Raw genomic sequence first — 140,934 nt, 5'->3', positions numbered from 1 at the left:
ATTCATTAAAATGTGGTTATGGTCTGAAAATGGACTTGAGAGAGAGGAGGAGGGAGGGGAAAAATGATCTCTCATTACAGACAGCACTTAGCAGTTCCAGTTTGTCTTCCACTGCCAATCTGCACTGACAGATACAACGGCTTATTACTGCCCCCACTGATGCCAACAGAAAAATTCCCTGTGGAATTCAATGGAAAAAAGACCAGACCCCAAATCTGGACTGCTGTCAACAGTGGGGAGCCAATGTCAGTCTAAACAGAGCAAGTTTGGTTTCTTTTCTGCCCCATGTGTCCTCAACACATTGCCAGCTCAGGGCTGAATCCAGACTCCTTACAGCTCGTGAGGAGAGTGGCTGGGCAGCTTTGCCAAGCCTGTGGAGTCTGAGGCTCTGTGAACCTCGTGAGATATTTGCAGCTTTGCAGGACTGGGGATTGGCTTCTGCCAGTTCTCTTCTGACTTTGGGCCAGGGCTCACTCCTTCCCAGGACACTGCCACTGCTCTGGGGGTCCCTGTGCACGTGCCAAATGTGGCACCTGCACACAGTCACATCCCCAAAGACACAGCCTGGGCTGAGTGTCCAGGAGGGGCCTGTCAGAGGAACGTGCCGCAATCACCTGCTCTGAATAACCTCAATAACCCCAGTGCAGAACTGCCTGCCCAGGATTTCCCTGCTCCTGCAGGTAGGAAAGACATTTTCCTAATGCCTCAGCCCCAGTCTTTGCTGGAAATAAGGTGATTTCTAAAGGAACAAGAAGAGTATTGTTCTCTTCATAACAAACTTCTGCATTTTGGAATACTTTTGTCATATCTTTCCTCTTATCAAATCTTTCCTCGTTCTTTTCTTCTCTAGACTAAACAAACCCAATTCCTACAACCTTTCCTTACAGGTCATATTTTCCACACCTCTTATCACTCCTTTCTGCTCTTCCCTGGCCTTTTGCCAGTCAAACCCAATGATGGTTCCCAAAGCTGGACATCCTGCCCCTATTTTGTTGCTTTGGATATAGGACAGTGAAGCAAGCAGAATTAGCAAGAGATGAGGAGCTGATTTTTAATCCCCTCCATTATCCCTGAGCTGGATAACAGTGCTGCAGAGGTTTAGGGGAAAAAAGAGCCAGAGTGGGAGCTCGCTGAAGCACTGAACAAATGACATAGATTCCTAGTTATGACCATCTCTTAAATTATGCCAAGTCCTCATTAACCCTGAGGTTATTACTTTGCTCAGCTAAATATTCACCTGCACGTTCACCTCGGATGGGGTTTCGGGGACAGCCTGAGGAGTTTGCCTGGAGTCAGCTCGACTCCTGCCAGCACCACTGTGCTCCCACAGTCCCAGGAAGGAGTGGAACACGACAGAAATTGCTGTGCCGACTGTGGGAGCAGGGGGAGGACACTGTTGTCATGTCCATGTTCTATCTGTCATCTACTGGTAGCTATTTATACTGCGCTTATCGCCGGGGTGGGATGAGCAGGGGGTAAGGGAACGTGTGAGAGCCTCCGAGGCACCGAGCTGAAAAAAGAAAGATCCTGTTGGGTTTTAATGTGCCAGACTGAGCCTGGGAGGGAGCCGCTACCTGTCACAGCACGGGGACTGCTCTGCAGCCCTTCCAGTGGCACTCAGCATCCCTGAAAAATCACAGCCTGTGCTGGGAAATTGCAAATCCCTCCAGGACTGAGCTCCAGGGCTTTAATAGCAGCATGTTTTATTCAGCCTGTTTCTCCTGTGCTGCATGTTGTCCTTTATATGTTTTCAATATTTAAAGCCTGTTTTTCATGACAATGTTTCTTCTGGCATTTCCACACAAGATCTTTCTTTTCCCGTGTCTCTTGGTTCCAGAAAAGAAGTGGTTTTGTGCACTGTTCTCCTACGGCTGTGAAATCTCTGGGTGTCCATTAAAATGAAAAGAGTGACAGAAAATTAAATTAGTTTTATTATCTATGGTAGCAGTGCTAGGAAAAAGATTGGGACTGTGTCTGTTAGGGCTGTGTAGCACAGGTAGAGCCAGAGAGCCAGACTTAGCCTCACCTGGATTATTAATTTTTTCTTTCTTAATTCTATCCCCTCAATTGATTTTTAAGGAACCATCATTGCCTTTTATTGTTATAAACTAAGCAGTGTGAGAGGTTTCAAACAAAGCCATTTAATTTTTTAGTCCTCCACTTCCTCCATGACATAACCATTCCCCAGACACTGTGGATTCAGTGCTACTGGTGACGGGAAATCAAGGACCTTGTTTAAATGGAATAATTTCTCCAGACAGCCCTGCTGTTGACAAATCCAGTTAATAGTACTACACAATTTTAGAGAACACAGAGAAATGTTACATCTACTCATTCACCTGCAGAATAACTTAGCACTGCATGTCAGCATTTAAAGGGGATTGTCAGTAATTAGGCTGCTATAAAATATAAGTACAGTGGTCACAGACAATAAAACCCAAGGAAGTATCTTTGCAGAGTGTCTGAGCACAGGCAGTTCCACATGGCCATAATGATCTTTCACAGGAGGCTCCCATGGAAAAGGGAAAATTAATACGTGTATGTGTAAATGAATATACACACAAACACCCAGCTGCAGAGGGGGTCTAGCAGTTTTATTAGTTATGTATCACCTCCAGGGAAAATGGAACTTGCTCTAGGGACATTTAAAGGAATTCTTTTTAACTGAAGATGATTACATCTGTGTCTGTGATCACACAAGGCACTGGAGTTTCTTTGTCTTCCTCTTGTTTTCCCTGGAGACTGCACAGGAAAATGAACAAAGCAGAATGCAGAAATCTGTGGCTACTCTGGAGACAGAGGCAGCCTCATGTATGGCATGGGAAAGGAGAGCCAACATTCTTCTTTCCATCAGGAGTCCAAAGCTCCTTCACAGAGACAGAAAAGCTACTGCTGCCAGCACAGAGAACATCCCTGGGGGCTTTGGGGTCACCCTGCGTGCTGCTGCTGGCAGCTGCAGCCCCAGAGAGTTGTTCTGCCATAAAAACGGGGGCAGAGCATCCCCTCTGCTTATCCCCTGTGAAACAGGGTGTGGAGGAGTGGGGAGTCCCAAATGATGGAGTTCCAGGGCTCCTGGGATCCATGGCCCAGCCCTGCTGGGTGCCTGTGCTCTCCCCTGCCATGCAGGGATGCTGCCCTGGCTCAGGCTGGTGCTCCCTGCTCTCACCTGGGGCACAGAGACCCAGAGCTGCTCTTGCTCCAGGCCTGGCTGCAGCTCCCCAGCAGCTCTCACGTCTCCCAGCTCTGGGCTTAATGGCCCTGCTCCCTGGAAAGATGAAATATATGGTTGGGCAATAAAAGAAAAGCTGGAAAGAAAGATTTATAATTTTCCCCTTAAGCCTGTCATTCATGTCATTAATATAGATGTCATTTAGGAGGGCAACAACTTTCTCTTCTTTTTTCTTCTTTCTTTTTTTTTTTTTTTTGCTAAAAGCTTTGTGTATGTACCCACAGTCTGACAACCAAATGGGTTTGCCTTTCTTTTTTTTCCCCTCCAATATGTGGATTGCTTCTAATTCTGTCAGTCAAATGGAGCAGCAGTTTCGGGAGGGGAGTGATTAAGGTTCCCTCGGAATAAAGGGCTGCATGCTGTGCCTCTGCTATTCATCAGCAGTGGGGATGGAAGAGCAATTCCAGGCTCCTGAATAACAGGATTTTTTCAAACATACAAAACACACCTTAGAAATACTCTAGCAGCAAAGCGCACAATCTCCATGTGCCATGCTTGTTTTCTGTTTATTCATGCTTTATTTTCACTTTTCACCATGCTCACCCCACTCAGCCCAAGTGCTCGCTCGTGCTTGACTCCAGACTCCCCCAGAAAAGCACTTGGCAGTTCCTTAATTGTGCTTAACTCGCTAAAACCAAACTGTTTCAGCTGGTGCTGAAAGTAAAGCCTTTGTTACATACTTTGTAAAAAGAATCTTCATTATTAGATCTGACCAAATGCTGTTGGTCATTTATGAGGGCAAAAAATGCAAAGTAAGCAATCCTGCAGTATTTCCCAAAACAGTGTCAATTTAACAAAATAATTGTGTAAGGGAAAAAATATTAAAAAGGTGAAGTGGTTTTGAAGGTGTTTTTAAGTAAGCTGCCAGTTTGCAATTTCTACCAGAATTATTTATAAGTGTTTAAAACCCACTTAAAATATAAAATCCCCTTTTTATTTATAGTCAGACAGTATGTTTTAGTTCTGTTTGCTTTTTGACTCCTCAAATATTTTTGACAGTCATTTAAAGTTTCTCTGAAATGGAAATGCAGATGGGAAACCAAGCAGCTGGGGCTTACTGAGGAGTCAGGGAGTCTGTTGCAGGTAATGGATTCACAGTCCCCCAAACATCAGTCCAGCACCACTGCCATAATACCCTCTTCTTCATGCAGTTAAGATGAAAAATACAGATGATAAATTGTACTCCTACATACCAAGGGATGGAGGGGGTCCTCAGAGACCCAGCGTTTGTTGAAATGCAAGATATTCCTTCTTGATTCCCCACTCTGTTTTATGGTGTGGCAAATTTACTATGGAGATAATATTCAATGCCCACACTTTCCTGAATTTAAATCGAGGAGAACTTATCCAGGTCAGGGTTTTGGGTTGTTTTTTTTCCCTCATCACTTTTAATGTCTGCAAACATCCTGTCTGTGTGAGTGCCTGTACCAGCGTGTCCACTGTGTTTGCCAAGGTACAATGGAGGGAACACTTGGGTGCCACATGGTAAATGTTTCATGAAAAGAGTATCTAAAACCATCCGAGACTGTCTGCTCTGCACTCAAATGCAGGACATTATTTCATGATTCCCTGTGATCCCTTTGGCATTGTGATTCTAAACTGTGCAAAGAGAAGTGGATGAAGGTGGATTACAAATTCTAGGCTGTATAAAGAACCTGTAATTATTTGTTAAACTGTTGTGTTTAGTCTCCTGTTCTGCTGTCTCCAGGCTGGGCTGTGCAGTGTTTTCCAGTTTAACTCCCTGCTTGTTTTACTGGTGTGTGAGTACAACGTGTGCCTCCTTCTGCTTTCTCACAGGCCAGCAGATAAGATTTCTCCTCCAAATCCCAGGGATGGCCTGAGAGTGTCTGCAGGCAGGGGATAATTGCCTGTGGGATACAAGCTCCAGTCCCACGCTGGGCTGATGGGACACTTTTTGACCTGCCAGCAGACATTTCTGTACAAGCACGATGTCTCCAGACATCTTCTCATGTTGTTTTTTCTCTTTTGTTCTTGTTTCCCCTTAGACACAATTGAATTTGTTTTGCTTCAAGGTAGAATTTCCCCTGAAATGCAAAAAAAAAAATATATCTGCTTCTCTGTCCACCCTTCATCTTCTCATGTTGTTTTTTCTCTTTTGTTCTTGTTTCCCCTTAGACACAATTGAATTTGTTTTGCTTCAAGGTAGAATTTCCTCTAAAATGCAAAAAAAAAAAAATACATCTGCTTCTCTGTCCACCCTTTCTTTCTCAGACAATGAGTCCCCTGCTTCATCTGCAGATGTGTGTGCATGTATCTACACCTATGTATGGATCTACCTACATGTATATTCTTTCTTTACCCCATTCCACTGTGATTTAAAATAGCAACCCTTTGCCAGTCTCTCCTCTCCCACCAGAGACAGGTAGGGTTATTTTGGAAGGTGCGAGGGTTGTTTGTTTTAACTTTTCTTTAAGTCACCAGAATGGTGTTAAATATAATTTCCATGAAATGCTCCAAACCCACTGCGTTTGCCTGGGTGTATTGTTTTTCAGGCTCTCTCCCACCTCTAATCAGCTATGATTCGGCACAGTTGGCAGTCTCTGCTCAGCAAGCAGACTGTCTGAATCACAACTCAGCCCTAGAAAGGATGGTCTTTCTAGGTCAGGGCTAAATATACTGACTATGGGGGTGAGCATGGAAAAGTTCCCACTCCAGCTGCTATCCTGCACTGAGTCTGCAGGGATAAAACGCCCCACCTTGACAGCATATTGTGAGCTTCACTCACTGGGATGTGAAAGGGGGAGAGGGAGAGTCCTGTGCAGTCCCTGCCCCACGGGAGCAGGAGGCCTCTGGGGCCGTGGCATCGCGGAGCGGCTCAGAGCCACGGCTGAGCTGGATGGAGAAGGGCAGGGGAGCAGTTCCTGGCACCTTGGCACGACCTGGGCACACGTCTGCACTTGTCCTTGCTCCTTCTGAGGCCTGAGAGCTGGCGGGATCAGGAGGGCTGGCATCCCCTCCTCTGTGCCTGGCGCCCTGGGGATGCCCCTTGCTGTCCATCCTCAGGCAGGCAGGGACAGCAGCAGAGCGTTCCCCGAGCTGAGGACACTCCAGGATGGCTGCAGGCAGGGACAGCAAGCTCTGTGCTGCAAAGGGGGTTCTGGTGGCACGCTCTGGTGAGGCTGGCCGGAGCTGGGGAAGCAGAGGGCACAGCCAGGGAGGGCCCAGCTGTGGAAACATCTCCCTCCAGCCTGGCCCAGCCACTCCTCCAGCCCAGGGCTGACACTTGGCAATCTGGCTGGAAAAATCACAGCACAAATCCATGTGCTGTTTGAAGTCAGTCATGAAACAAACTCCCGTTTCCAGGAGTGGGACTGCATTTCCATTGGCCCCTTCCTATTAATTCTGTAATACCATCTTTCATTTTTATATAACACAACCAGCCTCCTGCAAGAGTTTTCTTTCCTTTTAGAAGATGAAGCTTCAAGATTGTTACAGTTGCTAGAGGCAACTATTCTGCAAAATCTTTTTATAAAATGTATTTATCTAATTAAAAATCTTTTAACAGCACCATGCCTGTAGGATCAAAAATCTCATTTATACTGTGCAGGACTGGAGCAAGTATTTGCTGCTTCTGTAGAGCTACAGATAAACAGGGACTGGAGGGGCATAAAATGACTGCTCCAACCCAGCTAATCCTAATGCACTTTTTCCAATAAAAAAAGTGGGCTCTAAGACCTCTCTGGTTTATTATTGGAAGAAAAGTAATGGGGAGGGGGAGGAGTAAGCTTATAATGGAGTCAATTCAATGTAGTTGGCAACAAGAGTAGAACAGCCTTACATCAGTGACATTTTCCAGTGAAACAAACCTGTTGTACAGAGAACAATTTTTAATTAACTCTATATCTCATGTGTCGAGGAACGTGAGCAAACTTCTTTATGACTTTACTTTTGGCTGCAAAGTATATCCCAGTTTTTATCCTCCAAGAATAGATCCATGAGGTGAGTGGCAGGGAAGAGAGGGTTTCTAAATATGCATGTGAGACGGTACAAAGCAACTTTTCAGGCACTTTATTGATTTTATCTCCTTCTTTTTCACGAGGCAGAGCATTTATTAAGCACTAAATGGTACTCAGAGAGTCTTTAGGAGGACAAGGCTTGTTGAAGTTAGTAGGGAGTTTGGAGAAACCAAGTATTTGTTACTCAGCCTTGAGGAGAAGAGCCCAGGCTGCCCAAGCTGGTGGCCAGGGTGGCCCTGTCATTGTGGCAGTGCCACTGACCTGCCATGGTGGCTCTTGTGGCCCCAGGAGTGTCCCAGCAGCTGCTGGTGGCCATCCCTCTGCTCTCCTTGCCCACTGCAGAGCCCACTCTGGACTCTGACCTAATGAAGGGAGAAAAAGCTTTTTCCTCGTGGTGGCATCACCGTGTCCCCTGTCCTGGCTCTTCTCTGGTGGGGTGAGAATGATCCCTGCTCAAATGGGACAAAGCTCAGGTGGGGAACCAGAGGAGGTGACTGTTTTCTGGTATTGGGGTGGCATGAGGGACTTCTCAGGGAAATCAGGAAGAAACTGGAAGTGCCTGTGCTGTGTCTGTGCTGTGCTGCAGCCACACTGAAGCTCAGAGCAATGGCTGGAAATGTTTCTCCAGAAACCAAAGCTATCAAATCACAAAATGAAACACTTGCTCTGTGTATTTTTTTTAACCTATCCTTGCTCAAAGTCACTTCTGCTCTTAATTAACTTACCCAATCAACACCACCAACCAGGCCCTGCCAGCTGTTTGGCTGTGTTTCTCTGTGCTGGTGAAGATGTGCTCAGAGCAGAGCTGGGACTTGCACTGCCTGCAGTCTGAACTGGTGTAAGACAAAAAAACCACAAGAGAATGAGTGTAAAAAGCACATGAGCATCTCTTTGGCTTTGCCCATGTTTTGATTCCAGGAACTTTGTTCAAAATAGATTGCTCTCAGGGCCACCCAAAGGAGCTTGATGATTTCCAGTCAAGCTGAAGAAATGAGTATTTCATGGGGAGTTGAAAAGGAATTTAAGAGAGCTACCTAGAAACCAATTGGTTTCACTTCTGGTCCTTGGGGCTCACCAGAGCTCAGGAATTTCTCTTATGGGGGTCCCTGCTTGGCCTGTAGCCCACCACTGCTCCTTCCACTGCTGTGCAGGGATCAGAGCTGGGCTGCAGACAGAGGAGTGGGGTGTTGAACAGCATAGATCATAGGGGAGCCGAATTTGTATGCTTTAGCACAAATTAGATTGCATTTCTAAAATCCTAATAAGCATAGAGATGGATCCAGTGGGATTGTTACAAACCAAAGCAGAATAATAAGCTCATCCAGAATTTAGCTAATGGACAAAAGGAGAGACAGTTTTCAAGTAATGGGCACATCAAGTGAAGCAGAGAGCATCTCTCCAAGAAGAAATACAAACCTATTCTGGGATGCTGGGGCCTGCAGTGGGACATGGAGGGACTCTGCAAATTGCAGCTGTGCTGGGGAGAGGTGCTGCTGAGTGAGGAGCAGAGACTCACCCTCAAGTATGAGAGTCTAGGAAGTACTTTAGGTATTGAAGAAAAATTGCTTTTAGGAGACCATGTCCTTCATTGAAACCAATGGAGAGTTTGTCATTTACTGCAGTGGGATCAGCACTAGACCTGTAACAAGAAAATAATAATGGTCTTGTCTGAGAAATAAATAAATAAATAAACAAACAAATAAATAAATAAATAGCCATCTTTCAGAGCAGCCAAGAGCATTCTCTGTGGCTCCAGGAACACTGTACTTGGTGAATCATTTCTCTCTTAGATAGAGCATTTGTTCGCCTCCTGATTTATCTCCAAGCAAATTTAGACTCATCAAAATCGATTTGCTCGTTATAATTTTTCAATGCCTATGGGCAAACTCTTGGCTTCTGTTGCTCACTGTTGCTGTTCCTGCTGAGCATTGGTTGCCTGGCTCACGTGGGCCTGTGCCCCCTCCCTGCTGTGTGACGAAATGTTATAAATAGAGGCTGGGGAAAATCACAGTGCCCCGTGTTTCACAGGGGTGGGATTCACAGCCCAAAAGGGCTCTGCCACACCACTCCTACATGGCTAGCCCCAAAATTCTGATTTCCTTTTATTTAGAGTCGGTTCAAAGCACCTGTTCTTTAAAAGAACTGGGTGCACATGTTAACAGGCAATAAAGAAAAGCAAAGCACATCCAGCAGCAGCTACAGAGACCTTAAAAGGCTTCCCTGAGAGCCACTGAGCCAGGAACCTGCAAATATCCATTAATGAAAGTTATTTTGCTGATGCAGGTTTCTCACAATAATTTGATTGGGTTGGATTGCTGTTTGGGAGGAGGGCACCCAAGGAACATCCCTGGACATTATCCTGGGGAGCCTTTTAAGGCAGCACCAGCCCAGTGTCAGCACATTTTATGGACAGGGCTGCAGCTCCTCCAGCTCCTCGCTGGATGGGGTTCAAGCAGTAGCCTGGAGGGGATTTCACAGACCTCTGGCCTCTTCTGTTGAAGCTGCTGCTTACCCAGGATCCTGTCCAAATTTTATTTAGATATTCCTATTTGGCCTCCCTGTTTAGAATTTTAATTACATTTGGCTGTTCCACATGCAGTCAATCCAGTTTCGTGCTTCAGTGGGTGCTGCTCAGCACTCAGAGTTCATCACCTGTGGGGGCACTGGAGGATCCTTCAGCCCTTATCACTTGCACTTCCTCTGAAATTCTGGGGTTTGCAGCCCTGCCTGTCCCAAGGAGCTTTCCCAGGAGCAGATCTGCTGGTTTTAACCCGTGTGAGAAGCTCTGCTCAGCTGCCAGAGCAGCCCAGGCTGAGCTCAGCTCTGTTACCAGGAGATTCTGTGATCCTCTGCACAGAAAGCTGCTGTTTCCAACTCCATAAGTGACACACAGGTTTGTTTCACGTCAGACTCAGCAGCTCCTTGGATGTTGGGTTTAGCACTGAGCCTTCATTGGGATTCTTTGTTCTTGCAGTACCTTACACCAAACACATTTTTAGGAAATGCTAAGAATTTGCATTATATTAAAATGCATGTTCCGCTGGGCTTTCCAGTTCATTCTTTCTCTTTTTTTTCTTTTTCTTTTTTCTTTCTTTCTTTTTTTTTTTTTTAACAAATAGGTCTCAGTTTTACCATTGTTCAATTTTTTTCTTTTATTTAAGCAAAATCTTCAGCCATTCAGCGCCTCTGTTGAGATTTTTTTCTTTCATTACTTTATGGCAGATGAAAGTTAAGAGGTCCAATTACTAACATTTTATGATAGCACAGAATATTATTAAAGCACTTAAGAGGTTATTAACACCTTTTATGTACCTCATTATTTAAAAGCCTGCCATATTTAATCATTTTAGCACCATTAAATTGGCATTAACAACAACCCTATGACTTACACTCAGAAATGTCACCATTTGACAACACTAATGCAATAAAATATCTCACAGAAACCTGGAGGTACCAGGTGAACTATTAAAAAAAAAATGGGATTTTTCATGGGTTCCAACCACAGAGCTCTGCAAGGAGAGGCAGGGGTGCCCACCTCACCCTGCTGGCAGTGCCTGCTCCAGAGGGAGCCGTGGGTTTGGCAGGAAAAGCTGGGTTTGCTGTAGGACCCTGCAGTGGCTGAGGGACACCAGGGACACAGAGCTCCTGTGCAGAGGGGCAGGAGCTGATCCAGTCCCCTCTGGAGCCCAAGGGCAGCCCAAGCTCAGGGGTGTTGCCTGGGCCAGGGGAGTCCTGGGAATCCCTTTGTGTCCCCGTGGGTGCTGTGGCACCTTTGCTGTGTCCGTGCCATGGCTCAGGCTGAGCCTTTGAGGGCCTTAATTCAGTGAGTGTCACACTGAAAGGATGAGAACCCCTGACAGAGTGCAGAACAGCAAAGCCCTCCTTCACTCCTGTCCTGCCAGGGCCCCTCGTTCACAGGAGTTACACATGTGCTGCTCCCTCTTCAAGTGGTATCATTATTTCTCCTGTGATTCTCCCCTTGGATCCCTTTCCTTTTTTGTTCCCCTCTGTCTGTGCTGGGGGCTGACACAGGCTGGTGGTTGGTGATTGCACACTCAGCATCTGCCTCTGCCCTCTGATTATCAAGGACAAAACCCAACAGCAGACTGGAACATCACGTTAATCAAGGCAGAAATATTATTTTTACAGCTTTCTGATTATTTCTAACAACCTGCTAAAAGCCAGTGGGACTGGGTGGGTCGGAAATGCTCTGGTGACATTGGGAGTGTTCCAGCCCCTGGAGTTTTTCCAGCTCCTGCAATTTTCAGCTCACCAGCTGAAGGTCCAATTCATGTGGGACTTTTCCACAGCAAAATATGGGATGAATTGTGTTTTCTCTGTAAGGTTTACAAATAAATCCCTTTCCTATAATCATTATTTTCATAGACAAGTGTTACTAATATATTTTGGCATTTTAAAGCACATCCTTGAATTTACCCTGGCAACTGCTGTACAGCTGAACACACAATCAGGGAAATCTATTCCATGACTCCAGTAGTATTTGCATTCTTTGTGATGGTCTAACAAGGAAAAAAATGGAAAAAGTCCCCAAAGCCTCAAATCTAGAGCCATAAAAGGCCTCCTGAGTTATTTTTCAGACATTGGCACTCAGACAAGCGACTGTGTCAAAAACCCCAACAGGTCTATGTACAAAACCATCTGCTGGAAGGGTGCCAGCAGCACTATCAGGATATTGGTTCAGCCTTTTGGGGAGGGTAAATGTCAGTGTTTGTGGCTGGGAAGGGTTGGGGTGTTTGGTGTTAACGGGGCTGCCTGTCCACAGCCCAATCCCCCCTTCCCAGGGATCTGCGGGATCTCCCCTGTTTCCATTGCCCTTGAAGGGATGGATTAATATTCCAGCCCAGCCACGCTTGGGTTTGGTTTGCTGCTTGTAATACATCGATGTCTGCAGCAGTTAAATGCTGGTAGGTCCTCAGGTCTGTTAAACAAATTATGGGAGCCTTTAAACATCACTGCACTGGGCTTCATCCCCCACAGCCAGCATGCAGATCACTCAGGTGAGAGAGGAGAGGAGGGAATGGAGCTTCCAGCCAATCCCCCCCTGCAGCACAGCCAGCTCCCTCATCATCTGGGAAGGAGGGGCATTAATTGGCATGTCCTGGTGTAGGGTTTAACAGCAGTGAGAGGACAGAGCTGTGTCTGGTTCTGTCCCCCAGGTCTGGGTCTATCTCTCGAGGTGTTTGTGGTATCTCTGAAGTTCCCTGGCCCTCCTCCCTCCATCTCCCCTCCCCTTTCCAGGGTATTTTTGTGTGTTTCTCTGCTGTAGCACCCTTCACTAGAGCTGTGCCATGGTGATGGAGCCAGGCTGTGTCTGCAGGGCCCTGGGACAGGGGGGCTGTGGCTGCTGTGTCTCAGCTGCCAGCTGGGCTGTGTGGGACAGCAGTGGCTCTGCAGGGCCAGCAGCAGCTCCCCTTGCCATGGCACCGTGGATCCCACGCTCCTGCAGGGGCTGTGCCAGCAAAGCGAGAGGGCAAACTGGGCACCAAGGGGAAGAGCTGCTATACATTTATATATGATGTATTCTGAAAGTGGCAAAGCCCAGATCCTGCCTGTAGGAGCAGGTTTTATCTGTTACAGCAATACAGCTGCAGCAACAGGTCACTATTGCATTCAGTGCTGTAGAATAGCTCCCTTGTGGCTTTTCTTACCAAAGGAGGTGTGACTTTTATATTTTTTTCTTTATGGGCAGATAGCTAATAAGTGGTAACTATTTTCCTGTAAAATCTGGGGGTGATGGGACTCCAGACCCAGAGGCAGCATCGCTGGGTGACAGTAGCCATGGGACACGTGGCACTGGCCAAGGGAAATGGTTCAGTCCCTGTGGTTATTGCAGACTCACCATTGCTCTTTACTTGCTGAGTTAACTTAAAAACTGTCTCAGCACTTGTTCTGCTCATGCCTAGGAACTGCTATGGAACTGCAGAAGTTTCTAGTTCAGCCTGCCCTTCCTGGGCTGGGGGGACCATCTCCTCAGCAAGCAGAGCTGGACAATTTGGCTGTGTTTGCAGAGCATCATCAGCCCAGGCTGGTGCAAACCCAGGCTCATTTATCATCTGGGGCTGTGATGGATGAGCTGATGGGAATTGGTGGCTTTGCTCCATTAGTGTTGGAACCAACTGATCTCCTTGCTGGCAGCCCCAGCTGGAAAAGCTCTTGGTGCCCTGTGGCACCTCTCCTCTTTGGAGCAGCCTCTGTCCTTCAGAGGGGACTGTGAGCAATCAGCACAGTGACCTCTGAGGTTTTGCTGCCTCTGCTTCCTGCAGCTTTCCTGCAGTGCCAGGGCTCAGTGGATACTCCAGTCCTGCTGTGAGGCTGTCAGCTCCCTGGGGACAGCCAGGACCCCCAGGCAGGTGAGACAGCTCCCACAGCTACTTTGCAGCCTGGGATTTGCGTGTCTGCAGAGTGGCTGCTCTGCAGCACCGAGTTATTTGCATTTGTGTGGGGTTTTTTCTGCCCCAGATCCCACAGAGGAGCTGCTGCCTCTCGCACGCAGCGCAGCCCAGGCTGGCTCGCTCCTGCAGCTCACCTGCTGCTTGCCACAGATTCAGCACTTCCAGTTAAAGTTAGCCCTGGCTTTTAAGGTCTATTCCAACCCATTTAACTCCTCGGCTTTGTGTGAAAAACAAATGGGAAAGAGAAAAGCTTACATCAGCTCCTGCAACTCGCAAAGTGAATGGAAAAACTGCAATAAATTTACAGTCAGAAAAAGAGCTGTGTGTAAACTCCCACTTTGTTCAAAGATAGTTTATTATCAAAGGATAATTTTAGGTGACAGTTGTTGCTGCGGTATTTCGTGCTTTTTAAAAATTATTACTACTTTTTAGTTACACAGCGTAATTCTTGAGCAGATACTCAAACGAGATTGGCTCATCACTCCTCTTTAATTCCACATCATGTCACTTTGGAAGGGAAATGGCTTGGTAAAAGCCAGAGAGTTCAGATACGATGCTGGCAGATCGTTATGAAATATTCACAAGACATTTAGTTTAACTTGGTGCTAATTGAACACTGACAGCACAAGTTACTCCTGCCTGCAGCAATAGTCTATCACGTTTAGGCAAGTGGCATTCCTTCCCCTTTGATGCTCTCCGAGACTGGAGGCTGTCAGGGAGCACAGTTAACAACCAGTAAACACTCGGGGAGCAGCACTGGAGAGGATCCTGCCCGGAGAATCCTCCAAAATGTGCAGAGAGTTTGTTTGTACAGGGCCTGTGACAAGGCTTTCGCTTTGTCTATGAAAATACTCAGTATCAGGTGAGGGGTGACTCTAAATTTTACAGTTTGGTTTGTTTTTTTTTTTAATATTCTCCTGAGTGAAGACACTTAAAAGCAAAACTATTTGCAGATTACCTGATTTCTGAAGCTATGGCCCAAAAGGCCTCCTTGCCCTGAGATGAGAAGTTTCCAGGGCAGTTACAGCTGTACTGGTGTAACTCTATTTTTCTATGGAGACATGGCCTTGTTTACTTATTTCCTCTGTATTTCTATAGCCCAACATGCTGTTTGCTGATATTTGTGAATTTTTTTCTTATTTGTCAGGTCAGCTTCACCATGGACATTTAATAACAGGAATTTTCCTACCATTTTAATTCTCTTATTCCAGAGCCAAGCAGAGTTTGAAGCAGAGTATTAATGCCATCATTTTAGTCACCAGACATGATGTGTGGTCTAAATAGCTTGGATCAAAACTCGGTGCCCAGCTTTGCATGAAACCCTCTGGCCATCTGTGGCTTAGATGCAGTCCTCTGCCTTGGGTGCCTCAGTTTCCCAGCTATGGAGAACGGCCAGGTTGTTCCTCCAGGACTTTTCTCATCTTCCCATTTGGAGGAGTTTGCTGCAGGTCCTCCTGTGTGGCCAGCACAGGGGGTACCCAGCAGGAATGTGCAGGAACAGCTGCCTCAGCAGGACCCTGCTCTGCAGCCCGTGCCAAGCACATTTTGTCACTCTCAATGTTGCTGAAGGATTGAGTGACTTCCATGTGCAGCAAAATATTAGAGAAGTGACCCAGAATATTTGTAATCTACCAGAGGAAATGCCCCTGTCTGCACAACTCACCTGTCCCAGGGAGTTAAACTGGAGAGGAGTCACATTCGAGAAGGTGTTAATGAAAGTGTCACTGAGTACTGAGGTGACAGTGGCTTCCATTTCAGGAGTCCCTCTAGCAAACAGCGTGGTGACTGAGCACTCGGTGGCTGCAGAAAGGCAGTCACTGATGCCTTGTGAAGGCTGGCCTAGAAGAGAAGCTAGACAGAGTTAAAGAATAAATTGGGATTTATCAGGAGGTCTCCATGGATCCACCTTGGGCTGCACCAGAGCCCAGCCAGGGCTGCACCCAAGATGAACCCAAATGGCCCCAAAATGCACGAGCGCTGCCGGGGTCTCTCCCTGGGCTCAGCTCTGCTCCATGTGCACATTGCAGTTCAGTGTCCAACCCCACTGCAGCCCCTGCAGTCCCATCCTTGTTTTTCTCTCTGCAGCCCACGGGGTTTGTGCTCCTGGGCTGAGATTGGGATCATTTGTCCTTGGTGCCCAGCTGGAGCAGGAATTGTTTTGTCTCCCTGCTCTGTGCAGAGAGCTCACCATCCCCTGATGTGAACCCAGACCCACACACTAAAGCAGCAAAGAACCTGAAAAATATAAAAGGTGACCTGAGGCATCCCAGTAGTGCAGCCACTGACTGACCACAGTAGTGGTGGTACAACTGGTAGTAACCACCTAAGAGCTCCAGCAGCTTGGAGTAAAGCCCTGCTGTTCAGTGTTGCACAAAGGCAAAGAAAATGGGCATCCCCATAGCCATGATGGAAAGCTACAAATGGAAGTACACAGCGAATATGAGATAAAATGTGAGGAATATTGCACAGGCAGCAGTCACAGCGCACACTGGTGCTGAGGCTGTGTTTTTCCCTTTTAAACAGACATAATCAGAAATAGGGAGTGCTAAGAAAGGATTTAAAGGAGGTATCTGTGATTTCTTTGAAGCTTGGGGTAGGGTGGAAGGTGAAGGATGGTTTCTGAGCTGGACAGACTGGAGCCAGCAGGTGAGGACCCTGCTGGGGTGATCCCCACTCCCCTTGCCTCCAGTGGCAGTCATGGTGAAATAGAGATCACCCCAAAAGAGCTTCTGTCTGAGGTGGGATGGCAGAGAGGAGGGACCAGGTACATTTAAGCAACTAAGAAAACATAATTTCATTAGCAGAAGGCTTTTTCATCCCAAGCAGATTCTGGATGTAAAGTCGTGGCTGAGCTGAAAGCCACAGAAAGGAGCTTTCCTGCCCTGGAGTTTCACACCAGTTGGTTGTGGCTGTAGATAATGATCTGCTGGGAAAACACACCTTGCTTTCAACAAAAACATATTTTCAAAAGCCAAGGACGCAACACTGGACTAAAAGAGCTTCCAGACTTCCTTTCCATAGACCCCCCACCCTTGGATTGTTGAAAATCACTCTCCCAGTGATGCTGTCCTTGGGAGGGTTGAATAAACTGAGTCCCCCTCTGCAGAGAAGCAGCAGCAGAGGGAGGGCCATGAAATGTCCCATCCTCCCCAGAGTCCTGCTCCAACTGGCTTCCATAAGCATTGCTCCTCAGGAGGGAAAACAAATGAGGCTTTCAAAACTGTTTTACTTAATTCATTTCACTCTGGGCCAGAGCAAGGCAAATAGACAGTGGGAGGACTTCACTGATAAAGTTTTTTGGGTTTTTTTTCCAAAGCTGAGAATACCAGAAGATAATACAACAGCAAATTAATGCATATTTTAAACCCTTGTAGCTAAACATTCCCTTTTGGGGCTGCGCCAGGTATCTCGTGGTGCCAGTGAAAATGGGATACAGATGTTCACTTGTTTGGATGGAGACACTGCAATAATTCATGCCTGCTACAAATGATCAGCTGCCTCGTGCTCACAAAAAATACTCTGATCTTTTTGTCAGGAGTAAGGGAATATATCCCCTGTACCTAGCTTAAGGAAAATAAGGATTGTAAGAACTGTGAAATGCATTTTTCAGTTTTCAAGATGTAATTTCTGTTGTAGCCTGTGTTGGTTAAAGTGCAACCAGCAGGATTCCAGTCCAAGGGTGTCCTCAGCCCAAGGGGAATGAGTGTCTGGCACAGGTATATGGACCATTAAAATACCTGTGTGAAATGTGTATTCACAGAGGAGCTTTGGGACCTGGCCCTGAGACCTTTTTCTTTGTTTCCTTTTTACAACTTCAGCTTTAAATATCTGAGTCTTTTTGTAGGATGAATTTTGGTGGTTTTAACATATTTTACCTCTGACTTTGAACTCACTTGTGGTGAAAATAACCTCACTGAAGCCCACAGCAGCAGTGCTCAGGAATGTGGTGTGTCTGTTTTAATGGCCATGATGGAGAAAAAGGGAGCTGTATCCCCAAAAAAGAGCTGAGCCCATCAGGCTGCAGCTCAGCAGCAGGGCTGACACTCACCTGCTGCTTTTCCATGTAGAGCAGAGCAGTGCAAAGCTGGCATCTGCCAGAAGGATTTGTTCCTTCCCTGGATACCTGCACGGCTGCTTCCCCCCATCAGGAGAGGCACAAGCAGGTTCACACCTGCTGCACAGCTGGGTTTGAAGGAATGCATATGCAAATGTGGCAGGTAGGAATTGCTCTCTTCAAATCACTTCTTGAAATGGGAGCTCGCTGCTTTTCCTGCCTGCTGTTCTATTTTTCACTTTCTTCTTGCAATGCCCATATTAAAATGAAGGTTTTTATAACTTTTAATTTAATCTTAATTCATTTTCATGGTGGGGCTGTAACCAAATCCAAACTGCACTTCTGGGAATCCAGCCCCAATGGTGGGTGAGGGTTTGAAAGGTGTGCACAGTTTTTTTTCTCTCACTCCCCCAATTTTTTTTCTTGGTAATTTTTGTGATGTGGATTTGGACCTGACACAACTGGCATCATCTGGGATGTAATGACTTTTTCTCCTGGTTTATTTGGGAGTTGTTTAACCTTTTACTTACCTTTCTCAAGTTGTAGGCTAACTTCTAATTGAAAAATCCCATTTAGAATTAAAACTCACTGAAAATCTTTGGATTCAGTGCACTTAAATGCAGTGCTTTATTTCCCTATTTTTTCCACTGTTTTTCTTGGCTTAAATGACTCACCAGATTTTTTTTCCCCAATTTATGAAAAGTTTTGGCATTCTGAAAGGGCATTTTTTGTAGGACTAACTGTTAACTGATTGTTTTTTCCTGTTACTGTTTACTACATTGTAATTGTAGTTTTGTAGTTTTTCACATCAGTGCAGACCGTGGACATCCCAGCTGGGCATATATAAATAAATAAATAAATAAATATATATATATATATATATATATATATGCAGACTATTCAAAACTTTCCAAGGGAATTGTAGATCCCTGGATAGAAAATTTCTCTCTCTAACAGCTGAATACCTTTTCTCATTTCTCTGTGGACTCCTCGAAGTCCCCAGCCCCCAGAAGTTCACAGAGCACAGCTAAAAACTGTTTCAGGTTCATTCCCACTTGCTCACAGAATGTAGTAGCTCAGCCAAGACGTGCTGCCCCACTGGTGCTGCTTCACTGGAGCAAGCCACAGCCAGAAATAAAGGCAGGGGCTATTTTTTTCTTCTCTAAGTATGTTCAAAACATGAATTTCCATGAGTTTCCAACATAAGACCTATATCTGCATGGTAAGTAGAGTCACTTTCACTTGCAAATGAGGTTGGATCTGCTAAAAAATCTGCTAATTTGCAATAAAAATAGCATCCATCTTTGCTCTGCAAATATAGTCTCTTTGAAAACTGTCCCATTTTCAGAACTGCAGCAGCTTGTAGGATGGGAGAAAGGGGAAGGAGGAAATACCTTGCATTTGAAGTCACTTTGTGCTTCTCCAGGACTATTTCACACACCTTTAGTCACTCTGCTGCGTTTTGTGTTGTCACATTAATTTTCACAGTAACAGACTGATAGAAACAGTGTGACTGCACTGCAGAAGCAAGGGAAGCTGGATTGATTGGGAGGGAGAAGGATTTGTTCAGACATAAATATCTCCTGCCATATTGAGGGGAGTTTAAAAAAAATGGCCAGCCAAGAAATTGCTTTTTTGTAGGAACGTTCTGTTTCTCTTTTTTTTTTTTTTTTCCTATTTTTTCCCCCTTTTAATACATGCTTTAATGTGAGAGACCAGGAACAAGGGGAAAGCAAGTGGCTCTTTAATGAGTCTGGGGTGCTGAATCCAAGGGCTCTTTCTGGTGAAACTGCAAGGAATGGGAGAAAGGAAGGTGAAGGGGAGTGTGGAAGATGGTGTTAAATAAGGAGGCCTGGTCATGTAAGGTCTTGTTGGGGAAACTGCTGACTTTTTTTGCAGGTTAAATGCTTGAAGGAATTGCAGAGTCAGGCTCCTAGAAAATAAGGGCACACCAAAAAATCAGCACCTCAGCACAGCGGCAGGTGAGAGGATCAGGTGCAGAGAGGAGAGCCAGTGCAATGCCAATGTTCCTGCAGCCCAGGAAGGAGCAGAGATTGCAGAGGGGAGCAGCTTTTGCTGTCCCTGTACAGCAGCACCTACCTGGCCACCAATTTTTATCCCCTGGGATGGGCTCTCTGTGCTGCCCTGCCCAGACTTTCAGAAAGCTGTTCCAGCACTCACATCTGCTGGCTTGGCAATGCTGCTTTTGCCCTGCCAGGGCCAGTGGGATGACTTTCAGTGCAGGCTGGAAGCATTCCCTGGGCTCCCATGGCTCTTCCTTTAAGGGAGGAGCTGAGAGATGCCTCAGCTTTGGAGCTGAGTTCTCTGCTGGCACTTGTCACTCCTTGAGTATTCTGGGCTAGAGCTTGTGGTCTGGTGTAAGAAAATAAATCCGCCTCTGAGGAAGCTTGAAGAAAAGTCCCAGTATCCGATCAGAGGTTTTGCTGTTAAGGATGGGATCAGTTGCAGCTCTAGGAATGCCTTATTCTTCACACTTCTCCTGTGCTAAGGACAGCTGGCATGGGTCACACTGTCCCTTGTGCAGCATCTGAGCCTTGACCTGAGGTTTCCACTTGATATGTCCAAGTTTCTGACACCAAAAGCCTTAGGTGGAAACTTGCTTATGTCTAACTGGCTGGCAGCAGGCAAAACTCCTAAAGCTAATTGCATATTCATAATGTCACATACTTGAGAAAAGCCCTTAATTTCTGCTGTGGTGGATCTGTAAATACACCCCTGTCCATGCTCAGCAACATCCACCCCCAGTCTCTGAAGAACGTGGATCAAGCAGAGCTTTTTGGCCCTTTTCCTCTGAGGAAGAACCACTGATTTCTTCTGTTGGAGCACATTATTTTTTTAACAAAAGAGCATGATACAGCTCTATACACCAGTTGGAAGCAATGTGATTTGTGTCATGAATACTAATATGCATTTGATGGTAGCCTATAAATTCAACACGTTCAGAAGAGCGTTAACAAGAGTTGTAGGAACCATACTTAAATTCTTCCCCTACTTTTTTGTCAATTAAAAGAAAAGGAAGCTAGTGAGAGTCTGTATTTGTATCCAAAACAAATATGGCTTGGGTCACGACAAGACTTCTGCACGCCGTGCTAGACCTGGGTCTGCAGCACATTCATTGATTTTTGTCTCCATGAATCACCCTAAAGCTATAGGCAACAAAAGCTGAAGCTATGTAGATGTGATTTCTAGTTCATTTGTTGTTCATTAGAAAGATTTTGTCTCTCTCATTTGCAGCACCCCTGCTGCTGCGCGTTCATTAGGAGAATGGAACGTATTCCAAATATTTCCTAGCTCTGGCAGGGCAGATGGTGGAAAGTAATTTTCCAAACTCTTCTGGAAAAGGATGGGGCGGGGGGGGAGGGGGAAAACACACCCAAATAACCCCAAGTCACCCCCTGCACGCCAGAAGAATTTGGTATTTCTGAGTGCAGACGTGCCGTACACTCTCTGTCTCTCTGGTTGTACAGTGCAGCATGTCGGAGTGGTGGGAAGTGTGTATGAATGGGAATGTATCACATTACATGTGGGATGTTAGCAAGGCTGGGATTTTTTTTCACAGGAAACTGCATTTGCAAAGAGCACACAGCAACACGCAGTACCCTAAAAGATGTGTGTGAAGGAGTGAGCAGGATTCATTTCCCTAAATCTTCTGGGCAACCCAATGCCTGAGGGAATCCCAAGGAGGGAGGACAGAGCCTGGCCCCACTCCAGTTTCCCAGTCCAGCCCAGTGCAGAGACGTGAGGCAAACTGGAAGCTTCTGAGACACCCCATCCCCACCGCTGCCCTGGGCGGCGCGGGCAGGAGGATGTCCCAGTGCTCAGACAATGGTGGAGGAAGCAGCTCTGGCTGCATTTCCCTTCTGCTCCCTGGGGAACACACAAGGCAGGGCCAGATTTAGCTCTTGGATCCACATGAAACATCCCTGAGCCGCTGCTCCCTTCCTCCGTGCCGGGGCTCTTGTCACGGGAGCGGCAGTGAGGGGAGCAGAGGGCCGGGCCCCAGGGCCGCAGCCGGGCCGCGAACACAATGCGGGGCAGACAAAGAGCGGGGCCGTGTCTGCTGCCTTCCCAGAGCCATTCACTTCTCCTCCCTGGAGCCTGTTTCCTCTTTTCAGGAGCCTCTTGACCCGCGGCTCCCTCTCCTCGGCAGGCAGGCCCCGAGCCCACGGCTGGATCCTGATGCCTCTTCAGATGAAACCCGCGGAGCGCCGGGCCCGAGCTGTGTTTGCAGCCAGCCTTTCAGCTCCTTGGCACTGGGGGTTCCCGTTTGTTTTCCAACTCCTGGGGACAGCAGCGGTGCTCTCAAAGTCAATACAAACAAAGCAGGAGAGGCTTCAGGCACTGCAGCAGAGCTTAGCCAAGGGCTGGGCTCCCATGGAAGGTGCCTCCAGCACCGATCTGGGCTGTCAGCTCAGGCCTGCACGCCCCAAATCCCACACAAAGAAACCTGGCAGAACACAGAACTTCCTCAAAAGAATTGGGACAAGTCACCCATCCATGCCAAGCCAACTTGGGAGGGAGGTGCTCTGACAGCTGCTCTAAATCCCCATCAGATTTTCTAAGCTCGCTGTCAGTGATGGATTTTCAAGCCCCTCTTTCCCCAGGCACTCTCACAGTGCAGTGAGCGGCTGCAGGTGGAGGTGTTGGGGCTCCCACTGCATTCATTCCGTAGAATCACAGAATGGATTATGCTGGAAAAGCCCTCTAAGGCCATCAAGTCCAACCATTCCCCCAGTGCTGCCAAGGCCACCACTAAACTGTCCCTAAGCACCACCTTTACACATCGTCCACAGGAGTCCCCTCCGAGCCCCAAAAATCAGGAGCAGAGCTTCCTCCAGCCAGAACTGCCCCAGCACTGAGATTCAGGGGTTTGTGTACCCACACCCAACACCTGAACCTGTGTTTCCACAGCCAGGCTGAGTTTTACAGCTGGCGGCCTTCAGAGATGAGCCAGGGCTGTAATTGATTCATCAGGGCTCCTGTTAATTGGGCTTTGCTCAATTGTTGTGATATATTTCGTTCCCGATTATTACGCTCTGGAGCCAAGGTTCCTTTAGGTAATTTACGCTGTGGCCTACATATGTGTAAAAAATTTATTGCACTCATGTTTTTAATTAAAATGCATGCGATAATACTAAAAGCAGAGAGGGAGAGGGAGGGAGGAGAACGCAGATTAAGTTTTTAATTGTTTTAATAGTGAGATTTGTTTCAGAGAGAACAGGGCATATTGGTTTCCTTGGAAACATTGGCGATGTATTAGCTGTGTAAAATCTAGTATAAAAGATTTGAGAAAGTGAAGCCTTTAGGTTTTAACTGATGTTATAACTCTTTTCATTTGGAAAATCAGATTCACACATGCTCCCTGGAGCCCCAAAATGGTGTCTTTTTTGTGTTTTCTTTTAAACCTTAGAATTTATAATTTCGTAGATTATCGGAATCATTAGAAATCCAAAACTGCAATAACAACAACAACAAAAAAAAAACCCTTCAACAATTCAATATCCCTGATTCATACGATTTAATTAGATGTGCCTGTAAGTTCTCTTTGTGCCAAACAGTACCAGGCTTAGGCAAGACTCCACACGATTTGAGAAAGAAGGGCAAAAAATTTGGCTTTTTAAAATGTTCCAGTAAAACTGGAGATTATTGGTAATGGGCAGGGAGTGACATTTTATAAACATCCTGTTGTTTTATTGTACATCACCTGGATGTACAATATACAATGTACAGACAGTTTCAAGCTCAGGGAATCACTGAGGATGATGATGATCATCACACAAAGTCTTCAAGGCCTCTCTTTTTCCTGGTTTTAGGAACCAGAGGACCCCCGGAGAGCCTCATCCCCAGAAACAGCATGTTGGGTTTGGGGCTGCAACACTCCAAGGCAGTACAGGAGGTCAAATGTACATTTTAAGGGTCTCCTCATCTGAAATTGAAACACTTTCTCTTGGTTCTCTTTGAAAAGCAAGCTCTCAAATTATCAGTTCTGTCTCTTTGTGAGGGAGGCTTCAGCTCTCTGCAGCCGAGTGGGACTGAAACAACCACTTTTAATATCTGTGATTCACCTCTGAGCCCAAACTGTGATGATGGAGTGCATCTGGGGATCAAATAGTGCAGAAACGCTCTTTGGAACAAAAGGGGGGAAACAGACTGCAGATAAAGTACCAGATGTAGGATTTTGGACCGTCGCAGAAGAGAATGGATGGCTTGGTTTTAGCATGTAAGACTGATCGCTCAGCCGAAATCATTTCAGCAGCTGAGTAAATAGACTTATGGAAAAGACATTTATGGGCGCATTGTGCTGCGGGATCCTCCCCGTTTCCCAGCCCTGCCGTTTGTTTGTTCCACCCTGGGGTGGAACCTCTGGGTTCCCATGTGGCGGTGCCAGCCGTGCCCCGAGCGAGCCCAGGGGCTGCGGGCACCGCTCCGCAGGGAGCCCGGCACGGCCCGGTCCGGCACGGCACGGCTCCGGTCCCGGCCAGCCCGGCTGTCACACCGCGGTGCCACCGGAGGCACCGGGAGCAGCGAAATGAGCCGAGCCTAAAGGAAAGCCGAGTTTAAGGGCACGGACGAGGCAGGCTCGGCCTGCGCAGGGAATGGGGGACTCCATGGTCCAGCCCTGTCTGTCTGTCCGTCTGTCCTGCCCGGTGGATTCAAACCCTGCCTGTCCGTCTGTCTGTCCTGCACGGTGGATGCAGACAAACCCTGCCTGTCTGTCCTGAGCCCTGTCCGTCTGTCCAGCCCGGCCGGTGCAGGCACAGCCCCGGCTGTCCGTCTGTCTGTCCGGCTGGGCACGGTCACCGCTCGACACCCCGCCGAGCCGGTGCCATATGTGCCTGCCTGCTGCGCGCACGGGCGGCGGAGCCGGTTCACGCCCGGGGCAGGAAGCGCTGGCGGTGCCGCGGCAGGGCCGGCAGCGGCGGGGCGCGCTGATTGGCCGCCTCGCGCCCCGCGGCCGCCGCCGCCACTCCTGATTGGCTGAGCCCGCGCGGCCTTTGCCGGCGGGGGCGGGGCGGCGCCTGCCCGTGACACCGGGGCCATCTGGGGCTGCCCGCGGCCTCCGCGCGATTTAAAGGGGCCGCGCCCCGCCGGGCGAGGCCGGTCGGGTTCCGCGGGCACGGTCCCGCGGGGTTTTCCGTGCGAGACCGAGGGCGCGCTCCCGGGGATTCCCTTATGGAACCCCGCGAGTGATGGCGATGGCGGGAGGAGGGCTCGGGCGCACCCTGCGCTGAATGGCGACTGGAGGCATCTCCAGAGCCTCCTCCTCCTCCTCCCGCCGTTCCCCGTGGCGGGCGCGGAGCGGCTCCCGGGATGGCAGCCCCAGCCCAGGCAGGAGCAGGCGGAGCAGGGTCCGGCTGGGTCTGAGCTCCCCCTTTGCAGAAACAAAAGCCCCAAAGCGCGCAGCACACGCGCTGTGACACCACGGGCCGCGCGTCGATGGGCACCCAGCAAGGGCAGGTCAGCCCGAGCTGCTCCGGCTGCTCCAGAGCCCCGCGGGGCCAGCCCCTCAGCATCCCCGCCCTCAGCATCCCTGGGTCAGCCTCAGCATCCCCGCTCAGCATCCCCGGGTCAGCCTCAGCATCCCTGCTCAGCATCCCTGCTCAGCATCCCCGGGTCAGCCTCAGCATCCCTGCTCAGCATCCCTGCTCAGCATCCCTGGGTCAGCCTCAGCATCCCCGGGTCAGCCTCAGCATCCCTGCTCAGCATCCCTGCTCAGCATCCCTGGGTCAGCCTCAGCATCCCTGGGTCAGCCTCAGCATCCCCGGGTCAGCCTCAGCATCCCTGCTCAGCATCCCCGCCCTCATCATCCCCGGGTCAGCCTGGCTCTGGCACGGCTCTGACACAGCTCAGGGGCACCTCCGCTTGCTTTTTTTGCCGTTCCCCTCTCCAAAATGCCCGTCGTTCCCTTAAGAAAAGCCAGGGGCGATTTTATGTTTGCGCAGTTAGACCTCTTCCCCCGGTGCTGTTTTATTTTATTTTGCTGTTTTATCCTGGTTTGTCTGGCACGAGGAAGTGCAGTGTGCTCAGGCAGGGAGCTGTGAGTTCAGAGCGTGATGTATTTCCTACCATAAAATGTAAAGGTAGGGTGGAGTCTTCCCAGTGATGTCAGCCGGAGTTATATCAGGCCCCAAAAAACACAGAATGGGTTGGAATTACATTCTGGTGGCTTCAGTGAAAAATGTTCATTACAAATACTTACGGACTTTTTATCCCTCCTGGCTGGGAACAAAACCTCCTAAGTGGGACCCTTAACTGAAGCTGCTGAGCATCCATGTCCCCATGGCATTGTTCTCTGTGGCAGCAGAGATCCTGTTCTAATTGTTGGGGAGAAAACCTGAGATTCTGGTACCAAGCAGTTAGAAAAATAAACTTCAATTGAGAGGTTAGTCACCAGAAAGTGGAAACCATGTCTGGAATTGTTAGAAATAAGGCTTGCTTGCAAATAAATATAGAATTATTCACCATGGTAACTATTGCCCTATTGCATTAGTGTGTATCGATTTAACATTAATCCAAAGACTAATGCTGCGAAATATTTGGACTCTTTATTGGACAACTGTTTAGTTAACAAAGCTTTGGGGAGTTGTGGAGGTTTTTTTGTTTTGTTTTTCCTTAGGTTGTCTTGAACACCATTTGACTCTTAAGGTTACTTATTTCTCAGATGGATCTTGCTTTTCCATTACATTTTATGAATTTATCCATAGCGCTGCACTGTAATGATCTAAGTGATGCTGGAGTGTTGCAGTGAGGAATAAAAGGAAAGATTTAAATGTGACTGCACAGGCAAATGCCTGACTTCTGGTCTGGCACTGAGCAAAATTACAATCCCTGACTAGCCAGGCAGACTGATGTGCCCGTGTCCTTCAGCTTGTCCAAGGATCCCAGATGACCTCAGAGCTCCCGTGTGTCCCTTTCCACGGCTGCAGAGCCCGAGGCCCAGGGAGCAGCCTTGGCTTTCCCTGAAATTTTATGGCAAACCCAGGAAGCGAAGGGAGATCTCGCAGCTCCAGACTCATCCTGGAGCTGTCTGAGGTGTCTCCAGGGAAAACATAAAAAGAAGTGGAAAAAAGCTGATCAGTGACAGAGCACAGGAGCCAAAATCAACAACAGTGTTTTCTGGAAATGTCCCACAGATGAGCAGCACCCGCTGCTGGGACAGAAGCTCTGACAAATGCACTGGGCTGGAGGCTGGATGGTGTCATTACAAAGAACAGGGTGAAGCATTTAAGTTAGCTGATGTACTTTTAATTTTTACAAGCCCATCTGGGATGACTTTAATTATTTGTTCTTAAATCATGGTGGAAAAATGCTGATTATTCTTAAAGCCACATGAGTCGTTCAGATGAAATGGAGATGGTGGTAAACAGCATTTTTAAACCAGCATCGACTTGCAAACAGTTATTTTTTTCTTTATTTTTAAAGAAGATTGGGAAGATGTGTGAACTTGCAGCAGCCTGCACCTGAAACCTTTATCCACCAGAGCTTTGTGAACTTGTAAAAACTCCCCCTAGAAGAAGGTGATTCATGGGGTGAGGGCAGGAGCTGCCTCTGCCACAGCCCCAGGGCAGCCTGGGCACGGGGTGCTGGCAGTGCCACTGCTCAGGGCACCCCATCTCTGTCCCTGTGCCCAGGGGTGGTGCCTTGTGCATGGCAAAGCCTTTTGGAAGGCAAAGCCTTTTGGATGGCAAAGCCTTTTGGAAGGCAAAGCCTTTTGGAAGGCAAGGCTGTGCCTGCTGCAGCAGGGATTGCAGAGAAGGTCCCTCCACTCAAGGATCTGACCTGCCTCAGAGGAATAATCCATTGCTTGGAGCAGCATTCACTCTCTTGAGACTGTTTAAAGGTCTCCCAAATGTCTTAAAATCCAAGAATTCTGAATGGAACGTGAACTGTGGCCACATCCACGTGGCTGAGGAGCTCAGAGGGCTCAGCAGTGGTGGCAGGGCTGGTGCTGCCAGCTGGGACCTCACATGACACAGGGACACGTGCAGTCCTCACCTTGATTTATTTATGGCAGTGCTATGTGTTTTAAGTGCAAAGGATGTTAGTTGCAAGCTGGCAGGCTCAGATAAGCTTCCAGCCACCTTTTCTGGCCAGTCAAGGAAGGTCCTTTGCAAAAGTGTCGCTAATGTTCAACCACCAAGTGTTTTAAACATAATATAAAGATAGATTTCCAGGTAAATAATAAAAGTAGGTTAATTGATAAAGCATATCTGAACTGGAATTCGTCTTCAGCATTTTGACCATATGTGTGCCTGGCTTTAACTTTCTTGGTGTCCTTTCTGGGGCTGGTGGGCCGAGTGTCCCTGTAATAGGGGTAATGTTTCTTCCTTCACATTTTCACGAAGCATTTCTAAAAATCTGACTGCCACAAAATAAATTGAGCCCCCAGAAATAACCTGAAAGAATCAGGATTACTCCTCCTGCATTACTGATGAGGAAACTGAGGCAGGAAACAAAATATAAAATAGGATTGCAAATAGTTTATCTCCAGCTCTAGCACAGATTTTTTTCATGTAATTGTCCCTAATCTCCCAGCACACCAATTCCCACCTCTGATGCCACCCCAGCACCTTCCCCTGCCTTTGGGAATGGCACTTGTTGGATAATTCACGTGTGCTCAGTGCTGGGGAGCACAAACTTCCCAAAGCTGGTTTTTATCCCAGCCACACCATCCCCTTCCGTGTTTCCTTTGGATTAGTAATTGTTGGGAGTTACCATCTGTCGAGTGGCAAAGAGTAAAAGATTAAACAACCTGGCAATTCCTTGTTCCTGCTCTCCAGGCATTTTCACAGGACTGGATGGGGCTGCAGGAGTAAAGCACGGGTGGGTGTTTAACATTAGTTTGTAGTAGTAATGTAGAAATAAATTCCTTTTCTGGGCAGGGAAATAAAGGTTAAACCTTACCATGAGTGCCACTGAATCTGACCCAAATTTTGAGACCATCCATCTTCTGTGATTGCCTCAGCTTTGCAGGAATAGGATTTCTGCTGGTTGGTCGCCTGTCCCCACCTCGGTGCATCTCCCCAGGAGCATCTCTGGGGAATGCAGGCCCAGCTGGGGATGCCTCAGATACTCCCAAATCCTAAATCAGAGCTATCAACAGTTATGGGGAAATGTGCTTTCTTAGAAGATAACTGGAGCTGCTTTATCTCCCAGTAACAGGATTCACCAAGATTTATAGCAGCTACTTCGCACCACTGTAGTTAAGCTTGTTTCAGCATTTTCATTATAAACCTTTGTTTTCACAGGTTTATTTCCCAGAAAAGAAAATAAAAATCTGTCTCAACTAAATCTTGGCACAATGAGCCCTTAGGGAAGAGATGAGGTTTTTTCCTTTTACCTGTCTTGCAGAGAATGGGGTCACTCTGTTTTGCAGCGTGTGGTTTGAAACAAAAGTGGGAATGTGTGGGGAATAGTTCCTGAGCTCTGAGCAGCACCACTGGCACCACCATGGGAGCTAATGAGAATTTTCACTGAGCTCAGCTATGGTCAGGCTGGGTTATCCCCTGCATCTCTTTTCCAATCTTTCTCACTTTTCTGTCTGAAATGCTGCACTCGGGGCTGGCTGTGCACAGCTGGGTGGGTGTTGCAGGGTGAGCCTGACTTTTGGGTGCTTTTCCAGCAGGATACCCAAATCCAGGTGCTCCTGGAGCTGATCTGCAGAAGCTCTGCCGGGTCCTGCTGGAGGCTGGGGGTGCCCCTGGAGCCACCTGGGTGGGCTCAGTGCAGGTGGTGCTTTAAAGATCCTGGGTGTGTGGGTGCAGTAATGACTGGATCATCTCTGATGGGGAAAGGCTGAGAGAGCAGGGCCTGCTGGGACTCCAGGCATGACTGAGAGGGGTCCTCATCAATGTGTGTAAATAGATATTTACTATTTTATTGTGCCAAGAACATGGACCAGGCTCTGCTCCGTGGTGCTGAGCAATAGGACAAGAGGCTGCAAAACGGATGGCCAGGAATTTCCACCAGAACACGAGGAAGAACTTTGTTTCTGTGCAGGTGAACGAACACCGAACAGATTGCCCGGAGAGGGTGTGGAGTCTCCCTCGCTGGAGGTATTCCAGAAGCCGTCTGGACACAACCCTGTGCTCTGGGATGACCCTGCCTGAGCGGGAGGTGGGACACGGGGGGTCCCGCGGCCGCGGCACTGCCCCAGCCCCGCTGCCGGCGGCAGCGCGGGGAAGGGAAGGGAAGGGAAGGGAAGGGAAGGGAAGGGAAGGGAAGGGAAGGGAAGGGCAGTCCCCGTCTGGCGCTGACGTCACGGTCCCGCCCGCGGCGGCGGCGGCGCGGCCGCGTCCCCGTGGCCGTGAATGAGCGCGGGGGGCGGGAGCGGAGCGGGAGCGGGCGGGCCGCGCTCCCACCGCGCTCCCACCGCGCCGCGCCCCACAAAAGTGCGGGGCTGCCGCGGCCGGGCCCAGCGCTGCCGCTTCCCGGGCCGGAGGGGCGCGGAGCAGCCGCGGGGCCGAGCGGAGCCGCTGCCGGGGGCGCTGCGCCGCGCCGCGTTTTTTATTTCCAATTTCTGATCGCAGCTGCATTTCCCTCCCTCCGCCCCCCCGCGCCGAGGAGGAGCCCCGGCTTTATGTGGTGCTGCCCGGGGAGCGCTCGGCGGCCGGGAAGTTCTTTGTGTCGCCGTCGCCTTCCTTTTTTTTTTTTTTTTTTTTTTTTTTTTTTTTTTTTTTTTTTTTTTCGTGTGTGTGTTTAAATGTATAACTTCATGGGGCTGAACAGCACGGCCGTAGCTATTCAGCCCAATGTGTCCTGCACATGCAACTGCAAAAGGTCTTTGTTCCAGAGCATGGAGATCAGTAAGTACCAGTCCTGCTGCTCCGGGGAGGGTGCGGGAGGTGCCCGGGCTGCCGAGTGCCCGGCGGCCCCGCCGCGGGCGGGGAAGTTCCCGCGGGGGCTCCGGGACCCTTGGCCGCGATGCGCTTTCCCGGAGTGGCTTTCCTGCCCCCTCCGTGCCTGCCCTCTCATCTGTTGCCGCTGGGATGTCGCCGCGGGTGTGACACGGCGCGGGCCGGGCTGCCGGAGCTGCCCGGGATCGGCCGCTCCCCGCCGGCTCCGGGGCTGAGATCCCCGCCGGTCCCCATCCGCGCCCGCGGCTCGCCCTATCCCCGCCGTGCCCCTGCCTTCCCCTCCTGCGGGGGTGATGCTGGGTTGCTCCCGAGCCTCCCCCGGGTAAATCACCCTCGCCTCGGTACCGGGGCACACCGCGGGCCGGACACCCGAGCAGGGTTTGGATTTGGGAACCTGTTCCCCCCGTCCCCAGCCCCTCCGGGCTTTTTGTTCCGAAGGGCGATTTGGGTTTTTTCATTAATATTTTTCAACCCTCGCAGAGTAGCAGTGAGGGCAGTGCCTGACCTAAATATTCAGCACTTCTCTGTGTGCTCTTTCCCTCTTGGAAATGAAGTGCACGGAGGTGAGAGAAGGAATATTACTGCTGAGGGGAGAGGAAGGAGTTGGGCTCTTTGGCAGTTTTAAGCAAATGGTATTTTCTGTAAAGGGAAGGTTTTCAAGGCATCCCAGAGCGGGAGGGTTGTCAGGATTGCCCCCTGCTTAGCACCTCGCTCAGTGCCTTGAAATCCAAACCCTGCACAGACTAATGCAAAATGGCCCAAAAGGAAAACTTGGGAAAGAGTCTGGGTTTTGCATATGTGCCTGGCACTGCGACGGGGCAGGCTGGCGCTCGGTGCGTGCAGGCAGAGCCAGCTGAGCTGTGCCTGTCTCTGCTAGCACAGGATCTGCCCCGTTACCTCCAGCGGGGCTGCAGAGCATCTGTCCCTTGCTGTTTTGGATGGCTTTTGTCCAGTGTCGTCTGCCTTCTCCTTCTCCGGCTTCATCCTGGTTTAATTCAGGTGTCTGAGTCCTGGAGAAGGTCTGCAGGCATTTGTATACCGGGTACTAAAATGTGTTCATTCTGAATTTTAGCATAAACCATACCCTTTGTACTGTATGCACTTTTAATCTTGATTTAATCTCATTCGTGTTCAGACAAAACTAAGCTGGATTTGCCTGATTTTATTAACACTACCGGTACTGAATAGACCATTATTCTTCCCTGACTTTAACAGGCCGGGCTAGATGTGCATACCAATAGCAGTGTATAAATAATGAAGATGCAGTTCTTTTTTGTGTCAGCCAGTTGCTGAACATAAACTGTGTCCCACAGAATCCCAAGGATGAGACTTTGCCTCTGAGCAAGGCTCATGGTTGTGATAAAAGTTGTGAATTAAAATGTGCAATGTCTTTTGAAGAAAAAGCTTCTATTCCAGTCTAACTCTTGGCATGAGGATTTGTTGGAACAACTCAAGCTTTTAATTTCACTCCTTAACTTTTTAGAAATAGCATAGTTTATAATTTCCCCCCCATTTTTGTCAGCATATGAAAAGCTGGGTAAGAGGCAGGTGCTGTTTATGGATGGGGGGTGTGAGAGACAGGGAGCAGCGACTGGCACCGGAGGAGACCTTGCCTGGATTGGGATGGGAGTTGTGGTGATGCTCCCGAGGTCCTTCCCTGACTTGTCCCTGCCCTCTGTCCTGACACTCAGCTGCTGAGTTCCCTGAGCTCCTGGGAGCCTTGGAGCGAGCTCCCTCACTGCTGCCCTTCCCTGTGTCGTGTTGGGGTCGGTTTTTTATCGCCAGTGTTATTATTTATTTCCTGCGGATGGCGGGCAGCGCTGGCTCACCCCTGTGCTGCAGGAGAGCTCTGGTGGCACCGAGGGGCTGTTACCTGATCGCCTCCCGCGCCTGGCTCCGGTGGAAAGGGCAGAGCTCAGCCTCTGAGATAAATCCATCCTGCAGCGTTCTCCCTCCTCCACTCGCCCGATTTTGTGTATCCTTCTGACACGACTTTCAGGGAACCTCACAGCAGCCACCACCAGATGCTCCTTAATTTTTCAGCCAAAATTTTCAGTTGCCAGGCAGGAGCGCTCCAGGAAAGCGGCGCGGGGAGCAGGAACACGCGAGCCCCTCTGATTTACAGCCCTCTAAATGGGTTAACCCTCCAGCCCGTGCCCGAGCCCCTTCTCCTCGCAGCCTCTGTTCCGTATGGCGGCCGCGGCGCTGCGGCGGAGGAGGCAGCTGGTTTCTGCGTGTGGCGCTCCCAGATTAGGATTAAAAAAGGGCTTTTTGGGGGCGGGGGCGCGAGTCTCGCCCCCGCCGGGCCGCAGTGCCAGCGTGCCGGGCGGTGCCGAGCAGCCAGACGGCTGCAGCAGTGGGCTCTGATCGCCCGGCTGGCTGAAGCAGGGCAGGGGTGACCGGCGTGGCGGAAGAGGCTGTAAATAACTCATTATTTGGCGCGGGGAGCGGAGCGAGGCGCCGCGCCCGCCTCCCCACCGGCACCGGCACCTGCGGCAGCGGGGCATCCCCGCGGGAACCCCGGGCAGAGCCTTTGCCGTCCCTTTGATCGGCTGGCAGTGCTGTCCGAGGCGTTTGGGGTTTTTGGGAGGCGTTGTTGCATCGCCAGGATCGAGGCTGGTCCCCCCCAGCTGCAGCGCCGTGTCCTGGGCTGCACGAACCGTGAGAGCAGGTTCCTGGCCAAGCCCAGGCTTCTAGGTTTTCACATTCTTTGGTTTAATAACCTACCAAATGCATGTGGCTCAACCAGGGATCACGTCTTCTTTCCACTTTCACACTGCTTTTCTGACAATGCATTTCTTTCCTGACACTCTGTCATGGCTTATTCCAGAGCAGAGTGGATATGAACCATGTGCTTCTTTATTCCCCCCCAAAGTTTTCCTCATGGAGCAAAGCCAGAGCTGCTCCCGGCGTTTCAGCAAGCCCAAAAGTGCTTGCACAGAGGATGTTCAGTTTGTGGCATCTCAGTTTGACCTCAGCCAAACCGGGGAGTTCCCTGTGTCTGGCTCTGGTTATGTGTCTGTGCTTTTTGCTGAGATCAGCATCCCAAGGTGTGATCCTGGAGGAGCAGAGTGTGGGTGGCTTTACTTATGGTGGCCCAAGAGCTGTCTGTGTGTGCCCTTGGCCATCCCAGGGGACCCAGACACTCTGCAGTCGCATCTTTCATACCCAAGGAAAGGCCTGATCCCCTGAGCCGGGAGAGCACAGGGGTCTTTATTAAAATTACAGTTTATTTGTGCCCTCAGGTAGTGATTTTGGTCTTAGTGCTTTATAATTCATGTTGAATGGGAGAATGAAAAGACACAGAGGGGGAAATGCAGGGGAAATAGTCAAAGTTTGTTTTTTTCCTGTGGGTGAACACCTGGATTGTGCTGTGCTGCACAGTGGGACCTGCACACAACACCAGAGATGATCCTGTGTAATTGGATGTGATCATTTATACTGCCAAGACATGGTTCATTCTTCCTTTTCAGTCAGTGTCAGGCTGTTTGCTGCAGTAAGTCCTGTTAGCTTCTGCTGTGGAGGGATCCTCCATCCCCTGAATGTTTGCCTCCATAGTGTATTTTCATATCCTGGCTGTGAGAACACCAGAACTCAATTGTGTGTGGGGAACAGGAACCATATTCTTTTCCTTAAAGCCCAGAATTCCCAAATTTCTGGGATTATCTCTAAATTTTTGGGCTATTGAATTAGCTGCTTCCCCTGCTTCCCTTGCGAATGGAGAGAAGAGCACCCACAAACACGTTCTTACTCTTACTTGCTGTTGCTCATCAAAAAAACTAATAATTTTATATTTCCCAGTTGAAAGTTGGTGATTTGATAAATCCAGTTTTAGAATGAATTTGTAAACATAAATTATAAGTGGAGAGACATGAGTAGACCTTTCCAAGGGAAGTACCAAACTGCATGGTGTCACTAATAAAGGGTAATTACAATCCAGCTCCTTTCCTGAGTAACTCAGTGTACAGTCATGTCTGTCGATGTTGTTTCATTCAGGTAGCAGCAGCTGTCAGAATTTGCTAAGCCTAATTAGTGAAAAAAAAAGGTAATTTATTTGCAGTGGTGTCTCGTGTGAAGACTTCCAACCAGTTTGCTTCCTGGAGGGAGATCCCGTACTGGTGTGTGGTTTGTCTTACCAGATCCCTCCTGTTTGGTGACACACGGTGTGTCTGCTCCTGGCAGGCTTCATCAAAGTGACAGAGCCAGGCTGGGGAGCGGGTGAGCAGGGAGGTACAAGGGCCACTTCGCTGCCGTTGAGTGGAAGCTTGGTTCATGCCATGAGCACACTCCCAGACATCCATAAAGCACAGGGATCACTGTGTCGACAGGGGTGTTTTAATGCACTGTTCTTCCTGTCTGTGTGGCTGAATTGCTGGGTGATTATTTTATTTTATAACTGTTTTGGGTGGCAGGAGGTAGGTCACTGGGGCAGGTCCCAGGTGAGGAAATGCATCCCAGACCTGCTCTGTCTGCAGTCTGGAACAGGGAGCAGTTCTGTGGCAGCAGCATCTGACCCCTCACTGCCATCTTCCAGAGCTGATCACTGGCTGCTGCCTTGCTGCTTCCTTGCTGCAGGGAATGGTGGTCTGGGAGCTCCTCCAGGGGCGATGGGTGAGTGAGGAGTGAAGGGGAGCGGGACAAGGGCGATCCTGGTGCCAGCACCTGGAACCTGGACACAGTGCTGGGAGCTGGAGAGACCCTGCACACACACCCTGCACACCCCCCCTGGGAGCTGGAGAGACCCTGCACACACCCCCTGCACACCCCCCCTGGGAGCTGGAGAGACCCTGCACACACCCCCTGCACACCCCCCCTGGGAGCTGGAGAGACCCTGCACACACCCCCTGCACACCCCCCCTGGGAGCTGGAGAGACCCTGCACACACCCCCTGCACACCCCCCCTGGGAGCTGGAGAGACCCTGCACACACCCCCTGCACACCCCCCCTGGGAGCTGGAGAGACCCTGCACACACACACACCACCAAGGGCTGACAAGTTTTCAGTATTTGAGGAGGTCTCAGAGTGCTCTGTGTGTGTGTGCACGCAGGCATAAACACGTCTGTGAAACTTAATTTAGTAATAAAGGAAAGTGGCACCAATGAACTGGTTAATGAAGAAGCTGGTAACCAGAGTAAGGAGTTGTAGGGTTTGGCCTTTTTTTTGTTGTTGTTGTTTTTGTTTTTTTTAAAAGCAGATAAATTTCAGCTGTAAGAATTTATCGTTCAAATCAGAGGATTTGGGGAGCTATTGAGAGTAAAGAGAGCTTTGATGATTTGGCAAGGAATACAGCTTCTAAGGCAGCACTTTGATCTGCATTTTAAATGCTTCTTTGTAATGACAGTTTCACAATTTCTTTTCTCATTTTGAGTCAGTTTTGCAGAGGTATGTTTTGAGAGAAAATAGTAACAGCACACATTATTCTTGTTGGCTTTGGAGCCAGCTAGAACTTGTAGTTCATCCCAGATCTTTTGGCTACCGTGGTAAATTTATGATTGCACCAAAAAGGAAATTAGTAAAGATGTTAAATATTATCAAAGCTTTGCAAATCTTTTGAAATCTCTCTGGTGTGAAAACTAAACTTGCATTAGCATTTCTGCTGCGGTGTGTTGAACAGTGTTTATCCAGGCATCCACCTAATACTGCAGGTTCCTTATTTAGCTTTTTTTTTCCTTCTGAAGGACACGTTACTGTTTAGCACATGCATCCTTTGAGTCTTGCATTGCACCTGAAACCTTGGCTCTAATGACTTGAGCTTCCTAAAGACAACTCCACTGGGAACCTTTTTCCTTCCCTTCTATCTACAGCACCTCCTCAGATAAACTCTTGTCAGAGGGAGAAGGTTGTTGATGCCTACATGTTCTTATACAAGACAGCTTGTTGCATTAATTTATGTGGTATGGAGAGGGGTAGGAATTGGGAATGTTTATTAAGGTTTTAATTTAAATTTTCCATGGCATCTTGAATCCAATTTGGGGAGAGGTTTATACCTCTCACTGGAAATCAGCGGCCTCAAGCATGAGAACAAATAAGCAGGTTTTCCCAAATTGGTTCAGAGCTGTGTGGCAACTCTTCTGGTGCTGGTTTTGGCCTCTCCTGGCTCTGATGAGCTGTACCAGGCTGGCAGTTCTCTGCTTGTGGAGCAGGTGTGTAAAACAGGGCACAGATTTCATTTGCAAGGTAAATTCGCCCAGGAAGTTGGGTCTTCAGTGCATGCAAAGGGTACTGGTAGGCCTTAGATAAATAGAGCTGTGTGTACATTTGACTGGCATCCCTCCCCAACTGTCAGTGACTGTGCTCAGTGGGGCGTTATCCCTGTTTTTGGCTCTCCCTGGTACAGGGTGCTGATTTGGAGCGTGTAGCCCTGAGACATGTCAGTCACCATCCCACTCAGAGATGTACAACCAGGGCACTGTCTGTGTTCAGGCTCAGGTTGGCATCCACTCCACCTTCACTTTTAGATTTTTTTTTTAGCTAAATGCTGCTTTTTCACTGTGTACAGCGAGGTAGCAGTGCTAGAGGCCATAATCCATCAGTGTCCCCTTTTTCTCCAGCTAGTCAGACTTGTCATTTTTCCCTGGTGCAGGACTAGGCTAATGCTCCATTTAGAGGAGGGTGTGTTTTTCACTGTGTGTGGTGTGTGTTAGCGTGTCCCAGACTGTGGGTTACGTAAAGGCACCTTGCACATCTCTGGAAACTTGCCTCACAAGTTGTCAGTGTTGGTGGATGTCCACAGTGCTTTCAAGTGGTTCACACATTTCTGCTTGGTGTATTCAGTCTCGCACATCTCTTTAATAAAATGCCTCAGACTGGGTAATTTTTCGCTTGCAGTAGACATTCAAAAGCGTGCAGTTAGCAAGGAAAGTGCTTTTGCACATGGCAGTTCTCTGGACCATTCCTGAGGCCGTGCTGAAGCCTGCAGAGCTGAGGGATTGTGCCTGTGATGGTTTGTGCTCTTCAGCAGGTGCAACAGGATTTCCCACATTTGCAAACTTGGCCCAAACAACCCAGCAAAGCAGAATTTAGCCTTGGCGAATGAAAACTGATTAACCCCCAGGCTTGGAGCATACCAAGGATGAAAAAAGTTACTGGCACAAAAATCAAGGCTACTTTTCAAAGACTATGTGCAAGACATGGCTTGGGGATTTTTTTCCATCTCTTCATTCTGTCCAACATGTAAAGTAGCTGGTTTGTTACTCTAACCCCCTACAAATGATTGTCAGTAATAATTCTGTAAAACTGTGAATCAACTCTGCATGACTTTGTGCAAATAGACTGAGTAATTTCTTTGTTCTTTTCTTCTTACTTTGTAATTGGAGTCTGTAAAAGCCCAAAGGTTTGGTCTTGTGGAAAGCATGATTCATTTATTGGTGTCTGTGCCGACTAGTTATCTTTCAGTAATTCCAGAGTGCTGCTACAAGCCAAGAGTGATTCATACATGGCTAAGTGCACAAACAAATGGGGTCATGGCCATCTGCAGAAACTTTTCTAATCTATTTATGGTATCGGGGAAAGAAGTGGGTGTATTAAGGATGATGGAATAGGTGTCAATTACATTAGTGACTATAACTGGTTAAGTAAGGCTCACCATTACTCAAAACCACATCTGCTCCTTGCTGAAGATCACAACAGCAGGTCCTGTTTAAATGTTAACGCAGGTCTGATACGAGAGATGGATTGAGTGTCTAGCCTGCCTCCTGAGGAGCTCGCCATCCTCACAGCTCTTCTGCCTTCGTTGAGATTCAGACATCAGGAACTTGCACTGGGAATATTTGTAGTGGCAAAGTCTGTCTCTGCTGTTGCAGACTGTGGTCGTTGTAAGCTTCACACACAAAATTTGGCCTTATACTTAACTTGTGTTGATGGTCAGGGTTTGTCTTTGGCAGAACATCTCACAGTCCTGCTCAGGTGGTCAGTTTTCATTCCAAATGCATCTTCAGTGGTTTAAAGTCTTGAGGGAAGATGACCAGCATCTTACAAGGTGGCCTTTCTCTACTTCTGTCCCTTTTCACTAATTGTGAGAGTTCATTCTCCCTTTGTAACTCCGATAACAGAACACGCCTGGCTGCAGCTGTGTCAGAAGTGCTCTGGCCAGGTTTTAGGCTTTTGCTTTTAGGCTCCTGCCCTGCTGAGGGGTGGAGGAGCTGGGCCCAGGGCTGGAGTTGGTTGTGAGGAAGAGAGAGTTTGAGATCAGCAATAGGAAACAGGAGGGCAAGAAGCACTCCAGATGCCCATGGCTGAGGGCTGGTGGGCTCCCTCTGGACCCAATTGCCAGAGCCTGCCTGCTCATCAGCCTTGCATGCTGCAGCTGCTTTTGCACCTGAGATAGGTGCATCCAACAAGATCCTGCCCTTGCAGAGCATGGAGTGGTCTCACAGCATGTTAGGTTGTCTGCAGGATGGACGAGTGTTACTCATGATGAGGTTTGGAAGTGGCCATGGCCTCGTCTCCCTGAGCCATGGGAGACCTTGACAGTCACTGCTCAGTTTGATTTCAGAGGACTTGACTAGAACACAGAGCTCACAGGCTCCAGTTTCTGTGAACTGGATTTAAGCATCAGCACTGGCCAAAAATATGGGAGAATTTGGCAATGCATTGTTGTTGTCCTTTCACTGATGTTTTGAGCACTGTGTTCTGCTGCACCCTCCCTGCACGTGCTCCCATGAAGGGAGACAAGGCCTGGCTGAGCTCTCTGTGGAGGGGGAAGTGACCCAGACTTTTGCCCAAAGGACTGATGAGCCTCTCCTGATGTCTGAGCAGCTTTCTTCTCCTGCCCTTGCTTTACTTAAGTCAACAGATTGTGTAAGCCACATGCGCGATTTACCTGCAGGGCAAGCGGGAGAGGAGCAGTGCCATTTGGATGAGTTCCCAAGAGACATCTAACCACTGAGCGTGCAGACTCACATTTCTGAGCTGAGCCCTACAACAGTCCTGAGTCTGCTCGTCGCCTCTTCCACTCTTCCATCCGTGGCTTTGGCTGCCGAGGACGAGTCCCAGGGAATTTGCCGGCTGTGGCCGCTGGCTGGCAGCTCCCCTGCGGGCTGGGCTCTGTGCTGAGCAAGCTTGGAAATTCTCCCCCTTGGTGGTTTCTGTGTAATGTTATGATTAATGTCATTATTTCTTACAAAAACAAAAGATCCCCCCAAAGCAGAGCGCCTCCCGCGTTTCCCACGGTGCTGAGGGTACACGGGGCTCACCCTTGGAGCTCTGCATGCTCTTCACGGGGTGAAACCCACAGCTCAGCAGCTGAAATCACCCATGGCTGGGCTTGTCCTCGGTGCCTGTTCCAGGCCTGCAACCAGGCTGGATTGCCCTGTGCTCTTCACAGGTATTGGTGCAATGAGGGTCAGTGGTTGTCGGTGTCCCCTGCTCTGCCTTGGCTGAAGGGCTCACTGAGGGCAGATGTCTTTCCTGGAGGGCCAAGTCCTGCTCCTTCTGTGCTGTTTTCATTATTTCCACCATTATTCCATTTTACCAAGGGTGGTCTCTTGGCTTCAGTACCTCAGAGTAGCATATACAGGTTAGGCTGTTCATCACTGAGCTCTGGTAGTATCTTGTCCTGCTATGTGCTCTCTTTAGGACACTGAAGAAACAACATGATTGATGGGCACTTGCTTCACACAATTCAGGGAAAATTTATCTTAAATTGCAATTATTTCCTGCGTAATAAGCAGGAATCTCATTTTTGTTGTTACACTTAGATTACTGTAATGGGACTTTGCTTGAATGGGAAGATGTGTTTTTGAATTCAGTGTTTCCAACTGCTGAGACACACTCAAGGTGTGTAACACTTAATGATACTGATCACTGGTGTGTAATGCAATCAGGGTTTATGTTTCTCTAGTGTGACTTATTCATAGCAGTATATACACGCTGCATCTTCCTCAGCTTTTTCTGGGAATGCAGGTGCTGGCTGTCAGCTGATGAGCCAGAGGTGGGCTCAAAAACAAGGAGAGGGGCAGAGGTCTCTGATGGGGGTCCTGTGTGAGGTGCAGAACAAACTGCAGGGTTACAAACACATTCTGTCCTGCTGATAGCTTTTAATCCTCATAGTTCTCATGGGTTTTCTTGATAAATACACTTTTCAACCTCCACTGAGTTGCCATCCAGGCCTGAATTGTAAGGAACAATAAACATAATGGACAGACTCAATTTAATAGATTTCGCTACGAGCTTTTTATTAGTGCAGCTTTTTTTACAAAGAAGGAAAAAGAGATGACTGCATTTATTTACTTGAAGTGCAGAAAGCAGCTCTTTGAAATCCAAGAGAAGCGTGCCCGAGTGGGCTCAGTTCAGCTGGTGGCTGTGGAATGAGGGGGGGATCCAGAAGGATTCCATCCTGCTGCGCAGCCTGCGCAGAGCTGGCCGGTCTGGAACGGGTTAACAGCGCGTGCAGATGTTCAGGAATTCCTCTTCTGACTTGACCGTGGGGTTTTGCTGCTCTTCAGAGCACAAGTGCACTCCAGTCACAGCAGGTTCGTGGGTTTGGAGATGCCTTTCATCTCTCCTGCTCTTGCTGCATGCCCGGGAAGGGATCACACCGTATCTTGCTGCCATGTGTCTTCCTTGGTTGTGTTTCTAGAGATTTGCAGACCCGCATAAAGCATCCATTAAATTAAGCAAAATGGCCTTTAGAAAGCTACGTTTCAAGTGGAAGAAATGCTTTATGTAACGTAGGGGTATGTGAGGGGACCTAAATACAAGCTTAAATTGGCTGTTACGAAAATAGGTATAATTGGGTTTTTGCACAGTGATTTTACAGCTTCTGAGTTTAATGTCCTGATGAAATCCTGCATCCAGTCCACGTGCAGCCAAGGAGATGGGGGTTGAGCAGCCTGAGTAATGGGGCTTGTTCTAGGAACAGCCTTGCCCTCGATTGCAAAACTGGACATACCTGTCGTTAGCTGAGGCTCTGCCGTGTCTGGGAGGTGTCTGGAGCGAGGTGGTTCCTCTCACCTGTGTGTGCCCTTGGCTCTCTCCCCTCAGCTGCCCCGTGTCGGGGCAAGGGGCATCTCCAGCCGTGGTTGTAACTGCCTGCAGGTGAAAAATGCAGCTGTACCCTCCTCACTGGGCGCGTGCCAAGAGCTGCAGCTTTGTTTTCCAGCCAGATCAATGCAGTTCGTTGAAGTCGTTGGGTAATTTAGTAGCTGGAGGCACTTCTGTGGGCTTGGCGTGGGAGAGACTGCTTGGCTTCCCCCCTCGGGAAGGCTGGGAAGGGTTTCCCTCTGAACCCAGGCTTCCCCAGCTGCATCCGGGCACAGGTGATGCTGTGGGGTCGTGGTCCAGCCGTTCTGGGATCAGGAGCCTGAGGAAGTGGAGGATATCACATTTTGACCTTGCATCCTCATATTAATCCCGATGGTTTTTCCTGTTTTAATATTTAAAGCCTTTCCGTTCTCCTGTTTGGGGAGACACAGTATTGGCTCTCCTGGGTAAAGACTGACACATCCTCTTTTGGAAATCTCCTTCCAAAGCAGGTTGTTTTCATAGAAATCAAGGTGCCTTCAAATCCTGTTGGCAGGAATTGGAAGACTATTTTTTTAATTTGCTCTGTCTTCAACCAGTTAGGCCTGAGAGCTGGTTTCCTTTCTGGCTTACTAAGGTCTTGCAAGGATGAAAAAAATCTGTTGCTTTCCTTGGAGTCTCTTAGCCAAGGCATGGAGGAAAGCCTGTTACTGTGAGACAGGGCGGAAAAAAGCTGAGATAGAATTTGCTGCTTCTTTGAAACTATCCCTTTTTAATTGTCTAAACAGCATTTCAAAGAAAATCTCTGCTCTTCTCTGTTCTTCCAGCATTATAATTCTATATAATCACTTTTCTTTCTCTAAAAGAATAGAGCATGATTTTTTTATTTTTTTTTTTTTTGCAGAAGGGATAAATTCCAGATGTTGCTGGCAAAAAAGAAAGGAAGATTTTTTTTTTTTTTTTTTTTTTTTGCAGAAGGCATAAATTCCAGATGTTGCTGAGATACACTTTTTGCCTCTGTTTAATGTCTACTGGCTTTCAGTAAATATGCTGCAAGAGGTGGGGCTGGTGTTTTTATTCCAGGACAAATCATCTACAACAAATCCCATCTGCTGATGGGGGAGAGCGTCTCTTGGGTGTGACCTGGTGGGGTTAGAGCTGATTCTGCCAGAGGCTGAGGCTGGCCCAGGTGCTCCTTTGGGCTCTTTGCCCTTGGTCACTCGTGGTCTTCACGCTGCCCTTCCCACACCACTGCCCAGCTCCTGCTCCATGAGCATGGGGCATCCCTGGCATGGAATGGGCACTTCTGCTTGAACTGGCACAGGGCATTTTTGGGAGCAGCTCTGTCTGCAGGCAGCCCTGGCTGGGTGAGGGCTGTCACATCCTCCGTGCTGTCCCACATGGGATGCTTGGTTTAGCAGGACTCTCCTGGCAAGCCAGGCTTTTTGGTGCTGATGTTTCAGCAAAGAACATCCCTGTGCCCCGCACCAGTGTGGGGCTGGGTCCAGAAGCTGGGCTCTGCAGATGGGCAGCCCTTTTCCCTCCTTTCCTGCCTTTCCAGTGCATGCCATGCTCAGCCCTGCTCTGCAGCCTCGCAGGCTGAAGCAGCAGTGATTTTCCAGCCTGTGTTGCACAGAGGCGTTGTGGGACCAACACGGCAGCTCCGTTCCCCGTTTCATGTTTTCACCTGTTTAGGCAAAGCACATCCCTGCTTTGTTGGCAGCCTGTTGGGTTGCACAAACAGTGTAAGACAAAACCACGAGCAGGTGTTGGTCCAGCCAGGGTAATTACTGGTTCCATGCTGCTGCTGGTAGGCAGGGAGCCCGAGCCACCCTTCCCATGGAGCTGTCTGGCAGCGCTGCGGCTGCAGAAGGGCTCCAGGCACGGCTCAGCCACTCCCTGCATCTCTTCCCTGCTGCCGATTGCATAAAAAAAAAGTTTATGCATATAAGGAGGGAGGGAGGAGAGCTGAGGGTGGCTCTGGTCAGGTTTAAAGCACCGACTTTATGTGCCAATTCTCATTTGCATTTAAAAAGTTGGCGAATGCATGGCTGAACCTAAAGGGCAGATGTGAGGATGGGAGAGGCAGTGCTTAGAGACAGGGGAGAAGCAACATCCCAAAACCTTGCCTGACTTCAGAGGCTTCTCCCACACATCCCAGACCACGTCCAAACATCTTGGATGAGACGTGATGGGGAACACATGCCCACACGTGCACAGGGTGTCACGGTGCATCACCTGGGCTGTGGAACAGGGAGGGGAGAGACATTGCTTTCTACCCTTTTGGAAACGTAGCCAGAGAAAAGCTGATCCTGATCCAGCCAGCTGCATGCACAGGGTCTCTTTTTCTCAATTTCCTTTGGACTCCTTTTTGGGTCTCCCAAGCCATTTTGGCATCCACTTTTTCTCAGACTCTACGTTTTACTTTTGGGACTCCCACCCTTTTTGGCCTCCAGTCTTCTTTTGGCCTTTCACTCCTTTCCAGCCTCCCACCCCTTTCCAGGCTTTGTGCAGCGAGCTGGCTGAGCAGGAGGAGGAGGAGGTCCGAGCTTGTTGCCACACGTTGGTGTTTGGCTGGGCAGAATTCCTTTCTTTCCTTTGCTGTCACGCTCGGTGTCGGTGCCCGTTCCAGAGGGGTGGTGGTGCTGCCCATGGGCCTGGAGGCACAAGGCTGCCCGTGTGCATTCAGCTGACACCTCATGTTTGCAGGCCCACTTTGGAACTCCTGCATGTGAAGCACCTACATCAGCCTGACTTCCCATCAGTGAGCCCAGCCTGCAACCCGTCGTTATTTAGCCGCTGCAGTAATTTACAGCAACTCTCTGAGCCTTGATCTTTTCCTGGGATTAAAAAGCTGGTTTTCTCTGTCCTCCCAGGTGCATGGAAAGTAACTTTTTAAAGCTTTGTTTGAGAGCAGCGATGTGCTGATGTATCCCTGCCAGCCTGCTGCGGAGGCAGGCACAGTGTGAGGAGCAGGCCGTGTGTCCGTGGCCCTGTCTGGCAGTGACTGCCTCCCTTGCTCTCAGGTTAAAGGCCACTTTTATAGGCCAGTAGAGCTCCTTACGGTCAGACTGTACTAATTAGTACCAATTAACCATTATCAGTGACAGACAGTCCTTACAGGCTTCATAAAAGAATCCTGTATGTGTTCTCTGGCGAGCCTCCTGCGGGATGCAGAGCTCCCAGCCAGCCCAGAATGTCTCAGCTTGCCAGGCACTGGGGAGGATCCATGTCCTGTAATCCCTTCAGTGTTGCAGGCAGTCACACACTGATGGGTGAGAGAGAAGTCATGAGTTGTCTTTTGTTGCGAACTTTCTGCTGCTTTGTTCTCCTCACTTGAAAATACATCTGCTGGGCATTGCTCCTGGGGTGTTGTGCAAGATTTTGCTGTGGCTCTTCCTCTTAGCACTCCACAGCCACTGCCCCCACTGTGGCCATGGGGTGTCAGGAGACCCTGAGCTCTCACCAGGCTCAGCAGCATGTGGGGCTGAGCTCTGTGTGTTTGCAGAGGAGATGGAATGTGATAAACCATTCACCAGTGCCTTGAAGTGCAGAGTGCTGCCCTGGGCCATGGACAGGCAGTCTGGCACTGTTGAATGTGGCAGGGAGGTCTCTGGGGTGGGCTGAGTGATCCCAGAAACTTCACAAACCTCTGTGAAGCTTTGGCAATGCCATCAGGTGAGATCAGGAGAGCGTCCTGGGGGAAGCAGGGGAGAGAGGAGCGGGACCTTGTGTGGCAGTGTCTGGTGTGGGAAAAGCACGTGGGGTCAATATCCAGGAGTGGTGGCACCTCTGGTACTGCTGCCCCGTGGAGATGGTGGGAGCAGGTGTGTGCTGGCCAGGGGAGCTCTGCCAGGACGAGTCCCCAGGAGGGGAGCTGGGGTGTGTGTGCAGCCGCTCGGAGGTGGCTCCCATCACTGACGGATCCTTTCTGTTTTTCTTTCAAATGTCTCCAGGCACTGAATGTTTAGGTCGCACCTTTCCAGGTAAACTGGGTAAGTGAAGTATTTCAAGAGTTGCCAAGATCTAATTACGAAGGCTGATTGCATGATTGCAGCTGCTGTACCGTAAACTCCCCGGTTACTGCTCCACGCCACGGGTGGGACCCTGCCTGGCCCGAGAGCAGCAGGTACCTGCTCCTCTGGTGCAGAGGGGGATGCAGTGGTGTCTTCAGAGGCTGACTGTGCAAACCTGCTGTTCTTTGGCTATCCATATCTGGCTGCACTTATGGTAATCCTGGATGGGATTTTTTTTTCCTGCTGTTCAATGTAGGAACAAGTTCAAAAGCTGAGTGTCATTTTAAGTATTGGTACTCTTTCATTTACTGCCACAGTAGCAAACTGATGAGCATTGTTACATTGAGGAAAGAGACTGTCACTCTATTTTATGAAAGTAGTTGACATCCTGCACCTTTTTAAGTCATGGGATGTGGGACTTCTGCTGAGTGTGGCCAGAGATGCTCATGTTCAGCACAGACAAAACCGGGCATTGGAAGCCGTGTTAAACCAGGCTCCTGGATTTGAGCTGAACCTGTTTGCAAAAGCCTTCAAAAAGACACTGCTATAGTGTTTATGGGTCTTTCTCTCAGTTTAGAATTGAGTTTATGACAGTACCTTAAAACTAACGTGTCTTTGTGGTGTCCCATGCCTGCTGGGGAAGAACCAGCTAAATAAATTGTTAACAAGTGATGAATGAATGATTTTAATAAATAGCAAATCAATTGCTATAGAGCTTGGAAAGTCGATAGAGGTTATGACCTTGGCTTATAACCACACTCGGATCCTTAACATGCCTGTAATGCCTACAAATCATTCATTAGGCTTTTATCAAGCATCAATTAGTAAAAGTCATAATCTAAAATAAGAGGAAAAAAGTAATAATTTCAGTTCCTTTATTTCGAGCCTGGTGACACAATTTGGTTGCACAGCAGGACAGCCCTTGCTTATGCAAAAAAGCTGTGAGACACCACCGGTCCCCCGGCAGGCAGCGTTATCGGGGTGCAGACAGCAGGCAGGGGAACCAGGGGAGCCTGAGGCTGGGATCAGCCCCGGAGCTGGGACACTCACAGCAGCCCGCAGGCAAACTGTCCTGCAGCAGGCAGTGGTTGATTTACATTTATTTTACATTAATGCCTTAAGATCTCAGCAGGTCAGGCGGGCAGGGGTAGCCGTGGTGTCCCAGCGCTCGGAGCGGCTGCTGGGGTGTTTTTGCTCCAGCAAAAGGTGTTTGGCCTTTGCTCCGTGGTTGTAAAACTCACACTTGTTTTCTTGTGCTGTGATTTGGGAAAGTGTGTGAGCGGGGATGTGTTCGAGCTGTGCTGCTCTTCCTGCTTTCCCTGGCCTTCCCATTTTGTGTGTGTGTGTGTGTTTGTGCCTCGGGGAGGGAGGCAGAGATGCAAGTGAAAACATGCGGTTTTCTTAGAATATAAATAACAGAAAATTAAGTATAATTTTTGTTTGTTGTAGAGTCATTCCCTGCAGTCTCCAGTTGTTTGCTCCTTTGCTGCACTCCTGTACTCTTTGGGTTTTTTTCATCTTACCAGATGGGTACTGTTTGGAGTGTGCTGCAGGACACTTCAGTGATCTTGCTGCGGGGTTAATTGTGCGCCCAGCGAAGAGCTGTGCTTGCAGACATCAGTGCATGCCCAGGCTTCTGAAAGCCCGGCCTGCCAGACGGGGCTGCCTCTATCAGACGGCTTTTTGCCTCGCCTTTGTTGTCTGGGTCCTTGTCTGCAGCTCCAGCCTGGGCCGGCATTCCCAGACATCGCCACCTCCACCACCCGCGTCCTCCCGGAGCGTCCTGGTGCTGCCTGCAGAGCCAGAACCCCAGGGGGAGATGCCCCTGCCCATCCCAGGGAGATGCCCGTGCCCATCCCTGGGCCACCTGGGATAAAGTGGTGGATCAGAACACCAAACCTGGGCAGGGAGCAGCACTACCTCCCACAAGGGAGGTTTGGTTTTCACTGGGCTTTTTTCCCTGGGTTTTTAAGGTATTCCACCATCTCCTTGGTAACTCCTGGGTGTCTGCGGTGTGGATGTCAGGCTGTTGGATTTCTCTGAATGACTTGTGGGTGCCTCTTGTGCCTGCTGAGAGGGAGCAGTTTGGCTGAGCTGCAGGCTCTGCCCAGATCTGTGCGCTGGGCATGGTCAGGCACCGCTGTGTCCCCTCCATGGGGACTAAAAGAAGAGGTGCTGCAGCTTCTGGTGGATTTTGTATTAGCTCTCCTGCTTCTCACAGAAGGTGGCTTGGAAATGGGTGCAGAGGGGGAAGGAGAGAATGCCCTCAACAAATGGCTATTCATCTTATTTAGGAGGAGATGCATTCCTTGAAGTCTGTAAAATCAAAGGGCAGGGTGGGGGGTTTACACCAAGCAAAATTCACGTAGCTAAACATGTAAGTACATGAGAATGTGTGATTCCTTAAAAGTTTGGCTGAATTCTGGGAGAAGCTGGGCCATGCTCTGCATTCACTGCAGTGTGTAAATGACAATGTGCACCATTCTTTATTTTATTGTTGTGAATTTGGGCATTTTGTTATATTAGTCTTAAATGCATTTGTTTCCATAGCTGCGCACTGCTGATAAAAATCCCAGTGTGGGATCTCTCAGTCTCCCTGTGCATGTGCACCAGAAATAAATGCCAGGCAGTTGTCAGGAGATGAGCTGCTGCCATGGCAGGTGCCAGGCTGTGAGGAAGGTCTGGCTGGACCGTGCTGAGGCTGCAGGTGTGTGGCATCTTGCCACGGTGTCACCATCAATGTCCTGCCACAGCTCCTGGCTCTGTTGGTGCCTCAGTAGTCCCAGGGACCTGGAGCACCTGGGGAAGGAGTTGCCACAGGACTGGTGATGTTTTGGAGATGGGGTAGGAAGCAACAGAGGCAGGAGGAGAAGAAAATCCTCATCCCTCACCTTTTTGTTGTGTAAGGTATGGAAGTGGTGAGGTGTGCTGGAGAAGGATTGTCATCTGATGGCTACCAGGATACTGAAACTCCTCTCGTGCTCTGAATTCACTGTATTCACCATCAGCTGTTTGTAAATCACCTCTCACCAGAAGGAGGTGGGGATTTAATAGCTGTTTAAACGATCTCAGTTGCTGGGTCTGGTTTTGCTTGGTCTCAGGCTGTAACTCCAGAGCTCCAGCCTGGAGCTGGCAGGAGGAGGGGGGATCCCTGCAGCTGCCTGAGGTGGCTGCTGGCTGTGCCCAGGGTTGCAGGTTCCATGTGGAGAGGTGCCACTGGGCCAGTGATGTCACTGTCATCTGGTGGCACTGGTGCCCAGGGTGGCACCATGGGTCACACTGGTTTTACATCTGCACAGCTGGGCTGGAGCACATCTTCCAGGTATTTACGTTTTCTCCAGGAATAGTGAAATGAAAGGGGTTTGTTTTGCCCAGAGTTCTGCTCTGTGGCTCCCAGGTTTGCCTGTGGCCCCGCTCTGTGCTGGGTGTGCTTGGGGCAGCTGCTGCTCCTGCAGCCTGTGCTGGCACGGCCAGGGCATGGATCACCCCAAAACCTTATCCTGAGGGCACATGGGGGTGGTTGGCCGGGAGTGCTTCCCTCACTGCTCTGCCAGGGGTGTCCTTAACCCCCCTGGATGCTCTCTCTCCTTTAATGCATCTTTTTAAGTACTGGGCAATAGTGTTTTCTTTCTGGCAGAGATGAACAAGGGCTTTTAATAGGTCTTTTATTTTCTCTTCGTGCAGTTCCCTGGCAGTAACCTGCCATTAGCTCCAGCATTTATTTAGGGTATTTATATTTTTATATGTGGGGACCTCAACACGGGGAAACCAAGGGTTTTGATCAAGGTTACACAAGAAATACGTGTCAAAGCTGGGACTTCAGCTTTCTCTAAATGTTGGGCTGACCTCTAGGCTTGGCAGAAAGGGAACATCTTGGTTTGTCCCCTTTTAACTGAGCCCCACAGGGAAAGCAGAAAATCAAGGCTCTGTGGAAGGAAGCATATATTCCATTTTTGCAGTCCGCGCAGGGCTGGAATCGCAGGATCCGTGTGTTCAGGAGTGTGAGGATGCTGTGCACGAAATAAACAGCGGCAAAGGGAAACCCGGGGCTGGAAATCCCATGGGCTCCTTCCCCTCCACTGGTGGGTTGCAGCGGCTGTGGGAGGTGGAGGCTGCCCTGCAGAGCCTGCAGAGCGTGTGCTGGGGAGGAAGGCCGGGCTGTGCCCTGCCCGCAGCGGTGCTGCAGCTGGGGCTGCCTGGCCGCGCCTCCGTGCCCGCCTTGTGTGAGCAGCCCCGGCGAGCCGGAGCACAATGCTCCCTTCACTCCCCGGCAGACTGGAGGTCTAGACGCTCTCCCTGCCTTTTGTTGTCGGGGTCACAGGTTAGGGAGCGTTCCCAGCTCCTTTTCCCTGCGCCGATCGGGGAGCGCTGCCCGCACGGAGCGCTGCGCCCCCGGAGGGAGTCACCCCGCTACCCAAACACGCTCAGACTTCAAATTATTGTGGCAGCTCCCAGAGAGAAATGTGCCTTTGAAAGGCAGTCGGGATCACCCCCACTCCAGTTCTTGCCGGCACAGATGCTCAGCTGACACCAGCTAAATAGAAACCTTTTAGCTCTTGCCAGTAAGTCTGGAGCAAACTGCCAAAAAGCATCGAGGACCAAGACACAAAACGAAGTCAGGCCTGAGCAAAGTACTTGCAAAGGAAGGACGGAACTGATGTGTTCTGTCTCTTGATCTTTAGCACATGAGGTGCTTCAGTCTCGGGGTTATTTTTTTTTCCTAAATACAATGGTGGCATTTTAAAGGATTTCAGCAGATACAAAGCAAGTCCCCTAGCAACAAAGGGAAGGTTTTTCCCTTAGTGCGGGCTGTTTTAACATGGAGCATTAGTGACATTTTCCTTCCCCCTTAAAGACAAGTTTGGCTGAAGGAGACATTTTTAGTGGCTTTTAGACATATTTAGAGATGGCACTTGAACCTGTGATGTTGCCCCTGCCCCAGCCCACCCTTGTCAGCCTTGCCCTGGCCAGGAGGTGCCTCTGGGCTGCAGCCCCTTGTCTGGAGGACAGAGGTGCAGAGGAGGAAATGCTTTGATAAAGAAGTTGGGAACAACTTTTTTCTTCTTCCTGGCAAGAAGACATAACAAAAAATTGGCAGGTTCATGCTTTTTAATATTGAATTAAAATCTATTAAATAGTCACAGGGAGCCAAAACCTGAAATTGCTGTTAGGCACTGCTCTTGGTGAAGCGAAATGCTTCTGGATCTGGCTCACTTCTGCATTTTGTGTGTGTGTGTGTTTGTATCATGTGTGAAGAATGAGTCTATGAAGCTCAGATAGAGGTTTTAAATAGAAATAATGCTGGCAGCTCTTTCTCTGTGAATCCAGGGCTATTATGTGTCTGGCTCTTGCCAACATGAATTGCAGAGGAAGTTCATGTGAACTCCCTGGCTGATTTGACAGCTGCACAGCCGTGGTGGGTTCAAAGCCCAGGCACTGCTGAGCAGAAGTGATGACATTTTTTGGTGTTTCTTCTTTTCAGAGGGTGAGGGTGGACCAAGGCAGCCTGTTTCCCACCCCAGTCCTGGCACAGCCAGGGATGGGCATGTTGAGCAGTGGTGGCCCAGCTTCCCCAAAGCTTTATCCGTGGTCCAGATGCTTCCACTCTCAGGGGACAGATTTGTGCTGCCTGGGGGACATGAGGGGGACACAGACCGTCCCACTGGCAGTGGTGGAGACCACAGAGCCCCCAGGCCTGCCCCTGTGGGAATCCTCATGCACCTGTGTGCAGTGGGAGCAGTTTGGGGTTAATTCCTCTGCAAACCCGCAGTGCAGAGAATGATGCTGCTTCTACGGGGCGTGGGGGGAAATAATGTTAAATTAAACTCTCCGTAAGGGAAGAAAGGCATCCAGCCCCATTCTTTACTGCTCATTTTAGTAATTTCTTCCAGATAACCTACACATCTGTGTCAGTGCAATTAAAGCAGAAATTCTGTCTAATGAACAGTTGTAGCCCTTGGGCTATTGCGGAATGAACAATGAAGTTGGAAACAGTCTTATTAAAATAATAATTAAGAAACAAGGGTTGGGAGACAGAGGGAGGTGCAGATGAGGTGGTGGTGGGATGTTACAGGGTGAGGAGCAGAGAAGAACTGAATTCAGGCTGGTTCTGAGCTTCCAGGGGTGACTCCCACCGTGACCCTCCCCTGCAGAAGGGACTGGGCAGAGGCTGGAGCCAGGGCTGGGCACAGGGTCGTGCCATGTCCCAAAAAAGCAGTCTCAGGCCAGTCTTGCACTGGGGTGGGAGTGTTGGCTTGGGGTTGCTATGGTCTCCTGTTCAGCAGATCAGTGATTTTCCTGTGTATTTTATTTTGAGGTGTTTTTTTTTTGTTCTTCAACAATTGATAAAGCTCAGAGAGGAAGGAGAGTGTTCCTTGTCTTAGACAGGATTATATTTTGTTTTGTTGTTTTTTGGTTTTTGGGGTTTTTTTGTTGTTTGTTTTTTTTTTTTTTTTCCAGAAAGCCATCCTTTCTCTGTAAAAAAACCCCAACACTCTGAACACCCACATAGTTTGCTTTAACTTTCTTTTCTTTTTTGCATTCCTGAGGACTGGGACTGAGCAGGCTCAACTGTGTCAGCGATGGGGTCTGGCCAGTTTTTCTCATATGATACAGTTTATTCTTTTGTTTCTAAGTAAATAAAAACAAAAAATTCCTTTTCAGTGTTGTTAGCCCTTGGGGTTATAACACTGTTTCTCCAGGAGTCATCATTTTATGCCAATAAATCAGTTAAAACTTTGAGCTGGCTTTTTTGAACTTAATACACTCCTGTTTAGAAATGCATGTGCTGCAGAAAGCTACTGACATCTCAGATTAATAAAATAAATTTTTAAAAAAAGCAGCAAATGCCATAAAAAAGAGGCCAGACAAATCCCACTGGAATGATACATTGGGATGATTTTAGTGGGATTTATATCTATGAGCTGTGGGGGTTTTGTGGGTTTTTTTTTTCCTTTTGAAATGGTTGTGAACCAGAGTGATTACTTATCATTTTCATTTTAACTCCATCTGACAAATCGTTTTAGATGGAGAAAGCAATACTGCGTCTTTAAATGGCTACTCTGTCAGCGCATCTTGCAGGGCTTTAAATGCCCTTTGTTATCGCAGTCTAGACAGGACGCAGGCGGAATATTTGATATGTTATAAGGCAGAGATGTGACAAGGTTGAATTAATTTACTGGCTTATTTAAAGCTGATTTTCAAAACATTTTTCCTTACAAACTTGTTTTTTTTTTTTTCTCTATCCTATATTTTTTTTTCCAAGTTCGTGCAGTATGTTTCAACTGTTTAGACTGGGAGAGGAGACATTGGCTTACTGCAGCCTGCAGTACTTTAATTGCCCTTTTTATGACTGTCTAGACATCATGCAGATGCATGTTTGTGGTGAGAAGACATTTCCCCCTCTGGTTATACGATAGTCTGAAACCTTTACATTCCCTATCTCCTTACCCCCTCTGCCTCCGAATGCGCTTTGCTCCCTCCATCCCTAAAAATCACTTTTCCCCTCACTTTGATTTTTCGAAGGACACTCTGGCCCCCGTTTTGCTGCTCTTTTCCACACGCCGGCGTGCAGCGGTTTGGCGGGGATGGGGTGTGGGAGGGGATGGCTCTCGGGTGTCGCTGCCCCGGGCTGTCCCCGCAGCCCCGTCCCGGGCGCGGGTCTCCGCGCACCGCCGGCCTCTCAATGGGCGCGCAGTTTTAGTGATGCAAATCGGCGCATTCATTAACCCCGTCGCTATAGCTACTGCTTTATTGTTAAGCGCGGTGAAAGGGGGGCAGGCTGTGTCCGTGGATAATCCTCCCGTCGGTGCTGTGCCCTCTCCCGCCCCGCGCCCGGTGCGGGGCAGCTGCCGCCCGCAGCCCGCAGCCCGCGGGGCAGGTGGCGGGGCAGGCCCGGCCCGGGCCAGCCGGGGCTCCACCGCCTCCCCCCGAGCCCATTGTGGGCGCTGACCCGCGGGTCGGCTCCCCGCAGCCCCCCCTGCCCCGCGGATCTGGGGATGGGACGGGGGGAGCGGCACAATGGGGCGGCAGGAGGGATGCAGATGGGCCGGGATGGGGATGGGGATGGTCGGGGGAAGGGGCAGGGATCCCCGGGATGGGGATGGTCGGGGGAAGGGGCAGGGATCTCCCGGATGGGGATGGGGATGCTCGGGGAAAGGGGCAGGGATCCCCCGGATGGGGATACTCGGGGAAAGGGGCAGGGATCCCCGGGATGGAGATGGGGATGCTCAGGGAAGGGGTAGAGTACCCCAGGATGGGAATGCTCGGGCAGGGCAGGGATCCTGGGGATGGGGAAGCTCAGGGATACAGGGCACCCCAGGATGGGGATGGGGGATGCTCAGGGAAGGGGTAGAGCACTCCAGGATGGGGATGTTCAGGGGAAGGGCAGGGATCTCAGTGATGGGGAAGCTTGGGGATACAGAGCACCCCGGGATGGGGATGTTCGGAGGAAGAGGTAGAGCACTCCAGGATGGGGATGGGGGATGCTCAGGGAAGGGGTAGAGCACCCCAGGATGGGGATTTGGTTTCTTGGGGATTGCAGGGAACTCCAGGATGAGGATGTTCAGGAAGGGCAGGTGTCCCCAGCCCTGTTCTTGGCCCCAAACCCCATCTGTGCCTGGCCTTCTCTTTGTGTGCACCCTAAAACCTGCACATGCAGAACCCCCCAGTGAAACAGACTTGCCAGCAGATCTGCTGTGGGAGTTAAAACCTTTCTCAGGCTGTTGCTGCAGCTGAGGTGGAAGTAAATTTATTACCTTTAATTTTGTCAGATTTGGGGCGGTTGTACTCACCTCCCCCATTCACTCTGGTGTGTGTGTATATATATATAAATACAGTATTTTTTTCACTTCTCTGTGAGAGTGTGCACATGCATTCGCTCCCATCTGGTGGCAGCGACCAGTTCAGACCAGTTCAAGAACTGAACTTGAATCCTGCAGTGACCAGACACAGTGTGCCGTGTCTGGGCATTTGCATGCATTTTGCATATTTTTTCCCTGCAATGCATAATTTTGCCTGTAACTTAAGATTGTCCTTGTTCCCTGGGAGTGAGTTGCCTTGTGAAAGGTCACCGCTCTGGCGAGCGGGAGCTGCAGAGTGGCACAGACGACAGCGGCGCTCGGGAAGAGGCAGGGCAGGGAGTGTTTCCCGTTTTTTGGCCCTGGACCGTGCTGAGGAAATCCGGTCGCAGTTCCAGCCCTGTCATGACCTGTGTGGCTTTGGCCAGCTTGCTCAATCTGGGTTTCAACACCCGTCTGCGAGCCAGGGCAGCCCCTGTGGCACTGCTGCCCCGGGCTGCGTGTCCTGGAGCCCCTGCGGGAGCTGCAGCCTCAGGACAGGGGCACAGCAGGGTCCCAGCACCGTTCCCAAATGTCAGGGGGCTCCCTGGGGATGTGCTGGTTGATAAGTGAGTTGGTGTGAGGGAGCCATGCTGGTACAGAGTCGAAATGCTGGAGGAGCACAAGTTACCCAGCCACAATTTGGGGTGTTTTGTGGCTTTTCTGCACTTCAGTCATGTCCCTGAGCTGGGTGTGAGTTGATGGGTGTCATGCTTGTGGCAGCGAGGCACAGCTGCTGTCTTATGTGTCCCTCAAGGTGCCCCTGCATGAGCACTGGTCCCACAGGACTTGCTGGGCACTGTGACAGGGGTTGGGTGCTGGCACCGGGGCACCTGGAGCTGCTTTGGGCTCTGACACGAATGTGGCTGAGTGCACTGGGAATTGGCCAGTGGATGATTTCCCCAAGAATAAGTGGAAATGGAAACTTTCTAGGGGACAGCCAGGTGGAGAGACACCTGGTGAAACCCAGTGCATGTTCAGCTGGGAGAGGCTGTGGTTGATGCTGCTGACATCCCCAAACCCCCATCTGCACACCCCCGTGCTGTCCCCGCTGCACACTCCACAGAGAGCGGGACAGCCTGTGCCATCTCCCTGCCCTGCTGCTGCCTTTCTGTGTGCACAGCGAGTGCAGCCTGCTGGGTCCTCGTGACCTGCAGCATTCAAGGCGCCTTGTTGTGCTGGGCTGGGTGACAAATGCATGCCATGTTCCCTGGTGTCCCCGCGGCAGCAGGCTCCGGCACCCCTGGGCGATGCGGCGCAGGTGGATGCAGCTGGGGGAGGCTGCAGGTGCCCTGTCAGCACCAGGCAGCTCCATTGCAGTGGGAGACAGGGCTGGGAGGAGGCTGGAATCAGAAACCCAATCCCTGTAATTGCCATTTGCTTTCTGGAGAGGGGGCAAAGCCCTCCCTGCATGGAGCACTTGCTCTCCTTGGAGCGTCCGCGTCTGGCAATTTGTCTGTCGAAACAGATGTGGGCAGCGACAAACATCTATTTCTATAACTAGAAACAAATTTGGTAATTGCCTCTTTCAACAGGACTTGCTCAAGCAGGAAATGAAATTCCTAAATGGCAGTTAGCAAAAGTATTTATAGCTAAGTTCATAAATGAGATGTGCTTTCCTTTGTCATGAGTTTTTGCTGGGTGGAAGGAAAAAAAAACCTCTACAGTAGCAAGCCACATATTGATCAGGAGTGTTTCCAGGGTATACGAAAATACTTATTTATTAATGTGTTTATTTTTACTGGCTGTTAGAAATACCCCTGACAAACAAAACCTGTTTGGTCTTTCAGGGTCAGCTGGTGGGGTTTGATCCGGATATTGTGTGCTGCATTTTTTCACTCATTATTTGGTAGATTTATTTTTTTTTTTCTGGTTCAGGCTATTTATGATTGCAGATGGTAAAACTCTAGTTCTTGTGTTCCTCTCTCATGGTTCTCTTTTTCAAAGGGGTGGGTGGTGTTCTGCCCTCACCCCTGCCCAAACATCATCCAGGCCTGATGCTGTTGTGCTTCCTCTTGGGAAGCAGGAGGTATTTTGTATGTTCTCAGCTTGGTGGGGGCCATGAGCCCTGCTCATCATTTTTTAGCGAGCAAGCAAATTTACCTGTCTTTTAAGTGCAAAATCAAAATGACTTTATTCTTTTAATCCAGTTCAGCTGTTCTCACCCTTGGGAATCACTTCAAAAGCCGTGTACTCCTTCCAGTCATCTCAGCAGGCTGGGATCAGCCTGACTGTGTGTGAAATACCTCATCTGAAAATCCTGGAAAAGGGGAGGGTGAGAGAAGTAGGCACAGAAAAGAGAGAAGGGGTTGGCATTTGCAAGATTTCAGAGAGTCGGTGTGTCCCAAAGAACCTTGTTAGTTCTCGTTGCTCTGAGGGAGCTGTTTCATGTCTCCAGGAGTTTCTAAACAATGTCCAGCTGACACTTGCTCAGAGCCTGCTCAGGTCTCTGCTCAGAGCCCAAAGCGTCCTGGCTGACAGAGCTGCTGACCCCAGCTCTCAGATTTGCCATTTCCCTGTAAAAGCTGAGTTCTGCCATGCTGGTCCTGCCTCTCTGGCCCTTCCCTGCAGCTGCCACCGAGCTGGTGACCTGGGGAAGGTCAGCCTCTGAAAACAGGCCCCTGGTGCTGCCAGGACAGTTGCTGTGGTTTTTAAGCACTAAAAAAATGTTCTGAGGCCCAAGCAGTCTGATATTTCTGTGACTATTAAGCATGAAATAAGGCTGTTTCCTTTAAAACAAACAAAAATGGGGGTGTGGGGATGAGGCCATCATTTGCCAGTGACTCAGAGGATGTGATGCTCGATTACCTGTGGTGACATCTGAAAAAAAGAACTGTATTAAACACAGTTATGTCCCAAGGCTTGGCACTATGAACAGGACTTCTTGAGGCTCTATCCCCTGTTTTCCTGGCTCCTTTTCTGAGTCTCACTTGCTCCCTGCCCTCCTGCCCCATCTCTGCCTGTCATCACTGGCTTGCACGGTGTCATTTCTGCTCACTGCATCAGAATTGACTGTGCTGAATCCAGAAATGAAGTTTAGCTGTTAACTGTACTGATCAAACAGGGCCAAAATCATCTTTTCCCAGCTGTCCTGCCTTGTCACAGGCCTGGTCCTGGTTCCTGTGGTGTTGCTGCAGCTTCAAGGTGCTGCCAGCAGCAGCACTATCAATATTGAGATCGTATTCTGCATCTTCCCCTGCTCTCTTGTAAACAAACACAATTGTTGACAATCTGATGGGCCCTTCGTATCTGGTTTTATGGGGGTATTAGAAGACAAATGTAGCAGATGCTAATACAAAAATAGTGCAGTAATGACTTTGCCTGCTCTGATTGTTTCTGAGATGACCTAGCAGATGAGCGAGGGTGAGTAATCTGCCATCTGAAGTTCTTTGTTCTTTCATCTCTTCTTTGCTGTCCACAGCCTCTGAAAGGGAGAACACTCTTTAATGAGAGTATGTGTGTGTGTAAGAAAGTGTGTGTGTGTTAAGAATGTGGAACTGTGTGTGAGTGTGTCAAGTGTGAGGGTTTTTTAAACTTTTTTCCTTAGGAGTTATGGCTAGTGCAGCTACATTTCTTCATCTTAGCCATTATCTCCTGAGTAGTTTCACTTCTTCTAGGCACTTCTCACACGATAAACAATTCCAGTACATACAGAAGTTGTAATTGAAGCTGGGGGATGACTGGTTTGACCTGCAGATGTGTGTTATACCTGGCTGAAAGCACAGGTCATCTTGGCTGAGACCCTGCCTCTAAGCTGTTCTGTCCACCTGTAAATGATAGCTGGAGTGTCTGGAATGATTGCAGCAAAATACAGGTTTTGGTTTGGCTGCTTTTTTTTCCTCCTTTATACTTGTAGTGGTTTTGAGAGTTTGTCTTCTGCAGAGATACTCTGTGTAGAAGCAAGAGCATTAATAAAGTTTATAGGAAGCATTTTATGAACTGAAATGTAGCTGTAAAAGGCAAGGCAGTGCATTTAAAGTGTAACCCAGCCTCACCTCCCCTACGGCTGTGAGGGTGCTCCCAGCATCACCATTGCCTCAAATCACTCTCCCTCCTTGTAAATATATTAATTAATTTGCACCTGTGGGTGCCAGCATTCTGTTCATAAGGACTTGAGGAAGCTCCCAGATGCACCTTCCTGCAGCATCTCCTGTGGAGCTGTGAGTGGGCCGGCACCTCAGTGTGGGACCCACACATAAATCCATAAATTTGAGACACTTCAGAGCTTTATAGTCGTGGTGGCTGGGCTGCAGGGTGGGCAGCAAGCTCCTTATAAATACAGGAGAGTGGTGTCCAAGGCTGTGGAAGCAGCAGAGCCCCATCACTCATTCATACATCTCCATACCCCCCTGCCAAGCCCTTGTTCAAGGCCAGGCGTGGTTTGGAGTGGCAAGCAGGCAGTGAATGTGAAGAATGGGACGTGACAAGTGCTTCTCCTTGGTCACGAATCCCCCGTGCTGGGGTGCTGAGGATCTGGGGGAAATGCTGAGTCGCAGAGCGGTGGCACGCAGAGCGCCCGGCTCCGGAGCTGCCGCGTCTAGACAGAAAACACGGAAAAGCAGGTTGTGTCACTGAAATGTGATGTCTGAACCTGTTAGCTTGAAACGTATTCTGGAATAAAAATTATGCAAAATTAAATTAGTGTGACCTTGCTTTGCATTTGGAGGCGGAATATGCCCATCTTGTAAAGCCTAGTGCATTTATAACACTTCCCTTGGGGAAAATTACAGAGAGAAATGGAATGAGGTCTCTTCTAATTGAAAAGTGACAATGATTAGGAAGCCAAATACAAAATGTGTTGAGTATTTTTTTTCTTGTTTTGTTGTGTGTGTGTTTTTAAGAATACCAGTAGAATTATAAATTATGTGCTTTGCAGTTTGGCTTGTTTTTCATTCCCCAAAGGCTTTTTATTAGCATAGCAGCTGAATTGCACTTGTATAATAGCATATTAACTCAAACTTTGGGTTTTTAATGATCTTTCTTCATTAGTTTGACTGAGCTGCTTGGATAAAAATCTTACTGAGCATATCCAGCTTTCCAGTGTGTTGGGTTTGTTTTCCCTTCTGCAGAAAAGAAGCCCATGAAGACAAGTTAAAACAGAGGGAGAGCTGGCAGAAACTTTGGTGCCTCGAGTGGATATGAGTCTCTTGAAACATGAAAAGCACAAATTGAGTGTGTGTGGGGTTTTTTGTTTTGTTGGGTGGTTTTGGGGTTGTTTTTCTCGTTTCGTTTTTTGGTTTGGTTTTTTTTGTTGTTTTTTGTTTTTTTTTTTTTTTTTTTTTTTTTTTTTGGTTTTTTTTTTTTTTTTTTTTTTTTTTTTTGTTTGGTTGGTTTGACTTCTATTTTATTTTTTCCAAAGGCCAGATTGGGCAACCTGAGTTTTCTTGGGATTAAAGCAGGATGGGTTTGCTCCTGGGCATGGTAAGGCTGGCTGCTCCTCAGAGCCTGGGCTTGGGGTAGAAATGGGGCAGGAGGAGCATCCCAGCTGGACAGCAGCATCCCCTTTGCTCTGGAAATCATCCTGTGCCTTCCTGTGGCACCTCTTGGTGTAATCCCCAGTTACAGCAGCCCCAGGGGCTGAGGATGGATGAGACACTGCTGTGTTGCCCCAGATGCTGATGGAATTCCCACTCCTTCTTCAGGCTCTGCTGGTTCTGTGTCTGTGTGTGCAGGGAGCCTGGTTTAGGTTATTTGTGAGTGACACATCCTGTGTGTTCCTTCCTGGGAAGGAGTTTCCTGGGCCAAAACTTCACCTGTGTCACTGAAGCACCAGCACCAATTTAGCAAGGTTTGGTTCATTTAAGGTATATCTTATCCTAGGAAAGGAACTTTCCTTTATTACTACTTGGGCCTTGTTTTTCTTTAGAAATATAACCCCTTTTAACAGAAAAGGAAGTTTTCCATCACCAGCTTCATTTATATTTGTTCTTGTGTTTTCTTACCATGGCCAAAGCACATGTTGCATTCTGAGGCCGAAGTGACTCATCTTCTTAAACACATTTAGAGTTTCTTTTACTTAGTTTTTTCTTTTCCATAGTGATTTGTGCAAGAGTTGGGCTCTGCAGGCTGGGTGGCTGCTCTGCTGCCATGGGGAGGGCAGGCACAGGGCTCTGGGCTCTGGCTCTTCATGGATGAGCCAGATCATCTTCATGGATGACCAGGGGAGCACCCAGGGGAGCTGTGGGGTGCCCTGTGCCTGGCTGGGGTGCTGTCAGTGCTCACTTGCAGCTGGCACCAGGACTTTGGGATGTGTAGGGACACCCCTGCATAGTGGGGGTGACATGGGAAGAGTCATTGTGGTTTTTCTCAATGGTTTTGCATCGTCCCCTTTTCCCAGCCTTTAGGTTGGGGTGTTTTTGTGCCTGTGGTCAGTCTGGGTTCTGCTCAGAAGCAGCAAGCTCCTGTTCCAGCCAGATCCTCCAGCACAGGGCACCAGAGGCAGCTTTTGGGTCCCACAGATGAGCTGTGCTGCTTCGGGGCTGGATTTATGGGAGTGTGGTTTTCTTCCATGCTGTTCCTCACAGTGGCACTGGGCAGCTTCTTGGGGTTGCTGTGAAAGACCCAGAGCTTGCCTTTTATTCTAGCTAAAAAGCATTTTTAAGGCAAAACTGTACAATGTTTGGCTTTTAATCCCTCTCTTCCCACCCTGTGTGCAACCTTCCAGAGGAGAGGCAGCTGCATCTTAGGGGTGCTGGGAGGATCTGGGCTCAAAGTCCCTCATCCATCCAGATCAAAGTGCCAGATAAGGTTCCTGCTTTCAAGGCATAATTCTGCTTTCTGCAGGCAGTGGGCAGAGCTGGTGGAGCATTTTGGGCAGTGGCAGAAATAGCTGCTGTTTAGCAGAAAGAGCTCCAAGGTAACTGGCAGTGCTCACCACCTGGACTGTTTTCTTGACATTTATTTGCTTTTGCTGGCACTCAAATGCCACCTGTCAGGAGAAAACTTTCCATAAAAAAAAAATCCAACTAAAAACCTAATAAATTTGCCTGACTCAGCAGAAGCCACCCCAGCTGGTATGAGTGGTGCCCTCTGAGGTCTGATGGGCCTTGCTGTGTGTCTGCAGATTTATATGTGTGTGTCTGTATAGATTAAATATAGATGGCAGCATCCATGATAGCTTAGGGCATGGCTTTCCCAAACTGGATTTTATAGCTGTCGCTGCTGAGAAGCAAACAAGCTGTAAATCCCTGGAATGATTGAATTTTGCTGTCTGGCCCCTCCTTTATGCTGGGGTTGCTGCTGCCCAGTCCTGGGCACTGCTGGCATGAAGAGGGCTGGGGGGAGTGACTGAGCAGTTTGGGAATGGCATGTACTCCCTGGGCACCAAATTCATGGAAATAATGACCCAGCACAATGTTTGCTTCCAGTACTCAATTTTCCTAAGCCTCAGAGAGGTGTGAGGAATTATTTCCTTAGGAAATTTTAGGAGCGACTCCTCGCTGCCTGCTGCCAAGTGTCAGCAGAGTTAACCAGATAGTCTGTTGTTTGCTTGTTCTTGTTTGTTTGGAGGGGTTTTGGCAGTTTTCCTTCCTGCCAGTTCAAGCCACTCAAGCTGCCACTGTCAGCTGGCCGAGCCCTGAGCCGGGGCTGTCTGGAGCTGTGGGATGGGGCCCCATGGCAGATGCATGGCACCCATCTGGCGTCTCACCCCAGGGCAGGAGCTCTTCCTGTGGTGGGTGGGCAGCCTTGGAAACGGGGGCTGCCACTGCCTGCTGTGCTGTGCTGTCCCTGGGCCACCGCTGTCTGACCCCTGGGACAGAGGGGATGTGCCAAGGAGGGCTCAGTCCTGTCCTCCCCGCAGGAAGGAGGAGTGGTGTTGGGAAGAGAACTGCTGAAATTTAGCTTGCATTTAGCTGAACTGTTTGAATAGGATGAATTCTGTTGGTTCATGGCTCTGCAGCCTCAAGAGAGGCACGTGAGGGATGCTCTGGTTTTGTGCCCAGTGCTGGGGACACCCAGGAGGTCTTTGGGAAGTCCGGTCTGTGCTGTAGCTGGGAGACACTCTGCAGTGTAGCTTGTCTGCAAAGATCCCTCCTGGAGACTCTCCTGTGACACTGAAAAAGTGAATGAATGAGGTTTTTGTGGGCTCAGGACACAGAGAGCCCACGTATCAGGGCTGTAACAGGAAGGGTGCAGCGGTGTCAGTGTTGTCTCAGCCACTTCAGCTTTTCTTGTGCTCAGTTACCTGCTCCCGGTGGCTCAAAAATCTGTCTGTCTCTCTTGCAGCGGAGTTGGAGTTTGTACAGATAATCATAATCGTGGTGGTGATGATGGTGATGGTGGTGGTGATCACGTGTCTGCTGAACCACTACAAACTCTCTGCGCGATCCTTCATCAGCCGGCACAGCCAGGGCAGGCGGCGAGACGAGAACCTCTCCTCAGTAAGTCACACCCTGCTCTTCCAGCCACACATGCCGGCTTATGTTTGGCCTTGGCATCATCTGTCTCTCTTTTGGGGGTGAGGGGGCATTTTAGGGGTGCCTCTGGCTCTTTAGGGTGCTGTGTGTATGGACAGCCATGGCCTCTGCCTTTGCCCTGAGCTTTGCAATTTGGATTTTACGTTAGTAAAGTGACTGCATGAGGCTGTTCTTGGCATGTCCTGTTGCTGAAACCACCACCCCCAGCTGGTTGGGGTTCATGTGCCTTGGTTTAGCACTCCCAGACTATCCAGTCCTTGGGCTCCAGTTAGTCTCAAGTGACTGTATAAAAACTTCTGCCTGCCCTGCAGAGAGCAGGAAATCCTGAGTAACTCGCTCCAGTTTTCACCAGTGCTGCTGCCATTACTGTGGTGGAAGGGGCAGAAATCACAGCCAGACAAGCAGAGATCTCTCCAAGGGGATGTGTGAGAGGCTCTCTGTAACACAGACTCCCAGCTCCATAAAAGCCTGAGGAGAAATGTGTGAATTGTACCTCTGACAGGGATTTGAGGGGAAGCCTCACCAGCCTCAAGGCAGATGTTGGTTCATGCAGTTTCCTCAAATGTAGTGGCTCAGAGAGACTTAGAAGGATGTACAGAGAAAAGGTATCACATTTTCTTGAAGGGGAGCATGTACTGTTCACTGCTGCCTCCCTGGCTTTGTCTCCACTGCAGGGATGTCTTGTACAGATACTTCTTTTTTTTGGCATTCACCCTGAAGGGTTTTTAGAGCCCTTAAAACAGGGCTCCCCCAAGGTCACTGCTGCACGCCCCCTCCTCTGCAGGCTGCCAGGGCAGGCTGGACACACTGCTGCTGCTGTGTGGGGCTGTGCTCCCCTGAATAAATTCCATGCTTGCTGCAGGAAAAAGATCAAATACGGAGATTGCTTGGGGATTTTTTTCTTCTATTTTTCCATTTTCTTTCCTCTATATTTTTTTGAGAGGGCTATCTAAGATCTTTCTTAAGCCAGCCAGCCTTCAGTGCAGTTGCAGGCTGTCCCTTGTAGCTGCTGATTTTGTCACACACCACACTCATGTGTGAGGTCCCTTCTTGGTCTCTTCTTGTGAGGGGGATGCCCCTGGGAAGGAGAGCTGTGCCAATCCCAGCCCAATTAACCCCTTGTTGTGTGGGCTGTGAGCACTGGGCTGTGATCCCAGCTCAGGGTCTGTCCTTGCTGCAGCGGGATCGGAGTGCTGGGAATGCCTGATCCCACGGGGTGCCTGATCCCACGTTCAACCAGCTGGTGTGAGGGTGGAGGTGGCTCAGGCACCTCCCTGCTTTGGGGCTCAGAGCCCAGCTCCCCACACACATCCCAGCTCCACCCGGAAATCTTGCGTTCCTCTTACGGTCCCGTGCACCCACTTCCAGCAGCAGCAGGGTGTGGGCACCCGAGCACATGAGTTATTAAAAATAGCATAAATGTTGTTTTCCCATTTTTAGATCCTTTCACTGCATTATCATGTCCAGAATGTTTTACCTGCACAATGCCAAATGTGTCGTTTTACATTTTCCAAGCAAAGTTCAGCTCAAGCCCTCTTTATTTTAATACAGTGATTTCTGTGTTCTTAAGAAAGAACTTTTTATTTTCTTTAAAAAGAGTTCAGAAGGCTAACATGGAGAGAAAAGAGAAAATTACATGGAGATTGACCAGGAATTTTAGGTTGAATGAAAAATTGACTCTTTAAAAAACAATTCCTTTTCCCCCTTTATTATTTTTTTTCTATTTTAAATTTTACCAAGCCAAAATTTCCAGCCATTTTTTGGCTCAACTCTGTTACTTATTCAGGCTTCAGGCACATCAGTGATTAAATGGCTTTGCAGCAGTGTTTGACCTCTGTGCCTCTGCTCGACCCCAGTGAGGATGTGCACTCTTCAAAACCTTTTTTGAGCTAAGGAGAGAAATAAGAATATATATTTTTGGGGTTTTTTTTTCCATCTTTTTGGTTGTTCCCCAGGAGAGAAATAAGAATATATATTTTTGGGGTTTTTGGGGTTTTTTTTCCATCTTTTTGGTTGTTCCCAATCTCCTGCCCTGTCCATGCTGTGCATGCAGCACTGATGGAGTGGCAGCAGAGATTCCCTGTGGTCCCAGCACCCTCCTGATGGGACAGAGAAGCCCCTCGTGCGCTAACGAGCAGGAAGCTCGTTACAGGGGGATCCAGCATAATAAACACCTTAAAGCCAGCACCTTTTGTGTCTGTCAGTGGAAAACAGTCTGAAGGAGGGCTGGAGCCTGGCAGGCAGAGGGCTGGATGCTGGTTTATGCAATCCATTAAACTTGCACTGAACTTTTTAAATCCCAAACTTCGTTTTGGGGTCGTGACCGCAGACGGGCACTGGAGCTGCATTCGCGCTTTTCATCTGCTGAAATATTAAAGCAGTTCATCCCATGGTCAGGATGCTGCTGGGTCTGCTGGAGTTGTCCTTTTTTGTTGCTGCAGCTCAAAAATTACAGCTGAAGGAGAAATTAATTTCCCTAAAGGGTTTTTTAATGCGGCTCTCACTGGCAAGCAGATTTTGTATTACTTCATGCGTTTCTCCATCATCGTTCTTGCTGTACTTAAACTCTTGTCTCCTCATGACAAGTACCTTTTATTTTCCAGAACTAAGAATATTTAAGAAATGCTACTAATAACTTTTTTTCCTTTTAGAATGGCACTTTCTCTGCACCTTTGTAACAGTGGTATCCCACTCTCCCAAGAAAAATTACCTTTGTGTCCCCCAAAATAGAAAATGAGTCTTCCTGAAGGCTCAGAGACTTAATCTGCACCATGCAGCCTTACAGAGAAAATTCTCTGACATCACTAAAACAAGTAGTTCTAAAAAAAGTTGAAGATTGATGTCTAAAAAGAAATTTTAGAGTAATTTTAGGTTCTGCAGCAAGTCCTGCAATACTTGTGGAGGCTTTTACAGCTGTGTTGCTCACCAGACAGCAGAATCTCACCTTTCATTTCAGAACCTGTGGCTTTCTAAGCTGTTCATTGTTGAGATAAATTTAAGTCCTAAAAATTCTGAAAATCAGAGGCGGGTGAGGAGAGGCTGAGGATCTGCAGTGATGTTGCTCCTGCAGTTTTGCTGGACTCAGTGGGGCTGTGGAGCCATCCCAGGGCCAAAGTAAAGGCTAAAATCAGGGATGTATCCTGTCTCTGAGGCTGTGCCCTCCTCTGATGACTGATTTCCAGCACTTTTATCTTGCTGTGGAGTTTTTAGGGGAGCTGAGCTGCTCCCCAGCTGGGTTTCATGGTAGTGTGTGAGGCAGGGGTTGGTTTTGGGGAGCACTGGGTGCCTGTGGTTGATCAGCTGTGGGCACAGGAGTCCTGGGGGAGGTGGTTAATAATGGCTGCAGAGATCAGCTCCTACAGAAAATGGGTCTCCTGTCTGCACCTCCCCTCTCTGCACATCCCATTTTAATGCTGTTTCTGCTGCTTTGCTACTCTTGCATCCACGTGTTGCCCAGGGCATCATTCCTGGACCTCATCTGTACAAACAGATGAATGGTGTGTGAGGCAGAGCTTTGATTCCAGGCGCATGGGCAGGATCTTGGTGAGGCTCTGGGTGCGTGGGCACCGAGGGGCAGGGCACGTTTGGGGTGGTGGAGCAGCCCTGCCCATCACCTGCCACAGCGGGATGTCCCAGCTGAGCCTGGCAGGGCTGGGAAGCACCAGGAATCTCACCAGCCACCCTCGTGGGAGCTGGCTGACATCACTCCCGGGAAAGGGGGGAGCAGATGGGATATTGCCATGGCACTGCCCACTGCCAAGTTAAATATAAAGCATCTAGCAGAAGGCAGCGGGGTACTCGCCGCTCAGGAAGTCTGCCACGGGGGCATGGCAAAGTAAACACAATTTTGGGAGTGCTTCCCGCTCCTGCCCACTGCTTCAGCGTCCTTTGGGATGAGGTGACAGGCTGGCAGCACCTGTGGTGGCACTGGAAATCCTCCCTGGGCCCTTTGGTGTCAGTGCCTGAGCTCAGAGCTGGAGGTGAGGGTTTGTCCTGTGCAGTTCCTCTCGGATCTCTTGGCTGCTGGGGGAGTTTGACTGCAGACTCTCCCTGCAGGCCAGAAATCCGTGTGAAATGGACCAGACTAAACAGTCGATGCCTGTGTAAACAGTGGCATGTTGGAGTCTCGAGGTCTGGGGTGAAGCAGGGCTGTGTTGCTCAGGAAGGGCCATGGGGCTGCAGCTCAGCCAGCCCCCTGCTCAGCTGTGGCCAGGGAGCGTGCTGGCACTGTGGCACCTCACCTCTGCTCCGAGGAGTGCTCCTGAAAAAGCCATGGAGAAGGGGAAGGCTCTGGGCGGTCTCATTTCCATTTAAATCTGTTTTCCTCGCACTGGCACCAGCCCTGCCTTGAATTTTGTGTGCAGAGCCCAGCTTCAAAACCCAGAACCTGATGGATTCTCTCTGTACCTGATACCACATCCTATGCCAAAGGAGAAATATATTCCAGCACTGGGGAAAAATAAGACAGCAGGAGGGTGGAGGATATCATGGGTGATTTCTTTGGAGATTTTAATGTGGTGTGGTGCTGTGTTTGGGGCAGGTGGAGCAATAGGAGTTCTCACAGGAGGAAGGTGTGTGGTTTCCTCAGACCAGCCTCTCAGTGCAACACTTAAAGGGAAAAAAGGGGTTTCTTTTTCCCTTGGCATTTTTTTTTTCCCCACTGGTGCTAAATACTTCTGCCTGTGCCTGGCTTACTAGTGCCAGAACTGGAGATTCACCTGCAAGGAACTGGGAAGTTCCAAGTTATAATTACAAGCCTTCTGGCTGTTTTCCTCCAGCTCTGCCTGCCAGAGGGATGTTGCTATATGTGAATATTAGCAATATTTAAATATTGCAGTTCCTAAGGCAAAAAAGTCTGGGGTGAACTGTGCACGCTCAGAGTATCACCAGCAGATGGGAAGAACCTTTGTTTGTTTGTTTTGATCATGAATTGTAAACTAGTCTCGGAGTTTGGGGGAAATTGTGGCTTCAGCCTGCCTGGGGTTGTTGGCACTGAGGTTTGGATCTCAGGATCAGGGTGATGCTTGCAGTGTAAGAAAGCCTCTGCACTTCATTCCCTCAGTCTATTTAAGTCAACGACCATTTACTCTTTGGGAAAAAAATACTCTGAAACCATCCTGTTGCTACAGAGTTGGGTTTTTTGGTTGTTTTTTTTTTTTTAGCCAAATCAAAATTAGCCTTAACATTTGGTTATTCACTTATTATCTTTATTTTCCCATGCTGTCCGTGGTTGTGAGCATCAGAATGTGGGTGTGAGGGGTTTTTTTTTAGTTTGGTTTTTGTTGGTTTTTTTCTTGTTGGTTTTGTTGTTTTTTTTAATCTTGTCATTATTTCATGGAGCATTTTTTGATGTCTTGTGAATCACCCACGGCTCATGGATCACAAATTGAAAAATACTCCTCTGGCATGTTTGAACCAGGGAAAGAACCCTGCTGGGGGTGGGAGGGGGGAAGTCTGCAAACAGGAGAGGGTTGTTTGGTAGTGCTGTTCTCACCATTCATTCTGCAAACGATCCATCAGATGGAGATGGAGGTGCAAGGGCAGGGAAGTTTTGCTCGGAGGGGATGTTTTCAGTGGCCATTGGTACCCTGGAGCAGGTACCCACATGATGCCCAGCACACACGATCATAGTTGGAGGTGCGGGCAGAGCAGGAACACCTTGGTGGCAGTGTCTTCTCTAGGTGACACCTGTTGCAGAAGGAGTTTCCACCCCTGCCATCACTCACCCTGGCCTCTCTTCTCCTTTCCCATGCAGGAGGGAAGCCTGTGGCCTTCGGAAAGCACCGTGTCGGGGACCGGCATAACCGAGGTGAGGGCGCCGCGGGTGCCGCCGCCTGCAGCAGGCCCAGGGCCTGCAGGGCCTTGGCGGGCAGAAGCCTGAGCTAGGAAATGCCAAGTCAGCATGACTGGACCCTAGCAGCCCCTCTCTTCCTCCTTGGGACCCTGCTTATCTCCCTGTAAGCCCATAGGTCACTTTCCCCTGACCTTTACTATTGGACAGTTTTCAAAACCCCTGTAGGGTATAAAAACCCCTGATTCTGCCCGGTTCGGCAGAAGAGCTGTCCCTGGGAACCTTCGTGGAGACCCAAATAAAAGAACCCTGCAGAGCCCATACAGCGCTTCTCGCTCTCTCTACGTCTGCTGCCACGGCACCTAGCAAACTAAAAGAGCTGGAGATCACAAAAGAGCTGATTATCACTAAGAGCTGCAAATCACTGTAGCTTGCCTAGGCTGCCTGAGCTGCCACTGAGCTATCCCGGCTCTCCCCGCTGGGCAGAATTCTGCCCTGTGGGTAGTGACCGGTAATAGCTGGCCCCCGAACAGCCAGCCGGGGCTCCGAGCCCATAGCCGCCCGTGCCGCCGTGCCCGGCCCCTCACACCTCTCACCCTTTCCCTCTCCTCTCCCTTCCAGCAGCAGATCTACACCCCGCGGCCCAGCGAGCGCCTGGCAGTGCCCTCCTTCCTGCAGAGGGACCGCTTCAACCGGTTCCAGCCCACGTACCCGTACCTGCAGCACGAGATCGACCTGCCGCCCACCATCTCGCTGTCGGACGGCGAGGAGCCCCCGCCCTACCAGGGACCCTGCACGCTGCAGCTGCGCGACCCCGAGCAGCAGATGGAGCTCAACAGGGAGTCCGTGCGGGCCCCCCCAAACAGAACCATCTTCGACAGTGACTTGATAGATAACTCCGTCTTCGGGGGGCCGTGCCCCCCCAGCAGTAACTCTGGCATCAGTGCCACCTGCTACGGCAGCAGCGGCAGGATGGAGGGGCCGCCGCCGACCTACAGCGAGGTGATCGGCCACTACCCCGGCTCCACCTTCTACCAGCACCAGCAGAACAACAACGGGATGCCCCCCATCTTGGAGGGCAGCAGACTCCATCCCTCACAGATCAATGGCCTTGAGAGCACAACGACGACGACGACGACGACGACGGCGTGGAACAAAGAGAAAGAGAAACAAAAAGGGCACCCCTTTTAAAAAAAAATGAAAAAAAAAGGAAAAATGAAAAAAAAAAGGCAAGAAAGTAAATGAAACACTCTGCACTTCTCATGAAAAGAAAAAGGAGAGAGAGAGTTGAGGAAGATGAGCAAAGAAAAAAAAAAGAAGCCCTTCCCCATCTCTCCGTGTATAAATATTTACTTGTTATGTCTGGTCTGAATGCACAAGCCTACCAAGCTTGCAAAAACATTTCTTTATTGAGCTGTGTCTAGACGTTTAAAAAGGAAAAAAAAATTCAACTGTAGTCTTTTTTTTTTGTTTGTTTCTAGTTGGGCTGTGTGTGAATGCTTTTTTTTTTTTGTTTGATTATTTCACTTATCTTTAAAAACAAAATATTTGCACAAAAACCATTTTGTTTAAAGATCTGCAATATAAATATATAAATATATATTAAAAATAAGAGAAAGTGTATGTGTAAGGAGCAGGAGTATTTTTGTATTAGAAGAGGCCTATTCAAAAAAAAAAAAGTTGTTTTCTGAACTAGAAGAAAAATGGCAATTTTTTGAGTGCCAACTCAAAAAGCATGTATTACATTGTAAAAAAACAAAAAACAAAAAAAAAATCAAAAGCAGGGGTTTAGAGTTATTTATATAAATGTTGAAATTTTGCACTATTTTTTAATATAAATATGTCAGTGCTTGTGTTGGTCAAAGCCTCTATCATGTCTACCATGAACCTGTTAAGGGATCTATGTGGAAGTGAAGAACAAAGTAGCTGGAAGGGGAGGAGGATCGCTGGAGTGGAGATGCCAGCCCTGGGAGGAGCGGTGAGCGAGACTGCAGCTTATGCAAATCCTTAATTTCCAGAGTCCCTGCGCGTGGCCGCCGACAGCCACGGCTTTTATACATTCCCTACAAAGCAAGAGGAGTTGGTGTGTGTCTGTCTGTCATCCGGTAGGATTATTGGAGTAACAAGGTAAAAAGAAAACTCCCTGCTTCCCGCAGTCAGGAATGACTGAAGCAGGCAAAAATTACTTGATTTTTTTTTTCCTTTTTTTTTTTTTTTTTTTTTTTTTGGACAACCTCTAACTTTTTGGAGGGGAGGGTGGTGGGGGTTGAGAATAAACTTCTGTGTCTGAAGGAACAAAAGTGTTTTTTGGTTTATTTCTTTCCATGTTCAACTGAAGGGCCCTGTTGGAGCCAAAGCGGTGGTTGTGGAAGTCGATGTGAGGAACTGGTAACGCACCCACTGGCTGCCCTTCAGCTGGGTTTAAATGTCTCGTTGAAAGGACGAGCTGGAAAGTGTGGTGGTGGTGAACATCATTTTCATTTTGTTTCAACCTCCCAAACCTCAATTTGGGATAACGGGCGCGGCCGTGTCCCGCCGCGCCGCCGTCCCTGGTTGTCGCTATTTTTGACGTTTGTTATCCAGCTAAAGAGGCACCAGGTACAGTAGATGGAAATGAGTCTGCTCCTGTGTTGTATTAATTAAAGGCTACAAAAATAATGCTTAAGGCTTTAGAAGCAACCCCCCTTTACCTCTTCTGGGACGTCCTCCCCCAGGTCCCGCTGCCCTCCCGCCGCCGGGCGTTGCGCGTGGTTCATTTCTCTTGGTTTCGGAAGCGCTTTGTCTTGCTCTGCTCTTGTTTACATTTTTGTCACCTCGGTGTCTGGCAGGGGCCTCACCCTCGTGGTGAATTCGCAGGTGACTGAGTGAGTGAGTGAGTGGGAAACCTGAGAGAGCGAGGGGGAGAAGGCAAAAGGGAGAAATCCCGTCGTGGGTCCCGTCTCTCCGGGCGCGAGGAAGGGTCGGTAGGGAGCCACAGAGAGCGAGGATTTCACAAGGGGGTGTGATTTGATTTCCTGCAGGATGCTATCTAGTAGAGTGACATAAATGAAAGATATAAAGGCAATAACTATTGTTTTTAAGCAACTTTTTTATTACTTGAAAAAAGAAAAAAAAACATAACCATGAGAACGGTTTTGAAGTTCTGACCATTTGAACAATATTTATATATATTTTAAAGAAGATGATGAATAGCTGAACTTGAAGTTTGATCATTGTTTTTTTGCTTTTTGCTTATTTTTTTTATTTCTGCCTAGAAATAGTCCTGTACCTTCTCAATACTTCAAACTGCTTTTCCACAGCTCTTGAAACCTTCATAGTTTTACAGTTACATAACCTAAATTTTGATGACCTAAAAAAAAGAAAAAGAAAAAAAAAGAAAAAAAAAAGCCACAAAAAAGAAAGTAATGCAAAGGAATAAATCTAGTTTGTCATGAAAGGTACAAAACTGGTGAATTTGTACGAGTTTTTAAAATGTATCTTTCCTTTATGTAACATGTCTATTTAGTGCCTTATTAAACAAACAGTAACCCTCCCTTATTGGAGAGGGGGACACAAAATCATCGTTAGCATTACAAGTAACCAGCGTCTGGTCTCTTGCTCCTTTGGACCTTGCATTCACTTTTCCAGTCCCTTTTTCCCGGAGCAGCTCCCTGTGCCTGGCCACACCTGCTGCTCCCTTGGCCGCTGCTCTGCTCCGACTGTTCTTAGGGAACTTGAACACGTTTTATGCACATTATCCTACCCGGGGAGGTAGGAATCTGTGGTGGATATTGTAAATGAGATACCAACCAAAAGAGAAAGCGAAATATAATATCTACTGCCCTCTTGAGCCAAAATGCGTGAATAGTGTTGTTGGGGTTGGGTGTGTTTGTTTTTCTGTTTTGTTTTTTGGGGGGAGGGAGGGGGGTGTGTTGTTCAGTGATCTGAACTAGTTTTGTTTGCTATTAAAAAAAAATACGGTTACCTCAGCAGATTTTGGGTGGAATATGCATCACATGTTTAAAACTGAGCAGTGAGTAAAGAGGTGGTGTGGGGTCCAGAGCTTGTTAAGAAATGAGATTGTCTTGTCACAGGGTGTCACCTGGCCACCAAACCCCGTGGAAAAGTCAGGGAAGTGGGCAGGGGCTGGATAGGCACAGAAGGGTAGTGGGAGAGGGTCTGAAGATGCAGTGCAATTGAACCCAGCTCTCATGCTTGAAAGTCCTCGAAATTTCAACCAATTCTTTTTTCCCCCTATTTTTTTTCCTCCCTCCCCAATCCTCTCCCAGTGTGAGCTTTTATTTGTCTAGCGTCACCCCAAGCTCTGCGGTTGAGTGATCAGTTTGTTGAGTTCCTGGGTCCAGTTTCATTTACCTCTTTCTCTAGTTTGGGGAGCTTAATGAGTGTGAAATGGGGTGGCTCATCAACACCAAATTTCTGTTGCAAATGATGCCTTTCAGCCCATCCTTGCACAATCCCCAGGCTGCCACCTTTCCCTGGTCTGCTGCAGCTCCAGTGGGGAGAGCCCCAGGTCCCAGGCCGTGGGTGCAGCTCCTCAGCAGAGCTCAGCTGTTATCTTTTGTCTTTCTTCTGTCCATCCCTCTCTTTGCAGTCCTGAGAACTGTGTATTTCAAGTGCAGATAACAGATCTGGGGCCCAGATCAACTCCCAAGTTCTGAATGGGTGTTTAGAAATAATGGTCTGTTCTTTTTTTTATTATTATTATTGTTGTTGTTATTGTTGTTATTATTATTATTACTACTATTTAATGTTACTTTTTGCCTCGGGGTCCATTTCTTCCCCATTCCCACGTCCCAAATTGCCACCAAGGCAGGGAATTTGCTTTGCACACCCTTGCTGATGCCCCGTTCCTCTGGCCTTGGTGCAGCTCAGTGGAGAGCGGTGCTAGAGTGTCCTGCAGCTGCCAGCACAGAGATTCAGGCCCCTTAAAAGTGATTTATTTTTAAAGAAATGCAGAAGAATCAAAGCACTGCTAATGCTTAGCAACCTCATGTCCTAGCCTGTCTTTTTGCTCGGAGTTTTAAGTCGCGTTAGCTTTAAAAGGGGTTGTTGATCTTACAGAGTTTCTTAGCTTACAGTACGGCAAACAGCGTCCCTAAAGTGCCCCCAAACCTCACTGGCCTGGAATGGGAACGTGGCTTTGCTGGTTCTGGTGGGTGGAAGGATGGGTTTCATTTGGGGCTGACACTGGTCAGACACGTGTTCCCTTCACAACCCTTGGTTACACTGGTTTGAAGACTCAGCTTTACTAATCCAGCGTGTTGTTTCCATGAGTGTTACAAAATTCATTCTGTCTTAAGTGGGGTCTAAGGAAATCCAATTGCTTTCTGGAGAATCACCCTTTTGTATGTCTATCGAATTATAAAATTGCACTAACTGCTATATTAAAAAAATCAAGAAATCAAAGCCCAATGTTTTTCCTAAGGATTGGGAAAAGACTGAATCAGATGTGTAGCATTAACAGTGCTAGGCCAGAACAGAATGAATTTTAATCTCTTCTGTCTCTGAACTGCTCAGAGATATTCTGTGTACAACACAAATCTACAACAAAAGAAAAAAAACAAAAAGAAGTTTTCCAGAAACTGCGCTTCAAATTTTTGCTGTACTATAGAAGCTCATGAAGGACAACATTAAAGTCCTAATTTGCCTGCCTTATAGACACATTTCATTGTATTAATATTTTCTTAAACTTCCAGTTGCATTGTGTTGGCTTTGGAGTTTGTTATAGGCAGTCCTGTATCCTGAGTTCTGTTCAATTTAAACTTATGTAAACTATTGACAGCACATGCAATGCAGTACTTATCTATATTTTGCTGTTTTAGTATGAATATGTACTCTGATGCCAATTTACAAAAATCTGTTGTAAACGCTTCTTGTGTACCAGTAACCAATAGTGGCAATTATATGTCATTCTAAAAGCTGCAATACTTATACAATAAATTTTACAATACTTTGGAAAATTTGCCTTCACCTTTTGCTTTGTTACCCAAAAAAAACCCCCAACAACAAAAGAAAAAAAAAACAAAACGAAAAAGCAGAGTTTGTCAACACAATGTAATTTCAGTTTTCCTATTTTCTTATGAATGTTGGAAAATGAATCTGCTCAGTTTTGGATATTTGTGTGGGTTCCCCCTTCCTCGTTGTGGAGCACAGCCCCAGCTCTGTCCCCGGGGAGCTGTAGCTGGTTCCTGGTGCATTTCCCTGCTCCCTGTGTGTGTGTGCACGTAGAGCTGTTTCCTTTGGAGCAGGTCAGGTGCACCTACAGCTGTTTCCTTTGGAGCAGATCGGGTGGCCCAGCTCCAAGCCCAGAAGAAGCATTCCTGGTTTGCACCACTGTCCTACACACGGTCCTGCCTTTCAGCTGAGAACATCACTGATGGTCAGAAGGTCTTAACTTCAATAACGTCAGTCAACAAGAGCTGCACAGATTGACTCAAATCCTAAGCACAGAGAATTTGTGTGACTTTTTTTTTTTTTTTGCCTTTCTGAAACTGTGGTCAGATTGCAGTGATCACATTAAAGCGATTGAAAACTTGACTGTTTGCAGGGGGTTTTCTTTTGTGTGTCTGAAGGATGGATGTCCTGTAGATTCACCCAGAGCTCAGGTTTCTCCCTGGGGCTAAGAGATGTGCAGTCATTAATCCCTGGGGTTTGCTGCCAGCTCTGCCCAAGCCCTTGGTCTCTCCAGCCCTGCTCTCTGGCTGGTCACAAACGTGTAATTCAGGTGGCAGCACTGTCAAAAGTGTAAAAAAAGTTAAAAGTGGCCCCTGGTTTGACAAGCAGCTGCTCAGCTGCTGTGGATGGGTTAGTGGTGGACACTTGGCTTTGATTTGGGCACGAGGAGCTCCTGTGGGTTTCAGCAGGATGCTGGGGTGCTCTGCCTGTCCAGTTATTTGCAGCACAGCCCCAGGCTGATGGTCAGCTGGGAGAATATCTCTGGGAAGGAATGAAAGCAGCTCAATTGCAGCCCGGGGAGGAGAACTGCAAACCCATCCCTCTGGCTCTGATTCTGGATCTGAGCCACTCACCTCCTGGTTGAGGTTTGTTTGTGGGATTCCTGGTGTCCTCTCTGCATTGCTGCTGGAAAGACAGCCCAGGCTGGTGCAGTGCTGGAAAGCAGCTGGCCTTGGTTGGAACACTTTTCCCTGTGGTAGGAAGTCAGATGATTCTAGGGCTGTGCCAATGCTGTGACCCCAGTGCTGGCTTGAGCAGCTCCAAACCCTCCTTCCCACCTTGTGCCCAAAGAAACACCAAAACACAAAATTTCTGAGAGCTGGCAATGCCCCTGCCCCAACCCCAGGATCACAAATATCCAAGTGGAATGAATACATCCACCTTGCCCCAGGCATGGTGAGGCAGGGAAAGGGCAGGATTTGGTTCGAATCGCTGTTTCGAAATTACATTTTTGGAATCACAGCTGAAACCAACATCTTCCCACAGAAAAAGAGAACTCAGCTGAAACCACATTTTCCAAAAGGGAATTTTTCTAAATTACAAAAAAAAAAAAGGAATCAAGTTCAACCAGTGCAGTGTGTGGGAATGGGCAGAGGTAGCTGTTACTTAGCTACCTTTCCATGTCTGCTGGGGAGATCTGGGGACACTGCAGCGCCACTCATTGACAAAAGATTATTTTTTAATGCTTGGGTTTTGGTCGGATTTTTTTTTTTTTTTTTTTTTCAGTTCAATGGAAGAAACAATTCTGTGACTTTTGGAAACCACAGGTGGCAAAGCCTTTGCTTTTAAACAGATTTCTGTGCTGCAAGTGGAATGGAAGTTAAGAAATCAGGTTCAGATTTTCCCTGTGCTTCCAGCACTGAAGCACTTCTTGCAGCTCTTGTGGGCCTCCATGGTGCACTGGCTGGAAGGTGCAAATTCCAACTGCAGAGAATTTAAAACAATTTTTTTTTTTTTCTTCTCTTTTGTCTCCATATTTTCCCTGTTTGTCCTGATCCAGCTCTTCCTCTCTGCTGCTGCCTCCCTGCCATCCTCGGGGTCCTGTCCATCCTGCTCCTGCTCTCCTGGCAGGTGATTCATTGCTCAGGCTCATGCCTGTGTTTAATCTGGTTTGTGCCTTCAGGGCACCAAGCAAAGCCCCTTTGGGGCTTGTCCAGCTCTGGTGCTCAGGGATGGTCCCATCACTGATTCCCTCCCAGGAAGGACAGGGATGACCTGGAGTGCTTTGGGGAGTGAAACCTGGCATCAGCCTCTTGCTTTTTTTGCTTTTTAGCCTGCTCAAGCTGCATTTCCCTGGGTTGATTTATTGGGGTTTTCCCCTCCATGCTGTGCAGGCAGAGCCCTGTCTCACCACTGAGGGAGGGGAAGCCTTGACCAGGGACAGAAACCCTGAGTAAAGTGGCTGGAACAGATTCTCCCTGCAGTGATGGCTTTCACTGAGGTTTGGTAAGAAAGCAACGTGCTCTCACGGGGATCCTGCTCTTGACTCTCCCAACTGCAATGGGAATTTACTCCAAACACTTGCTGCTATCCCTTAAAATAAAAAAAGTTAATAAATTCCAATTGCTTTGGCATACAACAGGGCTGTGTAACAGTAGCAAAAACAAAAGAGCAGACAAGAGAGAAGAAGAAATAATTACTGTCCTACTGCCCAAGGGTCCCTTCATTTGAGGTCTGATGGGGTCAAAACTGATTCCCCCTCCCTCTTCCCTGCTCAGGAGCCCTGCAGACAGCTCTCCCCTCTCCTTGGAACAACAGGGCCTTTGCTCAGGGCCAGGCAGGAGGGCAGCTGGCCCAGGTGGGGGATGTGGCCCAGGTGGGCACAATTTTGCCATGGCCCAGGAGGCAAATTTAAGCAGCTCCAGGGAAGGTGGAGATTTGTTCTGAGGGTTTTTCTGCTCTTCTGGAGAGTCAGAGCTACAGGAGGTTTTGCAGAGTCTTTCCTGACCAGGTTTCTGAAGCTGCCTGGATGATATGAAGAAAAGATAAACCCTCTGAAACAGCAGCCACCTTTTTTGAGTTGAGATTGGAATTTAAGGCATTTTTTAGGGTACACAAAAGTGGGTTTCAGGCTGTCCTGGGGCCATGCTCTGCCAGAGCTGTAGGTGTGCTTTTTCTTGCTCTGTGGCTGAAGCCCATTGATCATGGCAGCTCCAGGCCCCCTTCCCTTCTGCCTTGTGCCCTGGGGAGCCTGTCCTGGCTGAGCAGGGCTTGCTGGCTGCTGGAGACTATCCTGCCCAGCAGGTCAGGCTGGTGGCTGCAGCACTTTGGAGATTTGTCCCTGTCCTCTGCCCACGGAGAGCCTGTTGTCAGGTAAGACTGAAAGGTGCATAAATGAAGTTTAGAGCTTTGGCTGAGCAGACTGCACTTGGCAGGGGAGAGGTGACACGGAGCCCTCCATGCAGTGAGCTTGGGGTGGGGTTTGCAATGCAGAAATGGGGGAGAGCATTCAGTGCAGGACTCATCACTTGTCAGCTCCCCGTGGGTATTCATTCGCCCCTTGCTCAGCCCTGAATCACTTCAAATGCACATGGTTGCCTTGGGATTGATTGTTATCAGCAGCAATAAATCACAATCACAGCAGCCAGTGGTGAGTTTTGGATGCCAGTCAAAATGCAGCTCCTCAGAGTATTTATCTCTGCAGAGGCAGGGAACCTGGACACTGAACAATTAGATCAGCGTGGCTCTGTGAAGCTGCATTTGATTAAGAGAGAAATTGCAGTACAAAGTTATTGCTTGGTGCTGCTGTGCATTGCTAATAAGCAGCCTGGCTTTAAAAACAGAGAGGCTGGAGATGGGAGCACAAAACCCCTCTGAGCATGGTGTCCAAGCAGCAGCAGCATCCCCCTGTCCCTCCTGCTGTGGCCTCGCTGCTGCTCGGGCACAGAAAGGAGGCAGGAGCTGCCCTTGGCCACCAGGAGTGTGCACAGATGTCCTCTCTTCTCATTCTCACTCTTCCTCATGCCACTGGAGCTGCTTCAGAGGCCTTTAGGATGGGCACAGAGCTGTGGGCAGGGCACGGGGCAGTGTCCGTGTGTCCCAGGCAGTCCCTGCAGTGTCACAGCTGGCAATTCCCAGTTTGCCACTCTCTGTTCCCAGCAAGGGATGGGAACAAGCTGGGCTTGGCCACAGCTCCTGCTCCAAGACAGCACCACTGAACCCACATCTCCAGGAGCAGAGCAGCCAGCTGCCTTTCTGCACGAGGCCTTCACACATTTCTGCTCTTTGGGCCCATTAGGGTGGGAGTTGAGCATCCTAAACACTCCAGCTCTAAAACAGTCATGCAAGCACCCAGTCCTGCAAGACCAGCCCCTTCTGGGTGCTTGGTTTTGGGGAGGGTCTCTGCAGGTCTGGGGTGAGCAGCAGAGCTGTGTGAGGAGGGAGCTGGGTTAGGTTTAACTTGGGGTCAGTGCACACCAGGTGATTTCCCAGGGAGGGTGATGGGCTTCATGCACAGCTTTGTTCCACACAATTTATTAATGTGCACACACAGATTTATTTTTTTTTCTCCCTTGGATCTCAAACCCAGGCTCTGCAAGGTTCAGATGAGCAGAACCAGGGTAACAAACAAATGTTGAATGACCCTGGTGGGCCCCACTGCCTATCTCATCTCTGTTTTTCTCTTGAGAGCTGCTGCTCCTCCCTGCTCTGCTAAGCAGGTCTGTTGATTTTCCTTCCTGAGGAGGAAAGCCTGAGGTTCTCCAAGAGCCTGGCCCTCGTGCTCTCCCTCCCCACTCCCAGGGCAGCCCTTCTGTGGGCCTGGAGGAGCTGAGCTAAATATAAGCTGTGGAGGGGAAAACAGGGGGAGTTGGAGGAGGTTGAATGAGAGGATCTGTTTATTTTCCCTCTGATCTCTGAGCCCTGTTATGTTTTATTGCTTTACAAACAGGAGGTCTGGAACACTTCCTTCCCTCCTGTGCCAGTGCAAGGTCAGCTGGGTGCATAATGCCTGCACTTGAAGGAAAAAATACCAACTATTTACAGTAATGCTGTACGAGTGGCATGAAACTGGAACTACTTACTTTCTCCAGGCCAGGTTTTACTGTAAATGCCCAAATAAGCTATTTATATAAACAATTTCTGTGTATTTGCACGTCCACCCCACTGCTGAGAATTTATAGCTGATGAGTAACCTGTGTCAGAAGAGCAACTTTGATTGCAGAAAACCCCTCTGGAAGGTGGTGCAGGCAGGTGCTTTATGTGCAGAGGATCTCAAGGAAGGTGAGGCACCTCCAGCACGTTTGTTCCTTCCCTCTGCAGGAGGATGTGGTGCCCACAGCCTGGCAATGCTTCAAAAGAAACCCATTTTGGGGTGTGTGGTGTTTGAGTGGCTGTGTCAGAGAGCAAAGGGGCAGGACCAAGGAATGTAACTGAGATTCTTCATGCTGTAGAAAAGGCTGGTGTGAGGCAAGGCTTTAAGGAAGCAGACTAACTCAAAAAAATGTGTTCAGGTTTACTCAGCTCTCCCCATTCATCAGAACATGCCCAAGTCCTCAGTGAGGTTTCAGCTCAGAACAGAGATCTGGGACTGAGTCATGAGCGAGTGTAACTGCTTGTGAGTAATTGCTGGAGCCAAATGTCAGCTTGGAAAATGGGCTTCATCTCTTCTCTCAAAGTTCTGGTTTATGGGAAAAGGCAGTGGTTCTCCTTTCAGTTCCCTGTGTGGGTAAAGCACAGCCACGAGTTGCTGCTGTGGGTGGGAGTTTGGCACCCCAGGACATTCTCCCTGCTGCTTTCTGTCCCTGTCCTCAGCTGCTGCACTGGCTTTAGGCCTTGGGCAAATGGGACAAATGGCATCCAGCACAGGTACAGGTTGCTTCTAAAGAAATGCTGCATTATCAGCCTTACACAGAGAAATTCCTGCCTGAACCTGAGGCACTGCACCCTGCTGTCCTCCATCCCCACCTGGCTCCCTGTTAGCCCAGGACTCGCCCATGCCTTGAGGGCCAAGGTTCAGCTGCACAAACAGCCCCAGCCCTGTCCCCCAGGGCACCCCAAGGTTTTCCTGGCAAACCCAGTGCTGACACTTCCACCACTGTGATCCCCAGCCTGCCCTTCCTGGGTATTGCAATTTCTTCTCCAGATCTGGCTGAGATACAGGGTGACAGGCTAGAACTGGAGTGGAATCAAAATTGCATTTTAATTGTAAACATTTGTCCAGAAATTAATGTTTCTGAACTAATGTTTCTCTCCGACCAGTGTGTTCAGAAACAAATGACTCTCACTAATTGATGTTCCCTGAATTGTACACGTAGAAATTCAACCATGCATAATTGAAAATCCCCCTCTTTCAGCAGGTATCCATATAATCACTCAACTGATGTGTTTGCTTGTCCTCTGGCAGATGTCACCTAGGACTCACATGGCTGGCTGGAGGGGGCTAATTTCTCCAATTTTTGTTCCTTGTGTTGGATTAAACATTGAAAATCACTATAAACAGGCTTCCATATCTAATAAATTTGCTCATAATCCCAAACATGTACCTATGAGGGAATGTTACTGATGCCTTCCTCCTTTGGAAAGGTGTATTTTATACCTTCACACCTCGGAGGTCAGTAATCCCATTTGTCCCAGTGTATAAAACAGTGCTGAGCACCTTTCAGGAGCCTTTCAGCAGCTGATGCACGGCTCCTCTGCAGTGGGGGCAGAAGGGACTTGGCTCTGAAACTGGGCTCTGCTGTGCCCAACCAAGAGCCTCAAATCCCCAGGACCCCCCCAGGGAACTGACAGCCCCAGGGAGCAGGAACAGAGCAGAGAAGTGAGTGTAAAATCACTTTGAGTGAAAGGAAGGCTGTGATTCACTGCTTGGTGCAAGAGGCAGGTGAGATCTTGCCCTGCTGCAAGCCAGCTCCTGGGGGTGACAGCAGATTCCAGGAGGGTGAGCAGCAAGTCCTGCACGCAGCTGCTGGAAATGGGTGTGCTTTAGGGGAGCTGTGGGGTTGGTATCAATCAATTTTGCCTGCTCCAGTAACAGCCACAATGGGTCCCAGCAGGGCTTTACAGGAGTTTCCCTGGGGTGCTCTGACCTCTGTTGCCATCAGCCTTAACAGGCAAAACTAATCAAGGTCTGTTCAAAAGTAATTTTGCATCACAGCATCTGTTGAGGAGCAGATAATCAGGTTTTATTTATTTATTTGTTTGTTAATAAAGCTGTATAACAAAGGATTTCATCATTCCAGTGATATTGAATGTAATGTGCTTGCAATAATTAATGCCACCGCTAATGGAGGATTGGAATTTTGCCTTAATTATATCATTAAGGCACATTTCATGCATTTAATTGTTTTTGTAAGATGACAGCCAACCTCTCCTGCCTCATATTTCCCATTTCCAGATTCAATTGCTTCCCATGCAAGGGCAACCTGCTAGTAATGGCCTCTCACAGATTTTGCTTTCCAGGGGAAATCAAGTGGGTTTTGGTTAGATATGCCAATACTTTTCAGGTTAGCAAAGCTTTTACGTGTTGTTTGTCAATGTTAGTGATGAACAGATGCACTGAACTCTCCCTCCCTCCTTGCTGGCCTGGATTTAATGAAAAATAGGGGTGGGGGGAAGGGGAAAATGTGTCAAGACAGAACAAGAAGGTTAAAAATCAGTCACAGGCTTTATCACATGCCTTGCTGCACCTGTGGGAGGTTAAGTTTGGGTAAAACACGTCATGTCTGATCCAAAATCAGGAGTCTTGGAATCTGCAACTGCAGCCTCAGAGGGGAGGATGCTGTGATCATTCTCATGGGACACCAGCAGTCAGGAGGCTCAGGGCCCTGTGCAAACTTTCCTGCTTGTTCTTTGGAACTAAGTTTGTGTCTGTAAGGCCAGAATCAGTCACCCAGCAAGCCCAGGTTCCTGGAGAGGCATCTCAGAGGAGTGAGGTGAATTAGTGAGGTTCATTGTGCTCCAAACCAGGACCCAGAGCCCTTGGCTTGGTGGTGCACAGGGGCTCGTTTGGGATGAGTAAATACAGTTTGCACTGGACAGGAATTTGTAGTTATGTCTGCAGCTCCCAGCTGCTCAGGGGGATGGGAGTGGTGTGTTTCTCTGGTTTGTGCCTTCTCTGACTGCAGCTCTTTCCCGAATCTGTAAACATTGCTGCATAACTACACAAAGGCACAATTCAGGGCGAGGATGGTAGGAAAGGGGAAGCTCTGCTGCAATACAGAAAATATGAAGTTGCCTTGAGGGTAATCACTGCTGGATTTTGGACCATCTGAGCTAAGCCAAAACCTGCCCAAATGCCATCCAGGTGGCAAAGCCAGCAGCCCCCAGTTGGAATGTCACAAAAAGCAGGTAAAGCAAGTGGAGGAATGCGAGTGGATTGTGCAGACAACAGAGTGGGAGCTCCCATGGCAGGAAGCAGACCCAGCAACTGGTGAATACTTTGAAAACCTTTCCAAGTTGTTCCTGCAGCACTGAGTGTGGGAAGCATTTGGGAGCAGGCTTTTGTTCCCAGGCTGTGACCATGCTGCCTACTCGACCTCAATTAGTTCAGTTTGGAGCCCAGGGGGAATGAAGCCAACTGTGCTTTCCTTCTCTTCTTCCTTCCCATCCTTTCTTGCTCGGTGTATGAAAGAGCTGAAGCTTGGCCAAGGCACAAACCCCATCCAGCCCTTGCTGGGATCTGCAGGAGAGGTGGAGGAGCCCTGTGGGTTGTGAGGACACAGAGAGGAATCCCTCACCAGAAATGTCCTGCACTTCTGCTTTGCCACTGGCCTGCTGGAAAGCTCTCACTTATCCTGAAAGTGATGAGGGACATTCAGGCACCACGTCCTGGTTGCATGAAGCCCACTGGGGAAAATAACTGAGACACAGACACAAAAAATCTAAATAACAGGTGTGAGAAGCACTCATTTCCACTGTACAAGGCAGTGCAATACCATCTCACATCTTTCTACAAGGAAACTGAATTTCCAGTTCAATTTTGCTTATAGGTTCTGTTTCTGGAGTGTTTCATCAATAAATACCTTCCCTCCCCAGCCCTCTCCTTACTGTGATTGTTAGTAATAAATTTATGTTGTGTTTCATTTCAGGTTGTCCAACAAAACTGAGCACCATTAATTGTCATTCTTGGAATAAGCAACAACATAATTTATCAATGTGGCAATAACAGTAATGTTTGTATTTCCCAGTCTTGAAACACTTGGATTGGAGATGACAGCATTATAATTGAAAATAATGGTAATTATCTGTCTGCAAACCTGTTTTGTTGCTACGCTCAATATCTTCTTTGAAACCAGTCATGAACTGAAGTCACCAAAAGCAACAATAAACTGAAAAGTCATTTTCCTAGAGATTGGTGCACTGCATCTGTTGTGTGGGAAATAACTCTCCTTTTTCTTTTGTTTGGGATTCCAAAATGGTCTGTGGATGGAGAATTTCAAATCAATACCATCAGGAAAAATCAGCTGCTTCTATTTGGCTGAATTTGAAATGTTATATGATAATATGAGTGTTTTTAATATATGGATCTATATGTATGTACACCTTGAGATCATTCATATGGAAACAAGACACCTGCTGTATCAAGATGAGAAGGGAACATCAACATAATCCTTTATGCTTCCCTAGTGAAAATTGCCAAATGTGTGTTGTCAAATGTGGGCACCATATTGAGTTGGGTGTGAGCTGAGCACTGCCTGAGCCCAAGGAACAGCATTTCCTCCTGGGAATTCTGTACCAGGGCAGGGCAGGGATGCTTTAGGCTGTGTTCGTGCACATTCCCCTTTTTATTGCTGGTTTCAGGTAATCCCCCCCTTTTGCTTTGCCAGGTGAGACACTGGCCCCAGCTCCAGCTGGGCAGGGGAACCACGGGGCAGCATCTCTGCAGAGCATCCCCACTGCAGCCAAGAACCAAATGAGAATTTTGGACCCTTGCAGCCTGGATTTGTGGCAGGAGCAGACAGGCAAGGGCTTTGAAGGTGACAGCTGCACTCAGGGAAGGACTCTGGGTGTCAGGGTGGGGTCCAGCACCAGCTCCTCACAGCCACTGACACCTTCTCCTTGGATCCTCATTTCACTGTAAGCTATTGAATCATTCCCTTATGAACTAGTTTCTGTTGTCCTTATTAACCAAGGATTAATTAATTATTAATTAAGCAACCCAGGCTACTTATTAATTCAACTTGTTAATTAAGTATAGGATACTAACGAGGCAGCTTGTTAATTGAGTTGTCAGAGTGAAGTGAGGATGGAGGGGAGGATTTTTTCCTGCCCAGTTCCTGTAGCAGAGCCAGGAATGTGGCTCCATGTGGGGACATTTGTCGTGAGAGCTTCCTGAGTGGGGTCAGGCAGTCACAGCTTTGGGAGAGCTTTATTTACATTTATTTCCTTTTACTGTCAGCCCAGAACAACCTTTCCAGAAGAGACTCCAGGAGCTGCAGCCCAATATTTCAGTGCTGTGTGCAGGACCAAGCAGGGTAAGCTTGGGGACAGGACCAGTGTACCCAGGGTACAGAGGCATGGAGGTGACCTGGAGCTGTGGGGGATGATGGATGGCAGTGGCCTCCTGCTTTCCCCAGTCTTAATGAGATGCACAAATGGGAATTTTGCTCCTTGAAATCCCTTTAGCCTAAGACAAGAAAGCTCTGCAATTTACAGACAACAAGGGCAAGAGCTCTCTGCTTTGCCAGAGCCTTTGCAGGGAGTGAGAGCCACACTGAAGCCACCTTGGGTCTGCCTCAGCTCTGCTTTTTTGTTTGCAGGATCCACTGAGGATGGAGCTGCTGTGAGGACAAACTCCAGCACTGAGGCTTTGTGGGACAGCCCCATCAGCATCTTGCTCTGCATTAGTGCCAGGTGGTCAGGACTGGGACAGTCATTTCAGGATGTTTTCTCTGGAAAGTTTGCTGATGGGCCATTTCTTGTTGCCAGCAAGACTCCAGCATCAGTGGTTTGTTCCACTGCAAATGCCATTCCCCAGGCGAGCTGAAAATAAAACCATTTCTAATCACTTCTGAAAGTTTCTGAAAAGAACTGGGGGAGGGGGAGAGCTAATGAGGAAAACACACAGCTTTAGAAACAGGAGAGCATTCCCTGAAGTCAACAGAATAAAAAAAAAATCTTTTTGAATATTCATTTCTACTGAGATTTTCTATCGCTATAATTAATTTGTCACAAATACCCTGACAAAGCATTTCTGGTGGAGTGATGAAGGCTACAGGCAGAGGTTTACTTAGTGTCTTTTGAAGGAAAATAACTAGCTATCAAATAACTTTAAACTCCTAAAGCTTTTCTGGCTTGATCCTGCTTTCATTAAAGAATGCTACTTGGCTTTGAAGACATTTGAAGCTTTTGAAAAATTGTTACATGGATTTATTTTTGGGTTATTCGGTCCCCTTCTGGTGTGTTGGTGTATTATTCACTTTGAGAGGCATCAGCTATTTGTTTTCTCTTCATGCAGAGGGACACAACAAAGCCTTTAAAGCACCCATGGAGCCATTCAGGCTCAGTCCTGGTTTCCCCCTTCCTTCCTGCACGAACTCGGGATCCTCTCCACCTTTACCCAAAATAAGATTTCTGACAGCAGCCCAATAACAAATCAATGCTGAATGTCTTGAATGACTGACAAGTACAGACTCTGCCTCCCCAGACTGGATCAGGATCCCTGCTGGACCAGCCAAGGTCGGTGTGGGGAATTAAACTCTTCAAGGTTTCCTCCTTTGTCCTTCTACCCCCAAATTCCTGCACAATGACGGGACATCCTTGCAACTGACTCAAAGAAGCAAAAATATTTGTGTGATGGGAGAAGGATGAGGCCTGATTCTGTAATCATTCCTCACCCCAAGGAGCACCTGTTCAATCAGATTGCTCATGTAAGGAAGCTCCACTGACGTGAGTAATCGTGGCACGTTCTGGCCCTGAGTTATTACATGAAACCGTCTCAGGCTGAGGAGAAAGCTGCATGACTCAGACCTAGCTTTAAAAAATAAAAGTTTTAAATCCCAAGTTAGGATGTGCCATTTGGCTCCTGCTGAAGTTGGTCTAAAAAGGCAGCACTGAATAATAAAAAAGATCAAGCTTTTGATGTTAAATTGCATGTTCAAGCATAAAATCCAGCCTTGATGATGAAGCTTAGCCTGGCTTATTTCACTCGGGCAAAGACACTAAACAAGAGCCTTACACTTTTTCTCACTTAGAGGAAATGTCTGTGCATTTAAAAAAAAAAAAGTTTTGACAGATAAGTAATTAGGAAACATCTGGCCAAACTGAAGGCAACAGAAGTGATTCCAGTCAGAGGTGGTTCAGTGAAAGCTTTTCATCTTGACTCCAACAGAAACGGCAAATTTAGCCCTTTAAAAAATTATATACATATATATATATAATTCCAGCTTCTGATGAAGTGTTAAAAAGTGAGAGAGCAAGAAGTGCTGAGACATCCACCCAGCCCAGGGCTGGAGGAGGAGGAAGAGAAGGGGGAGGAGGAAGAGCCCTGGCTGTGGCAGGATGAGGTGTGTGCCAAGGGCCTGGAGGCAGGTCAGGTGCTGGGACAGTGGCAGGGTGCTCTGGATGGAATTCCCAGGTGTTTTGAATGGATTTGGATGGAATTCCCAGGTGCTCTGGTTGGAATTCCCAGGTGGCTCCAGGGCTGCTGTGTCCCTGTGGATGCTGAGGTGCTCCTGCAGCACTGTGAAGTGAGGCTGGGGGTTCCCAGGACACCAGGACAGGAGAGGCTGGGGGTTCCCAGGACACCCAGGACAGGAGAGGCTCTGCCACTGGCTCTGTGTGAGTGGCTGAGGGTCACTGCTGTCCCTCGTCTCATCCCTCCCTCTCAAAGCTCCGTGGGAGCCGTGCACAGAGTGGTGACATATCCTCACTGGGGATTGGGGGTGAGGGATGCTCCCCTTCAGTTTCCACTCTGCAGCGTGTTTTGAAGTGCTTTGCCCACTTTTAGTGAATGCTGGTGGTTTGGAGGCTCCATTAAAGTAAATCCCAGGATTCTGTGGGTGCTTCCTCACCCAGCTGGGAGGACTTTAGTGAGCTCCCTCAGGGGTGATGTGCTCCCATGGCGTTCTGGCTGCCAAGTGCCTGCTGGAAATATTCCTCCAGGCTGCTTTCAATTTCAAACCAACTTCATTCTGAGTTTTTGGGAAAGGTTTTAGATATTTCCTTTTCATCAAGCTGGTAGATTTAAACATCCTGTCCAACCTTTTCAGCCCCCGTGGCCCTTCTTGTGCTGCTCGCTGGTAGATTTAAACATCCTGTCCAACCTCTTCAGACCCTTCTTGTGCTGCTTACATGTGAGCAGGGCTGAGCAGGACAGCCACCTCCCCTCTTTGCAGCACTCAGAATCAAACCCTGCTGCTGCTTTAAGCTGCCCATTTTTATAACTTTAACACACCAGACCAAAAGCCCAGAGCAGAAGTTGCTGCTCAGCACCCAGCTGCAGCCCTGAGCTCTGCCAGGCAGGGCAGGGGGGCAGCAGGGACAGGAGTGGCAGAGCTCTGGCATGTCCCTTTGCTGTCCTGCCCAGAGGGAAGGAGAGGAAGGAGAGGGTCCTTGATCCTTGCTCCAGCACAGCAGACATTTCAGGATGCTTCTTGCACAGCTGGAAATCACAGCAAGAGCTGGAAATCATGGGAGGTTTGGCAGGATTCAGAGGGAAAGAGGGAGCAGTTAAATCACTTGGGAAGGGTGATTTGGAGGCATTTGGAGGGGCCCGGGCTCAGCGTGGTCCTGCTCTGCCCAGCCCCCAGCAGGGCACCCACAGCTCCTGCTCTTTGTTCCACAGCCTGTCCCCATCACAGACAGCTGGAATACCTTCCAACTGGGATGGAATTATTGTTGAGTAAGGAAATATGTGCTCTGTAACCTCACTGCAAAAAAACCTCTGTAAGGCACGAACAGGAAGTGTACAATATATTCCTTTCCAAATTAATTGCTATTATTCTGATTAAAACACATTATCATATAAATATTTGATTAAGAATGTGATTAAATCTTTCTTGCTCATGAACTGTGACAACTTTAAAGTCTAACCTTTTATAGCTTGGCATCACATCATTATTTTTCTCATTAGCTACATTTAATAATTCGATCTCATAATATGCTTTGCCATTTGGAACCTTCCTTTGTGTGCCAAGTTCAAATCAATGCTGTTAGTTATTTGTGCCACTGCAGATAATTAAACTGAAATTAACAGCAATTTCACCCTGCAGTCTGGCTGTGGGTAGAGGAGCTTTGGAGAAGGGGGGCAGATCACAGGGCACAGGTCAGAGGGGTTCCTCTGCCAGCGTGGTGTGCTGAGCTGGCCAGGAGCAGTGAGGGGAAGTGGAGGTGTCTCCTAGGGGCTGCAGTAATTCAGAAAGTCCCTTTCACCAGGTGAAGCCTCTGGGCATCACAGAGTGAGCAAACTTGCTGTGGACCCTTAAGAATGATGTGAGAGGGTAAAGTGGGGTAAAGTGAGGGGTCTTGGGTGTGTGGGGAGGAGAGCCAGAGGAGCTCTCCCTGAGGCAGTCAAGGAGCACTCTGAGCAGAGCAGGGTCCCCTCTCCAGGACACACATCCCTGGGATGCAGGTGCTGCCTGGCTCCTTCCCCTGGCTCGGGGCTGTTCCTTTGGGGAGCTCCGTGTGCTGCAGCCTCCCCTTCCCTCAGCAGGATCAGCCCTCACAGGCTGTCTGGATGCCTGTGTCTCTCCCAGCTCGCTGCAAACAGCCAGAGCCCGCTTTCCTAATTTAAACCTCACACAAAAGCTTGCCTTACATGGTCACCCATGCTATTTTTAGCTCCGCCAATTAATCCAGCTCCGTTTGAGCTGGATTAGAGATCACATACCCCCTTAATTATAGGTGTATAAACTCCAGACTGGCAGCTGTTTTGACATTCTCAGCTGGGAAATCTGCCCCAAACAGCCGTGCCCTCCCTGGCGTGGCAGGATCGAGGCTGGGCCCTGCCTTGGTGCCCATCTGCTGCCGTGGCACCGCGCCTGCTTGGCCGCCTGCCCTGGGCACAGGTGCCAGGCTCAGTGAGCTGCCAGGGGCACCCTCCCTCCTCCTTCTTCTTTTTTTTTATATTTTTTTATTTTTCCCCCCCTCTGTAGGAAATTCTCCCGGCTCCCCAGGGTTTTTCCTCCCACTGAGGACATCTGCCAGGAAGGAGAAGGAGCCCGTGGTAATGCCCTTCCAAGGTGGGGTCACCATGGGGGGCTCTGGATGTGCCTGCCCCACACCATGGGCAACGGGGGCAGCTCCTGGCACTGCCAGAACGGAGCCTCTGTGCAGGGATGCTGGCCTGGCACGGCCTGAGCTCCCACACCCAGAGTGCCAGCCCATGAGGGGCTGCCCATGGCACTGCTCCGTGCCCTTGGCACTGCCCTGTGCCCATGGCACTGCTCTGTGTCCGTGGCACTGCCCTGTGCCCATGGCACTGCTCTCTGTCCATGGCACTGTTCTGTGCCCGTGGTACTGCTCTGTGCCCGTGTCACTGTTGTGTGTCCATGGTTTCTGTATGTGCCCGTGGCACTGTTGTGTGTCCATGGTTTCTGTGGGAGCCTGTGGGGCTGCTGAGCATCTCAAACCTCGCAGGGCACACGGGTGGTCATCACGGGTGACCCCACAGCTGCTGCTCTGGTGCTCCAAGGGTGGCACCTTGCCCCTCTCCCAGCTGGGGCTCCTCCCTTGGGACAGGGACACCCCAGTGAGGAGCTGCCCTTTTTATTTCCATATGGGTAGGGGAGATTTTAAAGCTGAACATCCCTAGAACTGCCCGTTTCAGTGCTGCTGGCAAGAGCCCACTGACACCTAGAGCAAAGAGGAAACTTCAGAGAGAGTTCCATGAGAACCCTCCCAGAGGCAGGAGCTGTCACTGGAGACCACCCCGTGGCACCTCCAAAGGCCCCACGTGTGGGGCAGGGCAGGGCAGGAGGCTCAGACCCTGCTGTCACCATCCCAATCCCAGCCAGGGACCCTGGGGTGCAGCTGCCGTGGCTGTGGCAGGGGAGGGCCCCGGGCTGGGCCATACCTGAGCAGTGACACAATGTCCCAGCAGAGCTGTGACAGTGCCACCCCTGTGCAAGGGTCCTGCTGCTCCAGCTCTCCATGCCCAGTGGTCATCCTTGTTCTTTTCTTTCTTGGGAGCTGGACCAGAGCTGGCACAATCGCTGTTGGATCCCAACAAACACTTTTTTGTTCCAGTGATCTCAAATGCTTTTGAGCCGCGTGAACAAAGCACCCCCTTGCTGGGGCCCCCCTCCTCGCTGTCTGGCAGTGTCAGCAGCACCAGCACAGCACAATCCTCTGTCCTTGGCCTGAGAATCTCACTGCACCTCCTGGATCACATTTAATTTTGTGTTTCTGTTGAAGTCTGGCACACTGCATCTCGTGGGACAGCTCAACAGCCAGGCACAGGCTCCCAGAGGAGTTTTCCATTGAAGCTGCAGCCATCTACATTTACTCCTCATGTTTTCCACTGCCCACTGGGGACACAGCCATGTGAGTGCTCCAGTGCTGCCCTCGCAGGGAGAGGCTCAGTGCTGGGCTGGTTGTGAGGCTGCTGCCTTCAAGCAAAGGTTTTCCCTGGCACAGGGCTCAGTGAGAGCCCTCCTGCTGCAGGGCTGGTGAGGGGTGGCTTGTGCAGCCAGGGTGAGTGGTCAGGGTGGAATGAGCTCATTTCCAAGTCAGCTCTGCAGCTGCCTGGGACAGCCCAGCTCTCCCAGCTGGCAGTGCCATGCCAGGGGTGCCAGAGGAGCCCTGGGACACTCTGGGGCCCGAGCAGGAGGCACAGGGACAGCACACACTGCTGCCAGCTGCTGCTCCTCAGCAGAGAGCTGCAGAGGGAACATGAGGGTTTCCTGAGCTGCTCTGACCATGGCAGAGCACAGTCCCATCTGTGTCTTTACAGAGCTGTTTGGAAAGAACACTTGTCTGTAGGGGTCAAGAAGGGGAAGGTGGGGGTGCCTGCTTTTGTGGGCTTTGGGAACTCATGAAAGCTTTGGTGGAGTTCTGGGGGAAGGCTTTTAGGCTGTTCTGACCCAGCCCCTGGCTCTGGGAGGCAGGGGCTGCTCCCTTCCCCTGCATTGCTGTAATTCCTGGGTGGGTACCAGGCTGTTGCTGCCACGGGCAGCTGAGTGAGATTGCAGGAAGGTTGGAGCAGGAGGGTTCCTGTCTGACAGAGGTTTCCCAGAGTGACTCACAGGGCAGCAATTCTGCCCATCCTCATCCCACTTCCAGGACATACCTGTGGTGGATTCCTGAGGAACCAGAACATCCCCCAGAGAGAGCACTGTGAGATATCACTGTGAATCACCCAGGGTGTGAGGGGCTGTCTGAGTGTGCCTGTCCCCACGCCCAGGGCTGGACCACCTGCAGCACAGCTCTGCCAGCTGAGAACTGAGCAATGGGGCACCGAAGCAGAGGCTCAGATCCTCCTGCCCCTGTGCCATCCATCCTTTAGCAGAGCCCATGGCTGCTCTGTGCTAATAATGAGTGGGGGATTAATAACCAAGTGGGGGAAGTGGATTTACAAATCTCTGCAGGGGGATCTGTACAATGACCTAAAACTTCATCCCACCATAGTGACCAGCACCAGCCAGCCCTGATCAGGTCCAGCCCCAGGACAGGAAGATGCTGCTCACAGCACTCAGAGCCATCCAAATTCCTCTTGTCCACTGCCAACACAGTGGAGAAAGCCCCTGTGAGGTGAGAGAGGCCCTGCCAGCCCACTCTGATACCTTCAAGTTCTCTCAATAGCCAGCAGGAGCCACAATTAACGTCTGCTGCAATTTCTTCATTATCATAATGACAGTGCTCAGCAAAATACATGGGAGGCATCGACGGCGACGCCCAGATGCTGGAACCATGCAATGCCACATGGAAAATCATGGCCTGGGATGAAAACCCAGCTTTTCTGTGCTACAGCTGCCTCTACATAATGCCCTGGTAATTTATCGGTGGATGGCATCTGGTTCTTTCCTGTCATTCTTCGACTTCCAGACAACCATAATCTCAAGTGTCTTAATAATAACACAGACCTGCCAGACAGGGGAGGAGGGAGGATGGGAAGGGGGTGGGGAGCAAAATTGCTCCTTTTGTGCTGTTCTGCCCAAATTAGAGGGGAAAACCAGGAAGAGGGAAGCCTGGTGGGGGGCTGGGAGTGCTGTAGAGGGGGCTGGGGTGGCATTGCAGGTCTGGAGGAATCTGCATGAGGGGCACCTTGCAGAAGCCATCGCTTTGGTATCCAGCTCTGGAAGGGCTTCCAGGCATCTGCTCTTCCTGGGGCAAATTTCCCTGGGTCAGTTTAAAGAAAACCATTTGGCTGAGGGTGAAATGTGAGTGTGTGCACAGCAGTGGTGCAGGGTGACACCAGGGCAGAGCCCAGCCTGGTGCAGGATGGAGGGACAATTCTGGGTCCTGCAGTGGCTCCATGGCAAAAAGTGACAAAAAGGGTTGGAGGTGGGACCTGTGCCTTTGGAGCTCTTCAGCCACGCTGCTGGATCCTGCAAAGCTGTGCCAGTGCCAAGCTGCCCTGGTGTCCCTGTCACAGAGAGCTCTCCTGGTGCTTCCTTCCCAGCCTGGGGGGAGTGCCTGGGCTCTGACACCTACAGCAATTTTGGGGTGCCTGAGGGTGGGCAGCCCAGTCCTGGTGTGCTGGGGTGTGAGGAGCCAAACCTTTACAGTCACAAGGCAACACGAAATATCTGCATGTCCAACACATCATCACCCCCTGTGTGATAACTCCTGGTGCACCTCCCGTGGGAGTTGGGGGAAATTCCCGGGGTAGGGCTGAGCCCTGTGAGTGAGTGACTCTGCAGGGCCAAATCCACGCCTGGGATATAGCAGCAATACAAATATAAATATAAATATAAATATAAATATAAATATAAATATAAAAATACAAATATAAATATAAATATAAATATAAATATAAATATAAATATAAATATAAATATAAATATAAATATAAATATCACAGACACCACAGGGCTGGGTCGGATCTGCTTCAGGTCAAGTCTAGGGATAGAGCAGTGCCCAGTGCTGGTGGTGACACGGGGGTGACATGGTGGTGGCACGGGGGTGGCCCAGCCCCTACCCACCCCCAGTGCACTCTGGGCCCCTGCAGGGGCTGCGGGATATGGGATGTAGGATGTGGGGTATGGGATGTGGGATGCAGGATATGGGATACAGGATTTGGGATGTAGGGTGTGGGATGCGGGGTGCAGGCTGTGGGATGTGGGATGCAGGCTGTGGGATGCAGGATGCAGGCTGTGGGATACAGGATGCAGGATGCAGGCTGTGGGATGTGGGATGCAGGCTGTGGGATACAGGATGCAGGATGCAGGCTGTGGGATGTGGGATGCAGGCTGTGGGATGCAGGCTGTGGGATGTGGGATGCAGGCTCTGGGATGTGGGATGCAGGCTCTGGGATGCAGGATGCAGGCTGTGGGCCGCGGGCCGTGGCAGGCTGCCTGCTGCCACCACGAGATGGCGAGCGCAGGAGCCTCTCGGCAGGGCTGTCCCAGGGAAAGGGGCCCGGCTCCCGGAGGCACGGCACGGCTGAGCCTGGTTCCCCGTAGCCGGGGATGAGAGGAGGGCGGGGAGCACGGCTGGGCACATGGACAGCCGGGCCGGGCGAGAACAAGGATGCTTGAAGTTTTCCAAGCAGGATTCGGGAGAGCGTGGCAACACATCCCGCGCTGTTCCCAGCCCTGCCGACCCCCATCCCCGGGACCTCCAGGGTCCCTGCCTGGTCCCCTCTCCATCCCCTCGGCTGTCAGGGTAACCCACTGCAGCCGGGGCCAGGCAGGAGGGTGAATGGCAAACGAGGGTACCTGGAGGGTGGGCAGGCCCCGAGACGAGGGGCAGGAGCAGGAACCCTGGGTGCGCGCTGTTCCCAGCCCTGCCGACCCCCATCCCCGGGACCTCCAGGGGAAGGGTCCCTGCCTGGTCCCCTCTCCATCCCCTCGGCTGTCAGGGTAACCCACTGCAGCCGGGGCCAGGCAGGAGGGTGAATGGCAAACGAGGGCAATGGCAAACCTGGAGGGTGGGCAGGCCCCGAGACGAGGGGCAGGAGCAGGAGCAGGAGCCGGAGCCCTGGCCAGGAACTGCACAGGAGCAGCAGGAAGGGATGTTCCTGGCCATGGTGCAGTGCTGCTCTGTGGAGGTGTGTGTTGCAGCTCTGCCTAGGGATGGGGAGGCTCTGAGCGAGCCCTGCTGCAGGGATGGTGAGCAGGATGATGGAGACCAGCAGGGATGAAGTTCTGCCCATCTGGTTATTTTCTGTGATTCCTTCCTGCCCTGCCCCTGTGCATGCACACAGGTCCCAGCCTTTGGGCTGTGGGGGTCCTGCTCCTGCCTGGGTCTGAGCTGGCAGGAGGGTTTGGGCCATCCCTGAGAGTGGCTCCCATCTGCCCCAGTCTGCAAAAGGGTCAGCAAAGCAGCAAAGCTGCTTTGGGTATTTCTGCTGGGAAAGTTTCCTGTGAGCCTTTGGGCTGTGGGGCTCCTGCTCCTGCCTGGGTCTGAGCTGGCAGGAGGGTTTGGGCCATCCCTGAGAGTGGTTCCCATCTTTCCCAGTCTGCAAAAGAGTCAGCAAAGCTGCTTTGGATATTTCTGCTAGGAAAGTTTCCTGTAGGAGCCAGCTCAGAGCTCCAAGGGGAGAGATGTCTGCAGGGACTAAAAGGGCTTCTTGTCCAATACTGCACACAGGAATTGAATTGCGTTGTGGGCTCTGGGAACACCTCCCCAGTGCTGGGATGGGTGGCATGGGCACAGCTGCCATTCAGCAGGGCCTGGTGCTCTGTGACCTCCAGAGCCTGGGGCAGCAGGGTGGGCAGCAGAGCCCCCTCACCCTGCAGCAGCTCAGCAGTTTGCTGCTTTATTGTGACAAATGAGTGGTTATAAGAGCCACCTTGTAGAGGGGATTAGTGCCCTGACACACACAGCCAGTGCCCCTCCCAGGGCAGCCTGACCTGCAGAGCTGTTTTCACAATTTGTGTCAGTCCAGAGCATCTTCATTTGGTCGCCTTTTTTTTTTTCTTTCTTTTTTTTTTTTTTGGGTGTTTTGGGGGGGTTGTTTGTTTGTTTGGTTTTTTGGTTTTTTTTCTGTGTTTTTTTTTGTGTGTATGTGTACAGAATTTCTGGTTGGTTTGTCCTTTCATGATAGGAGGGGAGTAGAGAGACGTGTTATTTTGCCCTGCTTTCTCTGTTTGTGCAGTAAGAGATAAGCCCCCTATTATGTAAACAATCAGACAATTTGTGCTGAAGTGGATCTGTTGGTGCTAACTGGGACAGCTTTACCTTGGGAGCGTGCCTGGGTGGGAGGAGATCCCTGGCTGGGATGAGTGAGGATGGTGCCAATTTCACCTTGGAGATGAAGACTTTTCATGCTTGCATCAAACTCTTGGGCAGGGATCCAGAGGTCAGGCACCTCTCTGCCGTGTCCCGTGAGGCTCCTGGGGTTACACGTGGATTCCAGAAGGAGGAACCTCCCCTGAAGGAGGTTCAGGCTCGTGCAGACCATGCCAAGAGCAGCTCTGTGGCCTGGGACATGAAGTCCTGCAGTGTGGTCCCTCCTGCACACTCGTGTGCACACAGGGGGACTTCTGAGCCTGTCTTCAGTGGTTACCTGAAGCACTCTCTGAAAATGTACCTGTACAACAAAGCAGCCAGCTGGAGAGCCCAGATCCTGCTTGCTTTCAGCAGGGTTGAGACCGAGGGACCCGAGCCTGCCCTGTGCCAGTGGGTCTGTCCTGGCTGGGTGGGCACCCAGCTCCCGTGCAGGGCCTTTGTGCTGCTTTGTGCCAGCTGCTGGCCTGGGCTGGGGGGTGTTTTGCTCTCTGCTGGAGGCACAGGTCTCCTGGCAGCCTCTAGAAATCCTGTGCACCAGCAGACCCACCCAGGGCAGACTGTGCAGGGTTTGGGTCAGGTCTCCTCCCCAAGTCCTGTGCCACCCCTCAGCACACAGACAGCAACCCTGGGAAGGATCTGATGTGTCAGGAAGCATTTCCCCATGTGTTTTCAGTGTGTGGACTAACAAGTGCTTGCAGGCTCTGCTTGCCTTTCTTCCTTCCCAAGATGCTCACAGCCTGAGCCAGCCCTGCCCCTTTCCTCCTCCCCGACCCCTCCAAACCCAGAGCTCCACTAAAATCAGCTCCTTCTGCTCTTGGGGCAGTGGCAGCTCATGAGCTGGGGTGCTGCTGGATGCTCTGCCCCTCCACCCTCTCCAGGGTTGCTCTGCAGCCCCTCCTCAGCCAGCACAGCCCCCCAGGCCAGCACAGCCCCTCTGATTCCTGCACCACTGGCACAGCACAGTCCTGCCCTGGCGATTCGCTGGGCACAAACAAAGTCCATGTGCCCGTGGGTTGGCACAGCAAGCGGCGTGTGTGCCCCCAGAGCAGTGTTTGCCCTGCTGCAGGGCAGCCCGTGCACTCAGGTGAAATGTTCCTGGAGCAAAGGGCAGCAGCAATCCAGCACTGGGACAGCAAACACGTTACGCCAGCGGTGAGCTGGAGCTGCATTCCTCAGTGTTTGTGCTTGCTGTGGGGTCCCTGGCACGCAGGGGAGCTGCCAAGGGGCCCTTCTCTTCATTAAAACAACAGTCTATTAGGCTTTGCCAGGTTCAGTGTTAATTAACCCGCAGGGATAAAGTCACTCGTTTTAGAGCTGCCTCTTTTCAGGAGCTGCTGGTTGAGTTTCTGTGGTCAGTCTCGTATTCACCTCTTTTTGCACTGATTTGCCATCCTGATGGAAGTGTTGGTGAGAGGGAGCTGGGGAGGGCTCTGCTCTGGTCTCTGAGCTGCTGCCAGGGCTGTTCTGGGTCAGCTGTGGCTTGTCCTGGACACGTCCAAGGACAGAGCCTCCTCATCCTCTCAGGCAGCCTCACTGCCTTGCACCAGCCCTCCAGGGGAACTTTCCTGGTGTTCCCTTGGCACATCCCTGGCAGCCCAGGGCTCTGCTCTCCCAGCCTTGCAGTGCCCTCTGCCTGCTCCCCCCTCCAGAGCAGCCTGGCAGGTCTGGGGGGTGCCAGTGAGACACGTATTTTTCCAAAGAAATACATATTTCCATAAAAAACAAACACTGCTGGCTTGGGTCAGCCCTGAGGTCTGCTCAGCCCCTTCCTCACAGGTAGGAGGCTGCAGATGTCCCACAGCTCAGAAATGAAACCTGCCCCGAGAGGAAATGCCTTCCTGGTGCCCAGCTGGGAAGCCTGAACTTTGCTGTCCTTTTTTGAAAGATTTATTTTTTTAAATGTGGCTTATCCACCATTTTGGCTGGAGCTGGACTGGTGAATGCTGCTGGAAAATGGAGTTTGGATCTGAACAATTCCTCTGTGAGCTCTGGAGGGGTGGTGGATCTTTATCTCTCTTCAGTCTCCCTTGGCAACATCTATTTACATGGCTGCACAAGCAGCTGAAATAGTTACTTCACCCTGGTCTTTTGTTTTGTTTCATTGGAAACCAATATTTTGGCCATGTCAAGCCTTGAATTCTTTTGTGGCATGTTTAATCCAGGTTTGATGGCTTGCTCTGCTCCCAGAGGTAGAAAACCAAATAGAAATGAATACAGGGAAGGAACTGATGAGATGTTAAAGAAACTGGGGCGGGAGAAAAAAAAACCCAAAAAAGTGAAATATCAGCAATTTGGCAGAAAACCTTTTTTTTTTTTTTTTTAATATTACTTATGAGACTCCATGAATCTCTGTTTAAAAAGGAGGGAGGTGGTGTCAAAGCCTTTGGTGGCACAGCCAGGTCATGAAGCTCTCACTGACTGAAGGATTTGGGGGTTTCTGTGCACAGCTGACAGGGATCACTCCATCCTGCAGGCTGGGGATGTTCCTGACTTCTGTGCTTTTCCTCCTGGCTGGTGGCAGCAGCAGGGACAGTTTTGATGGCAGTTGTCACCTTCACCTTGGAGTGACGGGGACCTCAGTGGTGGGACTGGCTTGTGGTGCCCTCGTCTGTCTTGCCTCTGTGTTTTGTGCCCTAACAGCATCCTCAGCCTGGGGGAGGCTGCTTCCCATGGGGTCTCCCACCTGTCCCCGTGCCTCCCAGCAGGACTCTGGGTGTCTCTTTTTCTTCCCAGCTGCCCTGTCCCACCTCTTTTGAGCATAAGTTCTCCGGACAAGGAGCTTTTGATGGAGGAGGGAGGTTATGGCTCTGTTTGTGCCTGGGGTGCTGCTATTCCAAACAGCCCGAGCAGAATTTTTGCTGCAGCTGAGCAGCCTCTGCCCAAGTAGGTATTTATTTGTTTGGGAGCCTGGAGGGGAATTTCACTTGCTGCCTTATCAGCCTTATCTGCTTCTGCCCTGGAGCCAAAGTGGTGACGAGTGTTTTCTTCTCATTTATCTGTGTACCTGCCTTAGTGATTGGCCAGAAGGGATGGAGGATACTGTAGATCTCCAAACAAATCACTTTCTTCCAATATCGTAATTTACTAGGTTATTCAAGGAATCAATGCCACCAGATTGCTTATCAGCCTGGATAGGGCACTGCTGCTCCCACTGCAATGTTCACACGTAAATCTAAGCAGGATCTCTTGGAAAGCTTTTATCTGGGATTGATTGTCAGCTAAGATAGGCATTATCTGCACCAAATAAATGGGTTTTACCCTGTAACCCATGGTGATGCTACAGACAGGGCAGGCAAAATAAGGCCAGGCAGAGGGCCAGCCAAAACAAGGCCAGTTTGCATTTGCCCCTGGGGCTGGGCTGTGCAGGCTGCAGTGCTGGGTCCTGCTGGGCTGCTCAAACCTGCCTTCCACTGCCCTGCCAGCTCCCTCAAGCCCTCAGCCCACCTGGAAAGGGGTTGTCTTCCTCTTCTCCTTGCCCCAAGCCCATATGGGTGCAGCCCCAGGAGGCACCATGAGCTACCAGAGCTCAGGACAGCTCCTCCTCTCCCTCTTATTCCTCTTCTTCCTCCCTTTTTGGGCTAGGTGGGTCCGACTCCCATCCCAAGGGGACCCCCATCACACCTCCACCCTCTTGCCTCGTGTCTGGCAGCACATCCTTGGCCCTGACACGGGATAACCTGGCCTAAATAATGGATTACAGGAGCTGATCTCACTGTGCAGATCATTTTGCTGGCTTTGTAAAGTTAATCAGTTTACATGTTGCTGTTAGGTCAGGAAAGCTCCGCTTACCTTGAATAATTAATCAAGATCAATTAAACACAGGGTAATTGTGAAGAACAGCAAAAGGCAGAATGACCCTCCTTTCTTCCCCCTCTTTATCATGTTTAGACAACCAGTGAGCAGCACATCTTGCAGAGCTTGGGCAGTGAGAGAGTAACTTACATTTATGTCTGTGATGACAGCTCTGTCCCGAAGGTTTGACCTAATTACTGCCTCTTGTCTCGACTTCTGTCTGGGAGTTATTGTTGCTGTCATTGTGGCAAATGCAGCTAATGAAAACATCCAGTGGTTCCATTAAAATATCAGCCTGGTGAGTGGGCTCTGCTGTGCAAGTGCAAATGGATATTTCTGAACTTTTTTGGTGACTTATCATGTCACTTTGAAATTTTCCTCCAAGAGTTCTAATGAGTATTTTGTTTGGGTGGTGCGTGGTAAGACCAAAGAAGAAACTTCTCGAAAATAGTATTTGATAATTATTAAAACTCAATACCCCCTAAGAGGAAACTGAAATGCCTCTCATGTAGGAGAACTTTAGAGAGGCTGAGAGTTTTGGCCCTTTTAGTTGATCTTGGAGCTGCTTGGACATAACTTACAGTACTTTATACAGATATTTCTTGAGCTGTTTATTGCATAAATAATGTGGTTGAACACGGTAGCAGCCAGTACAGAAACTGGTAGAAAGGAGCATGGTATGTCCCAGTGACAGAGCTTCCAAGAAGCCCTGGGGAGGGAGCTGGGGGCTGCAGGATGTTCCTGGAAAGAGCTCGTTTCCTTCACTTCCACTGAGTTACAAAACTTGTTTTTCTATTCTGAGAATCCTCAGCACAAAGGGACCATAAAGAGTTTTAAAGGACTTCCCTTGGCTCACTTGGAAGGAAGCTCTTTGGTGAACTGGCAAATACCTGCTGGTGGCTGGCTGGGCTCCTCCCAGGGCTGGAGCAGGATCAGGTGAGGGTTCCAGGCCTCTCACCTGGTGTGAGAAGTGCTTTAGGATGCTAATCTCTCTGGTCCTGACTTCCAGGAAGAACAAGTCCATGGGGACTCAGCGATCTTAAAGATCTTTTCCAGCCTGAAGGATTCTGTGGCGGGCTTTGAGAACAGCACAGACTGACAAGATACTGTAAAATGGGGTCTTTTTTTCCAGATGGGAGACTCTTACCCCAGAGAAATGAAACTAAATAGTTACTTGCTCAAAAAGGTATGCTCAGAGTTGAATAGGCTAGTCATGAATTACTGTTCTAAAGCAGTCTCCTCTGCTACCCTTCACTCTCATGGAGCCTGTGGTCTGTTGTGACAGTTTTGCTTAGTCTTTGTCCTCAAAATGGCATTTTTATATGGATACATCTACAGATGATACATTATGAAAAGAATTCTGCAGTGATAGCTCGGTGTTCTTTCTGCTTCTGATGGGGAAATTGCAGAGGGTGTTTTTGGCTGTAATTCCTGGAGATCAACACGTTAATGAAGCAGCCAATGAACTTTGGGTTGGATGTTGCAATGTCCTCGGGCTGCAGCACTTATCTGGATTACTCTGCAGAGGACCCGTGTCCTGTCTGCTCCACAGGGAGGTTCACAGAGCAGTCCATAAATCCTCTGCAATGCACACAATGGATTTGGTTTTAATTTATAATCCACCCCAAGCCACAGGACACTGCTAACTTGTTGTTGTGGTGCCTGCTGTACTGACACAACCTGGGTGCAATGGGCACTGGGAATTGTGGATCCCCTCAGCCTGAGCCCCTTCCCAGCAGCACAGCACAGCACAGCAGTCTAACATGCCCAAGGACTGGAAATATTTATGCTACAAGGACTCCTGGGCTGAGTGTGGCTGGTGTTTGTCCCTGTTTGTTTTGCACTCAGTGCAACAGCAACGATTTCCTGAATTTCAGGAGTGTCAATACTGGGAGGAATCTGGTTCTGCACACAGGCAAAGCTTCTGTTAACAACAAAACCTCCACAATCACTGACCCACTTTGTTCAGAGGGGTTGCATTCCTTCCTTCCCTGAGGTGCTTTGGAGGTTCAGGGATAAGGGAGTTCTTAGAACTACAACTAGAATCTTGGGGGGGGAGAACAGGCAGTGTTGGGAGCCCTGGATGACAGCAAAGAGTTAACTTGCACCACTGGTTGCATGACAGCCCCCAGCTGTCTGTGCCTTCCCCTCCAGCACTTTTCTCCATTATTTCATCAAAGCAACAGGCATGGTTTTAATTTTCCATGACTTGCTTATGAAATATGATCCTCGCTGTAATAAAGAAATGATTTGGTTTGTAATGGATACATAAGAAATCAATTTCCTATTTTTAAATTAGGTGGGATTAACAATGAAGCAAACAATAAGCAGAGCAATGGGGGGAAAAGGATGGGAGAAAGACCCAGCAGCCCCCAGTCAGGGCTGGCTGCACTTGGACGTGTTAAACTGCATTTGTTAATGGCTTCACCAAGGCAGCCACAGCTGTAGGGGTTCTTGCAGTGTATATTCCTTTTTATGCTTTAAAATCATGATGTTTGGAATATTGCTGGAGATTCATGACTTCCTTTCTGCCTGGCAGTGACATTTAGGGTGCAACATGATTTCTGTTCAAATTAATAATTTAAAAAAAATGGCACTGTCATAAATGTCTTGGGAGCAGGACGATTTTGATGGATGCAGCAGGGACAGCATCCAGCAAACACCCTCACCTGGACCAGGAGACTGGGAGATGCTCTCCAGAACAGAACAGAACAGAAGAAGCTCCCAGCTTCCACAGTCTAAGGGCGTAGCTGTGTGTGAGCGCTGCTTGTTTGGAGATGGAGCAGGGATGTGACACAGCCTGCAGGGAGGTTCATAGCTGTCACTGCTAGAAACCATCTGCTCCCCCTCCTTCACCTTCCTCCCACTGAGCAGTGCAGCCTGGGGACCCCCAGGCCAGGCAGTTGCCAGCAGTGCCACAGCCCTGCACAGCCCAGTCACCTTCCTGGCAGCTCTCTGCGCTGTGTCCCTGGAAAGAAAGCACTTTCCAGTAGAGAATATTCCCAGTGCCTGGTAATGCTGTGCTGGAGTGCCATGTGCTCCACCTCTGCTGGCAGAGCAGCCCATCTGGTGAGGTCCATTGGGGGCCTGAGGGGCACAGGGATTATTAACCTTTAGCCCCTCAGGATGCTGTCTGTGTTGTTTTACCCCCTGGGTTCCCTGGGAAATTCACCTGCCGTGCAGCACCAAGTGGGCACGGTGCTTGCAGGGCGTGTGCAGGGGGCCTTTGGGCTGCCCAGGCACAGGTATTTGTGCAGGACATGGGTCCTGGGAGCTGCAGGACACGGGTCCTGGGAGCTGCAGGAGCCTTGGAAGGCAGGCTGCCCTTTAGACCTTGGACTGCAGGCGGCTGATCCGGCTCCTGCCAAGCTGCGGCGAGCGCTGCCGGCGTTTCTGTGCTGCTGACAGATGTGCTGTTACCCTGCTGTCCTGCATGTCAGGGAGCCCAGGGATCATGGTGTCCCTGGATCTGTCAGCCGGGAGGGTTTTGGGCGTGGGGAGTGGTTCTGAGGGTACCGAGCCTGTCTGAGTCTGTCCCCCTGAGCAAATCACCAAACTGCAGCGGGGACTTGCCAGAGCTGCTCTTCTGGTGCCAGCGACTCCTCCTGGCCCAGCTCCACACTTGTGCTAAGTGGCTTTGGAGCTGCCCCAGGGGTCTGTCACGGGTTGGAATTAAGAGTTGCATTTGGCTGGCTGGTCTGTCTTTCCTTCCTGGATGCAATTGCTTTTTTTAGCTTATCTTGGTTCTGCATGGGTTTGTGAGTTCCTGCTGAAGCCTCTAACAAGATTTGTATGGTGGCTTCTTTTTCCTCCAAGCAATCATAATTTGGCCAGAAATAAATGTCTGCAGAAATCTTTTTAAAGTCTCTCCCTCGTGTAGGTTTCTGCAGCCTTCTTGAGAGACAAGCCGTAAAAACTGATGGGACTTTTGGAAATGCTTGGTGGGACTTCTAGGACTGGGCAGAAGTCCAAACAATTTCTTGTAATCTTCTCCACATAGATCTGTTATTGCTGGGGCAGGTACCAGATGCATTATCACTACTAATCTCCTTCAAGGGTGGAGGGGTGCCTGAGTGTAGATAACTATGATGAAATAGAGCCAGATTTCTGTCTTTATAGAATAAAGACCAAGAAAATGCCACAGAATCCAAGGCTTGCTTCTACTTATTAGTGTCAGAAGGCTATTGTTTTTGTACTCTAAGACCACCACTCAACCCACAGCTCTCAAACCGCCTCCCCCTCCCTTTCTCAACTCTTGTCCTAGTTTAAATTTATGGCTAACTTATAGATTTATTTTTTTCCCTGTTGGTTACCTCTGGAGCTTGACATAACTGTTGGTAGAATCACTTTGATAGGCAAAACCAGGCTGAATGTGGGGGTTTTTCTGGGGTTTGTTTTTGTGCAGATTCTTTTGGACACCAGCAAAGCTCTGCTGTCCAGCTCCCCTATCCTGGCCATGTGGCTCCCCATTAATTGTTATTTAAGGCAGTCCAGGGACTGAGGTGGAACAAAAGTCCAGGCACACTTACCTTAGCCTGGGCAGAGCTGAGTGAGCTACAGGAAAAGGAACAGGGGAGTCAGGGTGCTCAGTGAGGGTCAAGGCAGAAGCTCCCCAAGGGTCTCACCACTTTCCTGGCTCCTGCCAGCAGGAATAACTCCTGGCAGAGCTGTGCCTCTCGTGATCCCACACCATTCAAAGTCACCCCACTTCCACAGCATTACTGGACATGGATGGTGATGTTGTTCACCCTGTGGGTGGGAATTTTTCTCCATGCCCCTTGCAAGGCTCTGCTGGTTTCCCAGCCAGCTGAACTGCCATCATCTTGTAGCTTTGGGCTTCGGTCTCTTTCCAACCTTGGATAAATTTAAAGCCGCTATTCATAGCTGCTCTCAGGATCTGGAGCTCCAGAACACCATGGGAAGTTTCTCATCTGTTCAGGAAGACACAGATAAATATAGTGATGGCTTCCAGTGGGTAAAACGAGGTTTTGTTGTTCTATTCACGTTCAGAGCTGGCATTTGTGCTGTTGCTGTGCCAGCCCCCACCATGGTGACAGGCCCTTTCTAGGATTTCTGATGAGATGGGAAGGATGACAAGTTCAGACTATCAGTTTAGTTTAAAGCCCACAAATCTATACACAGCAGGGGTAAGATCTATTTATTGTGAGCCTAGGAGCTATTTTCCATGGAGGATGAGCTTAGTTTGTGCTGGAGAACAGCTGTTTATCAGGATCAAGTTTCTGGGAGGGACTGTTCCTTGGCCATCTCAACCTGGGAAATGGCCTTGTGATGTTTTACAAGAAAAGGAACAAAAACTACATTCTTGGTTCAAAAAAAGAACAAAACCAACAAAAATGAAATGCAGCAGTTTACAAAGGAATTTTTTAGATGAATAAAAGGCATTGAGGCTGCATAAAAAAACAGCACAAAAACTTTGATATGTTCCTTTGGGAGGATTAAACCAGATGTTTTCCCTTTTCCAATGGCCAGCATCTGACATTTCCAAAGAAGACACAGAGAACATTTCTGGGATGTGTATTAGAAAAAGTTCTGCTTGCAGCTTATCAGCTTGAAGGAAAGCTGAAGGCAGAATCATCTCAGAATTATGTCAGGTCACATTTACACTGGACAAAAGGCACGGCAAGAAGCAGCAGTGTGAGAAGGAGCAAAACAAATTTCAAGGTGATTGTCACTGATGGCATCAAAGGCAGAACAAAGCCCTCCACACTGGGTAGGGACAACTCAGAGGTCTTTTGTATGGCCTCTTACAGCAAAGGCACCATAACCATGTTTTTGTTTGCAAGGATCAGACCCAGCCTGAATTTTCCATATTAATATATGTGGAATTCTGCAATTTGCTCTCAAAATCCTTCTCTAGTAAAGTTTTGCAGCCAACATATCCATGGTGGCTGCAGAATGCAGGAAAGGAGTACAATAGCAATTAGGGATTTTTTTTCTTTCTCATTTTCCCTACCTAGCTGTTTTGCATAAGGACACACAGATGGGGCAGGACGTGGTTTGGAATCTCAGTGAAGTGGATTTGCCAACACTCATTTGACCAATGTGCCCTTTTGTACTGCTGAGGTTAAACCTCTGCCAGAAATGTCCTCCACAATCAACACTAACAATTACTAATTTGGAGTTTAGAGTGCTCTGCTCTGCCATCCATAGCAGCATTCCCACAGTCTTCCAGCCAGGTACATCTCTAGTTACAATAATTGTCTTTCAGTTGGGGAGCTGACTGACTATACTGCTGCAAGTATGGAATAAATCATGTTACTATGGCAGCCAAGGTTTTTGGAAAACAGCATTTCCCAAAGCACAAATGCCATTTCTCTGAATTTTGCTTCTTTTCCTGAAAATATCATCCCAGAATTGTGAGGGGTTTGAAGTTGGGTTACACTGTTTTCCAACATGAGTTCTGCAGCAAGCTGGACGCTGCTTTTCAGGTTTATTTATTTATTTGGTTTAACCTTCATGATGTTGACAGAATCCAGGTGCATGGATATCTTATATACTCAAGCTAATTACTGCTGAGACTGACATCTGAGAAGGGGATTTGAAGGAACAAGACAAAACACAGTCAAAACTTGACCTTGAAACATGAGAAACGAGTCCAAAGGATGGCATTGGGCTTGGAGGCTTCTCAACCTGTGCAAGGACTGGGCCAAGGTCTAGGTCTGAGCTCTGGATTTATCTGTGCTAACAGGAGCACTTGGCACTGAAGCCAGACCTCTTACCCCAGGGACTGTGCTAAATTTAAGGCAGTTGAGCACAGCCTCCCCTAGATGTGGTGCATCCATCACCATGTTCTTGTCCAGTGAATCACGGCACAAACGAGGTACCAGAGATCGTATCCTCAAAACCACTAATGGTTAAACTGTGATTTTAATTTTGTCTCTCTTCTTCTAAGCCACCGGTACATCCACAAGTGTTTTAACAAAGTATTTTGTTTCTCACTTCCCAGAATACCAAGTGCATTTCAAACACAGCTGTTGCAAATGTTATGGTTCTGTACACTTCACGTGTTAGTCTTGCCTGTGCTTCCCTTCTTTGAATTGCATTTAATAGGCCAAGTTTTATATTTCTCTACTAATTTGTTGAAATTTATTGCATTTGTTGCCTTCCCCTCTTTCTTTTGAAAATCAGGGGAACTTCCAAATTTCAATTTAAAAGCATTTTGTTTTTATGGAGCATAGTATTTGTTGGAGGGAGAAGAGTTGAGATCATAATCTGGCACAGTTGACTAAGTTTCTAAATTTTAAACCACCACCTTCTCCCTTTTTAAACATTTTCTCTGCCAATACTAAACATTTTGATCATTCAAAATGTAAATTGTACTCCCCATAGATGCTGATGGGTTGAGGATATATTTACATACAAAGGAGCTGTTGAATGACTCACGCAAAAACTCATTTTCTTGTTCTCATTCTTAACAGTACAACAGGTTCTTTCCTCCATTTTCTGGTTTCCGGAATGATCCGTGTCTGTGCGCAGTGTTTGAAAAGGTGCATGTGGTTAAAATGTGTGCAGTAGGAGAACCACAAATGGTTTAAATATTTTTTTCCAGAGGAGCTCGTGATAGGCACTGTCCACAGGTTGTGTTGCGTTACATGGAAAAAAAACCCAGAGCAGAACCTGAGGGCAGTGGTGGTCAAAGGAAGGAAAATTCCCTGATTTCTTGGGGTGAGGAGGAGAAATCAGGGGTTCAGTCAGAACAGAGAGCCAGTGCTTTGGGCTGGGTAAGATGTTCTCAAGGCAGTTAGCACTTTATAACAGCGGCGTTGCTAGAGCTGGGCGTGTGCTGGAGGACCTCAGGGATGGTGTCTGTACCTCCTCATGGAGCAGCATTTTATGGGAGAAGTGTCACTTGGTTTTCCCATGCCCAGATGCCTGCTGGGCTTGGGCCCCTGGCACAGATTCCTCTGGCAGGAAGCAGGAGCCATTTCTTTGGAACACTCGTTTGAGCCTGGTTGTGTTTGGGAAGGCAGAGCAGGAGCTCTGGAAAGCCCCAAGCTTCTGTACATCTCCTGGGCAGCATTTCAAGCTGTGCCTGGCACACGTTTGCACAGGGCTGGGATCCTCTCCTGAGGCCCATAAGAAACCCTGAGGCTGTAACTGGCCATAACTCTCTGAGATCACCCTGACAGATTTTCCCAGCTCTCCTTGTTCTTCCTCAGACGTATCCAAACACCAGCCCAGTACTGTCACACCAGCTGTGGATGGCCCAGGCTGCTCATCAGCTATTTATAGCATTACTGTATTAACAGCTTTGTTTTATACACTTGACAGTAATACTTGAATCTGAGTGTATATTCCAGTCTTTCTTGGCTCACTTCCTCTGACTTATTTACTGTCTTCCACCTTTATTTTTCTGTTAATCTGGAGCCCATCCAAGAGGACACATAGAGGTGACCCTATAAGAGATGCAGATATGGTTTTGATCACCTCCACAGAGGCTGCACCACTCTCCTCCACTTCCATCACAGCTTTCCATTGCCTGTTCTTTGTGTGACCTATGCATTTAACTTGGGCTCTATTATTCACTTCAGAACTGATAATGTTTGTGTTAAGTCTTAAACATGGGGTCAGGGGGCAATTCAGAGCCTTTTCAGATTGTGTGACCTCTCCTAGCAAACTCTGAAGGGCAGTTGTTGACCAGCCCTGGCACTGTTTGCTCTGCAAGGAAGCAAGTCTGTAAAAACGCTTATTACACAATGTAAGTGATTTTCTTTTTGCTAAGCAAATATTTGCAATATGTTTTGGGAGATCAAGCATTCAAAGTGAAAAAGCAGGATACCTGCCAGGGATGTGGGAAACACATAAATGACACCTCTAATTGGGAGAACATGGGCTGGTTTTAGTGTCTTGGCTCTACAAGGAAGCCAACACAGGTTCCTGCCCTGATTTTCATTGAGCTCTAAGGCTTTAGGCATCCCAACAAATCTGGAAAACTTTTTCCCAAATTGTCTTTACTTCAACAGTTTTGCTCATTACTCTTGCAAAAGCCAAGGTGCTGTGGAACAGGGACAAATCCTATGACTTTAACAAATGAGCAAGGTCCTAATATGGGGCTTTCCTAGAGGGTAGTTTATTTTATAAATGCCTGCAGTAACTAACAATGCCCAGTTATGGAGAGTGTGTCACCATCTGGATGACTGCTCACAGCTGGTATCATAATTTTTGGATCATTCCTTTGGCTTGAATCAAAGTTGCAAAGACAGTATGTGGCTTAAACTAGTTGGCTCAGGAGTAGCAGATCAGCTCCAGTCAACATCTAACTTCCACATGTGCATCTCTGCCTGTGCTGTGGTATTGACAGGAGCCTCAATTTATGTGCATGCAGTTTATAAACAGCAAGAATACTGGAAATGAGGTAATATTTTGTATAAACATTTATTTTATAGTTTAAGAACAAGCCATTCAAAACATCTGGAAATCACAGGAACATGAGTAATATATAATAGCAATATCTTAAATATGCATTAGTAATATAAAGTCATCTTTCACTCTGATAGTTACAACTTCATTTTTCTAAAAAGTATTTAAGACATGAAATATGTTTAGGTAATACATATATACAGCATCTAATTTTCTCTCCTGTTTCCAGTGGAGTCTGGGACTCCAGAGGTTTCTGTGATGGAAACAATGTGCTACAACTTGAAGGCTGGATTGGTTTGGATTGTACATGCAGAACTAGGCAAATAATTTACACCCATCATGGCTCTGTGTGCACGTAAGTGACAGAACAGGGGTTTCAGACCCTGTGCACGTGCACTCCCACAGCTGCTCACCTATTCACAACAACCGATGTAGTTATAAATCATTAGGTCTGGAGTTATTTCTAGAATGTCTCTGCATCTCTATCCTAACTAAGCTATGACCTACTTTCATTATAACCCCCTGCCCATCAGTGTGTGCTGTTATGCTTCCAGTGGTGATTTGGTAAAATGTGTTTGCCTTGTCTTAGTGTGTGCGAATTGATAAATAATTGTGGGTTGATCAGCTCACAGCTGTTTTATCCTCATCTCTAAGGCAAGCAATTCCCTTTCTATTTCATAGGGAAGGTCAGCATTAACTTGCACTTCAAAGTATTGCTTGATTTCTTCTACCTCCTTTTCCCAGAACTCTTTTGAGATATCAAACAGTTCGGTCAGGTTGACATCTTCCAAACCCTTCAAGTTCAAAGCAGCATCAGTGGGGATGTAACCTATGGCAGTTGGTTTGGCAGAGGCTTTCCCTTCAATTCTGTTGAACATCCACTCCAGCACACGGGAATTCTCTCCGAAGCCAGGCCACAGGAATCTCCCTTGGCTGTCTTTCCGGAACCAATTAACGTGGAAGATCCTGGGTAGTTTTGCAGCTGGACGATGGGCCATGCTCAGCCAGTGGGCCAAGTATTTGCCAAAGTTGTAGCCAAAGAAAGGCCTCATGGCAAATGGATCGTGCATAATGACTTTGCCTGTTTGAGACACAGATGGAGAAGGTGAGGGAACAAATAGCACATTTATTCTAAAGCACAAAGATTCAGATCCTCCCAGGGTTTACCCATGATCCCTTCACCACCCTTGTGAGTTTTAAGAAACAACACAAGCATTATCCTTGATGCACAAAAGGTACAAATGAAATTAATTTTCATTATTAAATTTCTTAAATCTCAGGTCAAACAGCTTAAATGAAGATTCTCAAGAGATGGCTATCACTCATGCATTTATGTTGAGCTCTAGCAGAAGAGAAAATTTAAATTTGTTTATCCCAGACTGTAACAAGAACTCCCTGTCAAGGCTTCTGGCAACCCTGTGCCTGCATCCTGTTCTGTATGCTTGCCACCTAAGGGATTATTTTGCTTAATTTGACTTTTACAGAGAATTTGGCTGTTAATTCCAATACAAATATTTTCTATTGTGAAAATGCACAGGTTGCAAAATTAGCTGCCAAGACTGAAATGTGAAAGAGCAGGGGGAAGGAGAGGGCAGGCAGTCCAGAGGGGCCTGCTTTTAATACAGGTAGGCAGATTAAATTTTGATTTACCTTTGTGCTCAGCAGCTGCTGTTGCTTCAGATCTCATGGCTGCTCCTACAAATACTCCATGCTTCCAGTTAAAGGCCTCATATACAAGAGGGACACCTATAAAGAACAAAATCACTTCAGTAATTAGAGGTCCAGAAACATTTTTATGACAGGTTTTGCTATCTGACATAGTGCTGAATGCATGTTACTGGATAATGTATTCTAATTTTTCTTGGGGTTTTGTGCTCAGTTCATTTCCTGCTCTCTTACAGCAAAGAAGTTTAAATGAATGTTTTCAAAACTGGCTACTGATTACTGAACATATCCAGTGTGAGATATCTGGGACACCAGAATCTCCAGCAGATGGTGGAAATAGAATCTGATCCTGTGGTCCTATTAGACTCAGACCTAGCATTACTTCTATTTCTTTTCCAACTTTAGATGACCATTAGCAGAACAATTTATTTTAATTCCTTTTTTTTAAACTATCTAAAACCCTGATTCATTTCTCTAACCATTTGCAAACTGAACTACTTAAACTACAGGCAAATTGAGACCAATGCAGCAATTTTCTATGTGTCTGCTACCCATGTCAGTGTGTCCTGATCTCTCTCCAGCCCTTTATTATTATTATTACCTGGTTTGTGTTAACATCAAACAACTCAGACACTGAGACACCAGTGGCTGGAAGCGTGTGTGCCAAAGGCTAACACAGAGGAATTGGACTAACGTGGTTATTTCCTGGCTTTTGCAGCTGTGAAAGCAAAACCTGTGGCTATGCCCAGCTGTGTGTCAACCCTTCTGTGGCCAGCACTTCAGCCTGGAAAGGTGGCTGCTGCATCTCTTTCTTACCAGCTGGTCTGCGGCCTCCAAAAATGATCCCTTCGATGGGCACGCCTTCGGGCGACTCCCACGCAGGATCCATGATGGGGCACTGCCTGGCTGGGGAGCAGAACCTGGAGTTGGGGTGAGCACAAGGTTCTCCTGCACAGAACACAACAAACAGGTCATGATGGCAGAATTAACTTGAATTTGTCCATTAATCTCAAAGAGAGGGCCATGGTGTGGGCCAGGTACCGTTGTCTGGGGTCCAATCCTTGTTCTTCCACGAGGTCACTGTCACTCCAGCTGGCAGGGGCTCATCAATGCCCTCCCAGTAAACACCTCCATCACTGGTTTCTGCCACGTTGGTAAAGATGGTGTTCTTGAATATGGTTTTAATAGCATTGGGGTTTGTTTTGACTGAGGTTCCAGGGGCGACACCAAAAAAGCCATTTTCAGGATTGATTGCCCTTAAGTTGCCTGGAAGTTAAATGATAAAATATAAGTAAACTATGCTGATTTAATTCTATCCAGAAGTTTGGAGCATGTCTTACTGCACCTACAGCAACCTGTAAAACATTCCAATTTAATTCCCATACCTTGTTCATCAAATTTCATCCAGGCAATGTCATCACCCACACACTCAATTTTCCATCCTGGCAGGCTTGGGTTCATCATGGCCAAGTTAGTTTTTCCACATGCACTAGGGAATGCTGCAGCAAAGTACTTCTTTTTACCTTCTGGATTGGTAATTCCCAGGATCTATTGAAAAATTAATGCAACTGTTAAACACAGCCTTTTTTTCTTGCACTTTTCATTTTGGAGATTGTCTCCAGCAAGTGGAAATGATAAAATATTTAATTAGGCTCATTTGTTCCTACAGAAGAAACACCACATAATATTGTTGACAAATAACTCAAGCTGTATTTTTTTAATCAGAGAGTCAGTTCTTGCCATTAGAATATCTGTAAGAAATTCTTATATTTAAAAAAAAAATTAGGTCTGTATATGATAAAAATTTATTTTTACTCTGCTGATTTATTTTGCTGTGTTTCTCTGTTGAGACAGAAGAAAACCAGGCAATATTTTTCTGGCTGCACAAGTGGAGTAAAAGGAAAGCACTTTGTGCATGGATACTTCTGCTTTTCTCAAAGACTACAGATATTTTTTTCTAAGGCTGTTCTCTTAGGCACTTTGAAATTCTTTTTTTTCAGTGGTATTTTATGGTGGTAGAATGTTTAAAGGACAGCAGAAATTGAAGCCTGGAAGGTTGCACAGCAGAACTCCCTTAGAAAATCTGAGATTTGCAGGTTTTTGAGTGCACAGATCTCTTTATAATTTGGCCCAGTGATGATGTTCAGCTCTGCTCAAGTACCTGGTCTGCCTACCAGAAGTCACTCTCAAAAGTTCCAAATCTTGCTTGTTTTAAGCCATGACAGGTCCTATTTTAAATGTTTAGTACTTGGCCTTGCAAGCAGTCTTCTATTCCTCATGAGCCTGGCACATGACAGATTCCTATCTAAAGTTACAGGACCATCCATATGAGACTAATTCCATTGATGGCCAGGCGGGTGATGGATTTATGTGGCTCTAATTTGGGGTTTAACGGCTGCTCCAACACACAAGATTTAACAGCATAGATTTTTACCAGCATGTGTTCTGCCAGCCAGCCCTCCTCTTTGGCCAGTCTGCTGGCAATCCGGAGAGCAAAGCATTTCTTCCCCAGCAAGGAGTTTCCTCCGTAGCCGCTGCCAAAGGAAATGATCTCCCTGCGATCCGGGAGATGAGCAATCAGCGTCAGCTCCGGGTTGCACGGCCAGTTGTTGATTAATGGCTCTGCAGAACAGAATGTTGTAGTCATGAATGCAGCAATTTCCATGCCTGATCACGCTGTTGTTTCATCAGCATCGAGCCTCTGACAGCAACCCAGAGCATATGCTTCAAGGAAATCCCTGGTAAGTACTAGGGATAATGATCTCCTTTCCATCAAACTCTCACCGAGCTTTGATTCCTTTCACTGAGGTTTGAACCTAGTGCTGTTACAGAACCACCCTGGGCTTCTGTGGTGAGGGTGTCCCACGTGCTGAGGACACACACTCAGCTCCAAAGCACAGCCCTGGGCATTTCCAGGGGTTTTGTATGGCTCCTGGGGTTTTTTATGGTTCCAGGAGTTTTTAATGGCTCTTACCTTTTAGCGGCAGAGGGCATCCAACTGAGTGAAGGCACTTTACAAACTCCCCATTGCCCAGGGCTTTCAAAACATCTGTTCCTATCCGTGTCATGATCCTCATGCTGGCCACCACATAGGGTGAATCCGTCAGCTCGATCCCAATCTTGGACAAAGGTGACCCAATAGGCCCCATGCTGAAGGGGATGACATACATCGTGCGTCCTGGAAAACAGGGAGTAGCAAGATGTGGCCAAGAGCAAAACAAGGAACATTTGAAGTAACCTTTATAAACATGGAGGTTGTTTCTCAGCCTTTTAAAAGCTGTTTGTCTTGTGACAGCTTCTGATGGTGTTTAAAGAGCTGCAGCTTTCTGTTTGTCTAATTGTGTAGCAAGAAGTTTTATCTTCAATGCTGAAAGCAGCAGTTCTGACAGATTGTCTAGCCAGGAGTAAGGGGAGGTGAAGGCCAAGTTCTCTGTTGGTGTAAATCCCTGAATCTGAAATTATTGCTGTGGATGGGGGTTCCTTCATTCTCATCTCACATCCTATCTGCTCCTCCGTTGCTGTGTGACTTCCTGAACCAAGTCACACAAATTTTTGTAGTTTGCCACTCTTTAGGAAAACAAGAGTGCTGGAAAGAGACTGAGGACTGTCCTTGCCCAGATATTTAGTTCTGTGGTAAAAATCTGCACGAAACCAGTGAAGTGACTATTTGGGGTATAAAGCTAAATCTTCAAACTGTTCTTTAAAGATTACAGTAACTTGCAACAGTACAAGTGTCTCAGCATTGCTGAAAGTTCACTGTCAATTATCTTTTTCTTGCCTACCTTGCATGCAGCCTGGGAACCTGGTGTTGAAGGCTTTCTCAAAATCTTCCTCAGACATCCAGCGGCCCAGCTGGCTTGTTCCAGTTTTAGGGATTGGAGTGGTATCTCTCTGCTCTTGAGTGATGATGACAGTTTTGCTCTCAATTCTTGCCACATCTCTTGGGTCAGTGAGAGCCAACCAGCTGCATTTCAGCAAAAAACAGGAAATTAGACTTTAATTATCAATATAGCATTTTTACCCTTCTGTGGGTCTACTTTAGCACAAAAGGCTGCTAAAACAATGCTTTGTAAGGCAAAAATTAGTGACAAAGCAGTATAATAGGTAATATCAAAAATCAGTCAGATATATTCTCTCATAAAAATTGCTTTAAGACTTTCCAGTAATAATAAAAAATTATATGGCCTAGGAAATTCTTGTTACATGTTAATACTCCTTTGCCTCTTATCTCAGCCTTATTTTCTGTTGCTAACTTTCAGGGAAAGTTAATCTTGTTTAATTCTCATTATCATCAGTGTGAAGTTTTTTTGTAGGGGGACCACAAAATGATGCCTCAAGCTAAGTGGATGCCAAACAAAGTAGTTTAAGTGTTGGTATAAGTGCCAGAAGGATCAGAACCCAGCTTAGTGGATTGGCATAGTCCCTTAAATTAGAGGCATCACAAAGGAAATACTGAGTATAAGCATGATCATTAAAAGTGAAGGAGTTCATTAAAGGGGATTCTTTTCCCCCCTCTAAGGAATTTTTTTGCCATCTATTTACGAGAGAGGAGATTGTTTTACATTTTCACCTCTGTGCATCGAAATTTTCCACGAGTATAAAAATGTTCTAGTTGGGCTGTCATAACCATCATCACTACAGCTAAGCATATAATTAACAATGAATAATTTATCTGGTGAATCTTGCCCTTTTCTCTCCCAAATAGTCTGCAAACAGATTGCCAAATTCCTGCACTTAGTTATTCAAAAGTCTTTGCAGATTTCTCCCATGAAGATCTCGTGGTTGGCACGTAATTCTCGAGTATGCACTTGTTGTTAATATTCTCCTTTCACGTTCAGTTAGTTGGGAGAAATTATGAAATATTTGAAAAAAGTATTTGCAGAATACATTAGAGTCAAAGCTCATCGGCACGATTTGAATAATGCCTGTACTGAATAATATTTGAACACCCACAGACCTATTTGAATGCCACAAAAAAGTATGTGATGAATAAACTAATTGGCTAAAATAGTAGAATTCTTCAAAAGAAGATCTGCTCAATAATATTTAGCCGTTGCTAATGATAAATTGCTTAAGTCTCATGACATTATTTCAGTTCCCTGATGTAACTAATCAATAGAGAAAATGTACAGATGATAGTCCAACTGAATAATATGCTTTATGCTAATTTTTAGAGGAAAAAGTTTGCTTTTCCTGAGTATTTCACCTATGTAAGCTAAAGTTCCAAAACGTTCATGGAAAGCAAATAGTGGAGAGTTATAAGAAGTTTTTTTAAGTAAACAGGACAGAAAATGAATTTCCCAATTCTCAGATGATACTTGACTTCATTTAGGCTACTCACCAGTTCTCATACTTGTTCAGCTTCTTGATCATGCCTTGTTCTACCATGATGTCCAGAATTTTCTTGTTCTCTTCCTCCGAGCCATCGCAGATGTGGATGCACTCAGGCTGGCACAGCTTGGCGTTGGTCTCGATGAAATCCCTGGCTTCTGGAGAGAGACTCTCCCAATCCCCCTGCACAACCTTGGGCATGACATTCATATCGGCTTTCAGCTGTGGGGGCATTGTTGAAGCTGTTGTGGATTTTGTTGATGGCTGTAAAATACTGATCACAATCTAAAATCAAATAGATTAGGTGTGTTAGCTTAGTTACGTTCTAACCAGCATCACAAAGCCTAACAACATAAAACACAAAGAATTTGCAATGGTCTAGATTATGTACTGCTTTAAAATCAAGGTAGGGAACTTGGATCACTGCTAATTTCAAGAGGCCATTCTACTAATTTAAGGTGGAAAAAATAGAGGCCATTCTACTTACTGTCTATGGAAGCTGGAGCTGGATTCCAGAGAGGATTTTGCTGTACCTTTCAGTTGAGCCCGTTTCACTTGCTTTGGAGCTCTCTTGAAATTGCTGGTTTCCAAGGATGCACCTCCTTCCTTAAATATGCTTCATGGTAGTGTCCATCCCACCAGTTGAGGTGAAGGAGGCTTGTCCTTTACATCACCACTGGATGTGTCTTGGGACAGTGCCACTGACATTGTCATCATGCAGAGTTGTCAACAAAGCAGCCCTGGCGGGGTAATCATTTAACAGGCTTGATTAATGAATGCTGAAAGCGGAGATTCTTAGCCCCTGGGTTTGCTGTTTTGAAGAAGTTACAAAATTTAGCAGTTTAACCAAACTTTGATCCATTTTGGCTTTGAAATCAAAAACGTCATAACTTCTCGGCGTGTGGGAAAGGTTGAGTACAAAGAGTTTCTGGAACCAGGAACACGGAGGTCATGCACAGAGGCAAAGTGCAGCTGGCACATTTTGTAGGCAGATGGTCACTAGCTGGCTGTGAAGTGGAGGCTCGTCCAAGGAGTGTTTACTCACCTTGGGAACATTGCCTGATCTGGGTATAAAGTTCAACAGTGAGCACTGACAGGCCTGAATAACCACTACGTAAGGCCCACAGCTCTTATTTTTGTCTATGCAGTTCTAAAAAAATCCCTAGCAATATAAATCTAAGTGTTGGGGTTCCTTCAGTGCAGGCAAGGGAGTTTTTGTTTATGGCTTGTTTTAGGCTCTTGCAAACTAAACAGTTATTTCCTATTGCTACAACCTCAGAAGAGGCAGAGCGGCAACTGTCTCAATAATTAACCTCTTCTTTCAAATATTATGTCTTATTTTAGTGGGAGTTCTATGGGGGTGAGGTCATAAAATATTAACCCATCCCTAAATTAGTACTCAGAGCAAAAGCACAGAACTGCTCTGGGCTGGGGCTGCACACTGTTGTTCTGTGGGTGAAGTTCACTGTGTGTGTCTTCACAGACTTGAGTCTGTATCTGTTTCAGTTGTGGCACTATCTGATATCAACAGGCACTATTACTCTTATAATTCTGAGGGTTATCTCAGTGTGATATCAGACACTTGATCATCTCAGGCACTTTGAGCTCTTGTCTCTGTTTCTGCAGGCCTGTCTTTAGCTTCCCCTATTCTATTTTAGACAATTGTGACCATAAAGAAAGGTGGTCCTCACGTCTATTTGTCCATGCAGTCTGGGTGTGTGAAGACTGAAGTATTTCAGACAAACAGAACTGTAGAAACAACCCTGCTGCCATTTCCTCTCCCTCTATTTACACCCAGTCTTAGCAAAGCATCTGGACCCTGGATAAGGTGATGCATTTGTGCCAACTTGTGACTTTTTTGTATTGATGGGGCTCCTACCATGGTTGTCATTGGTAGTTTGCAGAACAGGAAATCTGGGATTCCCAGCTAAGTTTCAGGGAGTTCTGAAAAGCAACAAAATTGACTTATCTTGTATATAGGGTGTTCACAAGCCAGCTGTTGCTCAGGTTTGTGAGGCAGCTGGATGTTCCCAGCAAGGTTCTTGCTGGGACAGCCAGCAGTGACTTGCAAGCCCCAAAAAGCCAGGCTGGCAGGGATCAGGATTGTAGCTCACCTTCCCACCTGCAGGTCTAAAACACTGCAGGGCTGGCTCTCCCAATGCAGGAAGACCCCCTGGGACTATATCCTCTATCTCCCCTGCAAAGCCTTTTATTGTGTTTTGTAAACAAGGGAAGAAAACAGTGAGGTAAGAGGGGCTGTCCTTGATGCATGGCAAGGCCAAACATTCCCGAAAAGGAAAACAAAAATCTGGTGGGATAAGAGGTGCTAAAGAATGCTCCAGATAGGGCTGTGATGTAAGCAAAGATAAAATCCAAAACCAATGTAATTACGGCAAAGCTGGTGCTTGTCTTTAGACTCCACATTCTGTGGTGTTGGTGGAGCTGATCAAAAACATTTTCCTTTTAGAACATGTCATAAAGTACTGTCATTAAAAATAAAGTGGAGCATAACCTTTAGTAATACTAAGCAAAGCCCTTTTTCAGAAAAGTACAAAAATACTGAGTGCTTTTTGCTGGCCAGGTAAGTCAGTGTACATAGAAATAACTGAGAGTAAGCCAGCAATGTTCAGTTGTCAGGAAGACAGTAGACCAGGAAATTATCATATTTCAGCACAAGTAAAATCAGAATAAAATCTTACATACTACAGTGTAATACAGCAGAATCAGTCCTGGTGTCTCTAGGTTTTGAGAGGAGGAAAAAAATTCCTAAACCCAGAGCATTAATTTCTGCCAATTAAATTACAGTCAGGCAGGTGTTGTGCAAATTTTCTAACACTGCAATCCTAACCTCCCACAATCTTGCTATACAAACTGTGGGCTTCTCTTGAGAAGACACTAAATATGCCAAATTGGTGGCACTGTGTTATGAACATATGTCCATTAAAAATCACATTAAGGATTCCAAATGTTTTTCATTTGTGATGGCAGCAGGGCTCGAGTACAGATGTCCACTGGGAATTCTAGACACTTCAGCATCAAATTACTTGTATTTAGGTAACACCTCCCATCAGAGGATCTCAAAGCATATCACAAACACACAGTAAGCCTCAAGCCCCTATATAAAACACACATAGTATTTGGTGCAGTGAAATAACTGGAGCATATGCAAATCAAGGCCAGGATTTTTTTCAAGAATCTTCTCATTTAGAGATTCAGCTTTTAGAAAGCCAACAGAAGGCATTAAAGGTTTTATGTGAAGACAGTGAATTCTCATAACACCCACTGTTTCCCACACAAAAACCCAGATGCAGCACTTCCAATGGCTCAGTTACAGTGGTCTTGAGGTGTCACCCAGTACCAGTGGGTGCTGCTGTCTGGATTCAGTTTCTGGAAGATTCCACTAATGCCAAACATGGTAGGTAGTATGGGGAAATGTAAGGCTTTTTAAAAAAGAGTTATCTTGAATGTAAAGTTTATTTTCCATTTAAATGAGAAGCCTTTTTTAGTAGTAACTGCATTATAATGCTCATCTAATAGCTGATACGATTTCTTCTGATTGAACTTTTTTTGGCACTTTTTCTCTGTGCTTCTTGACACTTGAATGTGATGCTTATCAGGTGCCTTCTTGGAAGCTGTCAAATCATTTAAATGTGTGTGAATCTGACATTTCAAGATGACAGTGTTCAACAAGTGCCTTGAAAGGAGAGGTTTTAGGATGTTTGCTTTGATGGATGCTATTCAGGTTGCTCAAAACAGAAGTTTTGGAGCACTTCAGGTTCTACAGACTCACTAGAACTCAATAAATGTAAAGGTTTTTAGATGCTCAGAAAAAGTGTCATTAGGAAGCTTAACACATCACTACAAACCAAGGTGCAACAAAGCACTCACAGTAGATCTGAAAGTTGTTAATGGCATATAATAATACTCAGAAATTCCACTTCCCTCCCATTGCTAATTCTCCTACATATTGTCACCTCTAAGGAGTTTGTCACTTGGGTATTTTGCTATAAAACTGTAGGTTTTTTAAAGATTCTCTGCGCTGTTCTACTAACGGAAGAGCCTCTGGATTGTTATTTCTTTGGTGTTCTGCTCAGCTGACACTGAGCACACTCTGACAGCTGCTGGCCTGGATGCCACAGAGTCCAGACCCAAGGGCAGCCAGAGAGAGCAGGGCAGGGATCGTTCTCTCAATTTCCAAAAGAAAACGTGAACCGTGCAAATTGTCTGCAGTTGCAAAAGAGTCTGAGAGCGAGCCAAGGGCTTGTTCCAGACCCGCCGGGCGGCATTTCCACCCCACAGCCCCTCTCCTGCAGGCAGCTCTGCAGCACTGACCCATCTGCAGGAGGGCTGGGGGCCCTGCCACGTGTGCTGCACGCTCCCCTCCGTGTGTGCTGCGTGAGCTGGGACACTGAGCCTCTGCCACAACAGGTAGCAGCAAACTGGGGGCACAGCGCTTCACCTCCTGCTCACCTCCTTTCCAGCCCTAATCCATATAGGATTGGGCAGATTGTAAAATATGCTGTTTGTGGATCCCTACAAAAGGCAATGTTATTTTTTTGGCCCGTGTTCAAAATGAAGTGGCTTGTTCTGATGGCAGAGGAGTGGAAAAAAATACCCAGATTTATCACAATTAGACTGTATTTCCATTAGCCTGTCCAGCATTTTCAGCTCGACAACAGACATTTCTCAAAACAAATGGAAGCAAATTTCAGCAGTCAGGAAGATGCACTGTTGCATGTTTAAAGTCTCTAAACAAAGCCACCAACTTTTGATGCCTTGTTTAGTATCAGCTCAAGTGCTCAATCCTGAGCTATATTTTAAGAAAAGTCTTGGTTGTGCCACAGTACATGCCAAGGCTGACATTACACCATGGGCACACTGCTTTCTTGCTTGTTGTTCTGCTTTGGCAGATAAAATAGTTATTTTTGTTATTATTATTACTTTATTTTTAAGCTCACTTTTACAGGCTCAGCTCTGGAGATGAGATTAAGACATGTAATTTTAACTTTGATAAGCAGTCACTCCTCTGAAGCCATTACTTGAGCTGTGACTCTAACCTGGGGACTCTTCCCTAAAGGAATCCTGTTCTTTTTTTTAAAGCACCCTGTCCAGGATCAGTGTGAGTATGTGAGTAATGGGCTCTGTAGCCACTGGTACCTAACCAGTGGCCAGGTATGTGTAATTCTGTTAGACTGGGAGCTCTTCTCATCTACTGCAGAAGGTCTCAGTCATATGGAGAGTTTGGGCCCACAAAGACTTTGACTAACTTTACCCTAGCCACAACAGAATTATGATTTTTGCATGGTTACTGCAGGGCTTTTTTTTTTGCTGGATGAACAGCAGAACCACAGCCAGGAGAGAATGGGACAAACCATACTAACCAGAGTGAAAAACAATCAGCAAAAGGTTTGTGTTTCCCTTTACCATTCAGCACCTGCTCTGCTCAGTTCCACAAAGCCCAGATGGCTCCAAATCCAGTTTGCAAATAAAAATGGTTACCCTTGCTGGAGTGAAATCTCTTTACCACAGTAAAGGTGTGCTTGCAGCTGTCAAGGACTTCCTGCTTCCTACTTGAGTAGGGAACAGACAAATCCTTGCACATGAGTTCAAGCACCTCTTGTTCAAGAATTTCTGCTTCCTGTGGACGACTGATGTTCTGCTAACTGTGCCCTTTTACAGAGAACTCACCTCCTCAGGCCTAAAGAATTTTTTATATTCTAAATGTATTTATTTTCTCTAGGATGGGACAGCCCTGGCTCCCCTGACTCCTTCCTCTTGCACGCCGTTCCTTATTTCTCCGCGATGCTTTGCCTGCTAGCAGCACTGTGCTGGCAGTTGTCCTTTCAGGGTTACCCAGCTCTACTTCTCCTAGTTTGGTTGATAGCTGCCAGTTAGAGAAACTTAAAACCTCATTAAACATCATTATTATCTTTTCTCATTTTTGTCTGTCCCACAGACCACTCCTGCTGGGTTCTCTCTAGGTTACTGTAATGCAAATAGTAAGTTCTTACTTGAAATGAAAAGCATTTACTATAAACTGTTTTCTCCTTCAATAGCAAAGCAAAAGCAGCATCTTGGGCTGCACTGTGTCTTTTGTTTCAAGTGAGGTTTGTTCTATACTTTTTCCCCAGGAAAACAGCTTTGATTAATATTTCAAGCATTTTATAACACTAAAAGCCCAACAACAGGATAGAAAAGCTGATTATGCAGAAATGAAAGCCAAGCTACATCTAAAGGTCAGAAGGCAAAAGTGCCTATGTCAAGCACTACATACCTTTTGGTTCTTGAACCTGGCAGCTGGAGGAAAATCAACATTGCACAAAAACCAATAATCCCTGCAATGAATCCTCTGTTTACTGGAAAACTCTTATGTAAGTATTAACAGGTCAGGTAAGAAATCCTACATACTGTACACTTCTGCTTAGCACCATTCTAACAGGCATAAGGCAACATCAGGGGACAACAATGGGATTTTTTCAATGTACAGGCACTTTTGTTTGGTCAGGGTAAATGGTTCCTACCAGACAAATGCCACAATTATGATTATTTCTACAAACAACACTCAGTAAAGAGATCAGGAGTTCAACTGGACACTTGATATCGTGCTTTTTTTTCTTATGCTTTTAGGAAGACATAATTCTGACTGCTACATGTGCATCTTTGACTGACCATCTGTAAGTGTCTCCAAATTTACTGATTCAGGATGATATATATGCACATGAATACTGTTTATGTAAAGAGAAGTTTCTTACTTGTGTGCTTAAACCACTATGTACAAATGAACAGCAACCAACTTGCATTCTGCAAAAAAAATTAAAAACCCCATGCACTTGCTAACCTTGGAAAGATCAGGTATTTGCTCTAAATAGCACTAAGTACCTTTTTATTTTAGGTGCAGCATAGATGTTCTCTGCCCAGAAAGCCTTAAACAAAAGATGGATATGAATGACAGATCAAGAGACTTTCAGTTTGTAGAGGCAGCTCTGAATGGAGTAATAACTGTGATTCACAAAATGTGTCACCCAGGTATTCTCATCTGCTTTCTAGACACTGCCTCACCTTGATGTTTAAGTTACAAGGACTATAAGGTTGGCTTTGTTTCTTACAGGAGCAGAAAAGATGTACAACTAAGCCTGCTATACCATATTTCCATTACCAGTTCCTGATGGAGAGGCCTGGGACTATCTGGTTGTGGACTTTAAGTGATGGTTCAACATTGTAGCAGTGCAAAAACCTAAGATTTAAGGTGTTTCTGCTGATAAATATCACAGACTACACCACCTGCTGTTCAGTGAAGTGACATCAATATACAAGTTGCTAAATACTCCCTTAAATTTTCTTGATTTCTTTAGATTTTTTTAATTAAGACGTTGATTTGGACTCCTCAGAAAGTTTAATGCCCAAGAGGATTTGTCATCTGAGCTGGAAAATACGTGCACAGGAACCCACTGCTCTTCTGAACCCATCAACCACCTCCTTACTGCTGATTTTGCAAGGTTTAACCTGTACTTGCTGCACGTCCACGTGGAAGCAGAATTTGAACTCCTCTGGGTTTGTACATCTCACTCACAGATTTATCAGGAAAATAATTTAATAGTCTCATTCTTCAGTGATCCTATTAACTTCCAAGTTGTGGTGTCTGTTCAGCTGTGCACAAAGAGCTGTTCTCAGAACTGTTTTCCTGATTAAAGATTAACAGTGCGATAAAAGAAGGAAACATGGGCATCCTTGGAGTTTGTTTCTTACATCAGCTGGGTTAAACCTTTACTATCTTTTCTCACTGTGTATCTTCTATCTGTGTTTGGCAATCAAATTCTGCACAGCTCCAGCACGTTTCCCCTAGTTTAGTCAAAACAAGAGGAAAACTTTCTGCCTTTTAAACTTTTAACTCTTCCACCCTTGCACAAACAGCAGCAGAAACCTGTAATAACTAACTAAGGCGAGTTGTACTAAAAACTTTCTTTGCTATCTGTTGGATTAAAGAGTATTCTGTAAAAACAGTGGAAGTCACTGAGGTGTAGTTAACTGTATAACCACACTAATGACTTTTGAAATGGAATAAGTGACATGCTTCCCAATAAACATCCTTCTTGCAAACAGATCCGGGCACGCAGCTCTGCTGTTTGCCACAAGGAGCAAATTGTGTATTAGTGGATGGTAGGACTGTTTCTAAATATATCATAATGTTAGATGAAACAGTTAATAGACAAATTGCAATTATGGTTAATAATTTTTAGACCACTTCCCTGACTTGTGTCTAAGCAATCAATCATCCCTGGTACTTTCAGCTCCAATAAGCTTATGCTAAATACTTCCTCTTTTATATATCCCACATCTGTACTCTATTAGTCTTGGTTTTTTGTCATGCTATATAATTATAATAATTTACAGTATGGAGCAGGATTTTAAGAGCATAGACAATACTTGAAAGCATTAAGTCTTTTAACTTAATAGGGGCTGCTTTTGTTCTGCTGCAAGAATCACTCATATTTACAGAAATTATTTGTCTCCTCCAAGTCAAGATGAGCATTGGAGAGAGAGCAAAGCCTGGCTTTCCCCGTGCCTTAGGCACAACCCAAATTTAGCTGATCCTGCATGAACAGCACAGTCCAAGCACTGTGCCCTGAGACAGCTCTGCAGCTCTGCTCACCCTCCTCTTTGCATGAGAAGTGGTAATTTATAGCCTGCCTAGACACTAGTCAATCAATACCCTCCAGCATGATTTCCATCTGGCTTTGCTGTGCTGTGCTCCCATCTTCTCTCTGCTTTGGGGATTCAGCAAGGAAACAAGTAGGACTGCATGTTCTGATGTTCCTGGGTCTGAGGTCTGATAGCTTTTTATATGACTGTAGCAATAGGGAGCAGAGAATTGTGTTCTTTGGGGCAGGCAAGAAACCCAAGTCAGATCTAAATCCTAACTGATGTCTGCTAAAATAAACTCTAGCTTCCATCTCTGAACCAGAGGACTGGGGGAAAAAATAAAAAAATAATAATATTCTTTTTTCCAAGTGATCAAACTGTATATTTTCTCCTGAGAATATTCCAGGCCAGCACTGAAGCACTGACTCAATTCTGAATCTGCAAGATTCAGTTGCTTAGAACAGCATCAAAAAGAACATAAACTTTTTATCTCACTCATTAGCTGATGTGCTTTCTTTTTTTTTTTTAATTAAGTTTGGTGGTCTCTGAAGAAATGCTTCATATTTGTGAAAGTGGGACACCAAAGAAATGAGGAGCGTCAGAAAATACAGCAAAAATACTTCAACCATTTAGTGACAGCTTCAAGACCTGAGCAATATTTAAAAGAGCCAGATGAATTAGGAGATTGTAAAAGTATCCCCGCTTTCTCTGAAGCAGGTGATGGTGTGAAGGAGGTTATCTGGTGCTGTCATTATTAAGAGGGGCAATATCTCACTGCAAAAGAGGTGCTGAAGGTAGTGATTGTCCCTGGGGTAGGAGGAAAGGGGAGGCATGTGTGTTTGCAGCCTGGTGCTAAGGCACACACACCGCTGACAGGTGCGGTGTGAACGCGACACATACTTGGAAACAAAAGTGAGACATTGGTGGAAAGTGAAAATGGAAAACTTTCCAGATGCCAGGTGGAAAATGATATTAAAGCTGTCAAAATAAGTCACAACAAAGACTGGGTTTTCTCCTAGACTAACAGGAGTTCGTGTTCTGGAGAAGAATGGAGGTTTCAGCTATAAGGCAGAGTGTCATAATGAAACAATTATGAGCATTGGAGGTTAAATTTGAACCTATTTGTTTTGGGGTTTTATGCTTTGGTCTCTTTATTTTTTCTTTTTCTCTTTCAAGTGCACTGCAGCATTCCTGATTTACTCTACAGTTTGTGGACAGGTCAGAAATGTGTAAATAAATCCCACTGTCATTGCTTCACATAGTTATCTGCTCTGGGCCTAATTCCAAGCCCTGTTAAATTGATGGCAATCCTTCCATTGGCATCAGAGGAGTGCAGTTTAGAACCTGTGATGGAGGTGCAAAGCATCACCAGAGAGGATGGATAAACAGCCTCTGCAGTCATCCAAAGTGAGTTTCTGAAACACAGTAAGGGAAGCAAACCTTGAACTAATTCAAGGTCAAATATGCTTTATGTATATGGTAATGGAGCTTTTTAAAAAGTCAGCTCCACCTAACACACAGTAAACATCTTAAATATTATAAAAGACATTATTCCGATTTAAGGCTGGCAATCTGAACAGATAACCCAGTATTTTACTTTAAAAAAATCAGCTGCACTGTTTATACTTGGGTGGAAAACCACAGATCAGAACAAAGTTTGCTGTGTTTCCTTAGAGCAGCCAAGGAAATTTACTCTGCTGATTGAGGCTTTTACTTGTCCATGTATTCACTTTCATGCACTGGTAGATTCTTATCAGTAATTTATCTGCAATTTTGTGGCTGAATTTTGTTTCTTTATGTAATGTTGCTTTAGCACAAGAAAATGTGCTTACATTAAATTCCTTTTGCTCCTTATGAAATACCCCTAACAAACAATAATTCATTTTGAACGTTTACCCACCAAAAGTATAATTATGACTTAAAATATAAAATACATCTCTATTCTTTCCTGATAGACTTTTCATGCAGGATGTTGATGTGTTAGAAAGAATCAGACTCCCAGAGGAGTGGGTAGAAGCTTGATTGCAGCTAGAGATAGAGAATGCAGCAGCAGCAGTAAGTGGAGACTGTTCACACAACACACCATAATGGCCATTACGGAGCTGTTAACCTCTAGTGTGTCAAAACCTGCTCAGAAACTGGCTGAATTCATAGATTGCTGATCCAAGTGGTTCCTTTAAATTCAGCAAAAAATGAACTGAAGGGCTATTCTGCATTTGAGCTATAAATCCTTGGAAATATCGGTTAATAATGGAAATAATGACAGACCTTTACTGTAGCTGCATGGATGGTGCTGGTATTAATAATGCAGAAGTGCAAGGCAGGACAGCTCTTAGAAGCTGATGTCTGCTGAAGTGCAGAAAACCTCATTAAAACAACCTAAAGGATGGCGTATTATTATAACAACTTTTTTCCTACAGTGCCCTTCAACTATCATAATTGCACAGTATATGGAGCAACTTGAAAAGATCTAGAAATGTGTAAGAAGTAAAATCTCTGGCCACAGTTGCCAGCAGCCTAATTATGTGAATATATTGTGTACTCTGCATCCTGTTCTTTAGTTTTGAGAGCCCGTGGATTTGTGGATGATGAATAATGTGGTGTCTAACCAAAATATCAGCATTAAATTGCTGGAATAGATATTCAGCCTTAAATAATTGCTTTGGATTTGTGTTGATTCCAAGCAGTAGAATAGTTATGACTAAGCTGCAGTTGTTAAATGTAAACATATTGTATTATTTTTGCATTGAAGATTTTACAGAACTGTGGATAGGAGTGGTTGTTGTCAAGGGTGTTTATGGGATTTTCAGTTGATGTCTCTGAGGATGAGGTCTGATAACCCCACCTCATCGGAGGGTGCTGCTCAAAGGCCAGTGGTGTGGGCTGCTGTTTGTGCTACAGATATTTCACAAATGCCAGATGTCCTGGGTTACTTCCACAGACAAGGAAAGCCACCACTTGGTTTGGGGCTTTGATGAGTGTTTGATAATTCAGTTTAACAGGATCTGGACCACATTGGGCTGCAGTCCCTGTGCAATGTACTGTACCCTGCAATGCACAGAGCTAATATCTAGATGTAAAGCTCCAAATTTATCGTCTGCACTGGCATATAATAGAGTATTCAAAGTAAGTGGGTTTTATAAAATGTTTGATGGCTGGAAATTACTAGTCTAGAAGGGTACACAAGATTAAATGTTAAGTCACTCAAACTGTGTAAAACCTCAAAGACGTTTTCACAATGCCTTTGGAGAAAGAAGCATTTCAACTTATTCTCACTGAATAACCAATCCTGGCCTAAGGTACAGTGTAACGATGCTTATACATCGCTCCACTGCCTCTGCAAAGCCACTCGAGCCAGTTTTGTACACCACTTCTGCGGCGGCAGCATCAGGCGGCCCTTCAGCGGCACTCCAGCACCGGGCTCCCGGCTGGAGGCTTTCCGTCACAGAAACATGGCAAGTGCTTCAGATATTTCCCAAGTGGAAAATCCAATTGAGCTCAGCCCCGTGGTCTCCAGCAAAGTGGGAGCAGAAGGTTAAGGGCCTACAATTAAGGCCAAGAGAGCTTCATCTTTGCTGGCTCAGAGGGTGAGAAAACGGCAGCTGCTCTGACAGGACTTGCAGTGTGTGGGGACCAAGGAGCACCGCGCATCTGGAGCATTGGGAGGGAAACCTCCGCAGGTTCGGGCCTTTGTGTTTTGTAGGGAATTAACAGGTGAGAAGCAGCTGTTCTCTAGAAACTACCCACGAATGGGCTCCCACACCAGCCGCTGCTGAGGGAGCAGCACAGGGAGGCAGAGGCGGCCATGCCGAGGTGCACGGCTGTGCTGAGCCCCTTCCCTGCCGCCTCCCCTCGAGGGGCCCCGGCCCAGCAGCCCGGGGGGACCCAGCTCCCCGCGGGGGAACCGCCCGCAGCGGCCCAGAGGGGCCTGGAGCCGGGGGAACCCGGGCGAGGAGCAGGGCTGGGGCTGGTCCTGAACGCCCGTGGTTTGCCCTGGTGTTTAACCCCGAACAGGAGCGCTCTGCAGCGGAAAGGGCGGCGAGGCCAGGCTGACCCGAGCGCAGGAGAGGAGCGGAGCGGGGAGCGCGGTGCGGGCGGGACACGCGTCCGCCAGAGCGGCCCTGTGTCTGAGGAGGGCGAAGAACACCGAGCCTACAGCCGGTGTGTGTGGAGGGAGCCCGCAGGGCCCTGATCTGTCCCAGGAGGTGAAGAACACCGAGCCCACAGCCGGTGTGTGTGGAGGGAGCCCACAGGATCCTGATCTGTGTCCCAGGAGGGTGAGGAGCACCGAGCCTACAGCCGGTGTGTGTGCAGGGAGCCCGCAGCGCCCTGCCCGGGCCGATGCAGGCCGTGGTGCCCCCGGGCATGGCCCTGACCCCGCGGGACGGCACCCGCGTGTTCCAGGACTTGGAGCTGGTGCAGATCCCTGTAATTCAAGAAGAAGGGCAAGGAAAGAGTGCAGGAAGCAAGGCGGCAGAGAAAGCAGCAGACACGCTCCTGATGGAGGTACAAATTCTGGACAAAGTGAAATTAGACATATGTTGTTCCCTGTTAGCTTCTGCTGTCACACTGATTTGGTTCTGAATTAAGCATTAATATTATTTATTGGGCTTAAGTATCCAGTTCGCTATGCATCTTTTTACAATTTCATCTCATTTTTAAAAGGACAAACTAGAAGTTTAGACTTTCTGAATTCAGAGAATATTCTGAGTTGGAAGAGACCCAGATTATCAAGAAGATACTGTGACAATATTTAACTGTTGAAATTCAGACAAGTTTTTAATTTAGTTCGTCAGTTTGCTACTATTTGTTTGATAGCCTCCATCTCTTAAGCAGCATTACAGAATTTCTCTTTTTCTCCTTAATTCAATTAGTTCAATCCTTCAGTCATTGTTAAAGCTGGTTATGTAATACAGTCTCATTTGAAATGAATTTTATTATAAAGGACATGCAACACTCCTGTTTTGTCCTGTGCTAGCTATTATAATGATTTTACAATTAAATACCACATTTTTTCTTATTAAATTCATGCATCACTAGATAATTTCTGAGGTAGGTCATATTACCATATTTGAGTCTAGCTAATGCAAGAAGTATCACAACCTGGTTAATTGGTATACAGCAAAGAAGGCATTGCAATTAGCCTGCAGAAGTCCTAAATTTGTTAAAAAACAGAGCATACTTCTAATTTCCTTTTAAAAGTAGTAAAATGAAATTTAAAATATTTTCTTTAAAAAATAAAAATACTTTTTTTGTGTTCTCAGTGCTGCAATCTTAAAATGATGCTCTGAAATTTTATATAAAATTTTGAAGAGGGAAGGAGGGCATCATTTTAGTAATTATTCTTATTTAATTGTAACTTACCATTTAGGGTGCTGCGTGCTAAATGCAAATTTTGTCCATCACATGTAAGGCTGAAAATTAGAATGAATTGGTGGCTTGCATTTTGTTGACTGCTCTGTTGATTTGCCACTAGCTATTGCCTTTAACTGAGAAAGTTGTAAAACATATTATTTTTTAAAATAGATTGACAGAGACATTGATACCATTACATTTGAAAATAACATCCAGAAACTGAACCCATCAGAAGAGGGGGAAGGAAAGGAAGTTTTTTCCACTGTTGGGGAAGCAAAGACTCAGAGCTGCAAAGGGGGTGATGATTTGTCAGACTTATTCAATGGAAGTAAAGAGCAGGAATATCCAACTGCATCAGAACAAACAGTTGTAAGAAATCTCAAGAATCTAAAATTTGAGGCTTGTGCTCCACATCAGGATAAAGGTAAAAAATTAATGATCTTCGTAGTTAATTTCTAGATAAGGGATGTTAAGTTAGATTTTGAACTGAGGTTGAAGTTTTGCATTAAATACTCACAGTGGTAATTGTTTAGATTAAGTTAAGTCTTAACATTCTGTGGAAATTTGAAAGAAAAAATAGTACCTTCAGCCCTAAGTGCTCAAAGATCTTGTTCAGGCTGCTGTCATCTGCCTTGTGTTGAGGAGAGACATTTTGGATGGCATTTAGGAATTAAAGGTCTTTTGAACAGTGTGTGGTATTTGAAACCTCCAGGGAGATTTCAAAGTTAATATTGTATAAGTGCCTTTGAATAAACCTACTAATTTATTTAGTGTCTTCATCCACTCATTCAGCTTCAAAATGTTCTTGTTTGAGGGTTTATGGTTGAGCTCAGAGTGGTTCCACGTTGCCAGCAGAGGGTGGTGGGCACTTTCCAATCAATACCTGTCAGCAAAGCCTTTCCCAGAGCCTAAATAAGAGTAACAGAAAATGGCTGATTTAAGATGTTAGAAACCTAAAAGTATGTTACAGAAGTTAAAGACTGACTCAAAAGAGAATAGATAAGCATCTGTTTCCCTAGAAACTGTGTGTGTACTGTAAAAATTGGATGACATCAATGATGTTGAGTCTGTAAATGTGTGTGTTGTATCTGGAAGTTAAGGTATCTTGGCTGGGGCTCTCTATGGATACTGTACAAATTGTAAATGTCCCCTGTTTCAGTTACAGCCTTTATAGGAAGCACATTTGAGCAGTTTTAACAAAGCTAACAATGTTCCTTTGTGTGGGCATGAATCCACAATGAACAAATGACAATAAAATGGTTTTGTTTGCTTTTACTGAAGAGAAGTGTTATCTGCACATCTCTGTGTGGTATAAAGCATTGTATAAAATGCATTTTGGTCTCAGCATGAAAATCATTACAGAGAGCACACTTGGGAGCTGAGACAACTGTTCTGGAAAGACTCTTCAAATATGACGTATTTGCCATTTCACAGTTTCAGATCTTCTTCATAACTAAAAGTGTTGCACATTTAATTTTAACTTGTTACTCTCAAAAGAAATTCATTACTCTTGTGCCCCGAACTTTATTCTATGACTTCTCCAAAGAACTGACCTTTTCCCCTCAAATTCAACCAGTAATTTTAAAGAGGCTTTCACATCATGATTTTTTTATATGCACTTCACAGATTCAGGAGCACCAGAAAGCTGGGAATAGCTTAACCTGCCATTTCCAAATCTTTGCATAAATTTACCTAGTGCTAATTACACAGTTGTTATCAAGAAGTTTGTTGCACAGGTTGTAAGTCTTAAAGATGGTACGTAGAGAGGAAGTCTCCTGGCTTGGTGGTGAGGGCAAGAGTAGGAGTTAGGTTTCCTGGGATTAGATTCTAAACTGTAGCACCAACAATTAACACAATTTTGGGGCAAATCACTTAAGCCTTAATGAATCCTTTGATGTAGAAGTTCGAAGTAGTTTTACCCAGACTAGAGGGACTCTTTAGAAACTGGTACCATTTTTAGAAAAAATCATTCTTTTGTGGCATGTACAGTGTAAATGTGTCTTTGTTCCAACAGGAGAAAAAGAATTCAACTGTTTTTTCTGCACATTCACCTCAGTCAAGTTATCGAGTCTCAGGCGTCATTTGAAAACCCATTCGGATGAGAAACGTCACGCGTGTCACCTCTGCCCCAAGGCCTTCCGTACAGCAGCTCTGCTGCACAACCATGTCAACACACATACAGGTACCTGTGTTACATACTGTCTGCAAAACTGAATTAGCAGGCAAGTGGCTTTGCCTTAGAGCTGTGTTCTGTGATCATTTTATGCTCAGAAATTCCTCTGATTTTCTGTGGCGTTCCGCACTGAAAAGACATGGTCTGTAGTTAGGAACTCTGTGTGTGTGTATTTGTGTTTTTTTGTTAAGTACCATTCTAACAGTTCTTGTCAGCTGAACAGTGATTTCAGCTGTGCTTCATTCCTGCATGCAGAATAGAATTTTCTGTGATGTTTTAATTTTGCTATATAAACATATGAAGCAAAGTGATTAATTGTGTTTATAATAAACTTACTGTATACATATATATGGAAGAAATTCTCACCTGGGAGGGTAGTGAGGCACTGACACAGGTTGCCCAGAGAACCTGTGGCTGTGCTATCCCTGGATGTGTCCAGGGCCAGGTTGACCAGGGCTTGGAGCAACCTGGGACAGTGGAAGGTGTCCCTGCCCATGGCAAGGGGTAGAACAAAAAGAGCTTTAATGTCCTTTCCAACCCAAATCATTCTATGGTTTATTGTATGTAAAAAATCAGAATATCAGAAAAGGTTCCATTAAAAACTTCTGCATGTTGATGTAAGGCAAACAAATCACATTTCTGTGGTGTTGAGTAAAAGTCTCACATGTATTGCTGCAGGGAACAAACCCCATAAATGCAGTGAGTGTGACACAGCCTTTGTGACCCGAGGGGAGCTTGCACGACACAGGAGGTACAAGCACACTTTGGAGAAGCCTTTCAAGTGCACTATATGTGAATACTCCAGTGTAGAAGTAAGTACAGCCTTATTGAATCTTTTGGGAGGGTGTGAAGATTTTCATGTCCCAGGATTTTAATGTACATACAGTTTTTGCCCAGATTTTTAAACGTGAGAAGTCCAGGCTCTGCTTGATGGCCTTGGACACACTGATGGATTGTGTTTATCTGTTATGGTGCTGCAGTGTTACTGCAAGGTGGCTGATGGCTACAACTTTGTGCTGCCATGCATTTATTTAATTACATTTCATTTCATTGCATTACATTTCATTTGTGTGCACATCTTTTCATCCCCATCATCCTGCAAAAAAGGAACAAGTAACCTGAATTCCTGGAACCCTTATTTGTCCCTGTAGTATTTGCAAATGTGTTGGTCCAAATTAATATTCATACAATTATTTAGGGTTTTTTTAACTAGTTGTATTTCAAGAGCTTTTTCTCTTCTGTTATGCTAAAATTGCTGCTAGACAATGTGTTTGTGTGATTTTGGTCCTACAAAAGCATTTTTGGTCCTCATTTACACTGCATTCCAGGTACTGTAGGACAATACTAGCTAATGTCTAAAAAGAAGTTCAGGTATTGTGTTTATATACTTGATGATGTATGGGTTCTTTCCAGAACTAGAATTTTCTTCATCAAGAATAAAATACCTTAAGAGTCTGCTTAAGGGTGCAGTTGGAAATTGCAATTGAATTGGGTGCACAGGCTTTTAGAAATGCACCTGTGATTGAATCACTGCCACAGTTTAGTGGATGTTCAATATCTGAATTTGTGCTGTGTCCAGATCTAAAGCTGTAAGCAATCCTGAACTTTATTCCATGCACCTTATCTTAGTAATTAGATTTTTGATAGCTTGCATCCTTAAAAAGCCTGACAGCTGATATTAAATTCCCCTATTCTTTCCCTCGTTTCAATAAGGAGCATTCAGCATTCACTGCTGTTACAGAACTCACATTCAGGTAAGCTTTACCTGAATGAAGAAAGCTGAAAGAGCTCTCCAGTACTGCCATGCAAATTATTGCACTTTTGTGTATCAAAGGTTGCCAGTCATATTTAATTTTAAGTGAATAGTAGTGTAGATTTGAAGGAATCTAGTAGTGAATTCATTAATTGTGTTCATAAATGGAAGAACTGAACATTTGATAACTCCTAATGACATATCTACAATATTTATGTAGAACATATCAGAAAAACAGCATAAACAAGTAGAACTGAATTAAACTTTGTAACTAAGGTGCTTCATTGGGACTTGAAGGTGAATAGACTTTGCATAATGAGTTTGGTCTTTCATTTATTTTCCTGAGTGTTTTCAAAGAATTTTATGTTTGGTATATCCAAGTAGCCTGACAGTAGTAGGTATCCTCTTTTTAAAATTTTATCTATTTTGTTTTTATTATAAAATTTCTCATTTTGCTAATGTGGACACTAAATATGGAAGCAAGATAATATGGGGAAAAAGTGCAGCAGTGTCCTAAAGCCACAGCAGGCTGGTTGTGCAGGGAAAACCACAGATGTGAGAGTGCTAATTCTAGGATTAACACAATTAAAATTGTAAAATAACTTGCATTTTAATTAAATGTATCTCTAATGTAGATGTTACTTTAGAAAATCTCTTGTTTCTGTCTGAGGCCAGCAAGATGAGACGCCACGTTCGCTCGCACACCGGAGAGCGGCCCTACCCCTGTCACCTGTGCAGCTATGCCAGCAAAGATGCCTACAAGCTGAAAAGGCACATGTTGACTCACACAGGTAGCATTCTGGGCCAGTGATCAAGTCCAGGGCCTCAGCTCCTTAATATTCATGGGGTTGGAGCAGTCTTATTTCAGCCTCAAAATTAGCCCTTTATTAATTTGTGACTTGGAGTAAAAACATGTTCTCTTTCAGTGTTCTGGATTTGGCACTTGGAAGCCCAGTAGTTAGTCTTGCTGTTCCTCCTAAACTTCTTTTATATTAGAGAAATATTTCATTTTCTGTGGGTCAGGTTGTCACCTTTATTTCTCAATTAGTTGATTTTGCATGGAGAGGTATCTATGAGAGATTTTTAACTCTCTGTTCAGACCATGGATATTGTTGTGACCCCAGATTGCCAGCAACTAATTTGGTCAACAAAGAATTAAATTGCTTTAATATTGGAAGCAGTGTGTTCTTGTCATAGTTCTGTAACATGCAAGTCCTCTCAGGGGCAATCAATCCTGTACTTCAGGGTTTAGCTTGGCTCAATTATGATATGCAATTTGTGCTCTGATTAATGTTTTAGGTTGAATCACAGTGTGACAGCATGGTTTGAATCAAATTTACCAAATATCCCCACTTGTCACGCATTGGTTCGTATCTTGAGACAGTTTGGTGCAATTAAACTGAATTATTTTTTTATGAGAATCAACCACAAGAGTCCAACTGGAAGGGTTCAAGAGTGTTAGCCACTCCTGGCAGGGACTTCTTCCACAGAACCAGTCTGGAGGTGGTTCAAAGCTGTGCCAGTTGCCAGTGCTGATGTAATTTTAATGGTAGTCACACCTGATGTGGCTTTTTGGGGAAGAAAGGCACGAAAATAATTTCCTAATTTTTCTTCCCACCATTATCAATGGTGTGTCACTCTTACCATGATGTTTTACTGCTGTTGACTTTCTCTCCTTGCATATTTGAAGATAATTCTGCATTTTTGTACATGAAGTATTCAAGGAAGAATAGATGATAATTTAAAATAATTCCTGATTCCTAGTTTAGAATTATATAAATGGCTTTATGCTTCAGCAGTTTGACTAGTGGACTCAGAAAGCCAAGATTTTGTGTTGCAATCAGTTATGTAAACTTCTGGAGACTTGTTTGGCCTTTTGTGCACTGTCAACCAATATTAACTTTTGGTTGATCTGGAGACTGTTGCTGTTGGAACATGGATGTTGAATTCTGTGGGAATTTGAATTTATATCAAATAAGTACAGTTTCTAAGCATATCTTATTTAAATTTCTTTTTAATAGGTGAAAAACGCTATGAATGTTACGTTTGCCAAGCCAGATTCACTCAGAGTGGTACCATGAAAATCCATGTGTTACAGAAGCATGGAGAAAATGTGCCAAAACACCAATGTCCACATTGTAGTACTTTCCTTTCCCGAAAAAGTGACTTGGGTGAGTTTAAAGGAAACCACTGACAGCAAAATGTAGAGATAAGTAGAGATGAAATCTCTAATTTTCACAAAATTTCACCAAATATGTTATAGCTGACTTCATATTATCACAGAATATTTTAAGTAAAATTATTTGTAGTTTTACAGGTAAATTCTTCCTGCAAGGAGATGTGGTGACATCTTGTGGTTGATATTTTAATTTGTTTAAAATGCAAAGTAGCAAATCCTTAGCTTTTTCTGTTTTATTATTTGCTTGATACCTGTGGCACTGTGACCCTCTGTTTTTTCAGAAGTGTTGGCAGCAACAGAGCTGACCAGTAACAAAAAAGCCTATACAGAATTTTAAGTTTCCAGAAATACGTGAAAATTCTGGGTTAAATCTGGATTTTTTAATTGATTTGTTAAACTATTTCCACTGAAATCGGTAAGATTCAGGCTTATAACTGCTTGATTTCTTGGGAAGTTACAACATCTTGCTGCATCTTTTGTTTAATTTTAAACTAATCTGTGTATTTTACCCCATTGCACAGGGCATGGAAGGTTCTTTTTTGCTTTCCTCTACAAGATTTGCATTTCTCAGGGTTATACACAGCCCAGCTCTTGTTCAAAACTCTGAAAATAAAACCCTTGCCATTAAAACGAGTTGTTCTGAATACCTGTCCAGGTGTCCACCTGAGGAATCTGCATTCCTACATGGAAGAGGCCGTGAAGTGCAGGGACTGCGAGGCAGCTTTCCACGAGCGCTACGCCTTCCTTCAGCACAGGAAGGCCCACAGGAGTGAGAGGAGCTTCAGGTGTGCTCAGGTGTGCACGTGTAACCAGGTATTCCAGCTCCTGGGAACATACTGCTCACTCTGCTGCTGCTGTTGTGAGCCACAGTTGGCCTTGGGGTTATAGGTACCTTAAGAAAATAAAAACTTTTGTGACTGCAGTCCAACTGAAATAGTGTAGTGGTGCTTATTTCCAGGGTAAATCTTTCACAAATTGAAATTGATATGTTGGAAGGATGAGTCTATCTTCTTGATAAGTCTTTTGTATTGGACTGCTTAGAAATATAAAGTAAGAGAAGTCACTTTCAGGGATGTTGTGATAAAGAACAAAATGCAGCATTTGAGCCTGAAATGTGATTTTCAGTGGTGATGCAGAATAAATTCAGTCTGAACTGAAAAATTTATTTTAAAGAGTACTTTTAGGATAGCTAGGACCCATTCAGCAAGGAAAGTTAGAAATTATTATTCACTTCAAAACCATATGCAATGAGAACATATTCTCATTTTGGCTTAACTGTGCACACTTTAAAGTAAATGTGACCCTTTTTCCACATACAGATTTTACGTGTGAAACTTTATTGCTTATCCAGGAACCAGAAAATGATAAATTTTATTTTATACCCACCAAATGGCAATGTTCTTTTAAAGCAGAATTTTAATATATATTCTGGAAAATCTTCAGGAGTTTTATGGAAGTTGTTAACTAAGTCAGTCTTCTACTTAGTGTTCCAGAACTTATCTGTCAGAGCCATGTTTGCTTTGTGTCTGTTAAATTGCTTACATGGATTAATATTTGATTGATATATTTGTTCTTCATTATGCTAACAGAGTAATATGTGTAAGCATGCTGAAAACTGTGGATTGGTGAAGGCAAAAACTGCTACACCCAGAAAAGGAAGCAAAGGCAAAAATAAAATCCATGAGAACGCGAAGCGTGCTAAGCCAGAAGGTAATCAGTGACTAAGTTAGGATTTAATCATGTAAATTAGAATCAAGACTAAAAGGCTAAGGCATTGAATCTTCCCTGCTGCTTAATTGCTGTTTCACAGTGAAGCTAATAATGGAAGAATATTTGAGAATAGGCTTTATTGTGTGTCAGAAATTCTTGTCGTGTGAGTTGGGTCTCTGCACAGGTCCCATCCTGGGCTGTTCCCTGCTCCAGTTCCTGAGCCCCCTTTTTAGCAATGCTTTCAGATGAATTTTTTGGAGTAACAGACAAGAATGGAGATACACCTTAGGCCTAGGGGGTCCCTAAACCTCACCCTTTGTATCAGATTGTATCTGCACTGAGAGAAAATTTGATGTGGTGAGAAGAAAAAATGTTGGAGCTTTTCTGAATCTAATGAATATATATCAGCAGCTGAGTTTACATTAGCATTGACACTTCTGTTTTCACTGGTGAGGCTGTAATGGTATGGTTAGAGAGAAGTGTTACAGCTGCAGTGTTTATGTTTTTGCAGTAATTAGATTTTGTTGCTTATTAATGTTTTCCTACTTGCAAACAATTTCTTTTTGATATCTTGTAAATACCTTCATCTGAAAGCTTGTTTTTCTGGAGCTGTGATAATGTATCTTCAGATGTTGTTCGTGCAGATATTCAGTTCATTAATTGACTCACACAAAACCTAGAAATTTCTGTGCTTTCCAGAAGGTTTTCCCCAAAACTGACATTTGCAAGTATTTATAAATCACTGTCCTCTTCTTGCACAACTTGAAGAGACCTGTGGGATCCACAGGGTGGCTTTGCAGATGATGACTTATGAGACTGGGGCTGTCAGTGATTTGCTGTGCTAATAATTAAAAAAGAAAAAGGATGCATATGATAATTAAGTTTCCAGTTAAAAAATGCATAGTTTTCCTCTGATGAGAATACCAAACTCAGTAACATGGCTTGTAATGTAATATTCAACAGGAGATATATTCATTCCCCAAGTAAAGTGCAAGATAAAAGATGTGGCAGCATTTTCTCCACCAAATAAATAGCATACTTGTTAAATTTATTGAAATATTTACTTGTCTTTCTGGTTAATCATCCCAATATTTAATTTTTTTTTAAAGTTGCCTTGAAATCATTCCCAGATGACTCTACTGCGAAAAATGAACATTGTGCCAGTGAGATTGTTCCTGTTTCAGATGGGACAGAAACAGCAGCTCCAAGGGAACACAGAGCAGAAGCAACTCATTGAATGTATCCTCAACATGATGGACCAATAATGCACAAACAGAGTGGTCTTCTTTGTCCTCAGCAGTTGTAACCGAGCAGTTCAAGGGTGGAACTACCTTCACTTAGAAAGGTGGAAGCAGAAACAGCAGCTCCAAGGGAACACAGAGCAGAAGCAACTCATTAAATGTATCCTCAACATGATGGACCAGTAATGCACAGACTGGTCTTCTTTGTCCTCAGCAGTTGTAACTGAGCAGTTCAAAGGTGGAACTACCTTCACTTAGAAGGGTGGAAAAGATGCTGGTTGGAAGCTGTTGAAGCCCTCCTGTGCTCATGTTTCTCCTTGCTGCAGTTTCTACTGTGTAACCTGAACACCATTGCACAGTGTGAAAGTCAGAGGCAACTTTCACCTGGTTTATTACATACAGGTAATAACAGAATGGCAAAAATCAGCTCATTTCACAGTTATTTATTAAACAATAGATTGGTTGTTTCCCCTTACATTTATTTTTTTCCAGCTTTACTCACAGAATTGCAGATCTGAGGCAAGTTTATCCCTCAGTATCACTGAGAGCTGCCTGAATTTCAGTGTTTGTAATTTGCTGAGGTGAGCAAATGAAAGGCAATGATTTTTTAGTACAAGGTACATTTACTAAATCTCCTTTCTGCAAACACTTCAGTTTCTAATCGAATTCATGATGCAATAGAATGAATGACACAATTTTGTGGAAAAGCACCATTTCTTATGCCTCATACTACTGGTAATTGGAAACTAATCTTTTGTCTGAGTTTTTCTCAGCTCAGTTAGCTGGGCAGACACAACTGCATGACAAAAATGAAGCAGGAACAGGGTGGCAGACAAGTGTGGAGGACCCCCACATTCTGGGAGTGTAAAACCTTCTGTGACCTTAAGCTCTTTTTTGAATGCAGGTGGGATCTGATGAATGCAGGTGGGTTTTCTTTAACCAGCCTTGCAAGTGTTCCCATGTAAATCTGTGATCCTCCATGTAGCACCAGATCCAAACCATACCCAGGACTTTGATTTTAATTAGATCTTCAATAAAGCACAGCTGTGTTATTTAGGAAAGTTCATGTTTATAGTACACTTAAAAATCAGAAAATAATTTAACTGTCAAATACATTTCTCTAACTTAGGTTATAAGAACTACTGGGTTTAACTCTTCATAATTTTTAGGGTCATTACAGTAAGTACTATTAATTTTTATGATTCATTACAATGATCACAATTGCCATTTATGCACTGTTCACACATTTTTTGTCATTTATAATTAATACTTGGAAGCCTCATAAAATCTTAAATACTTTTAAAATATTCATCTTTAATGCTGCTATTCTTATGTTACATTTTATTATAAATAAGTAGCAGCATAACTAACAAATATTAATAATATTAGGTCATGCAACAACTGAATTTAATTGAAATGCCAAACCCTCATCCCAATTTCAAGATTAACATCTGTGTTAACTTCATTATGGTGTGGAATTTGACCAGCATTAAATGGTTTGGGTTTGCAGGCTGGGCAGGCTGTGGTTGCAGGTTCTGCTGATGTGGTTAGGGACACAGAATTCCTGTGCTGTGCACCCCAGGTGAGCTGCAGGCTCACAGCAACCGCAGCTTTGCTTTGAAAAATGAAACAATGAAACTTTACGTTTTTGCCAGTTAGTTTATTAACATAGCATCTTTATCCTGTACTTGGTGACCTGTCTACATTGCTCTTCTAGGGGAACTTCTGTAATTCAGCTGCTGTTCTGTGACCCAAAGCAGTGCCAGGAGGTGTGTGCCACAGAGTCCCCAGTATCTCTGTGCTCAGTGAGCAGATCAGGGAGGATGGTGGGATTAGCAGCAGAAAATTGCAGTCTTAAATAAATAATCCCATTTATAGAGCCCACACCAAAGGCCTCACCAAGACATCACCA

At 47.2% G+C, this 140,934-nt stretch overlaps 3 protein-coding genes and 2 long non-coding RNA genes across 8 annotated transcripts; 4 read left to right on the top strand and 1 right to left on the bottom strand.

Annotated features, from left to right (window-relative positions):
• Positions 1-29,977: 29,977 nt before the first annotated feature.
• Positions 29,978-74,534, top strand: PMEPA1 (prostate transmembrane protein, androgen induced 1). Of its 3 annotated transcripts, none has more exons than XM_039719351.1 (5): positions 29,978-30,500; positions 45,470-45,508; positions 62,593-62,747; positions 68,539-68,592; positions 69,199-74,534. In XM_039719351.1, the coding sequence occupies exons 1-5, from the start codon at positions 30,398-30,400 to the stop codon at positions 69,763-69,765; spliced, it is 918 nt and encodes a 305-aa protein (XP_039575285.1). In that variant the 5' UTR covers positions 29,978-30,397; the 3' UTR covers positions 69,766-74,534. The 3 variants fall into 3 exon arrangements, with proteins under 3 accessions (XP_039575285.1, XP_039575287.1, XP_039575284.1); XM_039719350.1 differs by having other exon boundaries at positions 30,398-30,500; positions 69,196-74,534; XM_039719353.1 differs by lacking the exon at positions 45,470-45,508 and having other exon boundaries at positions 30,218-30,500; positions 69,196-70,003.
• A 2,898-nt stretch (positions 74,535-77,432) lies between these two features.
• Positions 77,433-84,891, top strand: LOC120507145. The gene is made up of 4 exons (XR_005628690.1): positions 77,433-77,841; positions 83,556-83,703; positions 84,294-84,443; positions 84,866-84,891. It is a non-coding gene; the product is annotated as an uncharacterized LOC120507145 (long non-coding RNA).
• Positions 84,892-108,966: 24,075 nt separating this feature from the next.
• PCK1 (phosphoenolpyruvate carboxykinase 1) lies at positions 108,967-116,620 on the bottom strand. The gene is made up of 10 exons (XM_039719225.1): positions 116,459-116,620; positions 115,982-116,256; positions 114,423-114,604; positions 113,615-113,818; positions 113,075-113,262; positions 112,026-112,188; positions 111,682-111,906; positions 111,457-111,588; positions 110,626-110,721; positions 108,967-110,056 (listed from the first exon to the last, which is right to left on the bottom strand). Exons 2-10 carry the CDS (start codon positions 116,203-116,205, stop codon positions 109,602-109,604), a joined length of 1,869 nt encoding a protein of 622 aa, XP_039575159.1. The 5' UTR covers positions 116,206-116,256; positions 116,459-116,620; the 3' UTR covers positions 108,967-109,601.
• A 4,799-nt stretch (positions 116,621-121,419) lies between these two features.
• On the top strand, positions 121,420-123,727 carry LOC120507193. 2 transcript variants are annotated; one of them, XR_005628695.1, is made up of 3 exons: positions 121,420-122,342; positions 122,864-122,997; positions 123,080-123,727. It is a non-coding gene; the product is annotated as an uncharacterized LOC120507193 (long non-coding RNA). The 2 variants fall into 2 exon arrangements; XR_005628696.1 differs by having other exon boundaries at positions 121,420-122,645.
• Positions 123,728-128,879: 5,152 nt separating this feature from the next.
• CTCFL (CCCTC-binding factor like) lies at positions 128,880-139,124 on the top strand. Its single transcript, XM_039719543.1, has 9 exons — positions 128,880-129,135; positions 130,183-130,390; positions 131,981-132,148; positions 132,818-132,951; positions 134,563-134,683; positions 135,914-136,063; positions 136,727-136,884; positions 137,661-137,781; positions 138,891-139,124. Exons 1-9 carry the CDS (start codon positions 128,953-128,955, stop codon positions 139,016-139,018), a joined length of 1,371 nt encoding a protein of 456 aa, XP_039575477.1. The 5' UTR covers positions 128,880-128,952; the 3' UTR covers positions 139,019-139,124.
• Positions 139,125-140,934: the final 1,810 nt, after the last annotated feature.

This window comes from Passer montanus, unplaced genomic scaffold, assembly GCF_014805655.1.
Source record: "Passer montanus isolate IOZ18808 unplaced genomic scaffold, ASM1480565v1 scaffold41, whole genome shotgun sequence".
Lineage (NCBI taxonomy): Eukaryota > Metazoa > Chordata > Aves > Passeriformes > Passeridae > Passer > Passer montanus.
This window is presented reverse-complemented; position numbering and strand designations above follow the sequence as displayed.

Bases quoted from the DNA above. Each gene is read 5' to 3' on its own strand.
- PMEPA1 (XM_039719350.1), top strand. From the start codon at position 30,398: ATGTATAACTTCATGGGGCTGAACAGCACGGCCGTAGCTATTCAGCCC. The intron at 30,501-45,469 runs GTAAGTACCAGT...AAATGTCTCCAG, and splicing joins GTTCCAGAGCATGGAGATCA to GCACTGAATGTTTAGGTCGC. The intron at 45,509-62,592 runs GTAAGTGAAGTA...TCTCTCTTGCAG, and splicing joins CACCTTTCCAGGTAAACTGG to CGGAGTTGGAGTTTGTACAG.
- PCK1 (XM_039719225.1), bottom strand. From the start codon at position 116,205: ATGCCCCCACAGCTGAAAGCCGATATGAATGTCATGCCCAAGGTTGTG. The intron at 113,263-113,614 runs GTAAGAGCCATT...TCTGTTCTGCAG, and splicing joins ATGCCCTCTGCCGCTAAAAG to AGCCATTAATCAACAACTGG. The intron at 111,589-111,681 runs GTACCTGGCCCA...TGTTCTGTGCAG, and splicing joins GGATTGGACCCCAGACAACG to GAGAACCTTGTGCTCACCCC.
- CTCFL (XM_039719543.1), top strand. From the start codon at position 128,953: ATGCAGGCCGTGGTGCCCCCGGGCATGGCCCTGACCCCGCGGGACGGC. The intron at 134,684-135,913 runs GTAGCATTCTGG...TCTTTTTAATAG, and splicing joins GCACATGTTGACTCACACAG to GTGAAAAACGCTATGAATGT. The intron at 136,885-137,660 runs GTATTCCAGCTC...TTATGCTAACAG, and splicing joins AGGTGTGCACGTGTAACCAG to AGTAATATGTGTAAGCATGC.